Source organism: Hordeum vulgare, chromosome 3H (assembly GCF_904849725.1).
Source record: "Hordeum vulgare subsp. vulgare chromosome 3H, MorexV3_pseudomolecules_assembly, whole genome shotgun sequence".
NCBI classification, from domain to species: Eukaryota; Viridiplantae; Streptophyta; class Magnoliopsida; order Poales; family Poaceae; genus Hordeum; species Hordeum vulgare.
In genome coordinates this window covers 191,745,697-191,889,875 of record NC_058520.1, presented here as the reverse complement: position 1 = coordinate 191,889,875, position 144,179 = coordinate 191,745,697, and the positions used below count along the sequence as shown (strand labels likewise).

Below are 144,179 nucleotides of genomic sequence, written 5' to 3'. Positions count from 1 at the left end.
GTCTTCCTTTGGCGGTGATGGTGGTGGAGTTGTTGAAGTAGTCTTGAGCTTGTCTAATTTCCACTTGAGCAAAAAGTTTTGCTCCCTCAGATCGTCATTTTCCTCCTCAAGCTTCAACACTCTATGGCAAAGTTCCTGCTTACTCTCCTGCAAGAAACGAGAAGGGAAAAACAAGGTTTTAGGCTTCTTCCTTTGGTCAGGGAGGCTTGACTTCTTGAACTCCACATGAGTGCGTCCAGGTTGAGGTAGAGGAGCCTCCTCTTCATCGGAACTCGTTTGTTCCTTCCCCTTTGGCTCGTAGTCCTCTTCCTCGTCAGTGGTCCAGCCATATGGTTCCAAGTCCCCATTAATCCTGGAGTTAGCGCGATCATCGGCCGCATAGATCTCTTCTTCTGAATCTTGAGAAGACATCTTGACCTAAATCTGCGGCAGACAACAGACTCGAAACGAAATAAGAGGAAAACTGCGTGATACGGAGATCAAAACCCTCGGACGTATATATAATGATTTTTTTCTGGACCAGAAGGAGTGCTCCGCAAGAAAACGGAGTCCGGGAGGCACACGAGGTGCCCACAAGCCCTGTTGCCGCGGCCAGGGGGAGGCCACGACAACCAAGCTTGTGATCGCCTCGTGCGCTCCTCGGACTGCTTTTTATTTTTCTAATTTTCCAAAAATTCCAAAACAGAGAAAAATTCCTATTGGAAAATGTTTCGGAGTCCAATTACTTACCAAAACAGACACCTCTTCGTTTTCAGGGTCTTAAACAGGCTGATAAACATCCCTTATGTACTCCCGTGGAGTTATGATATTGATGATATTGGTCTCAACATTTATGGGAGTACCAGAGATGTAATGCTTGATTCTTTGCCCATTTACCACTCTAGGAAAATTACCTTCCGTGTTATTGATTTTGATGGCACCGGAACGATATACTTCCTCGACAACGTAGGGACCTTCCCATTTAGAGAGAAGCTTGCCTGCGAAGAATCTTAAACAAGAATTGTATAGCAGGACATAATCACCTACATTGAACTCTCATTTTTGTATTCTTTTATCGTGCCATCTCTTAACCTTTTCCTTGAACAACTTGGCATTCTCATATGCCTGGGCCCTCCATTCATCTAATGAGCTGATATCAAACAACCGCTTCTCATCGGCAAGTTTGAAATCGAAGTTGAGCTCTTTGATTGCCCAATAAGCTTTGTGTTCCAGCTCAAGAGGTAAATGACAGGCCTTACCGTAAACCATTTTATACGACGACATGCCAATGGGATTCTTATAAGCAGTCCTATAAGCCCATAGTGCATCGTGAAGTTTGATAGACCAATTCTTTCGAGATCTATTGACGGTCTTTTGTAAGATCAATTTGATATCCCTATTACTCAACTCCACTTGTCCACTAGACTAAGGATGATAAGGAGATGCAACTCTATGGTTGACATCATACTTAGCGAGCATCTTGCGGAAAACACCATGAATGAAGTGTGAACCGCCATCAGTCATCAGATATCTAGGGACTCCAAATCTTGGGGAAATGACTTCTTTAAGCATCTTAATAGAGGTGTGGTGATCAGCATTTTTAGTGGCGATAGCCTCTACCCACTTAGTGACATAATCCACAGCAACTAAGATGTGAGTATACCCATTGGAACTCGGGAAAGGTCCCATATAATCAAAGCCCCACACATCAAACGGTTCAATGACAAGTGAATAGTTCATAGGCATTTCCTGACGCTTACTGATACTCCCTATTCTTTGGCATTCTTCACAAGACAAGACAAACTTTCGGGCATCCTTGAAGAGAGTGGGCCAATAGAAACCTGATTGCAATACCATATGAGCAGTTCTGTCTCCACCATGGTGTCCTCCGTAGGCCTCGGAATGACACTTCTGCAGGATCTGTCCCTGTTCATGTTCAGGCACACAACGTCTAATAACACCATCTACTCCTTCCTTATAAAGGTGAGGATCATACCAAAAGTAGTGTCTCAAATCAAAGAAGAATTTCTTCTTTTGCTGGTAGGTGAAACTGGGTGGTATGTATTTGGCTACGATATAGTTTGCGTAATCAGCATACCACGGTGCACTATGTGAAGTGCGGATGACATTCAATTTCTCATCAGGAAAGCTGTCATCAATAGGTCGTGGGTCATCAAGGACATTCACTAGCCTAGACAAGTTATCTGCTACAGGGTTATCAGCACCCTTTCGGTCAACAACGTGCAAATCAAATTCCTGTAGCAGGAGAACCCATCTGATTAGCCTAGGCTTAGCGTCCTTCTTCTCCATAAGGTACTTAATAGCAGCATGATCAGAGTGAATAGTGACTTTGGAGTCAACTATATAAGATCTGAACTTTTCACATGCAAACCCGACTGCTAAAAACTCCTTCTCCGTAGTGGCATAATTTCTTTGGGCATTGTCTAGAGTTTTACTAGCGTAGTGAATGACATTCAACTTCTTGTCAACTCTTTGTCCTAGAAGAGCACCAACTGCATAATCACTAGCATCACACATGATTTCAAAGGGCAAGTTCCAATCAGATGGTTGAACAATAGGTGCGGTTATTAAGGCCTTCTTAAGTATTTCAAAAGCTTCCTCACAATCCTCATCAAAAACAAAAGGAACATCCTTCTGCAAGAGGTTGGTAAGAGGCCTAGAAATCTTAGAGAAGTATTTAATGAACCTTCTATAGAAACCAGCATGACCTAGGAAACTTCGTATACCTCTGATATCTGTGGGGCAAGGCATTTTCTCAATTGCATCTACCTTAGCCTTATCAACTTCAATTCCTTTCTCAGAGATTTTGTGTCCTAAGATGATGCCTTCATTAACCATGAAGTGGCACTTTTCCCAGTTCAAGACGAGGTTGGTATCTTTGCATCTCTATAAGACTCGATCAAGGTAGCTGAGGCAATCGTCAAAGGAAGAACCGTAGATGGAGAAATCATCCATGAAAACCTCAACAATCTTCTCACAAAAGTCGGAGAATATAGCCATCGTACATTTTTGAAAGGTGGCAGGTGCATTGCACAAGCCAAAAGGCATACGTCTATAAGCAAAGGTACCGAAGGGGCATGTGAAGGTGGTTTTCTCTTGATCAGATTGTGCAACAGGTATTTGCGAGAAACCTGAATAACCGTCTAGAAAGCAGAAGTGTGTGTGTTTAGATAGCCTTTCTAGCATCTGGTCGATAAACGGCAAAGGATAATGGTCTTTCCTAGTTGCCTTGTTCAGTTTCCGGAAGTCTATCACCATCCTATAGCCAGTAATAATCCTCTGTGGGATTAGTTCATTCTTATCATTAGGAACGACGGTGATACCTCCCTTCTTAGGTACGCAATGTACTGGACTTACCCAATCACTATGAGGAACAGGATAGATGATTCATGCTTCCAGAGGCTTTAATATTTCTTTTCTTACGACCTCTTTCATCCTCGGATTTAATCTCCGTTGATGATCAGCAACTGGCTTAGAATCAGGATCGGTTTTAATCTTGTGCTGACATAGAGTGGGACTAATACCTTTTTTATCATCAAGAGTATATCCAATAGAAGCACGGTACTTCCTCAAAGTTTTTAATAACTTCTTCTCTTCGTGATTCGAGAGATGAGCACTAATAATAATAGGATATATCTCCTTCTCATCAAGATAGGCATACTTAAGAATATCTGGTAACTATTTTAGCTCGAACACATGATCACCCTTTGGTGGGGGAGGATCCCCAAGCAGTTCAACAGGCAGATTATTCTTGAGAATAGGATATTGTTCTAAAACAATTTTATCTATCTCATATCTTTCATCCATATGCATATCATTTTCATGCTCAAGCAGATATTGCTCTAAAGGGTCCGTAGGAGGTACGGCAATGGAGGCAAGAGCAATGATTTCATCCCTACCAAAAGACTCTTTTTCATGGGGTTGTCTTCCAAACTTGGAGAAGTTAAATTCATGAGACACACCCTCGAAACTAACAGTGACAGTGTGTTCAATGCAATCAATGTGAGCATTGACAGTTGTTGGAGCATATATCTCCATATGTGGTTTTGGTACTTGATGACAATTCCTATGGACTAATGGTTGCCTTAAGTTACATTTATAGGATTTGTCCATAGGCACTTCTTGAAGTCCATCTGTTGGGTTCAAGGAGTTTATATGATGACCAAGATGGTATTCAAGGTATTATCCAAAGAATGGTCATAGAGACACATGGTTGATCAAGATCTCAAACAAAGAGTAAATCAAGATGATCAACACACAAAGCGTACAAGATGTACCGAGAGGGATCAAGTGATCCCATGGTATGGATTTGTCCATAGGCACTTCTTGAAGTCCATCAGTTGGGTTCAAGGAGTTTATATGATGACCAAGATGGTATTCAAGGTATTATCCAAAGAATGGTCATAGAGACACATGGTTGATCAAGATCTCAGACAAAGAGTAAATCAAGATGATCAACACACAAAGCGTACAAGATGTACCGAGAGGGATCAAGTGATCCCATGGTATGGTAAGCATTGTCCATTACGTGTTTGTGTACTAACCCATGGTCTTCGTGAGAGTTCTATGTGGGGGTTAGGTGTGTTTACATGGGCTTGCGTCAAAGGGAAGATCTCATACAACCCATGGAGTATGACGTCAAGTTGTGATCATCATCAATGGTTGATCAAGATCTCAGACAAAGAGTAAATCAAGATGATCAACACACAAAGCGTACAAGATGTATCGAGAGGGATCAAGTGATCCCATGGTATGGTAAGCATTGTCCATTACGTGTTTGTGTACTAACCCATGGTCTTCGTGAGAGTTCTATGTGGGGGTTAGGTGTGTTTCCATGGGCTTGCGTCAAAGGGAAGATCTCATACAACCCATGGAGTATGACGTCAAGTTGTGATCGTCATCAAGATTGCGATGTGCAAGTTCAAGTGGATCAGCACGAAGATAGCATGCTTGAAGCTTGCCGTCCATTGTGGTGGCAATGGACTTGTGAAGATATGCTGAAGAGTGGCTCACCCATAGTGAGTATGGGGGAGAAATCAACTAGTCCTCATCAAGCCAACACAATCAAGAAAGGTGGTCCATCTTGAGGAAGCCAAGATCATCATCATCTAGCTCAAGAGGACGAGGTGCAAGGTATAGGTTTGCCCTTGATAGGTTTTCTGGTTAGGATAGATTGTTGTTCTATCAAGGGGGGCTCTCAAGTGAGTAGCTTGATCGTATCGTTCGTTGAGAGCTCAAACCATTTGCATTCTTGCATCATACTTCTTGGTTCTTGTTTGGTGTTTCTCTTTGTGAGTTTTAGAGCTTATGGTCATCTTCGTGACAAGCTCGAGTTCATCGAAAACGGAGTCCATATGCATCTACTATGATGTTTTCGATGTTGGAGTTTTTGCCTATTCTTCATTCATAGAGATCTCACATCTCTAGATCTTTGGATAGCCCTTGTCGTCCTGAATCCAACAAGCTTGGGTTTGCTCGATTCGGAGCTCGTATGCGAAAGTTATGGCTGTTTCAGTGGCGAGCGGTAGTACCGCTGGACCTAGCGGTAGTACCGCTGGAGTTGGCGGTAGTACCGCTGGCCCTAGCGGTAGTACCGCTGACTGGCGGTAGTACCGCCCCTGGTCAGCGGTAGTACCGCTCCAGGAGCTTAGTACCGCCTGCCTAGCGGTTGTTCGTGGACGGACCTTTTTGCGAAGACTTTCTTGGCGGTGGTAGTGCTGTTGCACTACCATGGGCCCAGCGGTAGTACCACTGGAGTGCCAGCGGTAGTACCGCTGCAGCCAGCGGTAGTACCGCTGGAGCTCGGGCAGAAAGTGGGGGTAATGGTTTGATTCCTTCCCCCACTATATAAAGGGGGTCTTCTTCCCCCTTGGTCTTATCCATCCGTTGAGCTCTTGTTCTATCTCCATTGTTGACATTCTTAGAGCTTGTTTAATCTCTATCCCTCCAATGATTCTTGCTTGTTCTTGAGGGAAAAGAGAGAGGAGATCTAGATCCACATCTCCACCAATCACTTTCTCCTCTATGTGAGGGGAACCCCTTGGATCTTGATCTTGGAGTTCTTTGTGAGCTCCTTGTTCTTCCTCTCATATTTCTCCATAGCTTTTGTTGTTGTGGAGGGATTTGAGTGTGAGGGACTTGACCACTTCGTGTGTTCTTGCCATTGCATTAGTTGCATCGGTTTGAGTTCTCCACGGTGATACGTGGAAGTGAGAAGTTGAGAAGCTTACTACCTTTGGTACTTAGTACCCTTGATATTGTTCTTCGTGGATGCTTTGGCGTCCTAGAAACTTGGTGGTGTCTCGGAGCTCAATCAGTGTGGTGTGAAGCTCCGGGAAGCGTCGGGGTCTCCAATTAGGTTGTGGAGATTGCCCCGAGCAATTTGTACGGGTACCGGTAACCGCCCCCAAGGGTTTCCACGTGTACGGGTTCGGTGACCGCCCCCAAGGGTTGCCATTTGTACGGGTTCGGTGACCGCCCTCAAGGGTCCCTTAGTGGAATCACGGCATCTTGCATTGTGCGAGGGCGTGAGGAGATTACGGTGGCCTTAGTGGCATCTTGGGGAGCATTGTGCCTCCACACCGCTCTAACGGAGATTAGCATCCGCAAGGGTGTGAACTTCGGGATACATCATCATCTCCCCGTGCCTCGGTTATCTCTTACTCGAACCCTTTACTTATGCACTTTACTTTGTGATAGACATATTCTTTATTGTAATATATCTTGCTATCACTTAGTTGTTTATCTTTCTTAGCATAAGTTGTTGGTGCACATAGGTGAGCCTAGTTGTTTGTAGGTTTTGTGCTTGACGTATTAAACGATTAGTTTTATTCCGCATTTGTTCAAGCCTAAACCTTAACTATTTTAAAGCGCCTATTCACCCCCCCCCCTCTAGGCGACATCCACGTCCTTTTCAACAGTGTTGAGAAAGGGTCTACCAAATATGATGGGGCAGAAGCTACCTTGTGCAGTAGCAAGGACGAGGAAATCAGTAGGATACTTCGTCTTACCACACATGACTTCTACATCTCTCACAATTCCCAGGGGACAAATAGTGTCTCTATTAGCTAGCGTAATAGTGACATCAATGGGTTCTAACTCAGCAGGTGCAATCTCATCTTTGATTTCATCATATAGGGACCGGGGCATTGCACTAACACTAGCACCCATATCACATAAACCATGATAACAGTGATCTCCTATCTTGACAGAAACAACGGGCAGGCCAACTACAGGTCTGTATTTGTCTTTCGCGTGAGGTTTAGCTATTCTAGCGGAGTCCTCACAGAATTTGATAACATGCCCATCTATGTCTTCGGCTAAGAGATCTTTGATAATAGCAACACTAGGTTCAACTCTAATTTCTTCAGGGGGTGCAAGTGGTCTAATGTAACCCCTACGTATCACAGTTGGAGCTTTAGAATAATCCTTTTTCCTAGCAGGGTAAGGTGGTTTCTCAACGTAGGCACAAGGAACAATAGGATCACTAAAGGCAATTACTTTATCTTCAACTAGATTGGGTTTAATTATGTTGAATTCTACAGGTAGATGATACTTAAACCACTTCTCTTTGGGAAGATCAACATGAGCAGCAAAAGATTCACATAGAGAAGCTACTATCTCAGAGTCAAGTCCATACTTAGCTCTAAAATCTCTAGAAGTGTTTGTTTCAACAAAAGTTTTAACGCATTCAAACTGGAAATTCATACATGGCTCCTTACCTTCTTCAAGCTCCCAATCTTCAGAGTTACGTTTGATTCTTTCCAATAAGTTCCACTTGTGGTCAATATCCTTCTTCATAAAAGAACCGGTACAAGAAGTGTCAAGCATGGTACGATCTTCATGAGAAAGCCGAGCATAAAAGTTTTGAGTGATAATTTCTCTCGAGAGGTCGTGATTGGGGCATGAATATAGCATTGATTTAAGCCTCCCCCAAGCTTGAGCTTTGCTTTCCCTGTCATGAGGCCAAAAGTTATAAATATAATTCCGATCACGATGTACTAAATGCATAGGATAAAACTTTTGATGAAATTCCAATTTCAACCGATTGTAGTCCCATGATCCAGTATCATCACATAGCCTATACCATGTAAACTCCTTATCCTTCAAAGATAAAGGAAAGAATTTCTTCTTTACCTCATCCTCAGGCAAACCTGCAAGCTTAAATAAACCACAAACTTCATCTACATAGATTAGATGCAAGTCTGGATGTGAAGATCCATCTCCTGTAAAAGGATTAGCCAGCAGTTTCTCAAGCATACCCGAAGGAATTTCATAAAAGATATTTTCAGTGGGTACCTCAGGTTGAGAAACAACTCCTCGTGCTTCCGTTCATGGTGAAGATACCCTGAACAAACTCCTCAAAGGAACAGTTTCCATAGTGACAAGTGACAATAAATTTCAGCACAGTATATAAATGTTTCCTTAACAAATTCCACTTACCAAAGGCGCTTTCCTCCCCGGCAACGGCGCCAGAAAAGAGTCTTGATGACCCACAAGTATAGGGGATCAATCGTAGTCCTTTCAATAAGTAAGAGTGTCAAACCCAACGAGGAGGTGAAGGCTCTGATAAACGGTTTTCAGCAAGGTAATAACTGCAAGCACTGAAAGTAGCGGTAACAAGTGATGGTGTAGTGAGGTGAAACGTAGCAAGCGAAAAGTAACAAGTAACAAGTAGTAGCAACGGTGCAGCAAGTGGCCCAATCCCTTTTGTAGCAAGGGACAAGCCTGAACAAAGTCTTATAAGAGGAAAAACGCTCCTGAGGACACACGGGAATTTCTGTCATGCTAGTTTCATCATGTTCATATGATTCGCGTTCGTTACTTTGATAGTTTGATATGTGGGTGGGCCGGCGCTTGGGTACTGCCCTTACTTGGACAAGCATCCCACTTATGATTAACCCCTCTCGCAAGCATCCGCAACTACGAAAGAAGAATTAAGACAACGTCTAACCATAGCATTAAACTAGTGGATCCAAATCGGCCCCTTACGAAGCAACGCATAGGCTGGGGTTTAAGCTTCTGTCACTCTAGCAACCCATCATCTACTTACTACTCCCCAATGCCTTCCTCTAGGCCCAAATATGGTGAAGTTTTATGTAGTCGACGTTCACATAACACCACTAGAGCAAAAACAACATACAGCATATCAAAATACCGAATGAATACCAAATTCACATGACTATTATTAGCATGACTTATCCCATGTCCTCAGGAACAAAAGTAACTACTCACAAAGCATAATAATAATCATGATCAGAGGTGTAATGAATATCATCAAGGATCTGAACATAAACTCTTCCACCAAGTAATCCAACTAGCATCAACTACAAAGAGTAATCAACACTACTAGCAACCTTACAAGTACCAATCGGAGTCGCGAGATAGAGATTGGTTACAAGATATGAACTAGGGTTTGGAGAGGAGATGGTGTTGATGAAGATGTTGATGGAGATGCCTCCCCTCCGACGAGAGGAGTGATGCTGATGACGAAGGCAACGATTTCCCCCTCCAGGAGGGAAGTTTCCCCGGCAGGATCGTCCTGCCGGAGCTCTAGATTGGATATGCTCAAGTTCCGCCTCGTGGCGGCGGAGAATCCATGAAAAAGCTCCACCCTGATTTTTTTCCGGATGAAACCCTTCATATAGCAAAAGAGGGGGCCAGTGGGCCACCAGGGTGCCCACAAGCCCTGTTGCCGCGGCCAGGGGGGTTGGCCGTGGCAATCAGGCTTGTGGGCCCCTGGCTGCTCCCCTCTGACGCTTCTTTCGCCCAGTATTTTTTATATATTCCCAAAAAATCCATGTTGGTTTTCAGGGCATTTGGAGTTGCGCAGAATAGGGGACTCAGACTTGCTCCTTTTCCAGTCCAGAATTCCAGCTGCCGGTATTCTCCCTCTTCAAATAAACCTTGCAAAATAAGAGAGAAAGGCATAAGTAAGGTTCCACAAAGTATCATAACAGTCCATAAAGCGATAAATATCAACATGAAAGCATGATGCAAAATGGACGTATCACCGCCCATCTTGACAAAGACATCCGGAACCATGCAACGAGAACTCATATGCTTCCCACGGGAAACAACTGCCAACGGCTTAGGCAACTGCTCGTGATGCAAATTATGCTTGGATGCAAATGGATATGATATGAAACAATGCGAAGCACCAGTGTCAAATAAAACCTTTGCAGGAATATCATTAACCAAGAGATTACCCATTATCACATATGAGGAGTTCTCTGCTTTTGTTGCATTCACCATATGGACTCTCGCAGACTTGGGATTGAACTTCACCATTGCATTGCCTAGAGGCTTCACTTGAGGAGGGGGCGGGAGACGCTGCTGAGTGGTGCACTTGTTGGAGTAGTGACCCTTCTGCCCACACTTGTGACAAGTTGCCTCTGACAGCGGACGGAATTGCACTTGAAGATTCCCTTGCTTCTGCTGCTGAAACCTCTACTAGAAAGCTGGGTTGGGTGGGTGGGAAGAACCACGACCACCTCACTGCTAGAACTGTTGAATCTGCCGAGGAGGAGGAGACACCCAATATTTCTGCTACTTCTGGACCACCTGAGCTGAGGACGAGGAACTCAAATCTGTGAAACACTTTCTCAAATTCTCCACTTTGAGCAAAGCTGCTTCAGCCCTGAGAGCCAAGTTGTAGAACTTAACGAACTCATCGAGATCGTGCAAGGCGAGGGCCAACTGCAAGTCTTCCTTTAGACCTCCTCTGAACTGATAAATCTTGCTCTTTTGATTTGGGATGTCCTATTGTGCATACCGAGCCAGCTCCTGGAACTCGACATTGTACTTGTACATAGATGAGCTTCCTTGCTTCAAGCGTCTGAACTTCTCACACATCTCTTCCACGAAGCTGGACGGAATATAGCGAGCCCTGAAATCTCTGCAGAAATCATCACAGCTGATCATTTTGTCGCTCTTGGAGTCCCTCAACTATTGCCACCACTCTGCCACTTGACCGTTAAGCTGAAAAGTTACAAACTTGACGAAGTCCTCTGGTCGCACATTACTGCACTCGAAGTGCTTGTTCGTGTCACGAGTCCAGTCATCGGCATTGAATGGGTGGTCACAAGACGTGAAGGACTTCGGTTGGTTTGCCAGGAATTGATTCAGAGTTGCAAACTGATGACCACCATGGTTGAAATTGCCCTGCTGCTGATTGTTCCTCTCTTGCAACAACTAAAGTAACATCTGACTGTTAGCATTTGTTGCAGCCATCACCGCTTGCCATGCCTCTGGAGGAGGAGGCGGCGACGGAGGAGGTGGCGGAGGAGGAGGTGTAGGATCAACACCCTCACGACCCGGATTCTGGCGAGTTGGTGGAGCCATCCTGGAGACGAACAACACGTTAGACCAGAGATTAACATTCAAAGTTAAGCTGAATCAATAGATAGAAATATCTAAACTAGAATACTTAGCAATTGCATTCGAACAATAATTAGTAAGAATGCTTCCTCAAAGTAACTGCCGACATCATCTGATTAAAAGCCACTGGCAAACCAAGTATGAGCTAGGATTGCTTGGAACAAATGTATGACGGAGATTCCATCCGATATCTTCGTGGATATGATCGCTCGGGCTCGATCCTACAGTAGCCATCATGTACAAGGCAGTGCACACGACATACGAAGCGTCCCCGAGTCGTAGCAAGCTACAAGGACTCTTTAAGACACAGCAAGGACCACCGTAAGATGACCGTGAACAAACGAATCCACTGAATGTCGAATCCCATCCTCACATCATGCATGTGTTGGAAGATTGTCCTATAAGTAACTACCTGGTTTCCCACCTAAGAACTCCCGAAATTTCTGGTCATGCAATCTGGTCCACGGATACAAGGAGTAATATGTTGGAATTATGCCCTAGAGGCAATAATAAATGTATAGTTATTATTGTAATTCCTGTATCAAGATAATAGTTTATTATCCATGCTATAATTGTATTGAATGAAGACTCATTTACATGTGTGGATACATAGACAAAACACCGTCCCTAGCATGCCTCTAGTTGGCTAGCCAGTTGATCAATGATAGTCAGTGTCTTCAGATTATGAACAAGGTGTTGTTGCTTGATAACTGGATCACGTCATTGGGAGAATCACGTCATGGACTAGACCCAAACTAATAGACGTAGCATGTTGATCGTGTCATTTTGTTGCTACTGTTTTCTGCGTGTCAAGTATTTATTCCTATGACCATGAGATCATATAACTCACTGACACCGGAGGAATACTTTGTGTGTATCAAACGTCGCAACGTAACTGGGTGACTATAAAGATGCTCTACAGGTATCTCCGAAGGTGTTGGTTGAGTTAGTATGGATCAAGACTGGGATTTGTCACTCCGTGTGACGGAGAGGTATCTCGGGGCCCACTCGGTAATACAACATCACACACAAGCCTTGCAAGCAATGTAACTTAGTGTAAGTTGCGGGATCTTGTATTAAGGAACGAGTAAAGAGACTTGCCGGTAAACGAGATTGAAATAGGTATGCGGATACTGACGATCGAATCTCGGGCAAGTAACATACCGAAGGACAAAGGGAATGACATACGGGATTATACGAATCCTTGGCACTGAGGTTCAAACGATAAGATCTTCGTAGAATATGTAGGATCCAATATGGGCATCCAGGTCCCGCTATTGGATATTGACCGAGGAGTCTCTCGAGTCATGTCTACATAGTTCTCGAACCCGCAGGGTCTGCACACTTAAGGTTCGACGTTGTTTTATGTGTATTTGAGTTATATGGTTGGTTACCGAATGTTGTTCAGAGTCCCGGATGAGATCACGGACGTCACGAGGGTTTCCGGAATGGTCCGGAAACGAAGATTGATATATAGGATGACCTCATTTGATTACCGGAAGGTTTTCGGAGTTACCGGGAATGTACCGGGAATGACGAATGGGTTCCGGGAGTTCACCGGGGGGGCAACCCACCCCGGGGAGGCCCATAGGCCATAAGGGTGGCGCACCAGCCCTTAGTGGGCTGGTGGGACAGCCCAAAAGGGCCCTATGCGCCAAGGATAAGAAATCAAAGGAAAAAGGAAAAAAAAGGAGGAGGTGGGAAGGGAGGGGGACTCCCTCCCACCAAACCTAGTCCAACTCGGTTTGGGGGGGAGAGTCCTCCCCCTTGGCTCGGCCGACCCCTTGAGGGTCCTTGGACCCCAAGGCAAGGTCCCCCTCCCTCCCACCTATATATACGGAGGTTTTAGGGCTGATTTGAGACGACTTTTCCACGGCAGCCCGACCACATACCTCCACGGTTTTTCCTCTAGATCGCGTTTCTGCGGAGCTCGGGCGGAGCCCTGCTGAGACAAGGTCATCACCAACCTCCGGAGCGCCGTCACGCTGCCGGAGAACTCTTCTACCTCTCCGTCTCTCTTGCTGGATCAAGAAGGCCGAGATCATCGTCGAGCTGTACGTGTGCTGAACGCGGAGGTGTCGTCCGTTCGGTACTAGATCGTGGGACTGATCGCGGGATTGTTCGCGGGGCGGATCGAGGGACGTGAGGACGTTCCACTACATCAACCGCGTTCTCTAACGCTTCTGCTGTACGGTCTACAAGGGTACGTAGATCACTCATCCCCTCTTGTAGATGGACATCACCATGATAGGTCTTCGTGCGCGTAGGAAAATTTTTGTTTCCCATGCGAAGTTCCCCAACATAATATATCACTCAACTCCTATACTAACCCGTCCAGTGCATCACATCCGTCAACACATAACCAGAATCTCGAAACTTTATCTATCACAGACCCTTGTAATCACAATGATACTAGGTGTGGCGATACATCTGAAACTATCTGCATCAGTACTAGGGAAGCCAGACTCCTCTCGTCACTACTTGTATTGAAGCAATTTCGAACATCCTCCGTCCTGAGATACTAAAAAATATGAATGATAACAATGTGCTCAAGAATCCCATGGAGCTCAACTCCCCGGAAGAAATCAAGTCAGACAGGAGGCACCGAGATAGAACTCCGTCACATTAACATCATATAGATTCCAAAAATATGAGCGTGATCCTAATTTTTTTGAGCGAGAAGAGGAGTAGAATTAAAATTCCTAAGTCGTGAGCCTCACCAGAGCATAGAATAGGAGAAAAAAGAAACCTACTCTCCGATATAACTAAGACTCAAAATAGTTTTGCTAGACTCGACTCGGCCAAGTTCGATCACACAAAGGCTCCTATGGTCGTAAGGCTTTGATTACCAACTTGTAACGACTAAGATGTGGCCCTTTCCTTATTAGGGGGTGAGGCCTCAAAAGGGGAAAGAGACGCATCTACGCGTTTCGCAAGCGAGATAATCATAGCAATACAAATAACTGAAAGAGTGACAAGTAGGGCATACACTTGCCATCTGATAAAGAACATAGTCATACAGTCATACATTATTCAGAACATGGAATAGTCCGGCTACAGACAAGATAAACAGCAAAATCTATGATATCCTGCATGCTAGGCCCACGATCATGTTAAGAAAATATCCATGTTTGCCACATAACCGTGGGCACGGCTTTCCGAAAGATTAAACCCTCCAGGGGTGCTCCAACTAGTCTATCACAAATTACCACAGGTCGTATAGTAATCCTCTACCATGAAACTTGTGATCTCGTCGGATTCCTTAGAGGAAAACCTCAACTCTGAGAAGACCCAAAGTCTCACCAGAATCCCAATGCGCAAGATATATCGCTAAGGTAAGACAAGTCCAGCAAGACTGCCCGACGTGTCGACGACCCTGATAAGAGCCACGTATCTCAGTCTGAGGACACGACGGATGGGAAAGCCTAAAGGAAACTAGACCTCAAGTTTCCTCGTGGTGGCCCTGCAGTCTACCCATTTTGGACCAACACTCATGAGGAGCACTGGCGCGGGTTGTTGATTAATTCCTTGGGGTAGCTATTCCCTATGATTTTTATTAAGTTATTAGCTAATTAATACCAAAGTTGGGTCCTGCCATACAAGTCTTAACACTATACCATTTATCGATGGGGTCCCCATAACAACCCCGAACGTGTTAGGAGCGCTCAATATGGAATAAAACATCGGTAGCCGAAACTAAGGCGGCAACAACGGAACAAATCACCCGGCAATAGACTAGGACTTCCATTATTTACCAAGTATATAGGTGCATTAATTAAGAAACATTTATATAAGATAATATCAAGTTGCCCATGTTATCACATGGGCCAGCTGGCACCTGCAACTACCAACGCTAGCAATTAGTGGTTGAGCAAGCCTAACTTAGCCAAACAACATTTGCTAGGAGGGGAAGTGTTTGAGGTTTCATGGCAATGTTTGATGGCCTATATATCATGTGGTAGGCAGCGGATATGTAACAAAGGAAAACGTAATACTAAGAATAACAAAGCTAGAAATGATGTCAAGGTCATGATCATCTTGCTTGCGATTTCTTCAGACTGGAACTGCTCTTGTTCTTCCTGCACGAACTCTCCGGACTCCTCGAACTCGTTTCAGGCCCCGGTAACTACCAAAAAGAATCAAACAACTAATAAACACCAACAACAAATGATGCAACACACAATATGACGCATGTATGCACTCCTCCAAACAAACACATAAATGAACCCTACATCAATGAAACTATTGCCACCTCACCAGAAGGGGATTTTCCATAGAGATTCCCAAAATAAGAAACCATCCCAACCATTAGATTCATTGGGATTTTCTACCCAAAATCAATATATCATACTGCCGCCTTTGCATACAGAAAAACTCCACAAACAGTAAAAGAATAAAAGCACAGAATCAAACTACATCACTAATTCAAGAACATGGACTGTTCTTGAGCCAGCCCAAATTGGCAGGTCCAAATCTGGGCATTTCCCGAAATGGAAATATGCCAATTTAGCACAAGGACAAATCACAAACTAAAATAAAAATGTCAGGGAAAATATTAGGAGGGGGTCTGTTAGAGCATATTTCTCCATATGTGGTTTTGGTAATTGATGACAATTCTATGGACTAATGGTTGCCTTAAGTTATATTTATAGGATTTTTCCATATGCACTTCTTGAAGTCCATCTGTTGGGTTCAAGGAGTTTATATGATGACCAAGATGGTATTCAAGGTATTATCCAAAGAATGGTCATAGAAACACAAGGTTGATCAAGATCGTTAGACAAAGAGTAAATCAAGATGATCAACACACAAAACGTACAAGATGTACCGAGAGGGATCAAGTGATCCCATGGTATGGTAAGCATTGTTCATTACGTGTTTTGTGTACTAACCCATAGTCTTTGTGAGAGTTCTATGTGGGGGTTAGGTGTCTTTCCATGGGCTTGCGTCAAAAGGAAGATCTCATACAACCCATGAAGGATGACGTCAAGTGGTGATCGTCATCAAGGGCTTCCATGTTTTCGATGTTGGGAGTTTTTACCGGTCTTATTCAAAGAAGGGTTCTCACCATTTTCTTATGGGACTTTTATCACTTGCTTCTTATTGATATTTCTATCAATATTGCGTTAGCCCATGTCGTTAGCTTTCCAACAAACTTGGTTTCGTTGAAATCGGAGTCCGTATGCGAAAGTTGGAGCAGATTCAGTATCCAGCGGTAGTGCCGCTCCTCGTGCCAGCGGTAGTACCGCTGCAGTAGAGGTAGTACCGCCCCTGAAGCTGTAGTCATTTTCTACTACCACTCCCTAGCGGTAGTATCGCTCTAGGAGCGGTAGTACCGCTCCGGGTGGGCGGTAGTACTGCTTCGGGACGGTAGTACCTCTCTCTGAGCGGTTGTTCTTCGTCGGACTTTTTGCGAAGACTTTCTCTAGAGGTAGTACCGCCAGGGCTAGAGGTAGTACCGCCAGGGCTCGCGGTAGTACCGCCAGGGTTTAGCGGTAGTACCGCCAGGGCTAGCGGTAGTATCGCTGTGCTCGGGCTGTAAGTGGGGGTAACAGTCTGATTTCTTCCCCCACTATATAAAGGGGGTCTTCTTCCCCCTTGGACTAACTGATCCGTTGAGCTCATGTTCTACCTCCATTGTTGACCTTCTTAGAGCTTGCTTACTCTCAATCCCTCCAATTATTCTTGCTTGTTCTTGAGGGAAAGGAGAGAGGAGATCTAGATCCACATCTCCACCAATCACTTCCTCCTCTATGTGAGGGGAACCCCTTGGATCTAGATCTTGGAGTTCTTTGTGAGCTCCTTGTTCTTCCTCTTATATTTCTCCATATCTTTTGTTGTTGTGGAGGGATTTGAGTGTGAGGGACTTGTCCACTTCGTGTGTTCTTGCCATTGCATTAGTTGCATCGGTTTGAGTTCTCCACGGTGATACGTGTAAGTGAAGTTTGAGAAGCTTATTACCTTTGGTACTTAGTACCCTAGATATTGTTCTTCGTGGATGCTTTGGTATCCTAGAAGCTTGGTGGTGTCTCGGAGCTCAATCATTGTGGTGTAAAGCTCCGGGCAAGCGTTAGTGTCTCCAATTAGGTTGTGGAGATTTCCTCGAGCAATTTGTACAGGTACCAGTGACCGCCCCAAGGTTTGCCTTTTGTACGGGTTCGGTGACCGCCCTCAAGGGTCCCTTAGTGGAATCACGGCATCTTGCATTGTGCGAGGGCATGAGGAGATTACGGTGGCCTTAGTGGCATCTTGGGGAGCCTTGTGCCTCCACACCGCTCCAACGGAGATTAGCATCCGCAAGGGTGTGAACTTCGGGATACATCATCGTCTCCGCGTGCCTCGGTTATCTCTTATCCGAACCCTTTACTTATGCACTTTAGTTTGTGATATCCATATTGTTTCTTGTCATATATCTTGCTATCACTTAGTTGTTTATCTTGCTTAGCATAAGTTGTTGGTGCACATAGGCGAGCCTAGTTGTTTTAGGTTTTGTGCTTGACATATTAAACATTTGTTTTATTCCGCATTTGTTCAAGCCTAAACCGTAATTATTTTAAAGCGCCTATTCACCCCCACCCCCTCTAGGCTACATCCACGTCCTTTCAATTGGTATCAGAGCTAGGTCTCTCTTTATTAGGTTTAACCACCTAGAGAGTAAGGATGTCGACTAGGAGTTTAGGATTCTCTGACACTCTTAATTTCGATGGCACAAATTTTGATGTTTGGGTAATTCGCATGCTTAATCACTTTAGGGTCATGGACCCAAACTTGGAGCAAATTGTAGATATGGTATTTTCTCCTCCAAAGGATTCTCAAAATATATCTTTAGAGGATGAGAAAAACTCTTATCTCAATTCTCAAGCTTCTAATGTGCTTTTTGATGCTTTGAGCAATGTAGTTATATTTCAACTCATGCAATTCTGGGATGCTCATGAGTTGTGGACAAAGCTTCAAGATAAATATGGTATGTCCAAGATTTGTGGGAATGATTGTTCTCCCTCCACCTCCGGTTGTGTGGTCTTCTCAATGTCATCTACTTCACCTACACGTCGATTGCCATAAGGTAATGATATGGTGAGTAGTGGAGATCATTGCAATGATGATAGTGGGCTTATTGTTGATGATCCTTCATCACTATATTATTGCAATGCTTCATATTTGGGCATTAACACTTCGAGCACTCTAAATGTTTTACATGCTTGTGTTGATAGTCCTTGCATATCATGTAAAAACTGCTTGACTAAATCTCATGATGATATGCTTCCTATATCTTGTTGCCATGATAAAAATGTATATATTTCCTCGAGTTGTTGTGCTAACAATGTATAGGAAATTCATCACTCCATGGAACAAGATGTGGCCTTGAATGATGCTTCAAGGGATCCTACATCCTCATCAATTGTTACTCACTTTTGCCTTATGGCTAAGGCTTCAAAGGTATCTCCTACTTTGAATCCCAATGTATCTCATGATGATGATGTTGATGATAGTGAGGATGAGAATAATGATGAAGAGAGTGGCATTATTGCATCCATAAAAATTAAGGGTGAAATGATTTTTAAATCTCTTTATAAAAATAAACTTGCTTGTTCCAACTTCTTGGAAATCATGTCTATTGCCACTGAGGGCAAGAAATACATTGAGGAGTTGGAAGCTCATCTCGAGGAGCATGAGGCCACCATTGAGACAATGGAAGGTCATGAGCGTGATTATGCTAACGAGATCGCGGAGCTATCTCTAGCTCTTGAGAATGAACAGACCACCAAGGAATCTCTTGAGGAAACCTTTGCTATAGAATTATCTAGATTAAAGGAATCCCATGATAGAGATCTCGAGGTGGCTATTGATTTTAGAACTAAAAATGATAAGCTTGAAGTTGCACATGCTAAACTCGTTGAGGACTATGAGCACCTCGAAAATGGCTCAAGGGCTATTAAGAGTTCGCTCATCGAACTCACCATGTCTCATGCTCAACTTGAAGCTTCATATGCTAAAGAGCTTGCCAAGTTGCCTTCTCCTCTTATTTTTAATAATTATGCTTGTGCTACTAACTCTACTTCTTGCGAAGCATCCATTTTAAAGGAGAATGTTGAGCTAAGGGCTCAACTTGAGTTGCTATCTAGCAATTATGGGAAATTGGAAGAAAGTCATGTAATGCTAACAAGCTCTCATGATGATCTTCTAGTATCCCATAATATGCTAAAATTATCTCATGAGGCTATTACTACCAAGGTAACATCGAGGGAGCCTTATGTGGACACTAGCACTACTTCTAGTCAAAATTCTATATTGCCATGTGCTAGTCCTCGTAATTCATCTACTCATAATGTTGCTACATCTTGTGATGAATTATTTTCCATGCCTTGTTGCTCTAACAATGAAGCTTATACTTCCTCTAGTACTTGTGTTGATACTAACCATGTAGAGGAAATCAAAGAGCTCAAGGCCCAAGTCACTTCCTTGAAGAAAGACTTGGAAAAGAGTCATGAAGGAATGTCCACACTCAACAATGTCTTTTGTGGGCAAAAATCCCCAAATGACAAAGATGGACTTGGATTCAACTCCAACAAGAAGAATAAGTCCAAAAGCTTCAAGAAGAAGGGACAAGAACAAGTCAAGAATTCGGCCAAGATTATTTGCTTCAAGTGCAAAATTGAAGGGCACCATGTTAGATCTTGCCCACTAAAGAAGAAGCCCCAAAGTCGCAAGCAACAACGGAAGCGGCCACAAGCTCAATCACATACTCACCTACAAGTTGAAGAAAGGCCCCTTCCCAAGAAGACCCAAGCCAACACTCCTCATGTTGAGAAATCAATAGGGAAGAAATTAAAGGGTAGATGTTGCTACTTATGTCGTGAGAAGGGTCACTTCGCTTCTTCTTGCACGAGAGGTAATTTATCCAACTCAATCATTATTGATGATATCTATTCTCTTGGGAAGGATAAGGTTGGCAATGTGTTTGCCAAGTTTGTTGGTACTCAAAGTGGTGTCAAGTAAAGTACCATTTGGGTTGCCAAGCCTATTGTGACTAACCTCTTAGGACCCAACGTGGTTGGGGACCAACAAGCTCAAACTTGATCAATAGGTGAATGTGGAGGACATTGGAGACTTGGATACATAATGAAGAATTAAGGGGTCTTCATCATTCATATTATCTCAAGCCAAGTCATTTGGATTATCGAGTTTCTATCTCATATCCAATGTGCTTCCTTACGGTAACTTGTACTTAAGTTGTTTATATTGTTAGTTACTTGCCCCTTTGCATGTTGTGGTTTTGTACCTTGCATGTGTTTGTATATGTTGTGCTTCCAACTTGCTTATCTTGAGTAATCTAGTATGTGTATGTTGGTTTGCATACTATGTACATGTGAGTCTTGTTTTGAGCCTTTTTGCATCTTGTTTGTATCTTTGTTGGCTCTTGTGAGAGATTAATGGATTATCCCATTATGGGGGAGTGATGTGCTTTGCACACCTCACAATCCTATAAATGTGTATACATGGGGAATACCACTTAGTATTGATATTTCAAGATTATCTAGTTTCTATGTGGTATGTCTTACTAATGAGGAATTCAAATTCTATATGGTCTGTTAACTATCTCTTGTTTGTTTTAATTTGCCACTTGTTAATATTATTGGGTTATCACATTATGGGGGAGTAATGTGCTATGTGCATATTACAAGCCTAGAAAATGTGTACATTTGAGGTATTGCCACTTAGTGTTGATATTATAAATTATCTTGTTCCTAGGTGGCATGTTAGCTCTAGAAGTGTCATTTGCTTGCGTTTTAGGGGTAAAGATGATGTTGGATATATTTGCGATCTACCAATGAGTATTATTTCCAAAATACTTCTTGTCCTTGACAGTTGGTATTCCCATCATGTGGTATAAATTGCTAATCGTCTTTACATTGGATTTTGTGTTTCGTTTGTCTTCCTTGCCTCTTGTGGATCTATGTTAACATGTCTAGTGTTTTTATAGATATAGAGAAAGTGATGATCCCATCTTGTGCATTTTGTATTTAAATGCAAATTCTATATAATGCACATCTCTTGGGGGAGCTATCCTATTTTCTTTAGAACACTCTCTTTATTCGCACATCATAAAATCTTCTGATCCCCATCAAGTGCGTGTTGATGGGAGGCAAGTCTTGCTCTTTATGATGCTTTGTGCCATCATGAAAATTTGTCGAGGGTTTGGTCTGTTGGAACCTAGCTCTCTTTTGGAAGCTAGATACCTCGTGTTTGTTTTCCTTCAATTGGTATCTTGTTTCCTTTTATTTGGCACGTGTCAATGGATATCTCATTCCTTGAGGTATCTTTTAATTGATATCCTTCAAGTGATAGTTTTTCGTTTTGTATCTTATCATCACTTGATACCTTGTCTTTTGGTGTATTATCAACTTTGTGTTGGGTTGATTCTTGAAAGCCTTGAGCATGCATATTTACTATATATATCTTCTTTTGCTTGCTTTCTTTCTTTGACCCAATATATAGGGGAAACTCCACCTTGTCATAAATTGGCTAAAGTGTGCATGAAATTCAAATTCATATCTATGTGCACGTATGTATGTGGAGTTTGTCCTATGTATTGTTGGTTTTCTAACTCTTTGGTCCCAATGAGCTTGGGCACCATTTTGTTTGTTTTGTTGTTCTAGGAACAATTGGAGATGCGTTGGATGCTCGGCTCCGGGTGGGCGGTAGTACCGCTTCGAGACGGTAGTACCTCTCTTTGAGCGGTTGTTCTTCGTCGGACTTTTTGTGAAGACTTTCTCTAGAGGTAGTACCGCCAGGGCTAGCGGTAGTACCGTTGTGCTCGGGCTGTAAGTTGGGGTAACAGTCTGATTTCTTCCCCCACTATATAAAGGGGGTCTTCTTTCCCCTTGGACTAACTGGTCCGTTGAGCTCATGTTCTACCCCCATTGTTGACCTTCTTAGAGCTTGCTTACTCTCAATCCCTCTAATGATTCTTGCTTGTTCTTGAGGGAAAAGAGAGAGGAGATCTAGATCCACATCTCCACCAATCACTTTCTCCTCTATGTGAGGGGAACCCCTTAGATCTAGATCTTGGAGTTCTTTGTGAGCTCCTTGTTCTTCCTCTTATATTTCTCCATAGCTTTTGTTGTTGTGGAGGGATTTAAGTGTGAGGGACTTGTACACTTCATGTGTTCTTGCCATTGCATTAGTTGCATCGGTTTGAGTTCTCCACGGTGATACGTGGAAGTGAAGTTTGAGAAGCTTATTACCTTTGGTACTTAGTACCTGTTGGAAATATGCCCTAGAGGCAATAATAAAATGGTTATTATCATATTTCCTTGTTCATGATAATCGTCTATTGTTCATGCTATAATTGTATTAACAGGAAACAGTAATACGTGTGTGAATAAATAGATCACAATGTATCCCTAGCAAGCCTCTAGGTTGCTAGCTCGTTAGTCAATAGATGATCATAGTTTCCTGGTCATGGGCATTAGATGTCATTGATAACAGGATCACATCATTGGGAGAATGATGTGATGGACAATACCCAATCCTAAGCATAGCACTAGATCGTATTGTTCGTATGCTAAAACTTTTCTAAGGTCAAGTGTCTTTTCCTTCGACCGTGAGATTGTGCAACTCTCGTATACCGTAGGAGTGCTTTCGGTGTATCAAACGTCACAACGTAACTGGGTGACTATAAAGGTGCCCTACCGGTATCTCTGAAAGTGTCTGTTGGGTTGGTACGAATCGAGATCAGGATTTGTCACTCCGTGTGACGGAGAGGTATCTATGGGCCCACTCGGTAGAACATCATCATGAGCTCAATGTGACTAAGGAGTTAGTCACACGATGACGTACTACGGAACGAGTAAAGAGACTTACCGGTAACGAGATTGAACAAGGTATAGTTATACCGACGATCGAATCTCGGGCAAGTTCTATACCGACAGACAAAGGGAATTGTATACGGGATTGATTGAATCCTTGACATCGTGGTTCATTTGATGAGATCATCGTGGAGCAAGTGGGAGCCACCATGGGTATCCAGACCCCGCTGATGGTTATTGGCCGGAGAGGTGTCTCGGTCATGTCTGTCTGTCTCCCGAACCAGTAGGGTCTACACACTTAAGGTTCAATGGCGCTAGGGTTATAGGGAATTGTTATACGAGGTTATCGAAAGTTGTTCGGAGTCCCGGATGAGATCCCGGACGTCACGAGGAGCTCCGGAATGGTCCGGAGGTAAAGATTGATATATAGGATGGATGGTTTCGGACACCGGAAGTGTTTCGGGCGTCACCGGTAATGTACCGGGACCACCGGGACCACCGGAGGTGGCCCCGGGGGTCCACCGAAAGGGGGCAACGACCCCCGGAGGCTAGATGGGCCAAGTGGGGAAGGGAACCAGCCCCTAGGTGGGCTGGTGCGCCCCCCCCCCCACTCAGCCAATGGCGCAGGAAGAGGGGAGAGGGGGGAACCCTAGCGCAGGTGGGCCTAAGGCCCACCAGAGGGGTGCGCCACCCCTCCTCCCTGCCCTGGCCGCCGCCCCCTCTCCCATCTGGGGCTGCCGCACCACCTAGGGGGGAACCCTAGGGGTGGCGCACCCCCTCCCCTCCTCCTATAAATAGTGGGGGTTTTGGGGCTGTTGGAGACAGACTTTTCCCTCTCCCTCGGTGCAGCCCTGCCCTTCTTTCTCCTCCTCTCTGTCGGTGCTTGGTGAAGCCCTGCCGGGAGACCTCGTCTCTCCATCGACACCATGCCATCGTGCTGCTGGAGTTCTTCCCCAACCTCTCCCTCCTCCTTGCTGGATCAAGGTGCGGGAGACGTCACCGGGTTGCACGTGTGTTGAACGCGGAGGTGCCGTAGTTTGGCACTAGATCGGAATCACACCGCAATCTGAATCGCCGCGAGTACGACTCCATCAACCGCATTCTAGTAACGCTTCCGCTTATCAATCTTCAAAGGTATGAAGATGCACTCATGTCACGCCCAAGATGCGACCCTATCCTCAATTTGGCACGAAGGCCTCGTCAGGGATAGAAACGCATCTCGTCGTGTCGCAAGAATGGATACCATTACAAATACATGTACTGAAAAGAAGATATATATATTCAGAGTTGGCTTACACTCGCCACAAGCTACATCAGAGTTACATCAGTACATTACATAATCATCAAGAGTAAGAGCAGGGTCCGACTACGGACGAAAACAAACGACAAAAGAAGAACGACGTCCATCCTTGCTATCCCAGGCTGCCGGCCTGGAACCCATCCTAGATCGATGAAGAAGAAGAAGAAGAAGAAGAAGAAGAAGCAGCTCCAAATGAACAATCAACACGCTCGCGTCAAGTAACCTTTACCTGTACCTGCAACTGGTGTTGTAGTAATCTGTGAGCCACAGGGGACTCAGCAATCTCATTTCCAAAGGTATCAAGACTAGCAAAGCTTAATGGGTGAGGCATGGTTAAGTGGTGAGGTTGCAGCAGTGGCTAAGCATATGTTTATGGTGGCTAACTTACGAGTACAAGAAGAAAGAGAGGGAAGAGCTAGGCATAACGGACGTGAACTACTGTTGATCAAATAAATGATCCTGAACACCTACCTACGTCAGACATAACCCCACCGTGTCCTCGATCGGAGAAAGAACTCACGAAAGAGACAGTCACGGTTACGCAGATAGTTGGCATATTTTTAATTAAGTTAATTTCAAGTTATCTAGAACCAGTGTTAAACAAAGCTTCCACGTTGCCACATAACCACGGGTACGGCTTTCCGAAAGATTTAACCCTGCAGGGGTGCTCCAACTAGTCCATCACAAATTACCACAAGCCGCATAGAAATCCTCAATCACGAAGCTCGCGATCTCGTCGGATTCCCTAGTGGAAAACCTCAACTCTGAGATTACCCAAAGCATCACCGGAATCTCGATGCACAAGATATCTCGTCAAAGGTAAAACTAATCCAGCAAGGCCGCCCGGCGTGTCGACGATCCCGATAGGAGCCGCGTATCTCGTTCTCAGGACACGACGGATGGAACTAGCTACGGGTGCCAAACCTCGAGTTTCCCCGTGGTGGCCCCGCAGGCAGACCGTTTGGGACCAACACCATCAGCACTGGCCCCCCCTGTTTATGTAAAATTACTCCTCGGGTTCATGACGCCCTATGCATTTCACTGTTAACAGAATTATTATGTTGGGCAAATGTAGAACCAATGTTGGGCCTTGCCGGACCAGCTTTAATCTAAAACGAATTATCAAGGGGGTCCCCATAACAACCCCGATCGTGTTAGGAGCGCTCGATTATGGAACATAACACCGGTAGCCGAAACTAAGGGGGCAAAGGTGGAACAAAACACCAGGCTAGAAAGGCCGAGCCTTCCACCTTTTACCAAGTATATAGGTGCATTAAATTAAATAGCATTGAATATGGTGATATGGCAAGGAACCCATGTTATCACATGGAAGCAACTGCACCTGCAACTAGCAACGCTAACAACAGGGTTAAGCAAGCGGTAACATAGCCAATCAGTGGTTTGCTAGGTCGAACAGGTTGAAGTAATCATGGCATTGTTGAGAGGCTGATATTTAACAAGTGGTAGGCAACGAGACATAATCGATAGAAGCGGTAAACTAGCAAGGCTATGATAGTAATGGTATCTGGGGGAACTGATCATCTTGCCTGAGATCCCGCTTGGAAGAAGAACAACTCGGTGGAGTCGGCAAACCATCGTAGTCGAACGGGTCCTCACATTCCGGCACGCTTGCGGAACTCTATCGAGACGGGCAAACCGGAAACAAACATCAACACAAATATTCACCACGGCGAATGCACAACATGATGCACCACCTAATATGATGCATGATCAGTTCAATGATGCAAGGGATGGCATGGCAATTCACCTCACGCAAACTCTACACATTAAGTGAAGCTCGATATGCAACGGGTTGCATATCGACGAAACTCCACGATTAATTATTTAGTTCACTCCCGATTATTTACACCGCAATATTTAATTGTTGTTAACATGGCAAGGGTGTAGCGACGATCCTATGTGGCATCCTAGACGGTTACACGCGAAACAAAGATCGGAGCTACGGCACAAGAGACATGCAACACAAGAATATATGTGCCATGAATGCCTCATGCATGCAAGAACAACATCACGACAAGAAGGGAAAGAAGCATATGTCGCCATGGCGAGCGAGAGGGAACCATGGCAGCGAAACGGAAACGATGCCACGGCAACGTTCCTATCACGACAACTCGTCGAGATACAGTGCCAACGAATAGGGAGCGCGTGCGGGTACGGTAAATAAAGATGGGGTGATCCAGATTACCGGGTTCCCATGTGTCGAGGGCACGACGAAAAGGAAGACAACGTGCACGGGCAAACAAACGGTGCATACATACGGTGCATACATGCATTCAACTTGTACAACACATACATTCGTACATCACTAGCACACGGTACACGACATGACCCATCGGTATACCTTTGAAGCGTGCATAACGGAGCGGATCGGTTCGTAGCGGACGTCGTGGTCGTCGTGGAAGTAATCGTACATGCGCCGGTAGTTGAAGTAGTGGTACACGGTCTCGTCGAGGGTAGTCGTTCGCTCGGCGTCGTGGTTCTCAGGTCTTCGGCGTCGGTAGTCGATCACGGGTCTTCGGCGACGTCGAGGAAGTTGAACTCGTTTCCGGGGGTCGTCGAGGACGACGTGGTGCTCGACAAACTCGACGTCGACCCACGGCAGGCGAGGATGGTGCACGCGGCAACGACAAGCGGCAACACAGTCTAGCAACAACAATCTACAGCAGCAACAGCTAAGGCAACCTAGCAGCAGCTACAACAACTAGCCTAGCATGCAACCAACAGCAAGGCAAGCTAGCCACCACACCAGGCGTCTACTAGCAACACCAACAAGCATCAGCACACAGCAAACTAGCAACTAGCGGCACCAACTAGCTATAGAAGCTACCTAGCAACAGCACTAGGTACGGCCAGCAACAGCAAACGCAGCAGCGGCATGCAGGCAAACAGCAAGCATCCGGCCGCGGGAATGGCAACGGCAAGCGGCTCAGCTAGCAGCTAACAGCGACAGCAGCACAACGCAACACCATCGGCAACAGCCAGCGACGGGCAGGCAAGGCAAGCAAACGACAACAAGGACAGCGCGGCAGCAGCAATATGCACAACAACCTATAGCAAGAGCAACAGAACGGCAACAGCAACTACAGGCAACGCGAGCATCCTACAGCGACAGCAACAGCATGGCAGCTGCACAGCAACTCCAAGCAGCGGCAGAACGATCCTCAAGCAGCAAAACACCACAGCAACGGTAGGCGGCAGCAACAGCACAAGTAGCATCAGCAACGACGGTAGCAAGCGCAACGAGGAGGAGGCCGGGGTTCCTGGAGGCTCGGCAACAGGTTCGAGGCGAGCAACCGGCGAGGCGACACGGGAACAGCACGTAGCTCGGGCTGGAAGGCGACGCACCGGGACGAGGGCGAGGCCGAGGGGCTGCTCGGCGGCGGCGCAAGCCGACGGCGCGCGGGGAGAACTGCTGGGGCGAGCGAGGCACAGCGGCGGCGTGGCGCCGGCGAGGCCTCGGGCCGGTCGGGAGCTGGAGGCGGCGCCGACGCACGGGGAACGGCGGGCAAGGCCACGGCGCGGCGACCCGGGCGGCTCGGGCTGCAGCGAGAACGGCGAGGCAGAGGTGGTCGGGAGCGAGGGCGAAAGCACGGGCACAGCGGCAGGCGCAGCATGGGGTGAGGGCGGCGCGCGGCAGGACGGCGGTTGAGGCCGGCGAGCAGGGGGCTCGACGCTGGCAGGGAAGGAGCACGGCGAGCGGCGCATCGGGCTCCTGCGAGGGCGAGCAGCACGGGACGAGGGGTTGGGGAGAGAAGGGGATCGAGGGGTGACGGCGCAGGGGAACGAGGGAGGCTGCGCTACGACGCTAGGGCAGGGGTCCGGTTGGCCTTGGGTCGGCTCGGCCTGTGCCTCTTTGGGTTTTTTTACCTCTTTTTTTCTTAAAAAAATAGAAAGCTTACAAAAGAAATACGTTTAACAAAATAAATAAAGTGCTTTTGCTCCTTTGAAAATTAAACCCCAACCATAAAATAGATTGGCATTTTTTTTAAAAGAAATGAAATAAAACCTTTTGAAGAAATAAAATTAAAACCCGTTTACAAAAGAATAAAAATCGAACCCCTTTTAAGAATTAAATAAAACCTCTTTATTTAAAGAATAAATAAAAGCCTTTTAAAAGAGAAAATAAAATGGGAGGGTTTTAAAATAAAACAAACGGAGAAATAAAATAAAAACCTAAGGGTTGCCCCTACATTTAATAAAATGATTTTTTTTTCTTTGAAAGAAGACAAATCTTTATTATTTTTAAAATAGGGGTTAAAACTAAAGTCTTTAGCCAAACCACAAAAAGGAAATGAGAGGGGAGAGAAGGTTTTAGGTCCGCGGTGCAACAGGGCTTAGCGGTGGCTCTCACGCACCCTCTCTCATCACTCCAACAAAACAACGCCACTCCCGAAGCACTATCACCCAACACACGGAGCAGCAGGCAACACCGACAAAACACAGATGACATGATGCCATGCATGATGCGATGATGCAGACTAAATGACGATGCCACAAACGAAAAAAAAAATAACCACACGACAGAAACGGAAAGAAAGGGGGAATCTTCTGGAACGTCGGTCTCGGGCTGTCACAACTCACCCCTCTCTCGTTGCTGGTCTCTCCATAGGAAGATCTGAATATGCGTAGGAATTTTTTTGAATTTATGCTACGTTACCCAACAGTGGTATCAGAGCCAGGTTTTCTAAGCGTAGATTCTATCCACGAGTAGAACACAAAAGGTTGTGGGCGATGATTTGTCAATTGCCTGCCGCTACTAGTCTTATTCTTTTCCGGCGGTATTGTGGGATGAAGCGCCCGGACCGACATTACACGTACGCTTACGTGAGACTGGTTCCACCGACAGACATGCACACCGTGCATAAAGGTGGCTAGCGGGTGTCTGTCTCTCCTACTCTAGTCGGATTAGATTTGATGAAAAGGGTCCTTATGAAGGGTAAATAGATTTGGCATATCATCGTTGTGGCTGTCACGTAGGTGAGAAAGCGTTCTTGCTAGAAACCCAAATCAGCCACGTAAAACTTGCAGCAACAATTAGAGGACGTCTAACTTGTTTTTGCAGGGTTTGACAAGTGATGTGATATGGCCAAAGTTGTGATGTTGCATGTATGATGTATGAGATGATCATGTTATTGTAATAGGTTTCACGACTTGCATGTCGATGAGTATGACAACTGGCAGGAGCCATAGGACTTGTCTTAATTTATTGTATGAGATGCAACGCCATGTGCTTACTACTTTTACTTCGTTGCTAACGGTTAGCTATAGTAGTAGTGATAGTAGTAGTTGGCGTGACGACTTCACGGACACACGATGATGGAGATCATGGTGTCACGCCGGTGACGATGATGATCATGCGATGCCTGAAGATGGAGATCAAAAGAGCAAAGATGATAATGGCCATATCATGTCACTATATGATTGCATTGTGATGTTTATCATGTTTTCATCTTATTGCTTAGAACGACGGTAGCATAATAAGATGATCCCTCTTAAAATTTCGAGAACTATTCCCCTAAGTGTGCACCGTTGCGAAGGATCGTTGTCTCGAAGCACCACGTGATGATCGGGTGTGATAGATTCTAACGTTCGCATACAACGGGTGTAAGCCAGATTTACACACGCGAAACACCTAAGTTGACTCGACGAGCTTAGCATGTACAGACATGACCTCGAATACAAGACACCGAAAGGTCGAACATGAGTCGTATGGTTGAATACGATCAGCATGAAGTTGCTCACCATGGTGACTAGTCCGTCTCACGTGATGATCGTACACGGGTTAGTCAACATGGATCATGTATCACTTAGATGACTAGAGGGATGTCGATTTAAGTGGGAATTCATACTTAATTTGATTAAATGAACTTAATTGTCATGAACTTAGTCTAAAAGTTGTCTTTATAAATATTGTAGATAGGCAACGTCAACCTCAATTTCAACGCATTCCTAGAGAAAAACAAGCTCAAAGATGATGGTAGCAACTATGCGGACTGGGTTCGCAACTTGAAGCTCATCCTTGAAGCAGCTAAAAAGGCTTATGTCCTTGATGCGCCGCTAGGTGACCCTCCCGCTCCCGCAGCAGCCCGGGACATTCTGAACGTCTGGCAAACGCGGAGTGATGACTACTCTCTGGTTAGGTGTGGCATGTTATACAGTTTAGAAACGGGGCTCCAAAGGCGTTTGAGCAACACGGTGCATATGAGATGTTCCAAGAGCTGAAGCTAGTTTTTCAAGCTCATGCCTGTGTCGAGAGATATGAAGTCTCCGACAAGTTCTTTAGCTGTAAGATGGAGGAGAACAGTTCTGTCAGTGAGCACATACTCAAAATGTTTGGGTTACACGGTCGTCTGACTTCACTTGGAGTCGAACTTCTGGATGATGCTACAATTGACAGAATCCTCCAGTCTCTCCCACCAAGCTACAAAGGCTTTGTGCTTAACTACAACATGCAAGGGATGGAGAAGACCATTCCCGAGTTGTACTCGGTGCTCAAGTCTGCAGAAGTAGAAATCAAGAAAGAGCATCAAGTGTTGATGGTCAACAAGACCACTAGTTTCAAGAAGGGCAAGGGTAAGAAGAACTTCAAGAAATACGGCAAAGCCGTTGCCACGCCCGGTAAGCCAAATGTCGGGAAGAAGAAAAAGAATGGACCCAAGCCTGAGACTGAGTACTTCTATTGCAAGGGAAAGGGTCACTGGAAGCGGAACTGCCCCAAATACTTAGCGGACAAGAAGGCCGACAACGTTAAAGGTATATGTGATATACACGTTATTGATGTGTACCTTACCAGCGCTCGTAGTAGCTCCTGGGTATTTGATACCGGTGTTGTTGCTCACATTTGCAACTCAAAGCAGGAACTGCGGAATAAGCGGAGACTGGCAAAGGACGAGGTGACGATGCGCGTCGGGAATGGCTCCAAGGTCGATGTGATCGCCGTCGGCACGTTACCTCTACATCTACCGTCGGGATTAGTTTTAAACTTTAATAATTGTTATTTAGTACCAGCTTTAAGCACGAACATTGTATCAGGGTCTTGCTTAATGCGAGACGGCTACTCATTTAAGTCAGAGAATAATGGTTGTTCTATTTATATGAGTGATATGTTTTATGGTCATGCTCCGCTGGTGAATGGTTTATTCTTGATGAATCTCGATCGTGATGTTACGCATATTCATAGTGTGAGTAGCAAAAGATGTAAAGTTGATAATGATAGTCCCACATACTTGTGGCACTGCCGCCTTGGTCATATCGGCGTTAAGCGCATGAAGAAGCTCCATACTGATGGACTATTAGAGTCTCTTGACTTTGAATCATTTGACACATGCGATGCGTGCCTCATGGGCAAGATGACTAAGACTCCATTCTCAGGAATAATGGAGAGAGCAACCGACTTATTGGAAATAATACATACTGATGTGTGTGGTCCAATGAACGTTGAAGCTCACGGTGGATATCGTTATGTTCTCACTCTCACCAATGATTTGAGTAGGTATGGGTATATCTACTTGATGAAGCACAAATCTGAGACATTTGAAAAGTTCAAGGAATTTCAGAGTGAGGCCGAGAATCAACGTGACAGAAAAATTAAGTGTCTACGATCTGATCGTGGACGAGAATATTTGAGTCACGAGTTTGGCACACACCTAAGGAAGTGTGGAATCGTTTCACAACTAACGCCGCCTGGCACACCGCAACGCAACGGGGTGTCTGAACGTCGTAATCGCACTTTATTAGATATGGTACGATCTATGATGTCTCTTACCGACTTACCGCTATCATTTTGGGGATACACATTAGAAACTGCAGCATTCACTTTAAATAGGGCACTGTCTAAATCCGTTGAGACGACACCGTATGAACTATGGTTTGGCAAGAAACCTAAGTTGTCGTTTCTTAAAGTTTGGGGCTGCGATGCTTATGTGAAGAAATTTCAACCAGAAAAGCTCGAACCCAAAGCGGAGAAATGCGTATTCATAGGATACCCTAAGGAAACTATTGGGTATACCTTCTATGTTAGATCCGAAGGTAAAACCTTTGTTGCGAAGAACAGATCCTTTCTAGAGAAAGAGTTTCTCTCGAAAGAAGTAAGTGGGAGGAAGGTAGAACTTGATGAGGTAATTACACCCCCTCTCGAACAGGATAGTAGCGCAGCGCGGGAAGTTGTTCCTGTGGCACCTGCACCAACTGAAGAGGAAGTTAATGATAATGATCATGAAGCTTCGGATCAAGTTACTACTGAACCGCGAAGGTAGAGGGCACGCTCCGCACCAGAGTGGTACGGCAACCCTGTAATGGAAATCATGTTGTTAGACAATGGTGAAGCTTTCGAACTATGAAGAAGCGATGGCAGGCCCGGATTCCAACAAATGGCTTGAAGCTATGAAATCCGAGATAGGATCCATGTATGAGAACAAAGTATGGACTTTGGTGGACTTGCCCGATGACCGGCGAGCCATAGAAAATAAATGGATCTTCAAGAAGAAGACTGATGCAGACGGTAATGTAACCGTTTATAAAGCTCGACTTGTCGCAAAGGGTTTTCGACAAATTCAAGGAGTTGACTACGAAGAGACTTTCTCTCCCGTAGCGAAGCTGAAATCAGTCCGAATCATGTTAGCGATTGCCGCCTTTTATGATTATGAAATTTGGCAATGGACGTCAAAACAGCGTTCCTTAACGGGAACCTTAAGGAAGAGTTGTATATGATGCAACCAGAAGGTTTTGTCGACCCTAAGGGTGCTAACAAAGTGTGCAAGCTCTAGCGCTCGATCTATGGGCTGGTGCAAGCATCTCGGAGTTGGAACATTCGCTTTAATGAGGTGATTAAAGTGTTTGGGTTCATACAGGTTTACGGAGAAGCCTGGCTGTACAAGAAAGTGAGTGGGAGCTCTGTAGCTTTCCTCATACTGTATGTGGATGACATATTATTGATGGGGAACAATACAAAAATGTTGGAGAGCATAAAGGCCTATTTGAACAAGAGTTTTTCAATGAAGGACCTTGGAGAAGCTGCATACATATTAGGCATCAAGATCTATAGAGATAGATCGAGACGCCTCATAGGTCTTTCGCAAAGTACATGCCTTGACAAGATATTGAAGAAGTTCAATATGGAAAACTCAAAGAAAGGGTTCTTGCCAGTTTTGCAAGGTATGAGATTGAGTAAGACTGAGTCGCCGACCACGGTAGCAGATAGAGAGAAGATCAGTTTTGTCCCCTACGCTTCAGCCGTAGGCTCTCTAATGTATGTCATGCTGTGTACCAGACCTGATATAAACCTTGCCATAAGTTTGGTAGGGAGGTACCAAAGTGATCCCAGTATGGAACACTGGACATCGGTCAAGAATATCCTTAAGTACCTGAAAAGGACTAAGCAAATGTTTCTCGTTTATGGAGGTGACGAAGAGCTCGTCGTAAAGGGTTACGCCGACACCAGCTTCGACACAGATCCGAATGACTCTAAGTCACAGACTGGATACGTATATGTTTTGTATGGTGGGGCAGGGAGCTGGTGCAGCAGCAAGCAAGAAGTTGTGGCAGCATCTACATGTGAAGCGGAGTACATAGCTGCTTCAGAAGCGGCTCATGAAGGAATTTGGATGAAGGAGCTCATCACCGACCTTGGAGTGGTTCCAAGCGCGTCGGGTCCAATGACACTCTTCTGTGATAACACTCGGGCCATTGCCATAGCCAAGGAGCCCAGGTTTCACCAGAGGACGAAGCACATCAAACGCCGCTACAACTCCATCCAGGACCATGTCCAGAGTGGAGTAATAGATATTTTTAAAGTACACACGGATCTGAATATTGCAGACCTGTTGACTAAACCTCTTCCACGAGCAAAACATGATCAACACCATAATGTTATGGGTGTTCGATACATCACAATGTAACTAGATTATTGACTCTAGTGCAAGTGGGGGACTGTTGGAAATATGCCCTAGAGGCAATAATAAAATGGTTATTATCATATTTCCTTGTTCATGATAATCGTCTATTGTTCATGCTATAATTGTATTAACAGGAAACCGTAATACATGTGTGAATAAATAGATCACAATGTGTCCCTAGCAAGCCTCTAGTTGGCTAGCTCGTTAGTCAATAGATGATCATGGTTTCCTGGTCATGGGCATTAGATGTCATTGATAACGGGATCACATCATTGGGAGAATGATGTGATGGACAAGACCCAATCCTAAACATAGCACTAGATCGTATTGTTCGTATGCTAAAGCTTTTCTAATGTCAAGTGTCTTTTCCTTCGACCGTGAGATTGTGCAACTCCCGGATACCGTAGGAGTGCTTTGGGTGTATCAAACATCACAACGTAATTGGGTGACTATAAAGGTGCACTATGGGTATCTCTGAAAGTGTCTGTTGGGTTGGTACGAATCGAGATCAGGATTTGTCACTCCGTGTGACGGAGAGGTATCTCTGGGCCCACTCGGTAGAACATCATCATGAGCTCAATGTGACTAAGGAGTTAGTCACACGATGACGTACTACGGAACGAGTAAAGAGACTTATCGGTAACGAGATTGAACAAGGTATAGGTATACCGACGATCGAATCTCGGGCAAGTTCTATACCGACAGACAAAGGGAATTGTATACGGGATTGATTGAATCCTTGACATCGTGGTTCATCCGATGAGATCATCGTGGAGCAAGTGGGAGCCACCATGGGTATCCAGACCCCGCTGATGGTTATTGGCCGGAGAGGTGTCTCGGTCATGTCTGCCTGTCTCCCGAACCCGTAGGGTCTACACACTTAAGGTTCGATGACGCTAGGGTTATTGGGAATTGTTATACGAGGTTATCGAAAGTTGTTCGGAGTCCCGGATGAGATCCCGGACGTCACGAGGAGCTTCGGAAATGGTCCGGAGGTAAAGATTGATATATAGGACGGATGGTTTCGGACACCGGAAGTGTTTCGGGCGTCACCGGTAACGTACCGGGACCACCGGAGGTGGCCCCGGGGGTCCACCGAAAGGGGGAAACGACCCCGGGAGGCTAGATGGGCCAAGTGGGGAAGGGAACCAGCCCCTAGGTGGGCTGGTGCCCCCCCCCCACTCAGCCCATGGCGCAGGAAGAGGGGAGGGGGGGAACCGTAGCGCAGGTGGGCCTAAGGCCCACCAGAGGGGTGCGCCACCCCTCCTCCGTGCCCTGGCCGCCGCCCCCTCTCCCATCTGGGGTTGCCGCACCACCTAGGGGGGAACCCTAGGGGTGGCGCACGCCCCTCCCCTCCTCCTATAAATAGTGGGGGTTTTGGGGTTGTTGGAGACAGACTTTTCCCTCTCCCTCGGTGCAGCCCTGCCCTTCTTTCTCCTCCTCTCTGCCGGTGCTTGGCGAAGCCCTGCCGGGAGACCTCGTCTCTCCATTGACACCACACCGTCGTGCTACTGGAGTTCTTCCCCAACCTCTCCCTCCTCCTTGCTGGATCAAGGTGTGGGAGATGTCACCGGGTTGCACGTGTGTTGAACGCGGAGGTGTCGTAGTTCGGCACTAGATCGGAATCACAGCACGATCTGAATCGCCGCGATTACGACTCCATCAACCGCGTTCTAGTAACGCTTCCGCTTAGCGATCTTCAAAGGTATGAAGATGCACTCACCCCTCTCTCGTTGCTGGTCTCTCTATAGGAAGATCTGAATATGCGTAGGAATTTTTTTGAATTTATGCTACGTTACCCAACAATACCCTAGATATTGTTCTTCGTGGAAGCTTTGGCGTCCTAGAAGCTTGGTGGTGTCTTGGAGCTCAATAATTGTGGTGTAAAGCTCCGGGCAAGCTTCGGGGTCTCCAATTAGGTTGTGGATATTGCCCCAAGCAATTTGTACGGGTTCCGGTGACCGCCCCCAAGGTTTGCCATTTGTACGGGTTCGGTGACCGCCCTCAAGGGTTCCTTAGTGGAATCACGACATCTTGCATTGTGCGAGGGTGTGAGGAGATTACGGTGGCCTTAGTGGCATCTAGGGGAGCATTGTGCCTCCACACCGCTCCAACGGAGATTAGCATCCGCAAGGGTGTGAACTTCGGGATACATCATCGTCTCCGCGTGCCTCTGTTATCTCTTATCCAAACCCTTTACTTATGCACTTTACTTTTTGATAGCCATATTGTTTCTTGTCATATATCTTGCTATCGCTTAGTTCTTTATCTTGCTTAGCATAAGTTGTTGGTGCACATAGGTGAGCCTGGTTTTTTAGGTTTTGTGCTTGACATATTAAACATTAGTTTTATTCCGCATTTGTTCAAGCCTAAACCGTAATTATTTTAAAGCGCCTATTCACCCCCCCCCCCCTCTAGGCGACATCCATGCCCTTTCAGGGTCCCACCTGGCAGTGGCCCCTCACTGGTTTACATGTGGGTCCTGGGTTCCCACTGTCATACCCACACACCACACTACACACACAGCCACACACACACACAGATCCACACACGACACACCACAACCGCACTAAATCCATGCGCAACTACACGTTCAGAAAAAGAAAATAGGCAGAGGGGGGGTTCAAACTCTCAACCTCACCCACACATAGCCACACCTCTGCCACTACGCTAATACACCGCTACTGAAAAGAGAGGGGTTCTAATCTTCCTATACTAGCTACTGAAGCGCAACAGGAGCAGAAGAAGCAATAAAAAGGGGGGGTTGCGCTATGCAAGACTCGAACCCGAGTCGACACAGTTCAGAGACACATACATGCCACTGAGCTACCCTATCGGTACTGACAGAGAGGGGCTCTTGCTCCTTTTGAGCAGGCCCCTCGGCGCTGCACCCTGCTCTGGCGATCGAAGCGGAGGCGAATGACGGTGACGGCTCAGGTTACCAACGGCGGGGAAGAGCACCGACGAATGATGCGGAGCACCGAGGGGTTCCATTCCCGCCGCAAACACACCGAGAGGTGAACCACGACGGCGGCGCGACGGACTGCACCTTCTGAAGGTGCTCTGCTCGAAAATAGAGGAACGTCGGCGACTAAACAGGGGAGATCGGCGTCGATGCTTCAGCCACTCGTCTACGACGCTGGCTAGCTGCGTGCAAAGCGGGGAGGAAGGGGAACTCGTTCCCGTGGCTAGCCCACATGGAAGAACCCTCAGGATGCGGCGCGACGGAGCTGTTGCTCCGGGCCACTAGAGCTCGAGGACAACGAGGCTAAGCGCAGGGAGGAGGCTCTACGCGTGGGGAAGAAGAAGGAGGAGGATTTGGCACTCACCCTAGCACATGACGACGTCGACGATCGCTCATGGAAGAGGAAGAAGAAGGCGACGGGGGACGGAGACCCGCTGCTCCGCTTCGGCGACGACGACGCGGGGCCGACGCCAGGGAGGAGGATCCACCCTCCTAGCGACAAAAATGGAACGGGGATGCCTCCTGCATCCTCGTCCCCATCTTGGTCTGCACGGAGGGGCTCTCGTCGACGAGGGAGACGGCGACGATGACCATGACCTGTTTCTCTGAAACTTCTGAAACTACAGAGGCTTACCTGAAGAGGGGGGAGAATATGTAGAAGAAGGAGATGGCGGCGGGGAGAGGGAACCCTAGGAGAGGCGCGGGGCAGCTCTTATGGACATCGGAATGTGAGCCAGCCATTTGATCGAGGGGAAACTCGATCTGGTGGTGGCTATGGCGTCGTACTGCTGACGCATGCAAGGAAGAAGACGAGGGACGCGCCTACGGGCTGGCGAAGGGGTATGCTGGTCCGGCTGGGCCTCGAGGGGAAGAAGGCTAGGCCCAAGTCCCGTGTCTCTTGAAAAAACCCAGAAAAGGAACCCCTTTCCTATTAACTAAAACAACCCCGCTCAAATTAATCTCCACACCAATTAAAGAGGTTTTTACAACAAAATAGAAATACTTGCTAAGTATAGAAATACAACCTATTTATTAGAATAGGTTTATCTATTTTTAGACCAAGCAAAATAAATGCTTTTACAATAAAATCTAGGCTGTTTTTAAATAACAACAAAATGCCAAGGCTTGAAAAAAAAAGAAAAAAAGAACCACACTAAGCCACTCACAGAAATAGAGAGGAGAGGCGGGACATTTTTATTGGATTTTTAAAACAAGTTGAAAAACACAAGTAATCACCTATTTGAATAGAAAGGGTTTGAACCATGGTGCTTCAAAGGTTTTGAATGGCTTGCTGCACCCACTCACATGCACAAGATCATAACCACACATCACCACATGATCATCAAGGTGGCACAACACACAAGATCTCACAACCAAGGTAAAAGGAAAAAAGAAGCAAGATATGCATGATGCATGAGATGCACATGAAATGATAAAGCCACAACCTCAACTCCATAACATTGCCTCAACATAGTGCCAAACAAGGAAAGGATTACAAAAGGGGAAAGAAAAACACTTGGGCTATTACATTATCATTGACCCAAGTCCTCTATGTATCCTCTTGGTGTAAGAAGTTGTGCATGTCTTGTTGCTCCCGATCAATCCTTGTTTCTGTTAGTGGCTGACTCTCATCTCATTATTTTGAAATGGCTTCCATAAGCCCATAACAAGCTTGTTCTTTTCGTTGTTGTTTTTTCAACAACTCCGTTCAATTCTACTTGCAAGGATGATTGCCAAATTCAATTGTGATGGAAATTGTCATTTTCTTCTTCATTCTATTCTTCTCAAAGATCTAGTTTTGACTCTATTATTCCGGAGTTGTTGTGATGTTGCTCTCTTCAATCTATTATCTAGTTTTCTCAAGATCGTGTTCTTTCCTTTTTTTTATTCACTTAACCAGAGTGTTGTGTCTTCTTTCATGTTCTTTCCTTGCATTGCAAAAACACTAGGATTTTGAATATGGAGTCAGAGGCCTACCTTAAGAAGACCCTCTCAGTAACCATCTTGGTAGGTTTTGTCCACATGGTCCAAGCCATCTCCGAGAACACTAACCATAAGAGGTGTATCCTCCTATATGTTTGGTTGGCCCGGGTTTCCAGAAACCCAGTCATGTCTATGGCCTCCTATTCAGGACTAGAGTATGATGGACAAATTACCATATAAAATAGGTAGCAAGGCACATGAAGAAAATGTGAGACCCCATCTCTTGGGTGCCACATAGCATACAAAGTCCATCTCTAGGAGCCCATCTTCACATGTGACCACAACAACGCCACACACATAGTTGTGTCATCGGAACTCAGGAAGTCCAATGCCACCGAGTCTGTCGCATCCACGACCTCATCGTGCTCTCGCATGCTGGCGACTCGCGTCGAGCCCATAGGGTGCATCCCCACCGAGCTGACCCTGCACAACCTGGATGGCATCTGCGACCTGGAGTGTAGTGTGCCTCTCAAGCATACACCCCATAGCTGGTTGGTTCCAAGGTTTGATGAGGAAGAAAGAGGGCACCAATTCATCAGCCCCGTCCCTGCACTAGGCTTCGACGAGACCACTATGCTTTGGGTCACTCGCGAGGAGCATGTAAATGTCGCTCGCGGTGGTGGCCAATGGGTTGTAAGACTAGTCTCATGACGTCATCTATGACAATCTCGCGGCATTGTTTAATCGAGAAACCAACCATTGGGCATGAGATATGGGAATAGGCCATGGGATTACAAAAGAGTGCAAAAGAAAAGCAATATTATTTTTGTGAAAACCCCCTCGCTTTGTCATGTTGTCACTTAGGATGTGTCAACAAGTTAAAATGTATGTCACATAGAAGGAAAAGTGACCGAACATACGTCTGTGGTGACCGTAGCTCCACAAAAAAGTATTGTAATATCTACCTAATAATAAAGCACGGACTGTTTCTGGTCATCCGTCACACCATTATACAAATAAACCCCTCTGTTTTCTATAAATTAACCCGCGATGCACGTTTAAGTCTTACCCCAAGCTTTTGTTTTGCATTTTTTCAGAAAACCTTCTGATGTTTTAAGTAATCAACCCGCCAATCATATTTAAGTCAACCGAATCATTTTTTCGTTTTAACAGAAAACCCCGTGGCATTTCAGTTAATTAATCAGTAGTTTATGCAAAACAAAATTACTCATATCTTTTAAACTGTAACTCGGATTTTAACATGTTATATATGAAAGTTGATTAAAAAAATGTGTAGAATCTAAATATGATGTTATTTCTAGCTTTTGACGCAAATTTAATCTCTAGTGCATGACCCATTTTTCCCGTACCAGCGACGATCCGAGTTGTAGATAAACACCCATTAAAATTAGATTGAGAGGGAAATAAATCAATAACCATACATGCACACCTTTGAAAAACATCACAGAAAAACAACATATTTCTCATTTTATTCTGAGCGAGTGCGGAAGATAGACGTCTTAGGACTGACAACATTCAAACGTGTTTTTATTATGTGAGCATTGATGCCATTGTCGGCCACATAAATGTGATGTCATTTAAAAATAAAGGAGCGTGGATCTATTAAGAAGTCACGATTATTGAGTTATTTTCTCTTCCCTTGTAACACATGGACTCTTTTGCTAGTAACCAAAACAAATTTTCAGGACAAGTTGAGTGACTTGAATTTCACGCCTTTTCTTTTATGAGTTTACATAGGTTTCTCAGATTGAGTCTTTAGCGACACAATTCGTGTAATACAAAACTATATGCCAAGAATCGTTTGTCATTCTTTTTAATAAATTGTTTTAGAAGTTTTACGGAGTACTTCATCTTGACAAATATGTACTTTGCATCATATATTTTGTACATTTTTTTAAGAAAACACAAAAGCCTTGCATCTCGATCCATTGATAGAAGAAGAGTCAATACAAGCCCACAGCTAAGCACACCTGATGTTACAACACAATGCCACTAAACGCCAGCCGTATCAGCAACGGGTAGCAACACAACTGGGCTGCTCGCGCCTGTAGTCGGTCAATGCCTCATACTCCCTCCGTCCGAAAATACTTATCCTAAAAGTAGATGTATTTAGATTTATCTTAGTTATAGATACATTCATTTTGTACATTTCTAGGACAAGTATTTCCGGACGGAGGAAGTATATAATATAACTATATTACTCCCTCCGTTCTTAAATATAAGTTTTTTAGAGGTTTCATTAAAAGACTACATACGGATGTATATAGACATACTTTAAAATATACTAGCAAAAGGGTCCGTGCGTTGCAACGGGAGAAAAATAATTAAATCTCCAATGATGCTAATCATATTATGTCTTAAATTGTTTACGACATTTCTTAAAATGCATGAACATTTTTTGAATGAGCAAACATTTTTTTCAATTGCACACAAAAAATAATACACAATTTTTTTTTGAAAATCATGGACTTTTGTTGTTTTCACCAACATTTTTCTCAAAATTATGAACATTTTTCTGAATATGCGAATATTTTTACAAAAACCCAGAGCATTTTTTGAATTCACAAACATTTTATGTTTTCTTCAAAAAAAAAATCAAAATTCTCAGTTTTATAAATTGCAAAAAAAATTCAAAGTTCTAAATTATTTAAATTAAAAAATGGAACGGAAAAAATAAAATAAAAAACAGACTAAAAACAGAGGCACAAACTGTTTTTAAGATTTTTAAACGGACTTTTGTTTAAAATCATTGAATTTCTTATTTTATGGATATTTTGTCAAAATTTTAAAAAAAATCCTATATGCAAACATTTTTCAAAACTCCAGAGTAGTTTTTGAATTCTCAATTTTTTTATGTTTTTTTGAATATTTTATTTCGTAATTATCTGTTTCTTTAAATTTAGAAAATTTATTTGAAGTTCTAAATTATTTAAAGTACAAAAACAAAATGGAACTGAAAAGAAAAATAAAAAAACTAAACCAAAAAGAACATGCACCCACGCATGGGCCGGCCCAAACTGGTGTGCTGCATCTTCTTGCAATGCCCAAAGCGTAATATAGGAGGTGCCTACATGGGCCGGCCCAGTCCAGAGATTTTCCTGTTTGAAACGTTTTTTTGACTTATCGATGGCATTAGTGGGTAATTTTAGTGAACTTTAGGGGCAATTTGAATGACGTACGGCAGAAGCAATATTTGCTTTATTAGTAGGTAAGATATTCATTTATTTTGTTTCGTATGTGGTATTCTAGTAAAATCTCTTAAAAGACTTATATTTAGGAACGGAGGCATATATATTAAAGCCGCTAAGCAGGGGCTTCTTTCATGAGTTCGCAATTTAGTTAGCACACTCCCTCGTATGGACACGTTGCTTTTGCTTTTGCTATTATGTTTATGGGTTTACTACTATTTTTAATATAATATAAGCAGATACTCATATATACACATATACACTCACTTTACACGTATATCCTACACTTATGAAAATGTGAACACTAACGCCAATGTAGATGCTCACATTGATTTTTTTTCATTACTGAGTTTTTTCTATTTGTGTTAGCTACTTTTTCATACAATACGATGGGAATGTTCAAATATACTCGCACATACACTCATTCCTAAGAACACATGTACGCATATCCTGTAATTTACATAAACGTTCAATATACTCTCCTGATACAACATCTTGAGATTGGCGCTAATATCGTTAGCTAATAAGTTAGCGTTGATGCCATATGTTTGAGTAGTTTGGCGTGAGTGCATTTCGAGTTAACACATGGTGTTTTTTTGTTTGGTTACTGCTAGATTATTCTTTTGTGTCTGCTACTATTTTCAACACGGTACAACACAGATGATCGTGTATATTCATTTTTATGAACGCATGCACGCATACTGTACCTTTATAATGTTATAGAAAAGCCTGAAATAAATAAAAAAAATGTGAGCACCAGTTCCAAGACAATAAAACACAAATATTGATATACGCGCATCCTTATAAATGCACCCATATGTACATCCTACCCATATAACGTTGTGAGTAGTACAAGTTGTAGCATTCTTTATTCATTCTACCTTCTATATAAAGTTAGGTTAATTATGATGCAATACATAGTAACTTTTTCTGCAGGACAACATAGAATAAGCAAATCAAAAAGTATCTCTTTAGACGCTTAGAATTATGCTTGATTTGATTGATAATGCATCTTTAATTGTGTTGCTTATGCATGGTATTTATCACGACAAAGGTTTATGAGATGCAACAAATCTTACTCAAAATACCATGTATTAAAAAATCATCAATGCACTGTAATACCAGATTTCATTCATCTTTTACTATTTTGTGAAATAAAATTTGTATGCATTATAGGAAGGAATAACATTGTTGTTAATTCATTTTTCTTGTGTTTTCCTTTTTTTTATCTTGCTTCGATCATCAATACAAATTTCCATTTGTTGAAGTATGCGGTATTATCAATAAAATGAGATATTTAAAATATATACTAGAACAATTTTCCTTTGGTTCAGAACAAGCTTCGTTTCGTACAACTTTTGGTTGAACAAATTTTGACTATCATAGTAGTAACAACTTTGGCGGGAACATTTAAGATATATAGGTAAGTGACTATAATCATGAGTGAACTTTTTTTGGGTATTTTTTGATATTTATTTAAGTTAAATTGATTTTTATGTTACTAACTGTCAGTTTGCTTCTGCCTTCTTTTATTCTATAAGAAAAACAACACAACCATACACGCGCGCTTCACGACGGGCATCCTCCTGCTAGTTGGTCCTAATTGCATGAAGGAGAGTGGATAAACTGAGTTGTGCAGCGTGGAAGATTATCGCTTTGTGGTGCTTCTACATGGCAGAGGACGTGCCCTTTGTGGCTGAGGTCTGGACTCTGGAGTCAGAGGCAAGCAGCCTGTCACCAGGGGCGGGTCCAGGAATTGAGGACTGTGTATTTAAAATTTGAAAACTTATTTTGAAAACCTATAGCCTTCCTTTTAGCGCGTCAACCGATTATAGAAGAATATTGTAGTAGTTCTAAACTATATAGACGATATCACATAATATATTATATTGATAAAAATTGATCATAACTTGGTATTGCTCAACATATAGAGTTAAAAGTTTTTTAACTTATGGTGGACAATCTAAGATATATAGAGGATGGGAAATAGCAAATGATAAGAAACCATAAAAATTACAGGATAACTTTGTGATCGTTGATGCTTTGAAAATGAGTGATGATATCCTCATCATTAATTTGCAAGAAGAATTCCCTTTCAATGAATGTCAGCAAGTAATCGTTCAAGTATTTTTTTTCCTCATCTTGCTTCTTAGCTTGTTTTTTATATAGTTTATGTTTTACACCTGAAAAACATATTTGCTCAACTTTTAGAGTACTAACAATTATAGATAATGCTCAATGTAACAAATTAATAATAAACATTCGGACATTAAAAATTCAAATGGCAAATTGTATATTCTCATGTACATTCGGATATATATATATATATATACAAGATATTAAAGCGGCTAAGCAGGGCCTGCTCAGGTGCAATCCCAGTTCTGGACGAGGGGCTCTCACCGATCGCCACTTTTTATCTTCTTTGAGTGACACGTAACATGTGAATTCTTCTGCAAAGAAGAAGAGAAGAATACTTGTAATTGTAGAGCCTAATCCTAGAACCTGGTAGAATCCTTCTAGACTGCTTTTCATGGACCGTGAGCGGCGTTTTCCCTAACCGACGCGTATCATCAGCAACCAACGGCGGCCAGCGGCATTCCAAAGTCCAAACCACACGTCGTTTTCCCTTCGCTCACCTCCCTCGATTCTCGCTTCTCTCATCACCACAAGCAGCCGGCGGCCAGCCGCCGTACGCCACCCCCCCGAGGATATGCCCCGCCGCGCCATCCCACCCACTAATCACCTGTCAACTCTGGAGCTCACTGCTGCGTCGCGCGGGTGCATGCGCGACTTGCCCCTCACGGGAGGGAGCTCCGATGTTCTCTTCCCACCTATCGATCCTCTCTTCCTGATGCCATTTCCTAGCCGCCGCCCTCCAACGGTTCTCCTGCAACGGCCACCGCATGCAAGGTCTGGCCCTCCTGGCTGGCCTGCGCATCTTGCCTCTTTGGCTAGGGTTTGCCGCAGCTGGACGAGCTCCTCCATGTGTGCTCCTCTTCCTCAGGCCTGTCGTCCTCCCCGATTCTATCCACTGGTCGGCGGCGAAATCGTGCTTCCCAGTATCTGCTCCTCTGCCTTCCCCTTGGTCCTGGTCCTTCGAGCATGAGGTATGATGCCCGGTTCTCTCCATCCTCTTCTGTTCCAACCCATAGTAATCAGACAGAATATAACAAGTTCGGTTGAAATTCAGATGCTTGAGAGTGCAAATAGTATATATATATATATATATTTGTATGGGATTATGGTTCTGTTTAAATGTGATATTCCTTATGATGGCAAATTCGCAGAAACAGTTCAATTATTTTTTCTGATTATAATTCATAAATCCAATTGATTGTGATCAATTTTTTTTAGATTCCCCTCGTGCTTTGCTTCATGTCAACCAATGGGTTATTTTCACGAATCTATGTGTAGTCCTTCACGGTGGGTTGCTCTGCAAATTCTCCGGCCAGATGCATTTCAGCAGTGTAATGTCGGCCGCGAGGCCGGACGTGTTCGCCCTCGGCAGTGTCAGTTATTGCACAATGTCAGCGGCATGCCGCATAGGGGCCAGGGTTGTGGGCGTGCCAATCTGCACTAGGGAGGAGAGGTCAGAGAACGAGTTTAGAGAGCTGCCGTTTCCTGCTAAAACCAGTCATCGTTGATGACAATGTCAACCTTGCGGTCCAAGGAGGACCTTCAGGTCAAGGTGTGAGATGTGTGTGCGTTTTCTGGGAATTGACACTGTGGACAAGATCAGGTGGACTATAGCTCACATGTAACTACCCTTATCTTGGTTGATATTTTCCACCGCAAAATTAATGACAACAAGCAAGAAAGTGATTTTGATGTGAAAACAAATAGAAGGAAACATTTTATATATTAGAAGGACAAGATGCTATATGTAGCAACATATGTGTTTAGGAGTTTCCAAAAAATTAGAGTGGGATTTGCTTTCATAAAATTAGACTGAAAATATGTACTTATACATGTTTAGAGTTTGCACCACCATTCTTCCCCCAAGTGCCTTCACTTTGTAACCTGTGTGTATTGATTTACATATAACATGTTTTTTTATCTGATCAAACACATACCCTTTCTTTAATGAACTAATGATTATTATTCATGTGAAATAAAATCAAATTTAATTATAGCATTGACTTCATAAATTTTTTCTGTTGTTTCCTGAAGATGGACCTCATTTGCAGCTTACTGAATCCGATGAAAATGGAATTACTTCGGCAGAGCTACAATGTTGTGGCTGTTTGAGATTCATATGGTTTAAGGAGGACCAGTGAGGAGGAGAAGGATTCTGAGTTGTAAGTAGCAACACTCAATCGTGACCCCCTTCCCTCTCTTCTTGTGGATTTCAATGTATAATTATATTACCTTTTCAGAAATTAAAGAGTTCTTGACATTACCCTATGGGCTGGTGGCTTGGCGGCAAACAGGACAAGAAGATTGATCTGAAACAAGATAGCGCAGTTGAAGACTTACAAGGATGCATATATTGCTATCTGCCTTTACTGCTAGAAAAATTGTGCAAAACATGTAGTAGCAAGCGAGTAATAGAAGAACAGGTAGTAGCAATCTAAAAGTACTACTGAATAGGTAGTAGCAACCTAAGATAAAAACTGCAGAACAAGCCAAAGCAACCACTACAGTACATACCAAGCAGTAGCAAGCACTACAGTACAGACCATAGCAAGCGAAAAACTGTAGCAAATATATTACTGAACATGGCTTTCTCCCTAGGAAAGAAAAGTAAAAAAAAGAAATCATCTAAAAGATCAAGACACTTTGGTGAGGGTGTAGGATTGACTTCATTATAATTAGTTCAGCCACATGCGTAAGCACTCTAGCCTGGGTCTGTATGTGCCAATCCTGAGCAACCTGATATAGCCATAATTTTACTGTGTGGTTGGCAATTGCATCTTCAGTATCAATCGAGTATATTTAAGAACTTACAATAATGAAAGATTAGTTTCTGAATACTAGCATGCTAGGTTTATACTAGCAGGCCTGTAGCTTTGTTTGTTTTTTGGGTGAGACCCCTGATTTTGCTTATCGTTGTCAAGATATTTACCAAGTGAAGCGTCGTGTGCCTTGGCTTCCCAAGGTTTTCCTCACCTTTGTTTTTGCTAGAAAAATTGAGGTGAAACTAAAGTGGCTGTTCCTCTCCTTTCCATGCATTATCCGTTGGTCCTGTGGTCGCGTACATAGAAATAATACATGAATTCAACACAGTCAAGTGTAGTTCTCATTTTGGATAGAAAATTCAAGAATCCTCCATTTGCTTCCAATGATATTCTACATTAACTTATATAAAAATAATCCATTTGCTTCCAATGATACTCCACATTAACTTATATGCAGAGAGAGATAGAAAAAACGTGTAAGAAGTTGTTGTTAAATGACCAATCCCAAATACTGTATGCTTATTTTAGATAAAGAAAACAACAACGGTGATGGGTTTGAGTAGCTTTAGTTAATATTCTTAATTTTTGTTGAATGTACAAATTTTAAATTACTCTCCTTTTGAGTTGGATCTGCTTTTCCCCCTTGAATTAAGAAATTTGAATAGTGTCTTCCTCAATCTCTATATCACTACCACTCCTTCTCTTACTCTAAATAAAATACAGATGTATAACCACGGGCGCGGCGTGCCGCCGACTTCTGCCTACTAGTTACAAATTCAAATGGAAAATTGTATATTCTCATGTCTAAACAATTCACAATTAACTGCAAACAAGTCTCTAGTTTCACTATAATTGAATAGAAATAAATACAAGACTAAATTCAGAGCAAGTAGTACATGTCAATGGAAGCTGCACAAGTCAAGCAGTACATATTAATGGAGGATGCACAATTAGTATTATAGCCTGCTGAACAATATGAGAACAAAACCAAGCCCATGCATGCATGCCTGAATTCAGTTCGACAGTAGTAGATAAATTCAGTGAGAACACTTCGACTATGAATCGGCATGAGAGGAGAGAGCCCAATTTTTGGGGTCAAAAGGATTACTTGATTACTACATATAATAATTAGCAATTATACCTTCAATAATTTACGTCGGGTTGTGGCTTTGAAAGTGAATCGATTTATGCAATCCTTTTGCACGCCACCTACTGCAGAGATTAGAAAGTTCAGAACCAAAAAGGGGCCAAGGGCACGAATGGATTCGTTGCGCGCGCTTGCCCTATAGCCGCCACCACATGTACCTGCGATCGATTGCCTATCACGCGATGAAAGCTCTGGCCGTCGTGCGGTGTCGATCAGGCGGTTGGCAACTCGGGTCGCATGCGGTGAAGAGAGAACTCGAGAACAGGGGAACTGGGCGGCGCTGTCGGTTGTGTCTGATCGATGGAATTTTTTCTGGGCGAGATGGGTGGGTGCGTGCTGCTGCGAATTGGGCTAATGGGCCATGGTGGTGAGGGGCAATAGACGATGGGCTGCCGGCTGAATTGTTAACTACCACATTCTGAGATATCAGTATCGTTTTTGCTCATACAACCCATTATATATACTATATATATCTAGTTTTTTTTATAAAAATAATGGGTATTCAAATGAATACCCTTGAATTGAGGTGGGCCCGCCCCTGCCTGTCACCAGTCCACGAAGACACCCCGTGTCTCATGAGGTCGACCATAGAAGACGCGGCAGAGTGCGTGGTACAGACCTGTCACCAGTCCACGAAGAGATCTTGTGTCTCATGAGGTCGACCATAGAAGACGCGGCAGGGTGCGTGCTGCAGACCTCGGCGCATCAGGCGCTTGTAGGTCCAGCACCGATCTTGGCAAACCAGCCACATGAAGAACATGACCGTGGAGGCTCACGAACTCCAGTTCACTGTTTTGAACAATAATCGGGTACACGACGCCCATCAAATCAAATTAACAAATGTTAGTCCCACCTCAGATGGCCCAATCTTTCCCTAATAATAATAAAGCAATTAATGCTTCCTACGTCGCGGAATTTGCCCCTAAAGATTGCAGGAATTATGCCCCTATGTCACCGGTAAGTGAAAAAAATGAATTGTTTTCTTTTCTTTTCAGTTCAGGCGGTCATTTATGTTCAATAAAAAATAATCCCCAAGTACAACACAAACCCATGAGGGCCCGAATGGCTGGAGCCATTCTCTTCCACCTAGGAGACGCGAGTTCGATCCCTGCTCCTCTCTTTCAAAAGCCTTTTCTTCCTTATTATTTTGTTTTATACTTTCAGTATCTTTTTTTCTGGTTTATACTACTTTTCAGGTTTTCGTGTCTAAATCTTCAGTACAAAACAAAGTTTGACAGTACATGCCATTTAGAGGAGTATTGCCATCAACATAAACTTTTTGTTTTGTCCCTCAAATTTTTCAGTTTTCTTTTATATTTGAACATGTTGTTGGTAGTTTGCCTTCATAGATTATTCCTTATTATTTTGTTTTTCTTCCTTATTATTTTGTTTTATACTTTCAGTATCTTTTTTTCTGGTTTATACTACTTTTCAGGTTTTCGTGTCTAAATCTTCAGTACAAAACAAAGTTTGACAGTACATGCCATTTAGAGGAGTATTGCCATCAACATAAACTTTTTGTTTTGTCCCTCAAATTTTTCAGTTTTCTTTTATATTTGAACATGTTGTTGGTAGTTTGCCTTCATAGATTATTCCTTATTATTTTGTTTTATAGTTTTAGTATCTTTTTTTTTGGATTATACTACTTTTCAGGTTTTGGTGTCTAAATCTTCAGTGCAAAATAAAGTTTGACAGTACATGCCATTTAGAGGAGTATTGCCATCAACATAAATTTTTTGTTTTGTCCCTCAAATTTTTCAGTTTTCTTTTAGATTTGAACGTGTTGTTGGTAGTTTGCCTTCATAGATTTTTTGTAGCAACTGGTAGAATATATTGTTATCAAATCCATAACTATACCACGATAGTAAATTCCACCAAGAGCTCGGAGGAGCACACTGTCACTGGGTCACATATCCTCTTTTTTCTTCATCAAGTTTCATTAGATATTTCTTCCAATTTAACTGAGAAGAAAACAAAAATCTGCTGAGTATTTCAAATGTGTAAAAGTAATAAAATTAGTAGCAAGCTTAGAAAATTTGCTTCTGTTATGTTCTACATTCATGTCATAATGACACTTTCATCATGTATAATTGTCCATCTTTCCATTGAAATAATGTGTTTTGAAGTACAAGTGACAAACAATGGTGATTATTTTTTGCTTGAGCAATGAGAAGTCATTAAGATCCATATTAGATGTAAATAATGTGTTTTGAAATGCAAATGACTAAACAATGGTGATTGTTTTTTGCTTGAGCAATGAGAAGTCACTAAGATCCACATTAGAGGTAACTTATTATTTATATTATATGTAGCTTTCTTGCATATAAATTATATATGAAAATGTAGACGTTGCAATATTTAGACTTATTATGTGTGTCGACTCTAGATATGTTTGCCGATTCAAGAAAAATATTTAAAAAATGTTCACATTTTAAGAATATATATTTGCAAATAGTCTAAAATGTTCATGAATGCAAAAATATATTCCTGATTTTAGAAATTGTTTGCGAACTTGAATTTTTTTCATGATTTTAAATATTTCAATTTTTTTTCATGATTTCATGAAAATGAGAGTATGTGGTTATGATCATTGAAAATTATGATGCTTTTTCTTCCGTTGCAACGCACTGGCCGTTTTGCTAGTAGCTCCAAAGTCCAAACCATAACCACACCGATACAAATCTCGGGTCAAGCCTGAAAGGCCGACCAATTTACCATCACAAGATTCAGATCCTGGTGGTGGCTGCTCTTCCGTGCATAACACGTGACGTTCTTTTGTTCCATTTTTCTACGCTAATGATGCAGGGTGTCACTGTCGAACCAATTCAGAAGAAAACAGTCCGTCCTTCTCCTGCGTTGTATGCTTACGGGCGTGGAGCACGTTGTGGCGTGGCATCTCGTACCCGCCTCCAGTCGGAGAAGGCTGGCATGGGGTGGGCCCCGTGGGCTGGTGGCCCTGTTGACCCTACTACTCTAGTTTAACCCAGTGCTGCTGCTTCTGGTAGTAACTTGGTTTTGTTTAAAATATTTGGGTGTGCGATGCCGTTCGTGAAGAGAGCCGCCGCGTTTCCGTGGCAGCAACCAAGCGAGGAGGGCAGAGGCAAAAGCGTTTTCTTTTTCTAGCTTAGCTTGTGCGGGCATTGCACAGCCCCGGCCGCTTCATCGGTCGGGCGGGGCAGATGGGCAAAGATGGCGGCGACGGGCTGGAGGGGCCGCTGCTGAAGCGGACCTACTACCACGGCAACTGCCCCGGGTGCAGGCTGGACAAGAGCAACGAGGTGCGGAGGGGCGTGCCCTACACCGAGTTCGCCTGCATGTGGCTCGTCACCGTTTGCTCCAGTGCGTGCTCGCTCCTGCTCCCTTCTCTACTCGCTCTTTTTAAGGCTGTGTTCGGTAGACAGGGTTGTGAAGAGGTTTTGATAGGGATTGAAGTGGATTTAATCCCACACGAATCAAAATCCCTCCAAATCATCTTCAGGCCTTGTTCGGTTACACCCTTTGTCAAGAGGATTGAAGATGATTTGGAGGGATTTTAATTCGTGTGGGATTAAATCCACTTCAATCCCTATCAAAACCTATTCACAACCCTGTCTACCGAACACAGCCTCAATCCTCTTGACAAAGGGTGTAACCGAACAAGGCCTAATCATCTCTCCTCTCCACTGGAGTTACTGTTTACTAACTGCTGCTGTTGTTTCCTCTCATGGACACAAGGAAGCAACGGATCTTACTCTCCGTCAATTTCCTCCCTTGTAGACCCTTTTCTTTTCTACTCCTATTAGAGATAGATCGTCCTCCAGTTTTATCACCCCAGGATCGGCTAAGCCTAGGGTTGCACGACGGCCGACATCTGGTTTCCCACCGCTGGGGCCTGGTCGTGCTGTGCGAGTTCCTTCGCTGCGGCTATCGATGACGGGGCGTGGCGCCAAGCAGATGTCGGCGCTGCCTCCTTCACGTCCTCCTGCGGCCGCCCATGCTGCGGCTCGTCCTAAGCAGCAGCCGGCGATGCAGCCTGGGCGCCCGTCGGGCCAGGCTACGCCTTCAGCCGCCCCTGCTGCTGGTCATGCTTCGGCCAATGCTGCGCCCGCTGTGTCTGACGCCAACAGGTTGCAACCGAGAGGAAGGTGGGGTGATGATGGGGTCAATGTGTACGGGGATGGACAGCACCGTGGGTCCTCGTCGACTGGAGGAGGACGCGGATACGCCTGGCAGGGCAATGGTGGCTCTGTCAATGGGTTCGCTGCTCCTCCTGGTCAGTTTGTGCCGGGGGTTTCGGGTCCTCCGCATCCGAAGCGCGGCGGCTACAAGCAGCATTGGGGAGGGAGAGGAGGAGGTAGGAGACCGAAGCCGCCTCTACCGCCAGTGGAACTTGTTGCTGACATGTCTGCATCAGGGGTGGCATCTGAAACTCCCAAGGGTAATCATGTGCTGCCGCCTGCTAGTGAGGTGGATCCTTCCTTAGCTGACAAAGGAAGCTCGCATGGGAAACCTGAGGGGGGTGATAGGCCGTCCAAGTGGGCGCGCAAGAAGGAAAAGATGACCTGCTATCGTTGCAGTGAGACGGGTCATTTTGTTTCCGAATGCAAAGCGGATCTCTGTGAGTTTTGCTTGAAGCCTAAGCATGGCTCCGCTAAGTGCCCCCTTACGGTTGGTCCTATGCCTGTGGTGACTTTATACGGGGTTTGCTGCCATGAGCTGATGTTCTTTGAGTCTCCTTCTGCCTCAATGTCGGTTCATGTACCTGACGCGGCCTTTACGGGGACAGTTACGGTGGCTCGTGGGACTATGACTGTTGAGTAGGTGGTACAACAGCTGCGGGAGCTAGTTTCCTCGACGTACCGGTGGGAGCCAGTCCTGATTGCAGATAATGTGTTCAAGGTTGTGTTTCCTACCAAGGAGGACTTAGCTAGACTGCTCAAGTTCGGTATGTGTCGTGTTCCTAGCACGAGCTGTGTGTTAGAGTTTGATGCTTGGAAGAGTGAGGAGCCACAAGGAGTGCCTCTTCCTCAGATTTGGGTTCGTTTTTCGGGGGCTCCGTCAAAGGCTCTAAATGACTTTCTGGTCACTTGGAGTCTAGGATCTTTGATAGGAAAGACTGAGAAGGTGGATATGCAGTATACACGGGCTAAAGGTGTTGCGAGGATGAGGGTTAGTGTCATTGACATCGCGCTCGTTCCGGATGAAGTTATATGGACTTATGCCGGAATGCGTTACACCTTACAGCTTGAGATTGAGAGTCCTCATATGTTCGATGAGGAAGGGTCGGACAAGGATATTGATATGACTGACGGAGATGATGCTTCGGGTTCTAGGGAGTCCGAAAAGAAGGAACACCAGCCTGAGATGACAAAGAAATTTGATCAATTGGATTCTGTTTCTGATGGAGGGGCTGCTCAATCGGTTACTGCTCCTTCGGCACAGCTCAGGTTCGGTTCCTTTGAACCGGCCTCGGCGCCGGCGATTGTTGGAGGGGCGGCTAGGGGAGTGTATGAGGGGGTTTCGGTCTAGCATAAGATGCAGGGGAAGCAAACAAAGCCGGGTTCTATCAAATTTTATCAGCCTAGGGAAGATTTGACGACGGTTTCCCTTGGGGAATATCTTGCAGGTGCAAGGATTGCTGACCCAGTGCTGTCTCGGCAGTGTGCTGAAGTTGAGCATACCCCGGGTCCTCTCACACCGTCGCCCTGTTTGGATCAAGAGCCCAGGACTGCTACGTCTCCTATGGCGCCCAGGACGGCTTCGTCTCCTGTACAGCCGGTTCCGGCTCCAGGGGCTACTGCTCCTTTAGTGGCGCCGGCTACCAGGACTGCCGCGTCATCTCCTGACGCGGTCTCGGTTCCAAGGGATGCTGCATCTACCGAGCCGACACCTAATGGGCCGCCAGTTTTGGATTGTGCTGGTCAGGGGCACAGCGGTGAGGTGTTTGCACCGGCTTGTGTTGAGCAGGTCATAGCATACAGAGGTATTCAAAGTCCGCTGACAACGGATAGGAGATCCAGTCTGCGAATTCAGAATCAACCTGATGCGGATGACTTACAGATGGGCCGTGCTATGCGTGCTGCAAAATGAGAGATGTCGAATCTGCGACAGGTATGTCTTTTAGCATAAATGATTCTATTCTTCATTTTTCTCCGCATGATATTATAGATAAGGCAACTTCTATTAGGGTTACTTTGGGGAGCACTGGCCGAGAAATTTCTAAATCTATTAATGATCTGTTAGACTTAGAGGTTGATAGAGCGTTAGATTTAGTCAGAAATTTAGCGACAGTTAAACCAATGCAAGACTCTGAAGTTAATGATCTAGGGGGCCTGAACTCTCTTTGTGATAGTCTGGCCCCTACAGAGGATCTAGAGGATGGTGCGGACGAGGTCTTAGATGGCCAAGGAGTGGGTGACCAATCTCCTCAGGCATACCCTCAAATTTCTGGTTATATGGACTAGGATTTGCTAAAAAAGCCGAAACGACCATGGAGATGGAAAGTATATCCGGTCTCTGCGGTGCGTAGAAGTGCTAGATTTAAGATTGCCAATGTTTTTATGATGAATAATGAGAGGAATTTTTTGGAATAGCAGAGGTCTTAGAGACTTGGCTAAAAGAAGATTTCTAGCAGAGGCTACGTTAGAACATCACCTCGATTTTATCGCACTGATGGAGACAGGGCGGGATAACTTTACTTCACAATTTTTAAGTTCTTTATCAGCTGGGGTGGATTTTGACTTGCACTGTCTCCCTCCAAGAGGAAGGTGTGGTGGGATCTTACTTGGAGTCCGTTGTGACACTATTCAAGTGCGGGAGGTGGTGTTTGGGGAGTTTGCAGTCAAATTCAAGATTAGATCTAAGGGGGATGGATTTCAATGGGCTCTTGTAGCTGTCTATGGCGCAGCACAGCCAGAACTAAAGCCTGATTTCCTAGCGGATCTGGTTAGGATTTGTGATGAGAAACTACCACTTTTGGTAGGTGGTGATTTTAATATTATTAGGCGGGCTGATGAAAAAAGTAGTGTTAATTTTGATGGCAGATGGCCTTCCATGTTTAACACAATAATTGAGAGCTTAGATCTAAGGGAGATTGCTCTATCAGGTAGGAAATATACCTGGGCGAATGCTCTACAAAACCAGACATATGAAAAGTTGGATCGTGTCCTTACTAGTATTGAATGGGAACAAAAGTTCCCGCTAGTAACTGTTAGAGCACTTCAACGAGCAATCTCGGACCATACTCCTCTTTTGTTGGATTCCGGTGAGGCAATCCATATGGGAAACAAACATGGATTCTCTTTTGAATCAAGTTGGTTCACAAGGGAGGGATTCATGGATATGGTTGCGAGGGAATGGAATAGGGAGTTGAGGGGTGAAACCTCTGTAGAAAGATGGCAGAACAAGATTAGACATCTTAGACAGTACTTACGGGGTTGGTCTAAGAATGTATCTGGAATTTATAAGGATGAGCAAGATAACCTCCTCAAACTTATAGACAAGCTAGATTGGCAGGCTGAGATTTGTCTGTTGGATGCAAACGAAAGGTCTTTGAAGTTTGAGGCCGAACAGTGATTGCGTGTTCTCCTGAGAGAGGAGGAAATGAAATGGGCACTTAGAGCCAAAGTGAGGGCCATAGTACTTGGGGACAATAACACTAAGTTTTTCCACTTGATTGCAAATGGCAAACATAGGAAAAAGAGAATTGTGCAGCTTGAGCAAGATGAGGGTACAATAATAGGTCATGAGAATCTAAAATTGTACATCTCTAACTACTATAAACAATTATTTGGTGCTCGTGATCATAGTTGTGTGTCTATGGATGAGCACCAAGTTGCGGATATTCCTCAAGTTGGAGAGACTGACAACGAGATTTTATCCGCTCCTTTCTCCGAGAAAGAGGTGTTTGATGCGATTGGGCATATGAAGAATGGCAAAGCTCCCGGTCCAGATGGGTTCCTGGCAGAGTTTTATAAGAAGTGTTGGCATATTATTAAGACTGATCTTATGTCAATGTTTCATGATCTGTTTTGTGGTCACCTTCAACTTTTCCATTTGAATTTTGGTACTATAACGCTGTTACCAAAGAAGGAAGGGGCCACGCGGATTGAACAGTTCCGTCCGATCTGTTTGTTAAATGTTAGCTTCAAGATTTTCACAAAGGTGGGAACGGATAGGTTGACTAAGATGGCCCATTCGGTGGTGCAATCTACGCAAACAGCTTTTATGCCGGGACGTAATATCCTTGAAGGAGTCGTTGTCTTGCATGAAACTCTTCATGAAATTCACTCGAAGAAACTTGATGGGCTTATCTTCAAAGTGGATTTTGAAAAAGCTTACGATAAAGTCAAATGGTCGTTTCTCCAGCAAACCCTACGTATGAAGGGTTTCGATGAGATGTGGCGTAAGCACGTCGATTGTTTTATAAAAAAGGGAAGTGTTGGAGTTAAAGTGAATGATGATGTGGGTCATTTTTTCTAGACACTGAAGGGTCTCCGGCAAGGGGATCCAATGTCTCCCATTTTATTTGACATTGTCGCTGATATGTTGGCACTGCTGATTAAGCGGGCTAATGAGAAGGACCTTGTAGGGGGCTTAATCCCGCATCTTGTTGATGGGGGTGTCTCTATTTTACAATATGCGGACAACACGATTCTGTTTTTGGAGCATGATCTCAGTAAAGCGAGAAACCTCAAACTCAGCCTATGCTTATTTGAACATCTATCGGGGCTGAAGATCAATTTTCATAAAAGTGAATTGTTTTGCTTTGGAAAGGCCAAGGATGAACAACTCACTTATAATCAATTGTTTGGATGTGCTAGTGGGATTCTACCTTTTACGTATTTAGGTATCCCAATTCATCACCGAAAATTATCAAATAAGGATTGGAAATGCATCGAGGACCGGTTCGAAAAAAAGTTGAGCTGTTGGAAGGGCAAGCTCTTATCATATGGAGGAAGGTTGGTACTTGTTAATTCGGTATTAACAAGTATGCCTATGTTTCTACTATCCTTCTTTGAAGTACCTGTTGGGGTGCGGAAAAGGTTGGATTTCTATCGGTCACGGTTTTTCTGGTAGAGTGATGAGATCAAGACTAAGTACAGGCTCTCGAGATGGGACATCATTTGTAGACCTAAGGATCAAGGGGGTTTAGGGATTGAAAATTTAGAGATTAAAAATAAATGTCTACTCAGCAAATGGCTGTTTAGATTATCTATGGAGACAGAAGGTTTGTGGGTACAGATTCTGACGAATAAGTACTTACACAACAAGACTTTGGCGTAGGTTACAGCGAGACCGACTGACTCCCCTTTCTGGAAGGGGTTGATGCGGTCAAAAATGCATTTTTTAACAGGACTAGGTTTGCCATTGGCAATGGCCAATCTACGAGATTCTGGGAGGATACTTGGCTGGGGGAGACGCCTTTAGCCATTCAGTATCCGCAGCTGTACCATATTACACAACGGCGACAGGCGACCGTTGCGTCAATATTACGCGAGGTTCCTCTAAATATTCAGTTCCGAAGAGCCTTACTTGGTAACAGATGGTCTAGCTGGCTGCATCTAGTTAGAAGGTTGATCATTATTAACCTTACTGAGTACTCCGATAGTGTTCGTTGGAAGTTGACCACTAATGGAGTATTTTCAGTAAAATCTATGTATTTAGATCTCATAGATTCAGTACCTATTCCGAAGTCCGTACAGATTTGGAAGGTCAAAGTTCCACTTAGAATTAAGATCTTCATGTGGTTTGTTCACAAGGGGGTTATTCTAACAAAGGATAATTTGGCAAAACGTAACTGGAGAGGTAATACTAGATGCAGCTTCTGTCAGAACAATGAAACGATTAAGCACCTCTTTCTGGATTGTCCTTTGGCTAAACTTTTATGGCGATCGCCTCTTATTACTTTCAACATTAAGCCACCTAACAGTTTAAACACGTTATTTGGGACGTGGTTAAAGGAGGTTGATGTTAAAACTACTAGCCTTATCCGAGTAGGAACGTGTGCACTTTTGTGGGCTACATGGAACTGTAGAAATGACTTGGTATTTAACAAACATCAACATATTCACTTTTTGCAGGTCATTTTCAGGGCTACTGCCTTGATCCGCACATGGTCATCACTCACTCCTGTGGAAGCCAGGGAGCCTTTGGTTACTGGGTGTGTCCGATGGAGGATGGTAGCTCTGGCTATCTTCAATCGGTTTGGATGGCGTCATATTAATAGGATAGGTGGTTAGTCATCTAGGCTTATTTATGTGCATCCCCGGTTGTGCCGCGTTGGACGCCGTGTATCTTTTTCTCTCTTTCTTATTTTTCGTTGGAGACTTTTTGTACTGTTCGATGACTTGGGATCGTTAATAATATATCGCCGCATGCATCCCTCGATGCAGAGGCTGGGGCGTCGCCTCCTTTTCTAAAAAAAAAGTACCGCTGTATATGTCCTTTCCAGATGAAAAAGAACTAGGATCTGGTTCCGACGCCGCGGCCGGGCTAATCGTCTGGGCAAAGCAGGATATCCCTCCAGCAACAACACAAAGCAAAAGGACGAACAACAATAAAAAATCATACCGACAAAGAAGATGAAGAATCTTTGTCTCCACACAACTCCTTTCCATCCGAAGACCCAACCGTCCAGTGCCAATTGACATCCAGACACCATATCCCGCGACCTCCACTAGATCCGAGGATCCCCACCCCGCTAGCCCGTGGCCCGAGGAAACTTATTCAGGTGAGACGTCGCCGCAGCGGTCTTGACGGCGTCTTCCTCAACCCTATTGCGAACCCACCACAGATCTGAGGTTCCCCCTCCCTCCCGCCACCAGAGCGGCCGACGGAGGGAGTGGGAACCGTCTGCAGCGTCAGCGGCGCAAAGGGAAGTCCCGCCCCGCTTGTTCCCTTTCCGCTCGATCCGATTTTCCGGAAGAGCGGTTTTGCTGTGTTCAAGATAGTAGTGGGATTTGATGGAGTTTGAAGAAGGCGAACCCTCCCTGTGCAGTGAGTCGACCCTCTGATAAGTTTGCCTGCTTCTTGCAAAAATTTCTCAAAGCTCATCATGCTGTCAGCCTTCTTGAACAAGTCTGGGTACTGCATGCATCGTCATAATCTTGACCAAACTCCGCCCAAAACGGGTTCATGTGCAATTACCACTTACATTCACATGCCACTTGCTATTTTAATACTGTATTTTCCACATCTAAGCATCTTCCCTCATCATATTTTAATCCCCTTTCGGGTCTCCCTCCTGTCATCCCTACATCAACGCGGCCACGCGGGTCCTTGACCATCACTCGCACAGTACAAATATCTGCTCCGGAAACACAGCGGATGCCGGATGCAAATCAGAGAACATAAGGAAAATTGTGGATATTCTCAAGCCCTCAAGCCAAAAAAGAAAATCCACACGAAAGACTACACATGAGAATCTAGCAAGAATATCCCCCACGTCGCTCCGTCCCCAGGGGCGACACGGGAAGCAACCCCGACCAACAAGCCCCCGGCGCTCCCACCCTCCTCCTCCCCTCGCAGTCGCCGGTGCCTCCCGCGAGCTGCGGCGGCGGGGCCGGTTCTTTTCTCCCGCAGCAACGTCCTTTACGAGTTGGGGATCTCATGACGACGGGCGGTGAGCAGAGGGCGACGGTCGGCGCGTCGTCGCGGCTCTTGCGTCGGCGGTCAGGGTGAGGTGGGCGGCCTGGGAGGCGTGGGCTGCTCGGCTGTTGCGACGGCTGTCTAGGAGCGGTCTCGGAGGCTCAGATCGGGGCGGTCCCGATCTGTCCGCTCCGGCGACAGGGCTGGCCGTCGGGGTCTGCAACGGGGCGGACGGTGCGCCGGCTGGTTGTTCGGCGCAGAGGCGCAGTGGAGTTGGCATGTCCGATATGCGCTTCCTGCGAGAGCTTCGGCTTTCGAGGTGGATCTGAGGCTTGACTGTGGTTATGGCTCTTCTCTTGGCTCGACTGGGCTTTTGGGGCCATGGCTGTGGTGGTCAGCGTGGTTGTGGTGGAGGTGGCGGCTCTGGAGGTCGCCCCGGTGGTAATGGTGTGCTGCTGTACGTGGTGGTGTCGGTCTCAACACGAGCAATCCACCATGGTGATGCGTAGGCCGTGGAGCCCTTCCGATCTATTTGGCCTGGTCTCGTCATTGTTGAATACAAGCAGAGTCAAGGCTCGGTTTGCAGGTTCGCTTTGGCTTGGCTCCCTCCCCGGAGTCTGTAGAGGCGGTGAGTTTTTAGGCTTTGGGCGAAAGCTTGTTTTTTCGACGGGGGTCGATGCCGGCAATGTTGGCGCTTGCCGGCGTCCTTTTCCTCCTTGGAGGCATTGTCGAAGAGCTGCCTCTCACCACTGAGTCATGTCTGGTTGGGATTGGAAGCGGCGCTGGGGCTGTTGACTAGGCCGAACATTCTTAGGGTTCGGTGGAGTGGTCTTGTGTGGATCTGGGTGAAAGCTTTGTGATCGACGGAGGTCGATGCCGAAGACGACGACGGTGTGAGTTGATGTTGCTTTCCTTCTTGAAGGCGTCTTTGAAGACCTTGCTCACGATCATTTCGGACAGAGGTTGTGATACGTGGAGGTGGTTTGTTTGTATTGTAGTCGGTGGTTGTTTTTCTTTCTTTCTTTCTTTCTTTTTAGTTCTATGGTTTTCGGCCTGGTTTTCCTCATAAATCGGGCCACTCTGTATTTTCTTTTCCCTCTTAACGAAATCCGTAGAGCACCTGCCATGTAAGTCTAAAAAAAAAGAAAATCTCGTCCAGTTTGGTTGATAGTTTTACTGCACATCAACCAGTGGGAAAGTGGCCATCGCACCTAGAGATGTAGATTTTTAGATCAACCGTAAACATAGAGATCTATGATCAATTTTTTCGCCCAAAGATTGCACCCGCAATACATGCCGCACTAACAACGGCTGCCAACTACGTACTTGTCTATACGATGTACCTCACCAAAGATTCCTTCATGTCAAACTAAGTTGCTTCTTTTGCTTCATGGACAGATAGCACGCAGACAGGTTCTCTAGGACAGTACTAGCCTATGTTTTTTTACCCCGAAACCGTAGAACAATAGTTCTACATAGTTCTACAGTAGTTTTTTAATAAAAAAGAAGTGTAATTATGTACATGCAAAGAAAAGAAAAAGGAAGATACATGTCAACTACCCAACTCCTGTTTTTTCTAACATGATGAAATACTATCTATTGGAGTCTATGTGGGTAGGGAACTTATCCATTGTTCTAGGCAGGCAATGTTCTTCTCTTTAGTTGTGTGCTTGACTAGAGAGAGATCTTGGTATAGACCCTGCTTCGAGGCATCTAGGCTTGGGGGATATTGTTGAAGATTTTCCCATTTCTTTGCATCCATATGTTCTAGCATCCCATAATAACAATGTCCATGGCAATCTGGGGTGGGAAACATTGTTTGAGGAAGATGATATCGTCAAAAGCAGAGACACCTGTGTGTCTGTTTGGAGCAATAATATCCCAGCAAGAAAGAGCAAATTGACAGTCCCAGAGGAGATGTAGAGATGTTTCCTCAACCTGTTCTTGTCAGAGTGCACATTCATAGCTCTCAAGCAACAAGTTTTTCCTTTTAAGCAGGCTTCTGGAGCTAATTTTGTCATGAAGTAGCAACCAAAAGAAAATTTTGTGCCTTATTCTGCTGGCTGCTTTCCATAGGTCTCTGAACAAGTGATGTGCTACAGAAGGACCCCTCAGATGTTTGTACATCTTGCTGACAGAGAAAATACCAGATTTCCACTCATATGTCCAAGTATCATTATTGTTTCCAAGCTGCTGCAGAATGGGTGCAATATCATTCAGTTGCTGAAAGGCAATGGTAGAGAGTGGGATGTGGAATTGCTCCATGATATCCAACGATTGCTTCATGTGTGCTACTGAACATTGACATTGATTGCAAAAGACTGTAATTCAGGATATTATTGTGCCGGGGGTTGTGGTGCCAATTGTCAGTCCTGAACAGAGTGGTGTCTCCAGTACCCACTATAGAGTAGCCACTTCCTTGAAGAGAGGAATTAGTTTCAAATGTGCTTTCCACTAAAAAGAACCTTCGAGTTTGTCTTGTGGTGGGTTGGTGGTGTAATATGATTCCACAGCAAATTGACCCAAGGCAGATTTTGCTTGTTGAAGAATTTGTGTAGATTTTTGATAAGCAGGGCTTTATTATGTAGATGAATATCTACCACTCCTAATCCTCCATGGGATTTAAGTTTATAGACTCTCTCCCAGGAAATCATTGCTTTCCCAGCTTCTTCAGAACCATATTTTCTCCAAAAGCAGTGCCTAAGGTATTTATTTATCTGATCAATTTCTCCCACTGGCATGGCAAGGTAGCTCATGAAGAAAGTTGGATGGGAGGAGAATACTGATTTTATTAATTGTAGCCTTCCATCATAGGAGATTAAAGGTGAACAACCAACTATTCTTCTTTCAATTCTTTGCAACATAGGACATAAATCTTCAATCTTTAGTTTGTTGACACTAAGAGGCAATCCTAAGTAAGGAAAGGGGAAACTTCCTTCCTTGCACTAAAGAATGTTGAGGATATCACCCATTTTGTGAGGTGCCACATTGATTGGAATCACAATGGATTTGCTGTAGTTGACCTTGAGTCCAGTTTGGGCAGTAAAGTGTCACAACAAGTTTTTTATCTGCATTAGTTGCATATGCTTAGAAGGGAGGACAACAATGGTATCATCTGCATACTGGATTACAGGAAAATCAGGGCAACTGTTCACATGAAGAGGAGGGGAGATAATCTTGTTTCTCATGGCTTCATTAAGGATGGATTGAAGTAGATCAGCAGCCAACACAAAAAGTAATGGTGAGAGAGGGTCCCCCTGCCTTACTCCTCTCTTGAAGTGAAATACTTTACCAGGTATTCCATTTAACAACACAACAGAGGTACCAGATTTGAAAATCATATCAATCCAATTTATCCATCTACTCCCAAAACCTTTGGCCTTTCAAGATGTCCAGGATGGTTTGGTGCTCTATTAAATCAAAAGCCTTTTCAAAATCCAGTTTCAGAATGAGTATTTCTTCCTTGGATTGCTGGCATTGGTGAAGGTATTCAAAAGCCCAGGACAAGGAATCTTGGATTATTCTGGATTTTATGAAACCATATTGGTTTATATGCACCAGCTGAAGAATAACAGTCTGTAGTCTGTTGGCCAAAAGTTTAGTGATTATCTTGATAGAATAGTTGAGAAGTGAAATTGGTCTGTAGTCTCCTGGCAACACTGGGTTGTCCTTTTTAGGAATGAGGGTAATATGTGATGAGTTAATACTCTGAAGATTAACATTCCTATTATAAAAATCCTTGATCAGAATGTAAAAGTCTTCAACAATTATACTCCAGCAGCATTTAATGAAAGCACCATTAAAACCATCAGGGCCTGGAGCTTTGTCTAGTGGCAGTTGAGCTACCACAACATCTATTTCTTCCTTGGTAAAAGGTCTTTCAAGCTCCAACAAATTCCCATTCCTCTGAATTAAAGATTGCAAAGGGAAAGATTCAAGGGTGGAAGTGGTTGTGCTTAGTCTTTCCTTGAAAGCTCTCCATAGAACAACTGCTTTGGCTTGATGCTCACTTATCTCTTGACCAGTATCATCCTGGATAGTGCTGATGTGATTCTTTCTATACTTGATTGTGGCTTTTGCTTGGAAGAATTTGGTGTTTTCATCTCCTAATTTAACCCATCTTATGGTAGCTCTTTGCTTCCAATAAGTTCTCTGGTATGAGAGAAGTTTTAGATAGTTCTCACTTACATGCATCTGCCATTCCATTCCTCATTGGTTAGGGGCGTGAGTTCTTCCACTGTGTCCATCAGAAGGATAAAGTCATTGCATGCTCTAATAGTGGCTGCAAGGTTGGACAGATTTTTAGACCAAATTTTTAGTCCTTTTCTGAGCCTCTTGAATTTTGTTGTTATCCTTTTGGCACTATCTTGCTCCTGCACATCTTGTGACCATATATATTGAAAAACCTCTTTGAAATCACCATGCCCTAGCCAAAAGTTTTCAAATATGAATAAGTTTGATCTGGGAATGTTTGTGCCAACTTTTATTACACATGGACATGATGTGAGATAGGTTTTGAGAGGGCAGTTGTCTGGGTGTTAGGGTATGAAATTGTTCAGGATTCTCACGAAAATATCCAATCTATTTTTTCCAGCAAGGGGGCAGTTTGCATATTACTCCAGGTGTAGCTTCTTCCTTTAAGGGGAATTTCAACCAGCCCAAGATTGCTAGTAGCTTCATTGAATTGCAACATTTCTTGAAAGCTCCCTCCCTCTTTATTCCCGTTTTCAGGTTATCTGACATAATTGAAATCTCCCATTATTAACCAATTGACATCATCAGGTGTTTGGATGTTATTGAACCAGTCCAAAAATTCCACTTTTTCCTCTGGTAAACAAGGGCCATAAATATTTGTCAAAAACCAAATTTCCCCAGTGTGGACTGATGTGATCTGGATTGACAAGGAAAATTTATTTTCAAACACAGTCGGTCCCTGGAAGAAATTATCATTCCAAGCAACAAGTAGACCCCCAGATGCCCCCACAGATGGAGTGAATTCAAACTTGTTAATACTCTTAGGGCAGAAGTTTTTGATGTAAGAAGAATCAAAATTTTCTCTCTTTGTTTCTTGCTGGCAGAGGATAGCACATCCAGATTCCTCTATTTTATTAGAAATGGCAGACCACTTATCTTTAGAATTGATCCCTCTAATATTCCAATTTAAGATGTTCCAATTTGTATTCATTTAAGGGAGTAATTAATTCCTCAGAATCAGGAAATTCAAGAGCAAAGACATCGAGAAGCAGAATTACACTCATTTTACAGGGGCTGACACATATAAGCAGTAGCTGAGATAGGTTCGAGATAGATATCCATGGTGGCCAACCTAGTTCAAAGGTTCTAGGAGTACTTGAAGAGAGTATTACAGGCTTGAAACAGAACCAGCTAGCCATATTCCAAAATATTACAATCATTCCAGAAATCAAGCACTCTGAAGAAGTAACAGATTAATTAAATCAAGGCTTGAAGATGGCCTTGGCCTTGGGTGCCTCCGTTTGCCCATCCTTGCTGATCTCCACCTTGGTTCTTCACCTTTTCTTTTGTTTGCTGAGGATTTCCTGTGTCACTTCCTTAGCATCCACCTTGCAAAAGGAAGTGGACAAGTTTTAACAATTTTTGCAGCAATAGGTGGTGGATGTGAGTGGCATGCCATACAATTCTTATTGTCACATGTTTTTTTCTTGAATCCTTCGGATATTTCTTGCAGTTTAGTACTTCTCCTTACCTCAGTTTCCACCATAGGTGATTTCCCCTTTCTCTTATTCAAGTTGTACAGAGTACTAGTAGTGGAGGAATGCTCTTCCAAAGCAGGAGCATGGGAGGAAGAAGTCTTTGATTGAGGTGTGGAATAGGTAGGCTCCATACTATTTTCTCCCCCTAGAATGCCCTGCATGTCACAAGGAGGTACTGAAGCTGAGATACATTTTTCAGGGATGACAAAACTGTATAAATGGCTGCTTTCTGATCCTTGAAGAATAATATTCCACATATCAGAGGAGAGAAAGCCCTTGGCCCAATCAAATCTGTCTGGGGATATCAAAGCAGATATAATAAAATTTGTCCACTCAAGAGGTACCTGAATGACCTTTTATGTATCATTTTTAGGTGCAAAGTGTGCAACCTAGAGCTTGACACTCTCTCCTCCCAAGCAAAGGTGATCTTCCTGTGGAGACTTGACCACTTTGCTGTCCATGGATGCTCCATGAATCATAGTTTGCAAATAAGGATCAGAGATATCAGGAGCAAGACTAGAAGAAATGTCCTTAGTAGGAAGATATTTACCTTTTGTATCATATCCAGGGGGAGGGCCTAAGCTAGCACAGGCAGCAGATTCAGAAGGTACTGCTGTATGATCTGCCAGAAGTGTATCCAGAACCTCATTGTGAATGATCGGGTTTTCAACATATCCTGGTATAGGTTCCTTCTCAGTGTCAGCAGTCTCAACAACTTGGTTCTGTTTTGAAATATTTTCATCAGAGGTAGGTAAAGCATCCTATTTTTTCCCAGCTACCATCAAATTCTCTCTGAATTGCACCATGGGATTAAATGAGGGATTTGCAAATTCATCAAGCATTTCTTTTGCAAGGAGTTGCCTATCAATTTCCTGTTTTTGAAAAGAAAGATCCACTGCATCTAGAAAATCTGGCTCTGCTACAAAAGCATTGACCTGTTGCATAGGGGGTTCTGGTGCTACAATGTTCTGAACTGAAATAAAATGGTGAGCTTGCTGGGCCTCCATAAAATGCTCTGCATGTTGGTCAGCCACAACTTCTGCTGCGGGTGGTTGTAGTGGTTGTTGTAATGCAGGTGCATGTGCCTCTAGGGCAAGGATTGGGGCATTGAGATCAACCATTGGAAAGATTATTCCAAGTTGCTTCAGAATCATTAGATCCAACAGAGATGGTAATGTTGCTATTGTCATCCATGATGGGCAGCTCTGCTTGAAGCTGTTGCATATCAGCCAAAGGTTCCATGAGATCTTGCATCTCTAAAAATTCTCCCTGGTGCAGTTCAAGATCAACATTTAAATCAATGTTTCCTTGTGGGCCCCAGGGGTGAAAACCTTGTGCCAAATGAAGTGGGACATTGACAAGGTTCATGTCTAGGTTGACTTGATTGTGAATGTTTTGCTCTTCTGCCTGATGAACATGCTCATTGTTTTCTTCCTGTTGATGCTGGTTGATAGACCCAAAAAAGTGATGCTGGTTTGGATGAAAATGAGGCTGCTGTGGGACTGGGTGTGAATTTCCTTCTTGAGGATCAGGCTCTTCATCTGCTGGCCCTTCTTCAATTAGTCTTTGCTGCAGGATTGAAATTGGGCAAGACCAGGAATCTCCTCTGAATTCATTGGTGCCTCTTAGGAGAATGCTAGATGGAATGTGTCTGAGCTCCTCAACCCTTATCTTAACTAGAATACCTGCATCAGTACTAAGCTGGTGATCCCACTCCATGAAAGTACTGAAAGATTTGACTGCATTTCTTATATCAGCAAAATTCCTTAGGTCCGCATGAAAACCCACAATAAAGATCCAACACTCTCTGTTAAGCTGAAATCTTCTCAAATTCATACCCTCATCGTGCTTTTCAAAAATGATATGAACATCATCAAATGGATGTGGGATTTGCATTACTAACTTATCTCTGTCGAAAACACTGTGCAACTGAACAAAAGCCTGCCCCAGAGGACACTTGGAGATCTTCTGGAATCCTAGTCTATTGTGAGTAGTAAGAAATTCAGAGAGGATTTCTCTTACATTTGCGAAGTGGACCTCCCCAAGTGGCATAGGGATGATCATCACCATTGCTAGATTTTCATTCTTCCTGTGGATGTGTCCACAGACCACTCGCACACGCGCTTGTCTCCCTTCAACTTGGATAGGCTGATGGCCAGCAGGTATGAAGCGAAGTGGATCAAAGGGGAAGTTCGCCATTGCCGCGGTGTCAGTAGAGCGGATGGCAGCGAGGTCAGAAGTTTTGGGGCGAGGCGGAGGAGGTGGTGGAGGAGTGACCTGACTAGAGCGAGGGGCGGTGGTGTATGGAGTTTGAAGCGTCGCCGAGGGGTTGATAGGTAGACCCAACTCAAGGTTGGAAGGGCGAAATGGTGCCGAGATTGACTGCTGATTGACCATTTGCTTATTTTGTTGTCCAAAATTAACCCGAGGATTTGGCGCGGGGTATTTCTGGGCTATAACGGGGCATGAGGCCCCAATATGGCCCCATGCTTTGCAGGCCCAACAACGAATGCGGTTTGTGCAGGCCACTCTAACATGGCCTGTTAACAGGCATCTCAAGCATGTAGGTTGATTGCGGGCGTTGCTCGGCCTAGCACCAGGTATAGGCCCAAGAATTCCTTTAACAATCAAATCAAAACCCTGAACTCCCGCCCTAGATCCCACCGGGCCATTATTCTGAGTAACTGCCGTGTGAGCCGAAACTGCCGACGATCCATCAGCGGAGGTTTGCAGATGATTAAAGACTGAAATGTGTGTTTGAACTGGTTTGAAAATTCGAGGCATCTGGACTGCTTGAGCATAGGATTTTGATTTTCCTTTTCTAAAAACCTGAGTCCATTCATCATCTTTCTCACGACAAAAAAGTTCAAATTAGTCTGGGCCTCCTCCTCCCCAGAGCCAGAAAGAGAGATTGAAGTTCTGATTTGAGATATTACCTCCATGGAAGATGAATAAGCCAACATCTTTAGATGCAACAGAGAATTTGAAAGTCCAATTTTGACAGCATTGAACCTTGAAGCGTGAGGCATGACCTTCAAAGCACGATTGCAGAATGATCCCCACTGAATCCTCACTGAGCCTGATCTTTGATCTTGAAAATTCAGCAACCAAGAAGAATTCTTTGAGATTCCTACCTTCCAGGAAGTTGACTGGCAATCCAAACTTTTGCCAGACCTGCTCTTCAAACTTGAGTCCTGCCTCGAACTGGAGATCTGAGAGAGCCAACAAACGATGGATTTGGCCGCCGAAAGCGATGATGGGTCATGATGAACTGGAGATCCGAGGGATGGGAAGGGAGCGTGGCCACCGGTGTCGGAGTGGCACCCGGCAGGAGGCTGTGGACGACGCGGCCGGAGCGGCCGTCGGCGCTGGGATGGGCGGAGGCGCTCACGCTCTCAGAGAGGCCACCACTCACTTCTGTATGATAGCTTTTCCATTTGTACTAGCCTATGTCCATCAAAATGCAATATTCGTGCTAAATATGATAGCTTTTCCATCTGTTTAACTGAAAGAGTGCTCATATTGCTAACACTAACTGCATTTGAAACTTTATTACCATAGTTGCAGATAATTTTTGCATCTACCTTGTGAGTTGTATATTCATTACTTATGAAACTGATATTATTTTTTCCTTCTTGCTATTGCAGCCTTGCCGATACAGTCCTTGTTTCCCTTCTTGTATTTTATGGTGAGCAATGTTACTTCCTCTTCATTTTAAAGTGGTTTGTTTAAGGAAAGAAGAGAAAATATGAGTGGCACTTACGAGACTTTCAATTTAATACCATTAAACTGTATATTATTTGTTTGGAAAAAAACTAGGCTATTTTAATTTTTGAAACATGATTTTTAATTAAATATTGTTTGATAAGTAGTTTGTCATTGCTCACTCACAATTATTGCCCTAATTTTTGATAAATTATCTTCATTGGATGTTTGTTTGTAGATAAGGGACCTGCACATTGCTAAGCAAGTAGAAGATATTGGATTTTATGCTGGTTTTGTTGGTGAGTTTTCCTGAAGATATGGTTTTATGTCAAACTTTTGAAGCATTTAAGCATAGTTGTGCAAGGACATTTTGATGTGAGAGGATATACCTCAACTTTAAGTACCGTGATAACTTATGGTACCTTAATTTGCTATCAATGAAGGTGCTTCATATATGCTTGGTAGAGCACTCACCTCTACAGTATGGGGCATTGTGGCCGATAAGCATGGGAGGAAACCCGTTCTTGTAATTACCCTTATTGCAGTGTAAGATATTCTTTCGACTTTTTTACTCGCCAGTAGGAGCTTTTCTTGGCTATAATTTTGCACGGATGTTTTTGTTAGAGTATATTTAATATAGTCATGTACCCCTTTGTATTTATCCCATTATATAAGGGATTTCCTGCATATGTTCCACACCTGTATATGTATATATATCGGCATATGGCCTCATTGGAATACTAAGTTGCATATTCCTAACATGGTATTAGAGCTAGGTTAATTTTTTGCACGCTGCAACTCGTGCGATTGATCCGTCTCTCCCCGATCGAAGCCCGTCTCCGTTCCGCTCGAGCCTCTCCTCAAGTCTTCATCTCCGCCGGCCCGTCCCACTTCACCAGATCGAAGGCTCGATCTTCGCCAGCCCGTCCTGCTTCACCAGATCGAAGGCGCGATTTCCGCCGGCCCGTCACCGCTTCACCAGATCGAAGGCCACCCCGTCTCCCGCCGGATCCAGCCGCCGGCTGCACCGGATCGCCGCCCCATCTCCCGCCGGATCCAGTCAACGGCTGCATCGGCTCGCCGCCCCATCTCCCTGCTGGATCTCCTCTTGCGTGCTGCTGCTGGTTCTACTCCTGTTGCCGGATCTCGCCCGCCGCTGCTGGTGACGTGGTCGTCCGCCGCTGCTGGATCTTGCCTGCCGTTGCTGGATCACGTTGTTCCCGTGGTCTCCTGCTGTTTCGATCCCGTGGTCAACTGCTGCTGCTGAGGGCTGTTTCCTAAAAAAAATAATGTTTGCTGCATCGGGCTATGTTGTCGTTCCTCGTTGCCCGGTGATTTTTTATGGCTCTAACTACACTGAGTTCGTTGGCTTCATGCGCATTCATATGCGTGGCATCCGCCTATGGGGTGTTCTTTTTGGCGAGGTCTGTTGTCCGCCACGCCCGGTTCCTCCAGTCGCTCCTACTCCGCCGACTCCACCGGTTCTTCCTGCGGATGCTAATCAGGCCGCAAAGGATGCGGCTAAGCTTGCTGATGAGGCTGCTGATCGTGCTTATGATGAGAAGTTTTAGGCTTATGAGGAGGCTCTTCAGATGTATCATGGTGCTTTGTCTGTTTACACCCAGTGGCTTGATGATGATGCTCGTGCTGCAGCTGTTCTCACTGCTAGTGTTCTGCCTCAGTTTGCTTCTGAGTTTCTGGGCCTTCCTACTGTATTTGAGATGTGGACCCGTCTTTGTCAGCGCTATAAGCCCTCTCGTGATGCTTTATACCTCTCCGTGGTCCGTCAGGAGCATGCTCTTCAGCAGGGTGACTCTACTGTTGATGACTTCTATGTACAGAGTTCTGCTACTTGGGCCAGCTTGATTCTCTCCGCAGTGCTGGTTGTCGTACTTGCCCCTGTTGCTAGGCTGTCCAGGCCAATTTGGAGTTTCATCGCGTCTACGAGTTCCTGTCTCGGCTCTGTAAGGAGTTTGAGCCGCAACGTGCTCAGTTGTTTGCTCGTGGTCGTATTTCTCTCAAGGAGGCGCTTTCTGAGATTCATGCTGAGGAGACTCGCTTACGTGGTGCTGGTTTACTAGAGGTTCCCTCTGTGCTCGCTGCTCGGGCTCCTTCTACGCCACCTGCTGCACCGACCCCTTCTCGCTCGAGTGCTCCGCCGCTCTTGCCCACTCCTTCTGGAGGCTCAGGTCGCCCCTGTCCACATTGCGACTACTGCAACACTGATGGTCATATTGAGTCCTAGTGCTTCCAGAAGAGGAAACACATGCGCAAGGCGCGATCATCATCTTCAGGGACTTCGTCATCTACCTCGACAGCTTCAGCCATCGCTTTGACTGAGCAGGATATTCTGAGACTTAAGCGTCTGCTTGCTGCTTCAGGTTCTTCCTTGACGGGTACTGCTGGTTCTGTGACTGATGCTTCCGGCACTGAGCAACCACCTTCTACACAGTCAGGTACATCCCCATGGGTTATGGACTCTGGAGCTTCTTTTCATATGTCTTCTCATTCTTCCACTCTGCCCTCTCTTCGATCGCTTGATTCTCCTTTACATGTCCTCGCTGCTGATGGTACTCCTCTTTCTGCCGTTAGTAGAGGCAACCTTACCACTCCTTATTCTGTCCCTGATGTTGCTCATGTTCCTCAACTTACCATGAATCTGTTTTCTGTTGGTCAACTTACTGATTCTGGTTGTCGCGTCATCCTTGACGTTGACTCTTGTTCTGTCCAGGACCGTCGCACGCACATTCTGGTTGGGGCTGGTCCTCGCCGCCGTGATTCTCAAGGTCTTTGGGAGTTAGACTGGCTTCATGTTCCTTCCGCTGCCACCATTATCGCCAGTTCCTCCGCTTCGGTCGCCTCCGCTACATGTTCCTTCCAGCAGTGGCATCATCGACTTGGTCATCTGTGTGGTTCTTGTTTGTCGTCTTTAGTTCGTCGAGGTCTTCTGGGGTCAGTCTCAGGAGATGTCTCTTTAGAATGTCAGGGTTGTCGTCTTGGCAAGCAGATTCAGTTACCATATTCACATAGTGAGTCAGTGTCTAAGCGTCCTTTTGATTTAGTCCATTCTGATGTATGGGGTCCGGCTCCCTCGCTTCGAAAGGGGGTCATACATACTATATTATTTTCATAGATGATTTCTCTCGTTACACATGGCTTTATTGCATGACTTCTCGTAGTGAGGTGTTGTCTATTTATAAGCGTTTTGCTGCCATGGTTCACACACAGTTCTCTTTGCCCATTCGTGTGTTTCGTGCTGACTCCGCTGGCGAGTATATTTCTAAGATGTTGCGTGGTGTTCTTGCTGAGCAAGGGACTCTCTCTCAATTCTCTTGTCCCGGTGCTCACGCTCAGAATGGCGTGGCTGAGCGAAAGCATCGCCATCTTCTTGAGACGGCTCGTGCATTGATGATTGCTGCCTCTCTCCCGCCTCATTTTTGGGCTGAGGCCGTCTCCACCTCCACGTATCTCATCAATCTACAACCTTCCGCTGCTCTACAGGGTGGTGTTCCTTTCGAGCGTCTTTTTGATCGTTCTCCTGATTATTCGATGCTTCGCTTGTTTGGTTGTGTTTGTTATGCCCCTCGCGAACGCACCAAACTGACCGCTCAGTCTGTTGAGTATGTCTTCTTAGGCTATAGTGATGAGCATAAGGGCTATCGTTGTTGGGATCCTCTCGGTCGTCGGATGCGTATCTCTCGGGATGTGACTTTTGATGAGTCTCGTCCCTTCTACCCACGCCCATCTTCCTCGACCTTTTCAGTGGAGGGTATCCCCTTTCCTCAGTTTTCCTGACACACCTATCACCCCCATCAAGCCTTTGCTTATTCGTTCCGCTCCCTCTGCTTCTCCACCTCTTGTCGATTTGCCGCCACCATCTTCCACGGTCTCCTCGCCTAGCATGTCACCAGATTCTGCACCTTCATCTCCGGTGACTTCTTCATCGCCACTCCCCGGATTCTACCTTGGCGATTCCTTCTTGCATTGTTCCATCTTTTCCTCAGTGTTACACTCGTCGTTCACATCCTGTGGATGCCTCTGCGGAGTCGTCATCCTCGTCTCAACCTACCTATGGCTTGCGTTCTCGTCCTCGTCCGCCTGTTGATCGCCTTGGATTTCCCACCGCTGGTGCTGCTGTTCTTGAGCCGACTTCTTATCGTCAGGCTGTTGTTCATCCTGAATGGCAGTTTGCGATGGCAGAGGAGATTGCTGCTCTTGAACGCACTGGTACATGGGATCTTGTTTCCCTTCCTCCCGGTGTCCGTCCCATCACTTGTAAGTGAGTCTACAAGGTTAAGACTCGCTCCGATGGTTCTCTTGAGCGTTACAAAGCTCGTCTTGTGGCTCGTGGTTTTCAGCAGGAGCATGGTCGTGATTACGACGAGACTTTTGCTCTTGTGGCCCATATGACCACTGTTCGTACACTTCTTGCCGTGGCCTCTACACGCCACTGGTCTATATCTCAGCTTGATGTTAAGAATGCCTTTCTTAATGGTGAGCTACGTGAGGAGGTGTACATGCAGCCTCCACCTGGGTATTTTGTTCCTGATGGCATGGTATGTCATCTTCGTCGCTCTCTCTATGGCCATAAGCAAGCCCCCCGCGCCTGGTTTGAGCGTTTTGCCTCTGTGGTGACTACCGCTGTTTTTTCAGCAAGTGCTCATGATCCAGCATTGTTTGTTCACCTTTCTCCTCGTGGTCGAACTCTTCTTCTTCTCTATGTTGATGACATGATCATCACTGGGGATGACCCCGAGTATATTGCCTTTGTAAAGGCCCGTCTTAGTGAGCAGTTTCTTATGTCTGATTTTGGACCTCTTCGCTACTTTCTTGGGATTGAAGTCTCTTCTACCTCTGATGGCTTTTTTATATCCCAGGAAAAGTATATCCAGGATCTTCTTGCTCGTGCTGTTCTTACTGACGAGCGCACTGTTGAGACTCCCATGAAGCTCAATGTTCACCTCCGTGATACTGATGGTGATCCCCTGCCTAACCCGACGCGTTATCATCATCTTGTTGGCAGTCTTGTCTATCTAGCTGTCACTTGCCGGGATATCTCTTATCCGGTTCATATTCTGAGTCAGTTCGTCTCCGCTCCCACCTCGGTTCACTATAGTCACCTCCTTCGTGTTCTCCGATATCTTCGGGGCACAATCTCTCACCGTCTATTCTTTCCTCGCTCCAGTTCTTTACAGCTTCAGGCCTATTCGGATGTTACGTGGACTAGTGATCCTCCTGATCGCCGTTCACTTTCTGCTTACTGTGTTTTTCTTGGTGGTTCTCTCATTGCCTGGAAGACGAAGAAACAGACCCCGGTTTCCTGTTCGAGTGCAGAGGCTGAGTTGCGAGCGATGGCTCTTTTGACGGCAGAGGTGACTTGGTTACGGTGGTTACTTCAGGATTTTGGTGTTTCTGTCACTACACCGACCCTGCTCTTATTTGACAGTATATGTGCTATTAGCATTGCGCGCGATCCTGTGAAGCATGAGCTCACCAAGCATATTGGTGTTGATGCTTTTTATGTGCGCGCTGGTGTGCAGGCAGGATCAGGTTATTGTTCTTCAGTATGTGTCTTCCGAGTTACACTTGGCGGATTTCCTGACGAAGGCCCAGACTAGAGCGCAACATGGCTTCTAGCTCTCCAAACTCAGTGTTGTTCATCCACCATGAGTTTGAGGGGGGGGGGGGGGGGGTGTTAGAGTATATTTAATATAGTCATGTACCCCTTTGTATTTATCCCATTATATAAGGGGTTTCCTGCATATGTTCCACACCTGTATATGTATATATATCGGCCTATGGCTTCATTGGAATACTAAGTTGCATATTCCTAACAGTTTTCTCATATGTTTCAGAATTACCTTGAATACACTATTTGGACTCAGCTCCAGTTATTGGATGGCATTAACCACAAGAGGTTTGCTTGGGTTGTTGTCTGGTATGCTTGGGCCAATTAAGGTACCAAAACATTCATGAGTATACTCATGTTTTGGCACTACAATCTTCCATCATATTCTTGTAGCTTTTTTATTAACTAATCATGTACTACAATAATATTCTTAAGTTTTTTCAACAACAACTCTTATGTTATACACTGGGCTTAATTTATATCATTCTTTTGTGAGAGGATGACGTTTCACAAATATGGCTGATGTGTAATGCACATAACTCTTTAGATGGTTAGCCTATTTTGGATGAATATTGTTACGTTTTAATGAGCGTGGTCTTTGTTACTTCCCAAGTTGCAGTAGATAAATTCCAGTCAGCCATCATGTATTCACATAGTTAACCCATACATTGTCCTTTTTAAAAATAGCATACATATTTCCCTAGTGTGACTGTGGTATTAAATACAACATTAATATAAATGTTTCACTACATTAACACTTGATCGACTTAATTTTGTGCTTGTTTAGGCTTATGCTACAGAAGTATGCCGGAAAGAATACAGTCACCTCGCATTATCACTTGTAAGATTCTCAAGTTATTACAATAGTTTTATGTTACTATCACCTAAAACCCAACTTTATTGGTCTAGAAATAATGATCACCTATTTCTATTGATGGGTAATCCTTCAGATTTCTTCCTCACGTGCCATAGGCCTTATTGTTGGTCCAGCCATTGGTGGTTATCTTGCACAGGTAATAGTTTGTTTAATCTTCACACAAAAAGTGAATCTCAAAAACTACTTCTTATTGTTTTCATATTTTGTACTCTAGTTGCCAATTTCTCAAAATATACATTTTTTTTTTCGAGAAAACGCAGAGAGTGCGTTTCTTTGTATTGAAAAGGTAGAAAGTCAGTCTCAGAGGAGACGGTTACAACAGATTACACGCAAATCAGTGGACATCCCAGGATGGGGGCAAAACTACCCTAAGCCCCTTGTCCCCAGCTCTAGCCCAACATCTCATCTCATCTTTGATCCCCTCCGCGAGCTCGGGAAGCGACGGAGTGGCATGATCAAATACACACGCATTCCTATGTTTCCAGATCATCCATGGGACTAGCAGTGTGGTGGACCTCAGCGCCTTGCGGAGTGATGGTGGTGTTGCATCTCTCGCCCTGATCCACCAGTCCTGAATGGAGATATCCTGCTCCGGTGCGGGGGCTGGTAGGCGCAGCCAGGAAAGAGCCTCATGCCAGGTTTGCCGCGAGAAGGGGCATGCCAGTAGCAGGTGGTGAATGGTCTCTGGCTCCTGATCGCAAAGCAGGCATCGCGTGTGGTGAGGTAGGCCGCGGCGGGCGAGTCTGTCCGCGGTCCAGCATCGGTCTAGGCTCACCAGCCAATGGAAAAACTTGACCTTCGGCGGAGCCCATCCCTTCCAGATTAGCTTCCAGGAGTGGCAAGCGAGGGATCCATGGAAGGTGGCCTGATAGCATGATCGCGCCGAGTAGTCTCCATTAGCAGTCCATTTCCAGACGAGCCTGTCTGGCTCGGCGGACAGGGCGGTGTGCGTGACGCGTTGCCATGTCGTCAAGTATTGGCCAATCTCTTGCAGTCCCACTACACCGCGGATGTCTCGAGCCCACGCGTTGCCGGCGAGTCCATCCGCCACCGTCCGCACCCTCCTCCTGTTCTTGGGAATGCATCGGTACAGCATGGGAGCTAGCTCGCTGATCGACTGCCCATGCAGCCATCTGTCTTCCCAGAACAGCGCCTTGCGGCCATCGCCGAGCACCATGAAGGTGGAGGCATGGAAGAGGCCGAGCTCCTCACTGGAGAACTGCAGGTCCATACCTTTCCAGGCCCTGTCGGCGTCCGTCTTAGATAGCCAGAGCCACCGCAGCCTAAGTGCTAGCCCGGTCCGCTCCAAATCTCGGATGCCCAGCCCTCCCAGAGCGAGGGGCCGGCTGACCGTGCGCCAGTTAACATGACAGTGCCCTCCCTGAGCAGCCGCACGGCCAGCCCAGAGGAAGCCGCGCTGTATCTTCTCTAGTTGTTTCAGGGTCTTCTTCGGAGATGTCAGGGTGAGCATCTGGTGGATTGGGATTGCGCTGAGGACCGATCTGACCAATGCCAACCTCCCGGCTTTGTTCATGAGCCATGCTTTCCATGTCGGGAGGCGGCCAGCCACCGCATCGACTAGCGGCTGCATCTGAGCTGGCGTGGGTCGTCGGGTGGTGAGCGGAATGCCCAGGTAGGTGATGGGCAGGGTCGCCGCCTGGCAGCCCAATGCCTCGATCAGGGCATCGCTCTCCTCGTCGCCGTGTAGGGTCGTGGCCGAGCTCTTGCCATAGTTTACCCGCAAGCCCGACGCGGCCTCGAAGATGCCTAGGATGCCCTTCACCGCGAGCACCTCCTCCATCTCAGCATGGCAAAACAGCATCACGTCGTCGGCGTAGAGCGAAACGGCCGGAACAGTACGTCGGGGGTGCAGCCGCCGGAGTATGCCGGCCTGGAGAGCCCGATGCATGAGGCGGCCCAGCGCGTCGACAGCGAGGACGAATAGCTGCGGTGATGTGGAGTCCCCTTGACGCAGCCCGCGACGGTGCCAAATCGGGGGGCCAGGCACGCCATTGAGCATGACCCGCGTGCTGGCCGAGGAGAGTAGTATGGCTATCCACTCCCTGAACCTGTCCCCAAACCCATATTGGCGCAACATCTCGAAGAGGAACGGCCAAGATATGGAGTCGAAAGCCCGAGTGAGATCGAGCTTGAGCATGATGCACGGGGCGCCCAAGTGGTGAAGCATCCGGAGAGACTGCCGGACTAGCATGAAGTTGTCGTGGAGGGAGCGGCCGGCAATGAATGCGTTCTGGTTGCGGCTGACTAGGCTGTCCAGCTTGGGGGCGATGCGCAATGATAGAACTTTGGCGAATAGCTTGGCCATGATGTGGATCAGGCAAATAGGCCGGTAGTCGCCCAGCTTTTGTGCATCCGCGCGCTTAGGCAGCAGGGTCAGGAGGGCTTGGTTGAGCTTAGCAAACCCTCTTCGACGCAGCAGGAATAGCTGGTCAAAGACATCCAGGATATCCTGCCTAATAATGCCCCAACAGGCCCGTAGGAACTCCGCGGAGAACCCGTCTGGCCCTGGTGCCTTATGCGCCGGCATGTGCTGCACCGCAGCCCAGATCTCCTCCGGGGTGAAGGGCGCATCCAGGCTGCCAAGGTCATCAGCCGTGACGAGCTGCTCGAGGTCCAGAGTGTGCTCACGGTCCACAGCAGTGCCCAGCAGCCCGTCAAAGTGCGTGAATGCCGCGTGGGCCATCTCGTCATGCTCACATAGCACATGTCCGTCAACTAGGAGGCTGTGCACGCGGTTCTTCTGACGCCTGAACGTGCACTGCTTGTGGAAGAAGCTCGTGTTGGCGTCGCCCTCGGCCAGGAAGGAAATGCGGGCACGTTGCCGCGCGATGGTGCGCTCCAGAGATGCCAACCCAAGGTACGCCACCTTGAGCTGCTTGCGCAGCCAGTCCTCTGCCGGGGCGAGCAGGCGACTCTCCATCGCATGGTCGAAGCGGGCGATCAGCTCTCGGCATATGGCCAGTTTGTCCCGGACATTGCCCGTGGACCTAGCACTCCAACTCGTCAGGGCGCGGGCGGTGGCCTGCAGTCGCCGGACCAGCCGCTGGAAGGGGTCGGGGTCATCCACCGAACTCCAGGCTGTGGTGACCGTGTCCTGAAATCCATCGCGGCTGGGCCAGAAGGCCTCGAAACGGAAGCGTCTGCGGGCCGTGGGCATGGGTGAGCAGTCCAACAGCAGTGGGCAATGATCCGACACGACAGATGCAAGGCATGTGAGGTGGCACTCTCCGTGGTAATCCTCCCAGTCCGAGGTGCAGAGAATTCGATCGAGGTGCACAAGCGTCGGCGGGGTCTGCTCATTAGACCAAGTGAAGCGGCGCCCATTCAGGTATACCTCCTTCAGGGCAAGATCGTTAATGGCGCGACGGAACCTTCCCATCATGCGGCGGTTCAGGGTACCGGCGCTCTTGTCGGCGTCCCGGTAGATGAGGTTGAAATCGCCGCATAACATCCAAGGGCCCGGGCAAGCAGCCCGGATGTCCCGCAGCTCTTGTAGGAATAGTATTTTGTCTGGGTCGCTTTGAGGGCCATACACTGTGGTAAGCCACCACGGAGCACCGCTAGGTGCGCACACTTTAACCGTGATCGCGTTTTGGGTGAATAGGGAATCGGAGATGGTGACAGCCCTACTCTTCCAAGCGATGAGAATGCCGCCTTGGGTGCCGTCGGCCGGGAGATAAGTGGAGCCATCGAACTCGGACCCGAGGGTGTCTAGCACGATCGACGAGCAGACCAACGTCATTTTAGTTTCCTGGAGGCATACAATGGACGCACTGGTGGTACATATCAGAGAGCGTATGGCGCAGCGCCTAGCGCGCGAGTTCAAGCCCCTGACATTCCAAACCACTATCTGGGGTCCTGGATACATGAGCACGAGGTCGACAAGAGGCACCGCCAGCCTAGCGCGCGCAAGCCATGGCATCACCAGCCGGCATAGACAGGCCTGCAGGGATCGCACGGTCTACGAGGGCGGCTATGGCATGCAGCGCTGGAAGCTTGATCGGCGCGGCGAACATGTCGTCGTATGCTTTCATCTCAACGGGGGTGATCTGCTGATGCGCGCTGACGATCCCTAGAGTGCGAAGAATCTGCACCACCGCCCTCCTGTCCGTGGTGCAGGCCGCGGGTGCCGGAGCAGTGACGGCGGCGGAACGCCCCCTCCTGGGGCTGAAGTTGAGGGGGGGCCGCTGGCGTTTCCCGGGAGATGGCAGCATCGCATCCAGCTGCTTAGTGGCTGCGGACAGGAATGCCCCCAGCGTCCAAGTCTGTCCGGTGGCTGCACGGGGACGGCGTCTCTGCAGAGTAAGCGGCGGCGACGCAAAGCGCCCTGGTCGCGATAACTGCACCCGGTTGCTGATAGGGGTCGCCCCAGGGTCCGGCTGGCCGGCAGGCCTCGGCAGGATAGAGATGTGGCCGCGACCGCGGGGTGACTCCTCTCCTGGTCTCTGCTCTTGTTGCGCGTCCAGGGGTTCAACAGATCGAAGAGCAGGCGGGTCCTCGGGCGAAGGCGTTTCTTCTACTGTGTACGCCTCTTCTGCCGCGCGCGTCTCTGCAAGGGCAGGTGTGGCCTTAGTGGGCAGGAGATCGTTGGCCAGCGCCCCAGAAGCAGCGGCGTCAGCCACCAGCCCATAGGCCTCGGTCCCAGCGGCGCCTAAGGGCGCTGGCACGGCGATGGCAGTCACGCTGGCCGCGGGCCCCGCCTCCAGGGAGCAGGCTGGCAGGGACGGGGCGGCGTCAGCAGGGCTGGTGGGGGGGGGGGGGCGCGATGCGCGTCCCGCCCGCTCCTCAGAGGCGCGGGAAAGGAGCCGGGGGGGTTGGTCAAAGGTGGGCATCGTTGGTGCGGCAGCGGCGAGGGGTGGGATCTGCTCTATTTGCCCCGGCTGCTCTTATGCCCTGGCCGAAGCACCGCGAGGGGGCCTGGGCTGCTGTTCCCCGCTGGCGCGCAGGGAGCGCTGGGGCGCGGCCGCGGCCGCGGGGCGCCGTCCATCGCAGTCGCGGGAGGCGTGGCCAGAGGCGAGACAGCGGCGGCAGCGGATGTCGTTGGGGCAGTCCCTGACGCAGTGGCGGTGATCAAGGCACCGAAAGCAGAGGCCCGCGAGCTCCTCCGGGGAGGGACTGCGGCGGCGCGCAGGTGAGGTCGCGGCCGGCGCCACGCGACGCGGGCGTCGAGGCCGTTCTCTGCGATGAGCCTGCTGGAAGCCGTCGGCGTCGAGCACTGGGCCACCCGAGACGCGATGCACCTCCGAGCGGGGTCCCAGGCGCTCCTTGGCGGGGGGGGGGGGGGGGGGGCGGACTGCAGGCGCGAGGCGACCAGGGGCGAGGGCGGCCGGCGGCGTAGCAGCGGCCGGCGGAGTGCGGGCGACGTCTCTGTACGAGCGCGCCGAGGACTCGCTCTCCGAGCTCGACCAGCGGTCCCCGTATGAGACGCGCTCGCCGGAGAGGATCTCTCGGCGGCCGACAGGGTCAGCCCCCACTGGAGCCATGTCGCGGGAGGAAAGGGCCGCGGGAGCCATGACGCGGGAGGAGAGGGCCGCGGGGGAGGTCCGGCCGGCGGGGACGGGGACGATGGTGGGAGCGCGGAGCAGCAGTCAAGCTAGCGGGGCGCGGGGGCGGAGCGGGGAGCGGGGTGGAGCGGAGCGGGGAGCCATCTCAAAATATACATAGTACCAATAAAAATTTGTTGGTTGTCCTTGTTCTCCTGGTCCTTCTATATATAACCCATTTACTTGCTTCGTAGTCATTTAGGTTCTACATCCAATTTGATAGAAGTCAATGCTTACTCCTCATGACAAAAATATGCCATGTTCCCCATCCATACATTTTTTCCATGAACATGAATGAATACTAGTTAACTTTATTCCCATTGTATTTGATATGCTAAATGTAAGCACACACCATCATAGTTACCTCAAGTCCCATATGGATTGTGGTTTGGGCCAAGTGAATATCTGTCATTTAATTGCGCTATGAAAGTGGATTTCTAACCCAATTCCAAGAAAACTAGTGCACGTATAACAATAGTGGCCAAGGCTGGGGGTGCATGACCCCTGTTGGCCTCAATGTGTCTCCTCCACTATATAACATATTGTAGGATTGAAATATTACAATACCTAACACATTATGTGAATAACATAATTAATGTAACATAATATCATGACAACATTAGTGTACCATAGTATTAATGCTCACCTATAACATATTGTGTGTTATATTGTATATGTACTACTGACATTAAATTAGTAATGTATCATAGTTCATTGTCTACGTATGTTGTACGTACGTAACACTTCAATGCGTTGAACCAAATGGCTTTTGGAATGACTTTTACATACAAAACTTTGTTCAGAAATTCATGGTATTCCAGCATATGAATTGAAGTGATCTCATGTCGTACTTCTCATTCTCATGAAATTAGAATTACTAGTCCAATTTCATCTGCCAAATACAAGTGTGCAATCCAACCGAGCCCATATTCGTTTTCTAAAAATAATCCAATGTTATCATAAAGTTATTGTAAAATTAATTGTAGGAGCCTCCCAAGCTAATTTTATTTGAATGTTGTTGTCATATCAGCCAGCAGATAAATATCCAGGCATGTTCTCTCAGGAATCTATATTCGGGAGGTAAGAATTTACTGTGTTTATCCTTTTCATATTGGTTTATTATGTGATGCTAATTCTTCTTAAACACACATTGATATAGGTTTCCATATTTTCTCCCGTGCTTGTGTGTATCAATCCTCGCCGTTGCTGCTTTAATATCTTGCATCTGGCTTCCGGTGAGTTTTTCTTGTCCTTCTATTTTTAATAGGCACTTAACTATTGTCATGAGTGGCCTTAAGGGAACCAACCAAGGATATGAGTAACATAGTTGCTTAAGGCACTTAATATAGTTTGTACGCAACCTGTAGTATTTTCAACCAATACCTTACTGTCGTTGTACATGTAACATCATCTTTACATTTCTTTGTAGATCTCGTCATTAATTAACATGTATATAATGCAATAGGAAACTTTACATAAACACAATGAAGCTACAGATTCAAATAATTCAACTGAAGCCATGGAAGAATCTCTTTCTGACACTAATGCTGAAGAAAGTGGTGGTGGATATTGGAGTTTGTTCACAAACTGGCCATTGATGTCCACTATCACTGTATATTGCCTTTTCTCTCTTCAGGATGTGGCTTATGCAGAGGTAACATGAGTCATTTGATTGCTGATATATCCTCCAATGATGTTTAGCATACCATTTCTTTCCTTGAGAAACAATATCATGTTTTCACTTATTTTTTTCAGTATCCTTGTTGCATTACCATTGCCATTGTCATTACGGATTTGATTTGATCAAACATAAAATTGCAGGTATTCTCTCTTTGGGCTGTTAGTGACAGGAAATATGGTGGATTAAGCTTTACTTCTACAGATGTAGGCCGTATCCTTGCACTCTCAGGTATTTAACTACAAGAACAATATGGAAGTTCTCTCCATATTAGGAGTTTTGAATCTATAAGTCATGACTAATAGATATTTTGATTGAGATTAAAAGTTTTGAACATCATGGAAAATTTTGGAGATACAAACCTAGAGAGGATCTAGCACTCCAGCCCCATGTATATATGACTATTTATATCATTGATGTGTACTCATAGGCATATCTAGAAGTTTCCTTATAAAAATCTATAAGATTAAATCGAAAGATAAATATATTTTACTTGTTGATGGAACTAATATAATACTATTAAGGAAACTTTATTTAATTTGATTTGACTCATTCCCATGATAGATGCTTATTTTCAAGAGTTAAGCCATCCTAGAACCATATTTCAATATGAAGCATGTGTTCATGATAACTCTGTTATGACCGGTACTACGTACCAAAGGAGGAGGCCCAATGGGCAGGATTAGTTACGGGCTTAGCCCAAGTTATCTTAGTTATCTTAGTGTCCAAGTTATCTTAGTTATCTTAGAGTCCAAGTTATCTTAGCCAGTCGTGAGATTATATAAACCGATGTAAACAACTTTTTTGGAATTAAGCAATATAGTCGGAACTCTATTGCTCGGCTCCCAGAGGAGCCGGTACCCTAGCTGCGCCGCCGCCTTCCACCGCCGCCGCCTCTCTCTCGCGCGCGACGGCGCCCCGCGCGCCAGCCCTCGCCAACTCCGCTTCATCCCCTACAACCTCCGCCCTAGACCCGGTAGAACCCTAGCGGTTCCTACCAATTTGGTATCTAGAGACTCCAGGCCGATCATGTCATCCTCGCCGGCCGCCACCACCACCCCCCCCCCCGATCGTCACCAGCACCCCGCTGCAGGCCATCTCCACCAAGCCGCTGGGTACGGCGGCCGCCATCGCCGCCCCGGCCCCTGTCATCTACACCCCGGAGGAGGTCATGGGGGCCCTGCGCGACCTCACCACCACGGTCTAGGGGATACGCCTTTATCTGGCCGGCCCCTACGGTCCGCCACCGGCGGCGCTGTCGGCCCCTGCCACCGGGCTGCAGCTGCTTCCATGGCAGCAGCCACAACCGCCGGGCCCCGTGATCGCAGGGCCACTTCAGCTGCCCCCCACCAGCCACCACTCCGCCTTGGTTGTCCTGGCCGACTCAGGTGCTTATGGCGTCGGCCGCGCCGGCCGCCCCCTTCCAGCAGCCGCTGCAGCTGCCGGGGCCGCCGCAGTTCAGCTTCGGGCAGCCTTCCACAACACCAGCAGGCGTCCCGATCCAGCAGTTCCGGTTCCCGCCCTCACCGTCCCCACTTCCGGCCTGGTTGGCCGGGACCGTTCCGCCGCAGGTCTACACGATGGCGTCGGAGCAGCCGGCGTCCGCTGTGAAGTACGGGGGGCCCTCAAGCTCCGCGGGCCCCTACACCAGCCGCGATGGGCCGTATTTCCACGGGGGACCCCCGGTGGCCACCAACCCGGCACCGCCACCCTTGCTCCGCATCGCCGAGCCATACGGACACGACTGTCTTACTCAGACACCGCCGCTCTTCGCCAAGATTGACTTCGCCACCTATGACGGTACGAAGGACCCTCCTCAACTGGCTCAATCGGTGTGAGCAGTTCTTCCGGGGGCAATGCACACTCGCGTCGGACCGCACTTGGCTCGCCTCATATCACCTCCGAGGCGCCGCACAGACGTGGTATTACGCCCTCGAGCAGGACGAGGGTGGCATGCCCTCATGGGAACGCTTCCGCGAGCTCTGCCTCCTTCGCTTCGGACCTCCGATACAAGGGAGCCAGCTGGCGGAGCTTGGCCGACTGCCCTTCACCTCCACGGTACAGGACTTCGCCGACCGGTTCCAGGCCCTGACATGCCACGCACCAGGCGTGACGGCTCAGCAGCGGGCCGAGCTCTTCGTCGGTGGTCTGCCGGATCACATCCGCGTGGACGTGGAGCTTCGGGGGGCCCAGGACCTCCAGACGGCCATGTACTACGCCCGCGCCATCGAGCGTCGCGCGCAGGCCTTGCAGCAGGCGGAGTCGGCGTGCAGTGGCCGACAGCCGACCCGGCTTCCCCAGACTACGGCTCTGCCGGGCCGTCCGCCCCCGGTCCCTCCCGCAACTACCACTTCGGCCTCGACGCGCCCCTTCCGTCGGCTCACCCCGGCCGAGCAGCTCGAGCGCTGTCGCCAGAGACTGTGCTTTAACTGCGACGAGCCCTACGTGTCGGGCCACGTCTGCCCGTGCTTCTTCTACTTGGAGGTGGCCGACTACGTCGAGGAGGACACTCCCGTCGACGAGCTCGGCGACTTGGCCGCACCAGCTGCTGCGGAGGTCGCACCGGCACCGGCGACAGCTCTCGTGGTCTCCCTCCATGCCCTCGCGGGTATACGAGCGGAGCAGACTATGCTCCCACCGGTGATGATCCATGGTGAGCGCCTCCTGGCCCTTCTGGATACGGGCTCCACACATAACTTCCTGCCCGAGTCGACCATGCGCCGCTTGGCACTTCAGCCGACGGGCGGGGAGCAGCTGCGGGTCATCGTGGTTAACGGCGACCGTCTCTGATGTCATGGGCTCGCACGGGACGTTCCCATCACCATCGGCGACGAACACTTCACCATCACATGCGCTGGCATCAACTTGGGCTGCTTCGACTTCATCCTCGGCGTCGACTTCTTGCGGACCCTGGGTCCATTCTCTGGGACTTCGACGCCATGACGATGACCTTCTGGCGCCTGGGTCGCCGCGTCCGGTGGGAGGGCGTGGGTGGCGCCCCACCAGCGACGCCACAGCCGCAGCTGGCCGCGACTGCTGCCGAGTCCGCGCACCCTCTGTTGGACCATCTCCTGCAGCAACACAGCGACCTTTTCGACGAGCCTCAGGGTCTGCCACTGGCCCGGGTGTATGACCACCGCATCCATCTCCTGCCAGGCACGGCGCCGGTGGCGGTGCGTCCCTACCGCTACCCCCAGCTGCAGAAGGACGAGCTGGAGCGGCAGTGCGCGCTCATGCTAGCCGTAGGCATCATCCGGATCTCCACATCACCGTTTTCGGCGCCGGTCCTCCTCGTCCGCAAGTCAGACGGCTCGTGGCACTTCTGCATCGACTACCGCGCCCTTAACGCCCAGACGCTCAAAGACAAATTTCCCATTCCGGTGATTGACGAGCTCCTGGACGAACTACATGGGGCGTGCTTCTTCACCAAGCTCGACCTCCGTTCGGGCTACCACCAGGTGCGGATGCACCCAGACGATGTCGCGAAGACGGCATTTCGGACTCATCACGGCCACTTCGAGTTCTTGGTGATGCCTTTTGGCCTCTCCAACGCTCTGACGACTTTTCAGGCCTTGATGAACGACGTCCTCCGGCCCTAGTTGCGTCGGTTTGTGCACGTTTTCTTTGACGACATTCTTATCTACAACACGACATGGGCGGAACATCTTCAACACGTCGCCATCGTCTTCAACGAGCTTCGAGCGCACCATCTTCATCTTAAGCGCTCGAAGTGCTCGTTCGGGACGCCTTCAGTCACCTACCTCGGCCACGTCATCTCGGCCGAGGGTGTTGCTATGGACGCCGACAAGGTGGCGGCCGTTGCACTCCCCGCGGGCTTTCCGCGGCTTCCTGGGCCTCGCAGGCTACTACCGGAAATTTATCCAGGAATTCGGCCTCATCGCGTCCCCGCTCATGCGCCTGCTCCGACGCGACGCCTTCGCCTGGGATGCGGAGGCCACGGAGGCGTTCGAGGCCCTCAAACGGGCCCTCGCGACGGGTCCCGTCCTTCAGATGCCCAACTTTGACCGACCATTCATGGTCGACTACGACGCCTCCGGCGTGGGGTTCGGCGCCGTCCTTCATCAGGGCGACGGGCCCCTCGCATTCTTCAGCAGGCCTTTCGCCGCGCGCCATCACAAGCTCGCAACCTATGAGAGGGAGCTTATTGGTTTGGTGCAGGCCGTACGCCACTGGCGGCCATATCTTCGGGGACGGTCGTTCCGGATTCGCACGGATCACTACAGCCTCAAGTTCCTATTGGACCAGAGGTTGTCTACCGTGTCGCAGCACCAGTGGATTAGCAAGCTCTTTGGCTTCGATTTCACTGTCGAGTATCGTCCGGGCCGCCTTAACACCGTGGCCGACGCCCTGTCCCGCCGCGACGACCACGACGCTGACGCGGGCGACTCCGACGGGGTGGCCCTCTGCATCTGCTCAGGGCCCTCGTTCGCCCTCTTCGACGACATCCGCCGGGTCACCACAGACGCGCCCGACGCGCAGTCCCTTCGGCAGCGCCTTGCTGCCGGTGACCTGGAGGAGCCGTGGCGTTTGGCGGAGGGCCTGCTCCTGCATGGGCGACGCCTCTTCGTGCGACCTCCGTCATCAGGTGTTGCTGCTGGCCCACTCGGCGGGCCACGAGGGTGTGCAGAAGACCCTCCACCGTCTCCGCGCCGACTTCTACATCCCCGGCAATCGGGCCCTGGTTCGAGACTGGGTGCGGTCTTGTACGACGTGCCAACGTAACAAGACGGAGACACGGCAACCGGCAGGGCTGCTACAGCCCTTGGAGGTGCCTTCTCAAGTCTGGGCCGATATCTTCATGGACTTCATTGAGGGCCTTCCCAAGGTGGGCGGCAAGTCCGTCATCCTCACAGTGGTCGATCGCTTCTGCAAGTACGCCCACTTCATCGCGCTTGGCCATCCTTACACCGCCACCTCCGTGGCCCGAGCCTTGTTCGACGGCATCGTTCGCCTACACGGGTTTCCCTCTTCGATCGTCAGCGACCGGGACCCGGTGTTCACGGGGCATGTCTGGCGCGATCTCTTCAGGATGGCGGGCGTGAAGCTCCGCTTGAGCACGGCGTTCCATCCTCAGATGGACGGTCAATCCGAGGTGGTCAACAAGGTGATTGCCATGTATTTGCGTTGTGTTACAGGTGATCGTCCTCGTGCTTGGGTGGACTGGCTTGCGTGTGCGAAGTACTGCTACAACACCTTTTATCACTCCGCCCTGCGCGCCACGCCGTTCGAGGTGGTCTATGGCCGACCGCCCCCGCCCATCCTACCGGTTGACCCGGAGACGGCTAGGACGGAAGCGGCGGGTGATCTTCGTAGTCGCGACGAGATGCTTGCCGAAGTGCGCCAATGCCTCGTTCAGGCCTAGCAGTTGGCCAAACACTACTATGACTGCCACCACCACGAGGCGGAGTTCGCGGTGGGCGACTGGGTGTGGCTGCGTCTCCTTCACCGTTCTACCCAGTCCCTTGACCGCGTGCGAAGCGCAAGCTAGGCCTGCGCTACGCCGGACCATTTTCCGTGTTGGAGCACATCGAAAAGGTGGCCTACCGTCTTCAGCTTCCGACCGGTGCTCGCATCTATGACGTCTTCCATGTGGGGCTCCTGAAGCCTTTCCGTGGGGAGCCACCGGCGGACATGCCGGCGCTACCCCCGACCTCCGACGGGCGCCTCCTTCCCGGGCCAGCAAAGGTGTTGCGGGCCCAACTACGCCGCGGGGTGTGGTACCTGTTGATCCAGTGGGACGGCTTTCCAGAGGAGGACGCGACTTGGGAGCTGCGTAACGAATTCAGTCAACACTATCCAAACTTCCAGCTCGAGGACGAGTTGTTCGCGTAGGCGGGGAGAGATGTTATGACCGGTACTACGTACCAAAGGAGGAGGCCCAATGGGCAGGATTAGTTACGGGCTTAGCCCAAGTTATCTTAGTTATCTTAGTGTCCAAGTTATCTTAGTTATCTTAGAGTCCAAGTTATCTTAGTCAGTACTCTTTTGGAATTAAGCAATATAGTCATAACTCTATTGCCCGGCTCCCAGAGGAGCCGGAACCCTAGTTGCGCTGCCGCCTCTCTCTCGCGCGCAACGGCGCCCCGTCGCCGGCAGCCGCGCGCCAGCCCTCGCCAACTCCGCTTCATCCCCTACAACCTCCGCCCTAGACCCGGTAGAACCCTAGCGGTTCCTACCAAACTCAATAGGAACTCGACAAATCGTGTTTTAGGGATCGCGATATATTTTGTTCAATGAAGTGTTTGTTGTTCTAACTGTCATTTTTATCAGGTCTCTTCCTCCTAATATACCAGATTCTGATTTATCCATCGGTAGCAAAAGCTATAGAACCTATTACATTAGTCCGTGCAACCGCGGTAAGAATATCTATTACATGACCAACATAGTTATATGTAAGGGTTGAACTCATCACAAATTCTCATGTGCAGATCTTGACACTACCACTTCTTGCCAGCTATCCATTCATGACTACATTATATGGGTTCAATCTTCAGTTGGTAGTAAATTGTGCATCTTCTCTTAAGAATTCCTTCCAAGTGAGTGCAAAGATCTTACTTTTGTTGTGTAGAACAAATATTCAATCTTGAACATTCTACTAGTTCATATTCTGAAAAATATTCCAATACTGGTCTATTTATCACATTGATGGCTACGAAATACACGTAAACAATGTTCTCAGAAACCAACTGGCCCAAAATAACAACAAAAATCAGAGCTAGTAATTACCCATAAGTTGACATATATTCCGATTGTTTATATGTTTATCTACCCATGACTACTATCATACTTATATGTCATATATTAGAACTCAAGGTAGCTATTATTAATTAGTGTTACTCATGCTCCTCTGAAAATTTTCAGGTAACTACCATCACGGTGTGTAATATTTTAATGAATGATGCTGTGGTAAGTTTGCATGGTTTCTAATAATTTATAATCATATCAAAAGTTGTATTCCATATGTGTCATGAAAATTGGTAATATTTGGTTTTATATTTCTGACCTTTTGTTATACATGAAAAAACAGAGTCAGGACCTAAGAGCATCAGCCAATGGCCTTTCTGTAACGCTAATGTCCATCTTCAAAGCTATCGCTCCGGCTGTTGCAGGTGTTATGTAAGTAGTCATTGTCCATCACTTTACGCATTATATTTTGCAACAAAAAGGGAACATATAACACTTATGATAAAAAATATTAGTAGGTCAAACAGACACAACTTCATTTTCTGAAATTGATTTTTAGTCAGTTCTCTAACGATGAAAAGTTAAATATATGTGAGTTATTTCTTTGATTTTAAACAACATAAATTCGTATACACCATGGAACAACACCCTATTGTTAACCTTTTTTTCATGTCAATTTCTTGGGGGGAAACAGCTACTTTATAATGTTTATTACAATTTTCCTTGTAGATTTTCATGGGCTCAAAGGCGCCAAAGTGCTTCATTTCTTCCAGGTATTACATTGTTTAATATATTTTTCAATTAAATTTGCACGAATTTACTAGACACGGAATTTATCTACCATTGCCTTAGAATTATGTTTTGAATCTATCTCATGACATGAAACAATTTAATTGAAGTTTTGAGGTTTAAGGACGGCTTATGGCTCTTGCCGTGCGGTAGAAAACCTAGAAATTCATCCTTTATGGATACTTTGCATATATATGTGAATAAAGAATAGCTAAAAATCGGTTGAGTTGAATGTGTGATACAAAGCGAGACATGTAGTGGTGCTTGTGGATATCATCTCTTAGATTTTCTATCACACGATTACATACATGATTGATTTTTCTCTCCAAACTAGCTTAGTTTTTGGTGCAAGAGGACTTGACGTCATAGTTCTCACGGAAACACATATGCAAAGCAATATCACGCAACATAGTAAACAAGAAGATCCTATTCATTGGTTTAGTATCACACCTTAACTTTTAAGCCATATCCTACCTAAGTAGATTGCCTTGAATATGCATGGATTAAACTGTTGTTTCAGCATCACCTAAAATTCCTATTCCCCTTGATTTGATTCACTCTAAATTTTTTTGATGGTATCTGTTGTGAATCCTGCAGGCGACCACCTTGTATTTTTCATGCTTAATGCGGCCACCGTCGTTGGTCTTATGTGCACCTTCGGACCACACTTTGCTAGGGGCAACATGAAGCATTGATGTAGTAATAATGTTGCGACCCGGGCAAGAACAAGGAACTATCGTTCTATCTTGTGATCTTATTCCACTTAAGCATAGTATTTTGCTCCACACCACATGTTATTATTATTATTATGTGTAGTAGGGAGGCATATAGTGTTGATAGAAACATATATATGACCTAGAGGCAATCATAGATGTAAACAATATTCATTTGTATTTACGGTTTATTAGGTCATGTCCATTAAATAAAATCATGTCTATTGATGAGCATGTGTGAGAGTTGTTTGTGGGACTATGTGTTGCTAGCATATTTGTTGGTTGATAGCCAGATGTCAAACCAATTATATGAGTGCATGTTACATGTTAGGTACACTATTGGGACAAAAGGACTTTCTCCTGTGGGTCTCAAATATTGGTTTAGAAGAATTTCCTAACCCATTAGCGTGAATCTAATTGTAACCATGTAGTGTGTTTGATGTAAAGAGGAGGTTTGCCCTCTCCCCCCACTGTATGCCAACATGAATTGTTGTGATTGTCGCCTTGTGACACGCAATAGACGGAAAAGCTCATTTGATAGAACTAATGTGGAAGTGTCGAGGCGGAAATGATGGTTCCAGAAATCTCTCTTCTTCAGCCTCCTAAAAATTCTGCATTCAGTCAACCCCTAAATTTATTTTTCTTTTATTTGTTATTTATGGGTTTGTTTTTTATTTATTCTCCAGCTTCCTCAGCTCTCCTGTCCCGTCCTCGATGCTCCCTTTGATTCATTGGAAGATAAAGATCAAAGTGGAGGAGAAGACTGATGATGGAAAGGGCTAGGATACGTATATACACAACATTCAAGAGGGGGCAAAATCCTAGAGGGGGAAATCACAACCACAACCTTTCCATGTATCTAGATGGAGGCCACTCCTTTCAGGGCGAACAAAGACTCAACTTCAACACCTCAACCACAAGATCGAGACAAAATGGATACGAAAACGGTGCCACACTGTCTCCGTGTGCCAACCCTAGGTCATGTTTGGTTGGCTCCATAGATTATTCCATACAATATGATGGTGATATTAGCGAAGCATTCATCTATGATTCATTATGTTAGTTCATCTATGTTTGAATAACTCAGTTGAATTTAAAACTTTAGATTAAGGTATGATATAGCAAAAAAGTTACATGAGTGCATTAGCTTATTCCGTAGTTCCAGGGCCATCCCTAGGAATTCGGGACCTGAGAGCGAAATACAAAATGCGGCTCTAAATTTAAGAAGAAGAAAAATTATATAACTAAAAAAGTATTTCCTCCGTTTCAAAATAAGTGTTGCTGCTTTAGTACAAAATTTGTATTAACTTAGTATAAGATTTGCGTCACTTATTTTGAAACAGAGTGAGTAATATATAACTTCAAAAATATGTTATTCGGTACAATATTAAAATTATATCGAATATTAATGCGAAAAGTTGAAAGTGCTCAAATGCAATATTATTAGTTTTAAATAGTAACCATCACTAGATCATTAAATACAATATTATCAGTTGAGAAAGAACATATTAACCATAATCGTGGCTTCTTTGTAATCAAGGTTAAAGCGGACGTGGTCCATGTTGTTGAAGTGTATATGTGGATTGCACTAGCCCTTTTCATTAGTTCGGACTTTTTGTTGCGTTGACTAGTGCATGAAACTTAACATGGTATCAGAGCCTAAGGTCTTGAGTTCAAATCCTGGCTTTCGCAACTTATGCAAAAAAAATTGCTGCTGCCCCCCTTTGTCCATGTATAGGCCTCTTTGAGCCATACCTCTGAGTCTTAACACATGTCACTGTATGGTACTTCCTCCGTTTCTAAATATAAGTTTTTTTAAAGGTTTCATTAAGTCTTTTTAAAAAAACTTATATTTAGAAACGAAGGGAGTATAAGGCATGGGCATGCCGCTGATGCGCCTCTACAGACAAGCACGATAAATCAACTCATACGGCGACCTGATCAGGGAGGTGATATGCAACACTGTTGGACATGTCGATCTAGGAAGGAGCAGAGCTGCAAAGCGATCAACAATCAACAATACATAAGCTTTCTTTTAAAACAATATATGTGTTGGCTGCTACTCTCCAGGGCTTTGCCTGCATGTTCACAAATCGCGAGGCTACTATAACTGATTGAAGCAAAAATCATTTTTTTTCTTCCCCTATTCTTTTTATTCAAATTTGTGAACCTTTTCAAATTTGATAAAAAATCAAATTCACTTTTTTTTCAAATTCGCAAACATTTTCAAAAATTCAAGAATTGATTTAAATCCATGATCATTTCGTCCAAATTCCTGAACTTCTCCAAAATTTATGGACTTTTTTTTATTTAACACAAAAGACGGAGCCGGTCTTTTGTCTTAGACATTAGAGCAGCAGTAACAGTAAAAGCAACCCGCAAAAAAAAATGGACAAAAAAAATGAAGGCGAGAGAGCGAGCAAATGGGTTGTGGCTCACCTACGTGGCAAGCGAGCACCGATGAGCTTTGAGGCGCCTTATGTGATGGGGATGTGTTTTCCTAATTGTTCGCCACTCCTTAGTTTTGATTTTAATGGAATTGATCCACTTATATCGCTCTGGCACACTAGTTGCTTGTTTTCATGTTTTGAATTGGGTTCCCCCGCTAGTTTTTCATGGGTTACCTCGGTTTTTTAGCTTTTGCTCCCACACAACTACATATAGATTTGATGTATTTGAGTTGGGTTCTTCAGTTTTCTTTTGGTTTTTTGTGGTTTTTTCTTTTTTGTTAAAAAATGGTGGAAAGAAAGAGAAAGTAATAACAAAACCAGTAAAATCCGACTGAGTCGGTACGGGCGTAATTTCTTCCTCACCAAATGATGCCGCTTCAAACGAAAGATTGAGTTCTTGTTATGATGCTTTTAAGGCTGAAGCAATAGCCGTTAGTTTTAGACAGAGTATGTCACGTATGGTGGGTTGCAACAAGATTGAGGTGGCCTCAAATAATGAAGGGGTTGTTGAGACCTTATTGAATGTGTCTCAAATTCAGTAGCAAGTACCATTATCAATTATTGTTCTTCATGAAGTTAGATTTTTAACCATGTCTTGTTTGAGCATTATAACAAATCAGGTTGTTCATAAACTAGCTAAAATAGCTAAGTACTCTAAGGAATTGAGGATCTTGCTCTCATGAATTTCATAATCCAGGGGGCATATGGTTTCAATTAAAATGGTGATAAGGAGATTTTGGCCAAAGTCCTCATGAAGAATTTGTGAAGGTTTATGGGAATCTCATGAATGATATTGAATAGCAGATTCTTCATGATACCTACCACGTCCTCTTCTTCAGAATTGTGACCCTTAATTGGACTATGGGTTTTAGTCAATCTGCGATACACCGTCCTTGGCACATAGAGCAAATCCTTCACTAAGAAGGTGGTTCTTGGAGCTTGGCTTGGTGCCAAAGGTTTCATCGGGACTTGCACCAGATGATTTGGATGTTTAGGTTCTTCATAAATGCATCTTGCACCCTTTGAGGGAATAGCAACTCGGACAACACGAAGCAATTCTGTTTTGAATTTTTCCTCACTGATGATTTTCTCTCAAAGTCCTCAGAGGATGGGTTGCTCTCAAATGACAAGTGTCGAGTTCTCTCTTGGAGCAGCCAACCAACTAGTGGTTATGGAGTGTGCTATCTATAGCCAGGGTCCAACCCAACATGATAAGACATAAATGCCCCCAATGATATGACCATTATGTGGATAAGATTTTGGGGATTATATGACCATTATAAGGTTGCTAGTAGTGTTAATTACTCTTTGTAGTTGACGCTAGTTGGATTACTTGGTGGAAGAGTTTATGTTCAGATCTTTGATGCTACTCATTACCCCTCTGGTCATGAATATGATTATGCTTTGTGAGTAGTTACTTTTGTTCCTGAGGACATGGGATAAGTCATGCTATAAATAGTCATGTCAATTTGGTATTCGTTCGATAATTTGATGTGTTGTATGTTGTTTTTCCTCTAGTGGTGTTATGTGAACGTCGACTACATAACACTTCACCATCATTTGGGCCTAGAGGAAGGCATTGGGAAGTAGTAAGTAGATGATGGGTTGTTAGAGTGACAGAAGCTTAAACCCTAGTTTATGCGTTGCTTCATAAGGGGCTGATTTGGATCCACTAGTTTAATGCTATGGTTAGACTTTGTCTTAATTCTTCTTTCGTAGTTGCGGATGCTTGCGAGAGGGGTTAATCATAAGTGGGATGCTTGTCCAAGTAAGGGCAGTACCCAAGCTCCGGTCCACCCACATATCAAACTATCAAAGTAACGAACGCGAATAATATGAACATGATGAAAACTAACTTCATAGAAATTCCCATGTGTCCTCGGGAGCGTTTTTCCTCCTATAAGACTTTGTCCAGTCTTGTCCCTTGCTACAAAAGGGATTGGGCCACTTTGTTGCACCGTTGCTACTTTTGTTACTTGTTGCTTGCTACGAATCATCTCACCACACAACTACTTGTTACCGATAATTTCAGTGCTTGCAGATATTACCTTGCTGAAAACCACTTGTGAGATCCTTCTACTCCTCGTTGGGTTCGACACTCTTACTTATCGAAAGGACTATATAGATCCCCTATACTTGTGGGTCATCAAGACTCTTTTCTGACACCGTTGCCGGGGAGTGAAGCGCCTTTGGTAAGTGGAACTTGGTAAGGAAACATTCATATAGTGTGCTGAAATTTATTGTCACTTGTCACTATGGAAACTAATCCTTTGAGGGGCTTGTTCGGGGTATCTTCACCTCGAACGGAAGCACAAAGAGTTGCCCCTCAACCTGCTGCACCTACTGAAAATATTTGCTTTGAATTTCCTTCGGGTTTGCTTGAAAAACTGTTGGCTAATCCTTTTACACGAGATGGAACATCACATCCAGACTTGCATCCAATCTATGTAGATGAAGTTTGTGGTTTATTTAAGCTTGCAGGTTTGACTGAGGATGAGGTCAAGAAGAAGGTCTTTCCCTTATCTTTGAGGGATAAGGAGTTGACATGGTATAGGCTATGTGATGATACTGGATCATGGAACTACAATCGGTTGAAATTAGAATTTCATCAAAAGTTTTATCCTATGCATTTAGTACATCGTGATCGGAATTATATTTATAATTTTTGGCCTCGTGACAGAGAAAGCATCGCTCAAGGGGAGGCTTAAATCAATGTTATATTCATGCCCCAACTATGAGCTCTCGAGAGAAATTATCATTCAGAACTTCTATGCTCGGCTTTCTCATGATGATCGCACCATGCTTGACACTTCTTGTACCGGTTCTTTTATGAAGAGAGATATTGACTTCAAATGGAATTTATTGGAGAGAATTAAACGTAACTCTGAAGATTGGGAGCTTGATGAAGGTAAGGAGTCAGGTATGAATTTCAAGTTTGATTGCGTTAAATCCTTTGTTGAAACAAATACCTTTAGTGATTTTAGCGCTAAGTATGGACTTGACTCTGAGATAGTAGCTTCATTGTGTGAATCATTTGCTTCTCATATTGATATCCCCAAAGAGAAGTGGTTTAAATATCATCCTCCCTTAGAAGTCAATGTAGTTAAACCCAATCGAGTTGAAGAGAAATTCATTGCCTATAATGATCCTATTGTTCCCATTGCTTACATTGAGAAACTACCTTTGCCTGTTAGGATAAGGGATCATTCTAAAGCTTCAACTGTGATACGTAGAGGCTACATTAGAACACCTACACCCCTGAGCAAATTAGAGTTGAACCTAGCATTGCTATTATCAAAGATCTCCTGTCCGACAATGTTGATGGCCATGATATTCACTTCTATGAAGATGTTGCTAGAATTGCTAAACCACACGCTAGAGACAAACATAGGCCTGTTGTTGGCACGCCTGTTGTTTCTGTTAAGATAGGAGATCATTGTTATCATGGTTTATGTGATGTGGGTGCTAGTTTTAGTGCAATACCTCAATCCTTATATGATGAAATCAAAGATGAGATTGCACCTGTTGAGATAGAACCCATTGATGTCACTATTCAGCTTGCCAATAGAGATACTATCTGCCCTGTGGGAATTGTTAGGGATGTTGAAGTCTTGTGTGGTAAAACGAAGTATCCTTCTGATTTCCTCGTTCTTGCTACCACACAAGATAGCTTTTATCCCATCATATTCGGTAGACCTTTTCTCAATACTGTCAATGCTCATATTGACTGTGAGAAGCAAACTGTCACTGTTGGCTTTGAAGGCGTGTCACACGAGTTCAATTTCTCCAAGTTTGGTAGACAACCTCATGAAAAAGAGTTGCCTAGTAAGGATGAAACTATTGCCTTAGCTTTTATTGCCGTGCCTCCTACTGATCCCTTAGAGCAATATTTGCTTGAGCATGAAAATGATATGCATATGGATGAAAGGGGTGAGATAGATAGAGTTGTCTTAGAACAATATCCTATTCTTAAGAATAACTTGCTTGTTGAACTGCTTGGGGATCCACCCCCACCAAAGGGTGATCCTGTGTTCGAGCTTAAACATTTGCCTGATACTCTTAAGTATGCTTATCTTGATGAAAAAGAGATATATCCTGTTATTATTAGTGCTAGCCTCTTAGAGCATGAAGAAAATAAGTTACTAAAAACTGTGAGGAAGCACCGTGTTGCTATTGGATATACTCTTGATGATCTTAAGGGCATTAGTCCCACTCTATGCCAGCACAAGATTAAAACTGATCTTGATTCCAAACCAGTTGCTGATCATCAACGGATATTAAATCCTAAAATGAAAGAGGTAGTAAGAAAAGAAATACTAAAGCTCCTGGAAACAGGTATTATCTATCCTGTCGCTCATAGTGATTGGGTGAGTCCGGTGCATTGCGTCCTTAAGAAGGGAGGTATTACCGTTGTCCCTAATGATAAGGATGAATTGATCCCACAGAGGATTATTACTGGCTATAGGATGGTGATCGATTTTAGGAAATTGAATAAATCCACTAGGAGAGATCATTACCCTTTGCCTTTTATTGACCAAATGCTAGAAAGGCTGTCTAAACACACACAATTCTGTTTTCTAGACGGTTATTCTGGTTTCTCCCAAATACCAGTTGCACAAGCTGATCAGGAGAAAACCACTTTCATCTCCCCTTTCGGTACCTTTGCTTATAGACGTATGCCTTTTGGCTTATGTAATGCACCCGCCACCTTTCAAATATGTATGATGGCTATATTCTCTGACTTTTGTGAAAAGATTGTTGAGGTTTTCATAGATGACTTCTCCGTTTACGAGTCTTCTTTTGACGATTGCCTCAGCAACCTTGATCGAGTCTTGCAGAGATGTAAAGACACCAATCTTGTGTTGAATTGGGAGAAGTGTCACTTTATGGTTAATGAAGGCATCGTCTTAGGACATAAAATTTCTGAAAGAGGTATTGAAGTCGATAAGGCTAAGGTTGATGCGATCAAGAAAATGCCATACCCCACAGATATCAAAGGTATAAGAAGTTTCCTCGGTCATGCTGGTTTCTATAGAAGGTTCATTAAAGACTTCTCTAAGATTTCTAGGCCTATTACCAATCTCTTGCAAAAGGATATTCTTTTTGTTTTTGACGATGATTGTGAGGAAGCCTTCAAAATACTTAAGAAGGCTTTGATAACTGCACCTATTGTTCAACCACCTGATTGGAACTTACCTTTTGATATCATGTGTGATGCCAGTGATTATGCTGTTGGTGCTGTCCTAAGGCAAAGAGTTGATAAGAAGTTGAATGTTATTCACTATGCTAGTAAAACTCTAGACAGTGCCCAAAGAAACTATGCTACTACGGAGAAGGAATTTTTGGCAGTCGTGTTTGCATGTGAAAAGTTCAGGTCTTACATAGTTGATTCCAAAGTCACTACTCACACTGATCACGCTGCTATTAAGTACCTCATGGAGAAGAAAGACGCTAAACCTAGACTTATCAGATGGGTTCTCTTGCTACAAGAGTTTGATTTGCATGTTGTCGACAGGAAGGGTGCTGATAACCCCGTAGTAGATAACTTGTCTAGGTTGGAGAACGTTCTTGATGACCCACAACCTATTGATGATAGCTTTCCTGATGAGCAATTGAATGTCATCAATGCTTCACGTAGTGCATCGTGGTATGCTGATTATGCAAACTATATCGTTGCTAAATATATACCACCTAGTTTCACATACTAGCAAAAGAAGAAATTCTTCTTTGACTTGAGACATTACTTTGGGATGATCCTCACCTTTATAAGGAAGGGTAGATGGTGTTATTAGACGTTGTGTACCTGAACATGAATAGGGACAAATCCTACAGAAGTGTCACTCCGAGGCCTACGGAGGACACCATGCGGGAGATAGAACTGCACACAAGGTATTGCAATCAGGTTTCTATTGGCCCACTCTCTTCAAGGATGCCCGTAAGTTTGTCTTGTCTTGTGACGAATGTCAAAGAATAGGTAATATCGGTAAACGTGAGGAAATGCCTATGAATTATTCACTTGTCATTGAACCATTTGATGTTTGGGGCTTTGATTATATGGGACCTTTTCCAAAATCCAACGGGTATACTCATATCCTAGTTGCTGTTGATTATGTCACTAAGTGGGTAGAAGCTATCCCCACTAGTAGTGCTGATCACAACACTTCTATCAGGATACTTAAAGAAGTTATTTTCCCTAGATTTGGAGTCCCTGGATATCTAATGACCGACGGTGGTTCACATTTCATTCATGTTGCTTTCCGTAAAACGCTTGCCAAGTACGATCTCAACCATAGAATTGCGTCCCCCTATCACCCTCAGTCCAGTGGTCAAGTAGAGCTAAGCAATAGAGAGATTAAATTAATTCTACAAAAGACTGTCAATAGGTCTAGAAAGAATTGGTCTAAGAAGCTCGATGATGCACTGTGGGCTTATAGAACTGCCTATAAGAATCCCATGGGCATCTCTCCGTACAAAATGGTGTATGGTAAAGCATGTCATTTACCTCTTGAGCTAGAGCATAAAGCTTATTGGGCAATCAAAGAGCTCAACTTTGATTTCAAACTTGCTGGTGAGAAGAGGTTATTTGATATTTGCTCGCTTGATGAATGGAGAACTCAGGCATATGAAAATGCCAAGTTGTTCAAAGAAAAGGTTAAGAGGTGGCACGATAAAAGGATACAAAAGCGTGAGTTCAATGTAGGTGATTATGTCTTGCTATATAATTCTCGTTTAAGATTTTTTGCAGGCAAGCTTCTCTCTAAATGGGAAGGTCCCTATATTGTTGAGGAAGTATATCGTTCCGGTGCTATCAAGATCAACAACACGGAAGGTAATTGTCCGAGAGTGGTAAATGGGCAGAGAATCAAGCACTATATCTCAAGTACTCCCATAAATGTTGAAAGCAATATTATCAATACCATAACTCCGGAGGAATATCTAAGGGATATTTATCAGCCTGTTTCAGACTCCGAAAATGAAGAGGTATGTGTTTCGGTAAGTAAACATACTCCATAACTTTTCCAGTAGGATTTTTTCTCTGTTTTGGAATATTTAGAAAACTAGAAAAATTGGAAGTAGTCCGGAAAGCGCACGAGGAGGCGACAAGCCTGCCAGGCGCGGGCCCACCCCCTGGCCGCGCCTGGGGGGCTTGTGGCCACCTCATGTGCCTCCCGGACTCCGTTTTCTTGCAGAGTACTCCTTATGGTCGGAAAAAATAATTATATATTCTCCCGAAAGGTCTGACCCTCGTATCACGTAGATTTCCTCTGTTTTTGTTTTGAGCCTATTTCTCTTGCAGATCTAGATTGCTATGACGTCCCCAAAATCTCTCAAGGACAAGATCTTCGAGAAGGTCATCAATCCCTACCTCATGGGAGTGCTGCAACACCCTCAATCTATCGAGATGCGTGAGGGGATGTTGCACATCCGTGATGTTGAGGGGCCTAAGAAGACTGGAAGCATGGAGGCGAGGCTCGAAGCAATGGAGCAACATGTCTTCAAGTACCAAGGGATGGTGGAGCGTCGACTCAATGCCAACCACATGATGATCACAGAGTTCACCAACAAGCACAAGATCGATGCCAATGACATCGGGAAGCACCTCTCGAGGCTCTATGACAGAATTGATCACCTCCAAGCCCAGATCTATGACCTGCGGAACCAAAACTGTGAGTATGAGTATAGATTTAAATCAATACGATTGGTTGCAGATTTGAGGATTCCGGAGACTCGGTCATCTTTCCATGATGGAGCACCTATGCCTCGGAAGATGGAGGATCAAACCTATGTTGCAACAACTTTACCACCATCACCTCCAAAGGAAGACAACTAAGCACGGGTATGGGCAATCCCCTTGGCTTGTGCCAAGCTTGGGGGAGTTGCCCCGGTATCGTATCACCATCACATCTTTTGCCTTTACCTTTGTTTTAGTTTGTTCCTTTTCAGTTTTCTTTTTCTCTAGTAGAATAAAAGTCTTAGTGTTTTAGTCTTGAGTTTTGCTTTGTGTAACCCCCGATGTATTCGAGCTCGTGAGCCATATAATAAACAGTGTCTTAGTTGAGGGATTTGCCTCTTTCCATGATCAAAAGAGTGAGGGAAGAACAAAAGCATGAAAGATCATGTAATGATCTTATGGAAAGTGATGGCTTCACATATAAAAAGGATGATGATTGAAACTTGTTGAGGGTAGACAAACGTAGACCTTGGTCATTGTTGCAATTAATAGGAAGTGATAAAGAAGGAGGGGTTCACATATAAATACATCATCTTTGACACCATCTATGATTGTGAACACTCACTAAACTATTGCATGCTTAGAAGTAGATGTTGGACAACGAAGACAACATAATAAATTGTGTTTGCTTGGTTCCGAACAATGTTATATGACTAGAGATCCCTTAGCATGTGACGATTGCTTCCACCTCACATTAGCCAAAACTCCCGCACCAAGTAGAGATACTACTTGTGCATCCACAAACCTTCAACCCAGTTTTGCCATGAGAGTCCACCATACCTACCTATGGATTGAATAAGATCCCTCAAGTAAGTTGTCATCGGTGCAAGCAATAAAAATTGCTCCCTAATATGTATGATCTATTAGTGTGTGGAAAATAAGCTTTGTACAAACCTGTGATGAGGAAGACATAAAAGCGACAGACTGCATAATAAAGTTCTTTATCACAGGAGGCAATATAAAGTGACGTTCCTTCACACTAAGAGGACACACATTCAAACAAAAAAGCGCATGACAACCTCTGCTTCCCTCCGCGAAGGGCCTATCTTGTATCTTTACCTTTTGCCCCTGAAAGAGTCATGGTGATCTTCACCAATTCCTTATTTCGCCTTTATCTTGGCTAACGTCATATGCTAGGGAAAGATCCATATTCATATGTCAACTTGGAAGTAAGTATTCATGAACTATTATTGTTGACATTACCCTTGAGGTAAATAGTTGGGAGGCAAAACTATAAGCCCCTATCTTTCTCTGTGTCCAGCTGAAACTTTGATCTCATGAGTACCACGTGAGTTGTAGCAATTGTAGAGAACGAAAAGATGATTGAGTATGTGGATTTGCTTTACAAGCTCTTATTTGACTCTTTCTGATGTTGTGATAAATTGCACTTGCTTCAATGACTAAAGGCTACCGGTTGTTAATTCTCGGTAAGGTTCTTGATCCATGCTTTACTTTGTGAAGGAATTGTCACTTTAGCATAAGAGTTCATATGATGGTATTGCTCTTCTGGTCATTGATATGTCTCAAACGTATCTATAATTTTTGATGGTTTCATGTTGTTATCTTGTCAACTTTGGATGTTTTATATACCTTTTATATCTTTTTTGGGACTAACTTATTAATTCAGTGCCAAGTGTCAGTTCCTGTTTTTTCTGTGTTTTTGACTCTTTCCAGATCTGATTTTGGAACGGAGTCCAAACGGAATAAAATCCCCGAAATGAATTTTTCCAGAACAGAAGAAGGTCGGGGACTTGAGGGCCAAGGCAGGAGGCCCACAGGGAGCCCACAAGCCCTGTAGCCGCGGCCACGGGGGGGGGGGGGCTACGAGGCTTGTTGCCTCCCTGGAGCTCCCCTGCCCTAGCTCTTTGGCCTATATATTCCCTAAAATCCCAGAAAAAATCAGGGCGTCCACGAAACCACTTTTCCGCCGCCTCAAGCTTCCGTTTCCGCGAGATCTCATCTGGAGACCCTTCCCGGTGCCCTGCCGGAGGGGACTTTGGAGCTGAAGGGCTTCTACATCAACATCATTGCCTCTCCAATGACTCGTGAGTAGTCCACTTCAGACCTGCGGGTCCGTAGTTAGTAGCTAGATGGCTTCTTCTCTCTCTTGGATCTTCAATACAAAGTTATCCATGATCTTCATGGAGATCTATCCGATGTAATCCTCTTTGGCGGTGTGTTTGTCGAGATCCGATGAATTGTGGATTTGTGAATAGATTATCTATGAATTATATTTGAGTCTTTGCTGATTTCTTATATGGATGATTTGATATCCTTGTAAGTCTCTCCGAGTCTTGGGTTTTGTTTGGCCAACTAGATCTATGATTCTTGCAATGGGAGAAGTGCTTGGTTTTGGGTTCATACCGTGCGGTGACCTTTCCCAGTGACAGAAGGGGCAGCAAGGCACGCATCGTGTTGTTGCCATCAAGGGTAACAAGATGGGCTTTCATCATAGATTTGAGATTGTCCATCTACATCATGTCATCTTGCTTAAGGCGTTACTCTGTTCTTATGAACTCAATACACTAGATGCATGCTGGATAGCGGTTGACGTGTGGAGTAATAGTAGTAGATGCAGAAAGTATCGGTCTACTTGTTTTGGACGTGATGCCTATATGTATGATCATTGTCATAGATAATGTCATGACTTTGCACGGTTTTATCAATTGCTCGACAGTAATTCGTTCACCCACCGTCTACTTGCTTTCATGAGAGAAGCCACTAGTGAACACTACGGCCCCCGGGTCTACTCACAGTTATCATCTCAACTTTTACTTTTACTTTGCTTTGTTTACTTTTTGCTTTCAGTTCTCACTTTGCAAACAATCTATAAGGGATTGACAACCCCTTCATAGCGTTGGGTGCAAGCTCTTTGTGTTTGTGCAGGTACTTGTGACTTGACGCGATCCTCCTACTGGATTGATACCTTGGTTCTCAAACTGAGCGAAATACTTACCGCCGCTGTGCTACATCACCCTTTCCTCTTCAAGGGAACACCAACGCAAGGCTCCAAGGCCGCGGGGGAATCCTTTGCATATTTGCCAAGGAAATCCCTATAGGCGTAGCCAGCAGCAAAAGGATTTCTGGCGCTGTTGCCGGGGAGAGATCAAGTCAAGATCTATCCAAGTAAGTGTCACAAACTCATCTCTTGCATTTACCTTTTTTTGCCAGTTGCCTCTCGTTTTCCTCTCCCCCACTTCACATTTGCCGTTTTCATTTGCCTTTCTCCTTTGCCGTTTTCATTTGCCTTTTGCCGTTTTCCTTTGCCAAGTTTTCTTGCTTGCTTGTGTTCTTGTTTTTTTGTTGAAGTCATCATGGCTGAAAACACCAAACTTTGCGACTTCTCGAATACTAATAATAATGATTTTATTAGTACTTTGATTGCTCCTGCCAGTGGTGCGGAATCTTATGAAATCAACGCTGCCTTGCTGAATCTTGTTATGAAAGAGCAATTTTCTGGCCTTCCTAGTGAAGATGCCGCATCCCATCTTAACACTTTCATTGAACTTTGCGCTATGCAAAAGAAGAAAGATGTGGATAATGATGTTGTTTGAAGCTTTTTCCGTTCTCTTTGCGAGATCGTGCAAAAACTTGGTTTTCTTCATTGCCTAAAAATAGTATCGATTCTTGGAATAAGTGCAAAGATACTTACATATCCAAGTATTTTCCGCCGGCTAAGATTATCTCTCTCCGTAACGATATCATGAATTTCAAGCAACTTGATCATGAACACTTTGCACTATCTTGGGAGAGGATGAAATTAATGATTAGAAATTGTCCCGCTCATGGCTTGAGTTTGTGGATGATTATACAAATCTTTTACACTGGTTTAAATTTTGCTTCTAGAAATATCTTGGACTCCGCCTCAGGTGGAACATTCATGGAAATCACGTTAGGAGAAGCTACAAAACTCCTAGACAATATCATGACCAACTACTCTCAGTGGCACACTGAAAGGTCACCTGCTAGCAAAAAGGTACACGCTATAGAAGAAATTAACTTGCTTAGTGCTAAGATGGACGAGTTGATGAATTTGGTTGCTAGTAGAAATGCTCCTTTAGATCCTAATGACATGCCACTATCTTCCTTGATTGAGAGTAGCAACGCTAGTTTGGACGTTAATTTTGTTGGCAGGAACAATTTTGGAAACAACAATGCTTTTAGAGGAAACTATGTTCCTAGGCCTTTTCCTAGTAACTCCTCTAACAACTATGGCAATTCCTACAACAACACTTATGGAAATCATAACAAATTACCCTCTGATTTAGAGAGTAATATCAAAGAGTTCATCAACTCTCAAAATATTTTCAATGCGTCCATAGAGGAAAAACTACTAAAAATAGACAATTTGGCTAAGAGCGTTGATAGGATGTCTTGTGATATTGATGCTTTGAAAAGTTAGATGTGCTCCTCCCAAGGTCAACTTGGATGAAACTTTAAAAGCTATGCGTGTCTCCATGAATGAGAGCAAAGAAAGAACCGCCCAAATCCGCGCTAGGCATGAATGGTTTAAAAGGGTGCGTTCTAGTGATGCAAATCACGAAGATCTTAAAGTGCTTGGTGTGACTCCTCTTGAATCTTTGTTTTCGCGTGTCAAACCTATTGATTAAGGGGCTGGATATGAATCCACTTTGGTTGAAAAACGCCCCAATGATTCGGAGTCCACCTATCTTGATGATAAATGTGTGGACAGTGGAGTAGAAGAAATCAAAATATTGGGTAGTAACGAAACTCCCACTTTGGATTTCAAGAGATTCAATTATGATAGTTAATCCTTGTTTGAATGCATTTCCTTGATGCAATCCATTGCAAACTCTCCACATGCTTATAGCCAAAGGAAAGCCTTTACCACACATATCGTAGATGCTATGATGAAATCTCTTGAAGAGAAACTCGAATTAGAAGTCTCTATACCTAGAAAACTTCATGATGAGTGGTAACCTACTATCAAAATCAAAATCAAAAACTATGAATGCAATGCTTTGTGTGATTTGGGTGCTAGTGTTTTCGCGATTCCAAAGTCTTTATGTGATATTCTTGGTTTTCATGAGATTGAAGGGTGTTCTCTTAATTTGCATCTTGCGGATTCTACTGTCAAGAAACCCATGGGAAGGATCAATGATGTTCTTATTGTTGCAAATAAGAACTATGTACCCGTGGATTTCATTATACTTGACATAGATTGCAATCCTTCATGTCCCATTATTCTTGGTAGACCTTTCCTAAGGACTATTGGTGCTATCATCGATATGAAGGAATGGAATATTAGATTTCAATTTCCTCTAAAGAAGGGCATGGAGCACTTTCCTAGAAAGAAAATAAGATTGCCTTATGAATCTATGATGAGGGCTACTTATGGTTTGAACACCAAAGATGACTATACGTGATTCGATCACCTTATGCCTAGCTAAAGGTGTTAAAAATAGCGCTTGTTGGGAGGCAACCCAACGAATCTATCCTTTTTCTTTCTGTTTTGTGTTTTCCACACTTTCATAATTCTGTTATGATTGTGTTTTTTGTGTTTCTTTTGCGTTTGTGCCAAGTAAAACCGTTATGATTAGTGTTGGGGATGATCGTTTGATCATGCTGGAAAAGACAGAAACTTTCTGCTCACGAAACGAATTTTCATTTTTTTTATGTGATAGCTTTTGAGTTGATTCTTTTTGCTGCTGATTGCTACGCACATTCTTCAGACTGTCGTAATTTTTTAAAATTTGTGAAGTACCAGAAGTATACGAAGTATACACATAGATATAGACTGGTCTGCTGTTAACAGATTCTGTTTTTGTTGAGTTGGTTGCTTATTTTGATGAAACTATGGATAGTATCGGGGGGTATTAGCCATGGAAGATTTAAAAAACAGTAACCCAACATCAACATAAGTAGAATTTAAGTTTGCTACAGTACCTAAGGAAGTGGTGATTTGCTTTCTTATACTAATGATATCACGAGTTTCTGTTTAAGTTTCGTGTTGTGAAGTTTTCAAGTTTTGGGTGAAGTTCTTATGAACAAATAGATAAAGAGTGGCAAGAGCTCAAGCTTGGGGATGCCCAAGGCACCCCAAGTTGATTCAAGGATGCCGAAAAAGCCTAAGCTTGGGGATGCCCCGGGAAGGCACCCCCTCTTTCGTCTTCAATCCATCGGTAACGTTACTTGGGGCTATATTTTTATTCACCACATGTTATGTGTTTTGCTTGGAGCGTCTTGTATTGTAGGAGTCTTTTATTTTTGTTGTGCCGCAATCTTCCTTGCTGCACACTTAGAGAGAGAGACATGCACTCATCGTGATTTTGTCGAGCTTCACTTATATCCTTTGGTTAGGCATTTCAGCTCACATGTGTTTCACTTATATCTTTTGAGCTAGTTAATTTTGCTCCATGTGCTTCACTTCTATCTTTTGGAGCACGACATTGCGTGGCGTGGTAGTTGATCTATGCTATGAAAGTAGTCTCAAAAAGGGTAGTTATCCAAAGGGATATGAAAACTTCCACCTTCATGTGCATTGAGTAGTTAGAGAAGTTTGATTCATCTCAATTAGTTTTGAGTTGTGGTTGTGGTAATATTGAAGTTCTACTAGTAAGGTGTTGTGGATCTAGAAATACTTGTGTTGAAGTTAGTGATTCCCGTAGCATGCACGTATGGTGAACCGCTATGTGATGAAGTCTGACCATGATTAGTTTATTGGTTGTCATCCTTTGTGTAGCGGTCGGGATCGCGCGATGGTTTATACCTACCAACCCTTCCCCTAGGAGTATGCATTGAATGCTTTGTTTCGATTACTACTAAATTTTTTGCAACAAGTATATGAGTTCTTCAGGACTAATGTTGAGTCCATGGTTTAGATGTACTTTCACCTTCCACCATCACTATCTTCTTTAGTACCGTGCAACTTTCGCCGGTGCATAAAACCCACCATTAGCCTCCCTCAAAACAGCCACCATACCTACCTACCATGGCTTTTTCAAAGCCACTCCGAGATATATTGCCATGCAACTACCACCATGATATGTGCCACAGCTTCTACATTGCCATTGCATGATCATAAGATAGCTAGCATGATGTTTCCATTGATGTCTATGCCATGCTAGATCATTGTCACGGTACACTACCGAAGGCATTCCATATAGAGTCATCATTGCTCTAAGTTTTGAGTTGTAAGTGTGATGATCATCATTGATGGAGCATTGTCCCATGTGAGGAAATAAAAGAGGCCAACGAAGCCCATTTACAAAAAGAGGCCAAAGGTGCCCACAAAAATAAAAAATAAAATAAAAAAATAGAGGCCAAAGAGCCCACAAAAAAATGACAGAAAAAGAGAGAAGGGACAATGCTACTATCTTTCCACACTTGTGCTTATTAAGCACCATGATCTTCATGATTGAGAGTCTCTCGTTTTGTGACCACCATATAGCTAGTGGGAAATTTTCATTATATAACTTGGCTTGTATATTCCAATGATGGGCTTCCTCAAAATTGCCTTAGGTCTTCGTGAGCAAGCAAGTTGGATGCACACCCACCAGTTTTCTTTAAGAGCTTTCACATACTCTTAGCTCTAGTGCATCATTTGTATGTCAATCCCTACTCATTCACATTGATATCTATTGATGAGCATCTCCATAGCTCATTGATATGACTAGTTGATGTGACCATCTTCTCCTTGTTTGCCTTGCAACCTCCACCACACTCCATTCCACTTATAGTGCTAAAACAATGGCTCACGCTCATGTATTGTGTGAGAGTTGAAAAAGTTTGAGAAAGTAAAGGTGTGAAAACAATTACTTGGCCAATACCGAGGTTGTGCATGATTTAAATTCGTTGTGCAAGGATGATAGAGCATAGCCAGACTATATGATTTTGTAGGGATAAATTTCTTTTGGCCTTGTTATTTTCAAAGTTCATGATTACCTTGCTAGTTTGCTTGAAATATTATTGTCTCCACGTCAATAGCAAACTATTGTTTTGAATCTAACGGATCTGAACATTCATGTCACATAAGAGGAGTTACAAAGGACATCTATGCTAGGTAGCATGAAAGCATCAAAAATTCATTCTTTATCACTTCCTTACTCGAGGACGAGCAGGAGTTAAGCTTGGGGATGCTTGATACGTCTCAAACGTATCTATAATTTTTGATGGTTTCATGTTGTTATCTTGTCAACTTTGGATGTTTTATATACCTTTTATATCTTTTTTGGGACTAACTTATTAATTCAGTGCCAAGTGCCAGTTCCTGTTTTTTGTGTGTTTTTGACTCTTTTCAGATTTGATTTTGGAACGGAGTCCAAACGGAATAAAATCCCCAAAATGATTTTTTCCAGAACAAAAGAAGATCGGGGGACTTGAGGGCCAAGGCAGGAGGCCCACAGGGAGCCCACAAGCCCTGTAGCCGCGGCCAGGGGGGCCCGCGGCTACCAGGCTTGTGGCCTCCCTAGAGCTCCCCTGCCCTAGCTCTTTGGCCTATATATTCCCTAAAATCCCAGAAAAAATCAGGGTGTCCACGAAACCACTTTTCCGCCGCCACAAGCTTCCGTTTCCGTGAGATCTCATCTGAAGACCCTTCCTGGTTCCCTGCCGGAGGGGACTTTGGAGCTGGAGGGCTTCTACATCAACATCATTGCCTCTCCATTGACTCGTGAGTAGTCCACTTCAGACCTACGGGTCCATAGTTAGTAGCTAGATGGCTCCTTCTCTCTCTTGGATCTTCAATACAAAGTTATCCATGATCTTCATGGAGATCTATCCGATGTAATCCTCTTTGGCGGTTTGTTTTTTGAGATCCGATGAATTGTGAATTTGTGATCAGATTATCTATGAATTATATTTGAGTCTTTGCTGATTTCTTATATGCATGATCTGATATCGTTGTAAGTCTCTTCGAGTCTTGGGTTTTGTTTGGCCAACTAGATCTATGATTCTTGCAATGGGATAAGTGTTTGGTTTTGGGTTCATACCGTGCGTGACCTTTCCCAGTGACAGAAGGGGCAGCAAGGCACACATCGTGTTGTTGCCATCAAGGGTAACAAGATGGCTTTCATCATAGATTTGAGATTGTCCATCTACATCATGTCATCTTGCTTAAGGCGTTACTCTGTTCTTATGAACTCAATACACTAGATGCATGCTGGATAGCGGTCGACGTGTGGAGTAATAGTAGTAGATGCAGAAAGTATCGTCTACTTGTTTTGGACGTGATGCCTATATGTATGATCATTGCCATAGATAACGTCATGACTTTGCGCGGTTCTATCAATTGCTCGACAGTAATTCGTTCACCCACCGTCTACTTGCTTTCATGAGAGAAGCCACTAGTGAACACTACGGCCCTCGGGTCTACTCACAATTATCATCTCAGCTTTTACTTTTACTTTGCTTTGTTTACTTTTTGCTTTCAGTTCTCACTTTGCAAACAATATATAAGGGATTGACAACCCCTTCATAGCGTTGGGTGCAAGCTCTTTGTGTTTGTGCAGGTACTTGTGACCTGACGCGATCCTCCTACTGGATTGATACCTTGGTTCTCAAACTGAGCGAAATACTTACCACCGCTGTGCTACATCACCCTTTCCTCTTCAAGGGAACACCAACGCAAGGCTCCAAGGCCGCGGGGGAATCCTTTGCATATTTGCCAAGGAAATCCCTATAGGTGTAGCCAGCAGCAGTCATGATCATGATGTCTGCATGTTCGTATCTTATTTTGTCGACAACTCTCTCCCTAAACATGTGGGCATGTTTATTGATCTAGGCTTTTGCTTGAGGACAAACGAGGTCTAAGCTTGGGGGAGTTGATACGTCCATTTTGCATCATGCTTTCATGTTGATATTTATCACTTCTTGGGCTCTTATTTCACTTCACGGTACATTACTTATGCCTTTTCTCTCTTATTTCGCCAGGTTTACATGAAGAGGGAGAATGCCGACAGCAGGAATTCTGGCCTGAAAAAGGAGCAAGTTTGAGCTGCCTATTCTGCGCAACTCCAAAAGCCGTGAAAATCAACGTGGATTTTTTGGGATTTATAAAAAATACTGGGCCGAAGAAGTGCCGGAGGGGCGCCAGAAGGGGGCCACAAGCCTTCTAGCCGCGGCCACCCCCGTGGCCGCGCCTAGGGGGCTTGTGGGCTCCTAGCTGGCCCTCTGGCTTCCCCCTTTTGCTACAAGAAGGGTTTCGGTCTGGAAAAAATAAATCAACATGAGGCTTTTCAAAGGATTCGCCGCCGCCACGAGGCGGAACTTGAGCAGAACCAATCTAGAGCTCCGGCAGGACGATCCCATCGGAGGGGGAAATCATCGCCATCGTCATCGCCAACACTCCTCTCATCGGAGGGGACTCGTCACCATCAACATCTTCATCAGCACCATCTCATCTCCAAACCCTAGTTCATCTCTTGTAACCAATCTCCATCTCGTGACTCCGATTGGTACTTGTAAGGTTGCTAGTAGTGTTAATTACTCTTTGTAGTTGATGCTAGTTGGATTACTTGGTGGAAGAGTTTATGTTCAGATCTTTGATGCTACTCATTACCCCTCTAGTCATGAATATGATTATGCTTTGTGAGTAGTTACTTTTGTTCCTGAGGACATGGGATAAGTCATGCTATAAGTAGTCATGTGAATTTGGTATTCCTTTGATAATTTGATGTGTTGTATGTTATTTTTCCTCTAGTGGTGTTATGTGAACGTCGACTACATAACAGTTCACCATTATTTGGGCCTAGAGGAAGGCATTGGGAAGTAGTAAGTAAAATGGGTTGCTAGAGTGACAGAAGCTTAAACCCTAGTTTATGCGTTGCTTCGTAAGGGGCTGATTTGGATCCACTAGTTTAATGCTATGGTTAGACTTTGTCTTAATTCTTCTTTCATAGTTGCGGATGCTTGCGAGAGGGATTAATCATAAGTGGGATGCTTGTCCAAGTAAGGGCAGTACCCAAGCGTCGGTCCACCCACATATCAAACTATCAAAGTAACGAACGCGAACCATATGAACATTATGAAAACTAGCTTGACAGAAATTCCCATGTGTCCTCGGGAGCATTTTTCCTCCTATAAGACTTTGTCCAGGCTTGTCCCTTGCTACAAAAGGGATTGGGCCACTTTGCTGCACCGTTGCTACTTTTGTTACTTGTTGCTTGCTACGAATCATCTCACCACACAACTACTTGTTACCGATAATTTCAGTGCTTGCAGATATTACCTTGCTGAAAACCACTTGTCAGATCTTTCTGCTCCTCGTTGGGTTCGACACTCTTACTTATCGAAAGGACTAAGATAGATCCCCTATACTTGTGGGTCATCACTCCTCGATGACACATAGCAGACGCTCGTGGCATCCTCCCCTGGCCTCAGATGGCATGCTACCGCATCGGCCTTTTGATGCGCTCTGTGATGGTGGTGGTGGCTTCACCTCTTCATTGTGTAGGTGGCAAGGGGTCTAGCGGCGGGTCCTGGTCATTCTCTTCTGGAGGAAGTGGCAGCACCCTGCTATTTCAAAAAGATCCCCGGCAACAGTGCCGGAAATACTTTTGATTGTTCTGCTGTGTATCCCTTGCAACGGCGCCATGAAGTAGTTGTGTCGACGGCACCAGGAATCCTTCAGCTACGGCTACGCCTTAAGGGACTTCCTAGGCAAGTATGCAAATGATTTCCCCCGTGGCCTTGGAGCCTTGTGTTGGTGTTCCCTCGAAGCGGAAAGGGTGATGTAGCACAACGACGGTAAGTATTTCCCTCAGTTTGAGAACCAAGGTATCAATCCGGCGGAAGAATATCTCAAGATCCTGCACAAACACAAAAGCTTGCACCCAACTCTATGAAGGGGTTGTCAATCCCTTATAGATTGTTTGCCAAGTGAGAACCGAAAGCAACAAAGTAACAAAGCAAAGTAAAAGCGGAGATGTAAACGATGGATGTGAATAGACCCGGGGGGCATAGTGTTTACTAGTGGCTTCTCTCATGAAAGCAAGTAGACGGTGGGTGAACAAATTACTGTCGAGCAATTGATAGAACTGTGCAGAGTCATGACGATATCTATGCAATGATTATTTCTATAGGCATCACGTCCGAAACAAGTAGACCGATACTTTCTGCATCTACTACTATTACTCCACACGTCGACCGCTATCCAGCATGCATCTAGTGTATTAAGTCCATAAGAACAGCATAACGCCTTAAGCAAGATGACATGATGTAGAGGGATACTCTCAAACCAATGATAAAAACCCCATCTTTTTACCCTTGATGACAACTGCTTGATGTGTGCCTTGTTGCCCCTACTGTCACTCAGAAAGGTCACCACATGGCAGAACCCAAAACCAAGCACTTCTCCCATTGAAAGAATCATAGATCTAGTTGGCCAAACAAAACCCAAGACTCGGAGAGACTTACAAGGATATCAAATCATGCATATAAGAAATCAGCAAAGACTCAAATATATATCATAGATAATCTGATCACAAGTCCACAATTAATCGGATCTCGACAAACACACCGCCAAAGAAGATTACATCGGATAGATCTCCATGAAGATCATGGAGAATTTTGTATTCAAGATCCAAGAGAGAGAAGAAGCCATCTAGCTACTAACTACGGACCCGTAGGTCTGAAGTGAACTACTCACGAGTCATTGGAGGGGCGATGATGATGGTGAAGAATCCCTCCACCTCCAAAATCCCCTCCGGCAGCGTGCTGGGAAGGGTCTCCAGATGAGATCCCGCGGAAACGGAAGCTTGCGGCGGTGGAAAAGTATTTTCGAGGCTCCCCTGATTTTTTGCGGAATATTTGGGAATATATAGGCGCAAGACCTAGGTGAGGGGGCGGCCAGGGAGGCCACAAGCCTGCCCACCGCCGCCTCCCCCTGGTGGCGGAGTGGGGGCTTGTGGGCTCCCTGGAGCCCACCTGGCTTGGCCCAAAAGCCCCTTGGACTTCTTCCTTTCGGGAAAAAATCATTTCGGGGTTTTTCTTCCGTTTGGACTCCGTTCCAAAATCAGATCTGAAAAGAGTCAAAAACACGGAAAAACAGGAACTGGCACTTGGCACTGAATCAATAAGTTAGTCCCAAAAAAGATATAAAAAGATACATAAAACATACAAAGAAGGCAAGATAACAGCGTGAAACCATAAAAAATTATAGATACTTTTGAGACGTATCAAGCATCCCCAAGCTTAACTCCTGCTCGTCCTCGAGTAGGGAAGTGATAAGAATGAATTTTTGATGCTTTCATGCTACCTAGCATAGGTGTCCTTTGTAATTCCTCTTATGTGACGTGAATGTTCAGATCCATTAGATTCAAAACAATAGTTTGCTATTGACGTGGAGACAATAACAATTCAAGCAAACTAGCAAAGTAATCATGAACTTTCAAAATAACAAGGCCAAAAGAAAGTTATCCCTACAAAAGCATATAGTCTGGCTATGCTCTATCATCATTGCACAACGAATTTAAATCATACACAACCCCGGTATTGGCCAAGTAATTGTTTCACACCTTTACTTTCTCAAACATTTTCAACTCTCACGCAATACATGAGCGTGAGCCATGGTTATAGCACTATAGATGGTGTGGAATATGGTGGAGGTTGCAAGACAAAAAGGAGAAGATAGTCACATTAACTAGGCATATCAATGAGCTGTGGATGTGCTCATCAATAGATATCAATGTGAATGAGTAGGGATTGCCATACAAATGATGCACTAGAGCTACAAGTAAGTGAAAGCTCTTAAAGAAAACTAGTGGGTGTGCATCCAACTTGCTTGCTCACGAAGACCTAAGGCAATTTTGAGGAAGCCTATCATTGGAATATACAAGCCAAGTTATATAATGATAATTTCCCACTAGCTATATGGTGGTGACAAAACGAGAGACTCTTAATCATGAAGATCATGGTGCTCAAAATGCACAAGTGTGGAAAAAGTGGTAGCATTGTCCCTTCTCTCTTTTTCTCTTATTTTTTTATTTTTATTTTGGTGGGCTCTTTGGCCTCTTTTTTTATGGGCTTCTTTGGCCTCTTTTATTTCTGATCATCACACTTTCAACTCAAAACTTAGAGCAATTATGACTCTATATGGAATGCCTTCGGTAGTGTACCGTGGCAATGATCTAGCATGGCATAGACATCAATGGAAACATCATGCTAGCTATCTTACGATCGTGCAAAGGCAATGTAGACGTGGTGGCACATATCATGGTGGTAGTTGCATGGCAATATATCTTGGAATGACTTTGAAAAAGCCATAGTAGGTAGGTATGGTGGCTGTTTTGAGGGTGGCTAATAGTGGGTTTTGTGCACCGACGAAAGTTGCGCGGCACTAAGAAGATAGTGATGGTGGAAGGTGAAAGTGCATCTAAACCATGGACTCAACATTAGTCATGAAGAACTCATATACTTGTTGCAAAAGTTTTATTAGTAATCGAAACAAAGCATTCAACGCATACTCCTAGGGGAAGGGTTGGTAGGTATAAACCATCGCGCGATCCCGACCGCCACGCAAAGGATGACAATCAATATACTAATCATGCTCAGATTTCATCACATAGCGGTTCACCATACGTGCATGCTACGGGAATCACTAACTTCAACACAAGTATTTCTAGATCCACAACACCTTACTAGCATGAATTCAATATTACCATAACCACAACTCAAAACTTATTGAGATGAATCGAACTTCTCTAACTATTCAATGCACATGAAGGTGGAAGTTTTCGTATCCCTTTGGATAAATACCCCTTTCGAGACTACTTTCAAAGCATAGATCAACTACCAAGCCACGCACCGCTGCGCTCTAAAAGATATAAGTGAAGCACATAGAGCAAAAGTATCTAGCTCAAAAGATATAAGTGAAGCACATATGAGCTGAATTGTCTACCAAAAGATATAAGTGAAGCTCGACAAAATCACGGTGTGTGCATGTCTCTCTCTCTAGGTGTGCAGCAAGGATGATTTTGACACAACAAAAATAAAAGACTCCTATGACACAAGACGCTCCAAGCAAAAACACATAACATGTGGTGAACAAAAATATAGCCCCAAGTAACGGTACCGATGGATTGAAGACGAGAGAGGGGATGCCTTCCCGGGGCATCCCCAAGCTTAGGCTTTTACGCCATCCTTGAATCTCTTGGGGTGCCTTGGGCATCCCCAAGCATGATCTCTTGCCACTCTTTATCTTTTTATCCATAAGAACTTCACCCAAAACTTGAAAACTTCACAACACGAAACTTAAACAGAAACTCATGACAACATTAGTACAAGAAAGCAAACCACCACTTCCTTAGGTACTGTAGCGAACTCAAATTCTACTTGTGCTGATGTTGGGTTACTGTACTTTCAGTCTTCCATGGCTAATACCCCCCGATACTATCCATAGTTTCATCAAAATAAGCAACCAACACAACAAAAACAGAATCTGTCAATAGCAGACCAGTCTGTAGCAATCTGTATGTTTCGTATACCTCTGGTACTTCAAAACTTCTGAAAAATCACGACAGTATGAAGAATTTGCGTAGAAATAAGCAGCTAAAAGAATCAACTCAAAATCTCTTACAGAAAAAAATGAAAATTCTTTTCGTGAGCAGAAAGTTTCTGTCTTTTCCAGCATGACCAAACGATCATCCCCAAGACTAATCATAACGGTTTTGCTTGGCACAAACGCAAAAAGAAACACAAAAAACACAATCATAATAGAATTATGAAAGTGTGGAAAACACAAAACAGAAAGAAAAAGGATAGATTCGTTGGGTTGCCTCCCAACAAGCACTTTTGTTTAACGCCCTTAGCTAGGCGAAAGTGATGGAATCACGTATAGTCATCTTTGGTGCTCAAACCATAGTAGCCCTCATCATAGATTCATAAGGCAATCTTATTTTCTTTCTAGGAAAGTGCTCCATGCCCTTCTTTAAGGGAAATTGAAATCTAATATTCCCTTCCTTCATATCGATGATAGCACCAATAGTCCTTAGGAAAGGTCTACCAAGAATAATGGGACATGAAGGATTGCAATCTATGTCAAGTACAATGATATCCACGGGTACATAGTTCTTATTTGCAACAATAAGAACATCATCGATCCTCCCCATGGGCTTCTTGATGGTAGAATCCGCAATATGCAAATTAAGAGAACACTATTCAATCTCATGAAAACCAAGAATATCACATAAAGACTTTGGAATCGCGGAAACACTAGCACCCAAATCACACAAAGCATTGCACTCATAGTTTTTGATCTTGATTTTGATAGTAGGTTCCCACTCATCATGAAGTTTTCTAGGTATCGAGACTTCTAGTTCGAGCTTCTCTTCAACAGTTTCATCATAGCATCTACGATATGCGCGGTAAAGGCTTTGCTTTGACTATAAGCATGTGGAGAGTTTGCAATGGATTGCATAAAAGAAATGAATTCAAACAAGGAGCAATTATGATAATTGAATTCCTTGAAATCCAAAGTGGGAGTTTCATTACTACCCAAAATTTTGACTTCTTCTACTCCACTCTCCACACCTTTATCATCAAGATAGGTGGACTCCGAATCATTGGGGCATTTTTCAACCAAAGTGGATTCATATCCAGCCCCTCCATAAGTAGGTTTGACACGCGAAAACAAAGATTCAAGAGGAGTCACACCAAGCACTTTAAGATCTTCGTGATTTGGGAGGAGCGCATCTAACTTTCAAAGCATCAATATCACAAGACATCCTATCAACGTCTATTTTGAGTAGTTTTTCCTCTATGGACGCATTGAAAATCTTTTGAGAGTTGATGAACTCTTTGATATTACTCTCTAGATCAGAGGGTAATTTGTTGTGATTTCCATAAGTGTTGCCGTAGGAATTGCCATAATTGTTAGAGGAGTTACTAGGAAAAGGCCTAGGAACATAGTTTCCTGTAAAAGCATTGTTGTTGCCAAAATTGTTCCTACCAACAAAATTCACGTCCAAACTAGCGTTGCTACTCTCAATCAAAGAAGATAGTGGCATGTCATTAGGAACTACGGTAGTGTTTCTACTAGCAACCAAATTCATCAACTCGTCCATCTTCGCACTAAGCGAGTTAATCTCTTCTATAGCGTGCACCTTTTTGCTAGCAGGCGACCGTTCATTGTGCCACTGAGAGTAGTTGGTCATGATATTGTCTAGGAGTTTTGTAGCGTCTCCTAACGTGATTTCCATGAACGTTCCACCTGAGGCGGAGTCCAAGATATTGCGAGAAGCGAAATTCAAGCCATCGTAAAAGATTAGTATAATCATCCACAAACTCAAGCCATGAGCGGGACAATTTCTAATCATAAGCTTCATCCTCTCCCAAGATTGTGCAACGTGTTCATGATCAAGTTGCTTGAAATTCATGATATCGTTACGTAAGGAGATGATCTTAGCCGACAGAAAATACTTGGATATGTAAGCATCTTTGCATCTATCCCAATAATTGACACTATTTTTAGGCAAAGAAGAAAACCAAGTTTTTGCACGATCTCGAACGAGAAAGGAAAAAGTTTCAACTTAAACACGTCATTATCCACATCTCTTTTCTTTTGCATATCACAAAGCTCAATGAAGGTATTGAGATGGGATGCGACATCTTCACTAGGAAGGCCAGAGAATTGCTCTTTCATAACAAGATTCAACAAAGCTGCGTTGATTTCATACGATTCCGCACTAGTGGCGGGAGCAATCGGAGTACTAATAAAATCATTATTATTAGTGCTCGAGAAGTCGCAAAGTTTGGTGTTTTCAGACATGATGTCTTCAACAAACAAACAAGCACACAAGAAAGCAAGAAACCGGCAAAGGAAAACGGCAAGGGCAAGAGAAAATGGCGAAGGAGAAAGGAGAATGAAAACGGCAAATGTGAAGTGGGGGAGAGGAAAACGATAGGCAACTGGCAACAAAAGTAAATGCAAGAGAAGAGTTTGTGAGACCTACTTGGATAGATCTTGATTTCTCCTCCCCGGCAACGGCGCCAGAAATACTTCTGCTACTTCAAAAAGATCCCCGGCAACAGTGCTGGAAATACTTCTGATTGTTCTGTTGTGTATCCCTTGCAACGGCGCCAGGAAGTAGTTGTGTCGACGGCACCAGGAATCCTTCAGCTACGGCTACGCCTCAAGGGACTTCTTAGGCAAGTATGCAAAGGATTTCCCCCGTGGCCTTGGAGCCTTGCGTTGGTGTTCCCTCGAAGCGGAAAGTGTGATGTAGCACAGCGACGGTAAGTATTTCCCTCAGCTTGAGAACCAAGGTATCAATCAGGCGGAAGAGTATCTCAAGATCCGGCACAAACACAAAAGATTGCACCCAACACTATGAAGGGGTTGTCAATCCCTTATAGATTGTTTGTCAAGTGAGAACTGAAAGCAACAAAGTAACAAAGAAAAGTAAAAACGGAGATGTAAATGATGGATGTGAATAGACCCGGGGGCCGCAGTGTTTACTAGTGGCTTCTCTCATGAAAGCAAGTAGACGGTGGGTGAACAAATTACTGTCGAGCAATTGATAGAACTGTGCAGAGTCGTGACGATATCTATGCAATGATTATTTCTATAGGCATCACGTCCGAAACAAGTAGACCGATACTTTCTGCATCTACTACTATTACTCCACACGTCGACCGCTATCCAGCATGCATCTAGTGTATTAAGTCCATAAGAACAGAGTAACGTTTAAGCAAGATGACATGATGTAGAGGGATACTCTCAAACCAATTATAAAAACCCCATCTTTTTACCCTTGATGGCAACTGCTTGATGTGTGCCTTGCTGCCCCTACTGTCACTGGGAAAGGTCACCACATGGCAGAACCCAAAACCAAGCACTTCTTCCATTGCAAGAATCATAGATCTAGTTGGCCAAACAAAACCCAAGACTCGGAGAGACTTACAAGGATATCAAATCATGCATATAAGAAATCAGCAAAGACTCAAATATATATCATAGATAATCTAATCACAAGTCCACAATTAATCGGATCTCGACAAACACACCGCCAAAGAAGATTACATCGGATAGATCTCCATGAAGATCATGGAGAACTTTGTATTCAAGATCCAAGAGAGAGAAGAAGCCATCTAGCTACTAACTACGGACCCGTAGGTCCGAAGTGAACTACTCACGAGTCATTGGAGGGGCGATGATGATGGTGAAGAATCCCTCCACCTCCAAAATCCCCTCCGGCAGGGTGCCGGGAAGGGTCTCCAGATGAGATCTCGCGGAAACGGAAGCTTGCGGCGGTGGAAAATTATTTTCGAGGCTCCCTGATTTTTTACGGAATATTTGGGAATATATAGGCGCAAGACCTAGGTGAGGGGGCGGCCAGGGAGGCCCCAAGCCTGCCCACCGCTGCCTCCCCCCTGGTGGAGGAGTGGGGGCTTGTGGGCTCCCTGGAGCCCACCTGGCTTGGCCCAAAAGCCCCCTGGACTTCTTCCGTTCGGGAAAAAAATCATTTCGGGGTTTTTCTTCCGTTTGGACTCCGTTCCAAAATCAGATCTGAAAAGAGTCAAAAACACAGAAAAACAGGAACTGGCACTTGGCACTGAATCAATAAGTTAGTCCCAAAAAAGATATAAAAAGATACATAAAACATACAAAGAAGGCAAGATAACAACGTGAAACCATCAAAAATTATAGATACGTTTGAGACGTATCACACCCATATCTGATTCGGATGGGCTAGAATTCATCATGGTGGTGATCTTGGTACTTCGCGAGATTAGGGAGGATTCTGTGCGAAAGATCCGTTCTTTGGCATAAGCGAAGGCAATGCCCGCCAGTTCGTCGTTATTCTTAAGGATATCGCCACAGATGTCCTCGTATTGCCTAGGTTCCGCGTGAAAACCCTTGTTTGTCTATCAGACTCAACATCAGCGACGCTTTTTGTTACCCTCTTGGGAGTGTTCTTGTGGAGGAGCTCAAGCGCGGCCAGTTGGGCTGTGGTTGCGCGTTCAGGCAATCCTATGCTCTTGTTCGGCACCATCTTCGTGTCATTTTTGTGCCTTTGTGCATCTTTTTGCGGTGCGGCTTCTATTGTTTGGTTTTCTTTGATCTGCTTTGTTTTAGGATTTCTCACTACTTTGTACCGTTTGGCTATAAACTGTGGTTGTTGCTCTTTGCTCGGAAAGCGTGTAGAAGCCTAGTTTGAGAGAAACATCCAACACATTTTTAGTTTCTAGTGGTTATTTAGTTTTAATACTCTATTCTTAAATAGCTACAACCCACTAGCTAATTTTTCTCTACATGCAACAATGCCACATCATCAAGTCATGCATGAAGTTATAAGTTACTTTTTCCATTAATCTCTTCATGCAAAAACACCACCTCATGCATATTTTTTTCTAGGGAATTAAGTGATGTAAGAAAGTTTAATATTTGTTTTTGCATTAATTTTAGTCTTCTACCACTTATCCATACATTTTTAACAAGATTCCCGCCGCAACGCGCGTGGCATCATCTAGTTAGCTAAATATGTGTGTACTGGTATAGAAGTTCAATGCTCATGCATTGCTAGAGATGTTTAGTGACATGAGTTGTTTAAATGCTTTTGCCATTATAGTCACTACTATTATGTAAATAAGTTTTTCTGAAAATAAGGATCGATTCACTGGTCTCCTGGTCTAAGCACAATTTTTTGATGCATCTCACTAGCTACTGCATATAATGATTTTTTTTCCTGTGGTGAAAATGATAGTTGTGTAAATTATTTTTTTGGCAACTTAAGAGGTAACCTCTGAGTCACGAAGGGGGATTCACCAAATGAGATGGATATATTTTGTTGTAATTTAGTGTATATTAAGTTTTGATAATTTATTGACATCACTCTTTAAGTCTGTATAGCATAGGTAAGACCTCAGAGGTGGCAGTTGGCTGGTTGGTATTGAGCTCGCCGGCCACATCATCTTTTTCCTTCTCCTCATTCGTTTGCCCTCCTGCTCCCCTTGTTTCTCCTCCTCCGCAATTCCTCCTTCAGGATTGGATAGGGTGGTGCATCGATTGGATCCAATGGTAGCATCGTCTGTTTCGAGTCATCGAAAGTCACATCTCTAACTGCTAGATGTAGAGAAACAATGCATTGCCCCTGCTTTGTAAAGAGAAATAAAACCATGGGTGCTAGTGCCCATGGAGTTTCATTTTTTTTTTTAAGTTTAACAATTGGCAAAGCAGGTGGTCAGGCACGCCACAATGGTGTGCTTCCTGATGCTTGCTTAAAATACATGAACATGGCGGAATCATGTCTGGTGAATGTATGGAGACGAGGATGCAGTTTTTCTTTTTAACCAAACTCCAAATGCAGAGTCCTCCAAGTTTACCAGTATCGATGCAAATGCATGTGGAACTAGCAACTTGGGAGGGGCAACCACTATATATCTTGTGCACTCTTCTAGCTGAATCGATGCATGCATGCTAGAACTAGCCAGTACGAACTGGTGAAGCCAAAATTAGGCTTACGAGGGAGCCACTTTGACTGTTTGCTGGCTAATAAAGTGGAACACATTTTAGTTATACATCTGTGTTCGAAACTGCCCCGGTAGTAACCCTTAGATACGAGCACGGAAAGCCTCTCGTCAAACCTGAGCAGTTGATGAAACTAATAAAGATGATGCGATGACTACATGACTGATACTTGCAAACCTGCAAGGATGGGACCACCAATATCTACACGGAAATTAGATATGAGCACTACTTTAATGGAGATGAGTCGTTGTACATTGAGTTTGAAGAATTTTTTCAGTTATGAAAACAAGACGCCCTCGACATAACGCTCGTCAGTTCTTATTGTGTGTAAGTATTATTTCGTTAATTAAGTCTATAGATCATCTCATTCATTGCATGTATAATAATCCTCACTATATTATGCAGATTGAAGGTCCTCGAATGCAAAAGAAGATATGACATTGGGTTCATTAATCCAAATACCATAAATGAACATACGGTACTGAAGATCCCCGTGGATAGAGAAAGTGTTGCTAAATTCGATACTTCGACAACACCACAAAAAGGAAATACTATTTCCGTACAACTTCAGGTGAGTGTTACTAGCTAGTTGTCTTCTGCACATTCTGTTTTGCTTACTCGAGGTTAAGTGTAATTGATGAGTTCGTGTGCAGGTTTCACTTTGTTCTGCTAATCATTAGGCTTGAGGAGGGACTACTAATTATCTTGGACTCATTACGTAAAGACCCGAGTTGGAGCCGATTATGGAAATGCTTCAGAAGTAAGTTCAATTATTATCGCACCATATCGGTAACTTTTTTTCATTTCCTGATATGAAGTAATCATTTTCTTTGTTGTGCAGAGTTTGGAAAAAGTTCATCCGCGCCACTAGGGGTGAATGGAATAAGGAGCTGCGATTTTCCTTCGCCAGAGTAAGTAGTACTAGATAGTTCCGTGCATCTCTCATTCACCCGCAAAGAGAAATACCATTATGATGCTTGATTATTATTTTGATTGAACTCTATTCTCGTAAAGTACTGTTCGAGGCAGGGATCCGAAAATAATTTATGTGCATACTACGTTTGCGAGTGGATTCACCAGACGACCTCTGAGAAAGGCAGATATTCAAAAGAACTTGAAGTGCGTAAACAATATTCACATTTTTTATTTTGTTATCATCAATTGTGTTGAGTTTCATTCATATATACATATTAATCCCTTCTTTAAATTAGATCATGTGGATGCGATAAGACCTTGTACCAACTGATCTCCTACAAGCAATTCAAGAGGAATTGACAGGATTCTTTGTTGAGTATGTCATACCCACAAAAGGGGAATATCATCAGGATTTTCTTATCGATTTTCATAGATATATATTAGCTAGTTAGGGATCGCAAGAGATGTTATATAGTGTATATATGCATGATCGTGTATTATATGTACTAGCGTCGAGTTGTTCGACCAAGCACGGAGAAAGAGAGATCACTTCTCTCTATATATGTTCATGATGATGTTGTGTAATTAATGATCCCTTCATTGCTATATGTAGTACCTAGCGTGAAGTTGAATGAACAATATAAAATAAAATGAAATCGTAAATGTAAAAGAATTGAAGGGTAAACAAAAAAAGAAGGGTAAACACAATATGAAACCCTAAACCTCTTCTTTAAAAAACAACAACGTCAAGGAGCTGCTGACGCGTGGCTGCCTTTTAGTTCCGGTTTTTGTTATCAACTGGGACTAAATGACCTTCTGTCCTCGTGCCCCACAGTGACCACGTGGAGCACTGTTAATTCCGGTTTGTAACACAACCGGGGGACTAAAAGTTTCGACCATTTGTTCCGATTGTTTATTCTCGGAGATCCTTTGTAACCGGGACTGAAGTCTACTAGTGATGCAATGTGCTTACTATCAATGCTTTCAAGCATATGTTCCAGTATTTCTTTTTTTTGAATATTGTTCAAATTATAAGAGCACGCGGAGTATAACATATATGCGCACACCACTTTTCACACAGTTTACTCCTCCTGCTTGTCCGCATATCAGCCACTGCCGCAAATTGTGGTGCCTGCATTCCGACGAGGCACCACTCTAAATCCGCATCGGTATAGTACAGGTAAGGGCTACAGGGTGGCCAGTTGCCATTGTGCTTGCATGCCATCAACTCATTTCCGTTGCCCCACTGCTCCCATTGTTGCTCATCCTCCACCGCTCCACTTGATTGGGAAATTTGTGAAAATATAAATACTTCGATAGATGTGGTGTGAAAGGTTGATGAGTTCATTAGTCTATTGAACGACATCATTGTCTGTTTCAATTAAATGCAAATGCAAAGTTCATCCTCACTGCGTCCCAAACAACCAAGTTGAAGTAAAGTACGAACGCATTGCCGGCTGTTTGGATTGATGAGACAGATAACACTAGTAGAAAACAGGGCTTTAGTCCCGGTTGTTAAGGGTCTTAGTCCCGGTTTATCAACCGGGGCTAATAACTTGGGACTAAAGGCACACCCCTTTACTCCCGGTTAGCAACGACCCGGGACTAAAAGACAGTCACGCGTCAGCAAGTGCCTTATGCTGGATTTTTTTTTCTGAAAGGAGAGGTTTAGGAGTTTCATATATCGATCATGGGCACTGCCACCTGCTTGGATCGATGAGACAGATAACCCCGAGACAAGGCGTCAAAGGTCTAGAGTTGATTAGTTCATCTAGTGTAACATTTTTCGTTTCACATTCGTAGGCACACATGGTAGATCGATGGCGTGACACACTGCCAAACTAAACTAATACACAGCTTGGATCAATGGGGTGGAAACATGGGAGATGAGTTAGAAAACCTATGAAAACGCGCTGCAGCAGTCCACAAGAAATATCTTTTGTTGGTAACTGTGAACTACATAGAAGTAACTGTGATGCTTGTAGTGCTTCAGTAACAGGTTCGTGAACTCTAAGCTGCATCTGATCCTTTTTATTTTTCTGCCCTTTCCAAGGTTGCAACTGAGCTGTGGCCAATAGGAAGGATCTGGCAATGGTGAAAAAATGGCGTGAGTCTAAGACGGATCCCCGTCGTGTAACACGGAGCCTCAAGTTGAGCCGACTGCTATGTAAAAATCTAAATGGCTTTTTTGGCACATCGGCGATCAAGTACTTTAGACATATCGAGGAGATAGCTCTTGATCGTGAAGTGGGTGGTGACACAAAGAATACGTGGAAAGAAGAATCAACTTCCTGCTGTAGCAAATACTTTTACTTTGTTGTTGGATATGTATTTGTTCCCAATCAACTTAATTGGAATACTATTTGTCACGAATTTAGCACCTCAATGTAAGAAATATAAGAGCGTTTAGATCTCTAAAATAGTGATCTAAACACTCTTATATTTCTTTACGAAGGGAGTACTAATTGTTTGCGAAGAAGTCAAGAATCTTGATTTCATTGATCTGAGTATCATTATATACTACCAAGCAAGTCAGCAGGTGAGCCTCAAACATGACTTCCCATGAAAATTCACTTGATATAATTTAGTGTGCTTTATCGGAAAAGGCTTTCGCCCCGTTTTATATATAAAGCAACCACCAAACCACGAGTACAAGCATAGGTTCAAATTCGAGCACACACACCAGGGTATCACGACACCAAGTGCTAGGGTTCTGCTAATGGCAGAGCTCAACAAGCCCTAAAAAACAAAACAACACACATGTGGAAAAGACCGCGAATGCAAAAGCCAATCCGTCTCGGGGGGTGGTGGGCTAGTGGCGGCGTCAAGCGGATGGCGATAGTCCGGATGTCTGTGATGATGGACTTGATGTTGTCCTGGTCCCGTTGACGGCCAAGCGTCCGCTAGAGCTGCATAAAGCCACACATTTTGAACACCGCGTCAGTTGCCCATCGAAGAGGCACACGTTCAATAACAAGCTTATTTTGGACAGTCCGAAGCGTCCACATGAGGACACCAATAACCAGCAATCTAATGTGCCCTCCCGAAGAAGGGGAGGCCTGGATCTCGGTACATAGGTCGGGGAAGTTGGTGTTATACCAAAGGCCCCCCAATGGTCTCACGGACACCGGACTAGAGGAATTGCACGGAAATGTGTGAGAAGATGATGTGGCTGGAGTCCTCTACACTCCCACAAAGGGGACATTGTCCGTCTACCGGGCCGTGTCGCTTGAGCAACTCCACTCCGTATGGGACCTGTTCGCGGATCCATTGCCACATGAAGATTCTAATCTTCATGCGGAGCCTGATCTTCCAAATCAGCTCAAAGGGATCCGGAGCGGGATTGGCAGCGATGGCCTGGTATAAAGATTTCGCGGAGAAATTGCTCGAAGGCTCTAGGTGCCACAAAGTGCGATCGGTAGACTGGTCGACGTCCGATTCGTGCAGCGCGACAGTCGTAAGGAGTTCGTGACATGCGATGGTGTCCGGGGGGCCAAATGGCCTACGGGAAGCCAGTCGCCCTAAGTCAATAAGGGCCGCCTTGACGGAAATTCGTGGGTCTACTGCGATAGAAAACATGTCGGGGAAGCGGGCAACAAAGGGGGTCTTGCCTACCCATCGGTCCAACCAGAACATACTGGAGGTCCAATAGCCCACCTCAATGGTGGTCCTGATGCGGAGAACCGGGAGTAGGTGGATGACTGACTACGAGGACTGTGAGCCGCCCGATCTCTGACAGAATGCGAGCGACCGACCGCATAGGTATTTATCTCGAATGAGCTGGAGCCAGAGGCCTCCTCAAACTCAAGTGCAACATATTAATATCAAGCTGATACACATTGCCTTGGGTGGATCGGCCTCCTCTCTGCCCTGGAAGTTGCTTGAATGGTCTGCGGCGTGACTCCTTCGGGCATCTCCAATGGCAACCCGCATTTTTTTCGCATCGGTCCGCAAACAGGGGTACTAGTCCATGGAAACGGATGCGGGAGACAACCATCCAACCGTAGCCGCATACATCCGGCCTTTCTTGTTTTCTTTTAGTTTTGTGCGATTAAATAGCCGCATAAAAACTGTACAGAATGTTCAAATAGCTGCATGCAACACTAATTCAAATTAAAAAAAATCAAATATTACATCCCAACATTGTTTTCACCGGCCACTGATGGTCAATTAGATCTTACTTCACCTTCTCGTGAGTTGGTCGCTGCTTAATTTGTTGATGCATTTCAATAAACCCTTCAAATATTCAAATATGGCCGAAATTCTGGTCCGGAGATTGGATATGATCACCCATTTTCTTAAATTCCAGGGTTGCGGTAGAATTGTCACCCTCATGCTCGACGATCATGTTGTGCATGATCACACAACATGTCATCACCTCCCACAAGCTTTCTGGATCCTATTGTTTAGAAAATCCACAAACAACGACAAAGCGGGCCCACATAACTCCAAATACCATCTCGACATCTTTTGTAGTTGCTTCTTGTCTTTGGACAACATGAGCCATTTATTGGCCAATTGGGTTTTAGATGGTGCTGATAAAGGTAGCCTATGGAGGATAGATACTCATAACTAGATAGTAACCATTGTTGTACTCATGTCCATTGACAGTATAGTGGCAAGGAGGAGCTTTTCCTTCAGTCAGCCTCACAAACAACGGTGATTGTTGCAGCACAATGGTGTCATTGTGAAACCTGGGCATGCCAAAGAAAGTGTGTCAAATCCAAAGATCTTGTAATGCAATTGCTTCAAGAACGATGGTGGCATTCTTAATATGGCCCCAGATTGCCCTTCTAAAGTGTTCGAACAGTTCTTCCATTTCCAATGCATGCAGTCAAGAGATCCAAGCAAACCTAGCCACCCTCTTGCTTCTGAGACTGCCAAGAGCCTCTCGAGGTCTCCCATAGTTGGTTCTCTCAGGTACTGAGGTCCCAACACCTCGACCATGGCAGTAGAAAACCTGAACATGGCATCATGGCGTGTGCTCTCAGACATCCATAGGTACTCCGTACTCGTCTCACGAATCAGCGCCCGTGCACTTCTGGTAACCAGAGAAGCCAATCGTTCCCACATCGCCCTTCTTTGGGATGAAGTAGCCATTGGAGGACATGACGTCATGGTACAAATGATCGTAGACACTCTTGCTCATCTGAAAACGCCGACAATAATGGCCGTGCATTGCGGGTAGAGTAGTCGGCCATCAGTGTCAAATGGTCGCGCGCATTGTTGCAGTTGAGTACTCAGTGACCCTTGATCGAGCCATTGAAATTGAGAACATCCTCCTCCGCACACTCCACTTCCTCAAGGAGCGCCTACATCATCACCATCTTATCCGAGTACTCCTCGTCCGACGAGCCATCGGACGACTCAACATATTGCTCGTTTATGTACTCCAAAACGGAATTAATTGCTAAAAATAAGAAGGGACAAGTGTTTTTAGCTCCGGCGATTTATCGATTAGTGGTCGAACATGGCGGGAATAGCAGTAGCGGATGGTACCTGACGGGGCGACTGGAGGACAAGGGTGGAACAGAGACGGAGCAGAAGAGGGGATGGAGCCTTGCTGGAGCGCTGGAGGTGACGGAGACATAGAGTTCGGGCGGGGGTGTCGCATGATTGGGGGGGGGTGGGGCAGTGTAATGCCCCAAGTGTAACATTGCCTTATTTGGAAACCTTCATGTGTGGGTCCATGATGTCATGGTTATGGAAGTTATCATTTTATGTGTTATTTCATGTGGTCATGCCTTGTCTTCCCCTTTGCATTCATGCATCCATATCATTCATGTCTTCCCTTGTGTGGTTGTTGTTGGTGTTGGTGTGATGAGTGCATGTGTATTGTGATGATGATGTGGTGTTTGCAAGCTTGCGTTTGAAACTATGTTAGTTTCAAACTAGATTTAGAAGGCCTTCCTCTCTATTCTTTTGAGCTCAGACTTACTTGCTTTGAATCTATTTTAAAAATGTAGATCTTTTAGAGTATTTTGCTGTGGATGTGGTGCTATGACTAGGGTGTTTTAAAACTTTACTTAAGTGGGGTTTTTATTCACAAAACAGATTACAATAATTCTGTTTTGTAAATATTTCTTTGCTCCAAAAATCATCTTGCTATTTTATTTATTTGGGCCATAATTCCCTTATGACCAGGGTCATTTTTATTTTATTTTTGGAGACATAGTTTTCCCTAGGAGTTTTATTATGTTGTGGCCGTGTTTTAATTGGAAGAACCCAAAGGGTTTTTTCCTTCCTATTATCTGGCGCCAAGGATGGGCTCCCTTCCTCCTCGCATGCCCAGTACTTCTTTTCCCTCACGCGGTAGCCCGCTTACCCCGTCCCTCTCCTGTCTGACGCCGTCCCCTTCCTCCCTCTGCTTTCCGTCAGAGTAACAGAGAGAGAGCGAGAGAGAGGGCAATGCCGTGGCTTCACAAACGTCGAGGCGACCCCCCTCGGCCCCTATTTATTCCCTCGGCGTGCGTGCCTTGACCTAGGTTTCCTCCTCGCTGCCGCCACCTCTTCTTCTTCCCCTGTGAGCAGATCTGAGAGAGAGAGAGAGAGCAGGTAAGTCAGGTTCAGTTCGTCAGAGAGATCGTCGCCGGCCTCCCTCCTCGTCGCCGACAACGTCTCCATGGCGACCAAGGTGCTATCGGGCATGGAGCTCCTTCCTCCTCCCCGTTCCCGGTGTTAGCAGAGAGGATCCTCCTCTCTGGCGCACCCTCCGCGGCGGCTCCGTCAAGCCGGAGCAGGTCGTCGCGCAACCCCGCCTCTTCTTCCTGCTTCTTCGTCAACGAGCACTTCCTCGACGTCCCTAGGTGAGCTTGCCCCGATCTCCTTCCCAATTCCTGCGCGTAGGGCCCCTCCTGGAGCCGTAGCTTCGTCATCGTCGCTTACTGGGTTGTCGTCGCCGTAGTGTCGTCGAGGTGCTAGTGTGGTGATCGTCCCGGTGAGCTTGGGCCAGGAATGGGACCCTGGTGATCCCCTCTTCCTCCCAGCAAGAGCCCCTTCATCAGTTCGAGCCGTAGCATCGTCGACAATCTTCCCCTGTTCCGACCGCTGTGTTTTGTAGAAGTAGAAGAGGGGGTTACCTAAGAGGGTTACCTCCCCCTCTCTAGTAAGCTTCGATCGAGTAGCAGAGTGGTAGTAGGTGTTTTGGCGCAGTAGTTGGTCGTGGGTTCGAGTCCCAGAGCGCCCCCCTTTTTATTTGTTTTGTGATTGTGGCAGTAGCTCGACAGGAGCAGTTTAGCTTGTTGTGTTCCCTTCTTTGTCGAAGAAGGTGTGATAGCCCAGTGGTAGTGCAGAGTGGATGCATACCAGGAGGTCTTGGGTTTGATCCCAAGCCCCCTCCCTTTTTATTTTGTTTTTCCTTTTGATGTTTTAAAGTTTGGTTGCTTTGTGCATTGCTTGGGCAACAAGCTAGTGCCCCTTTTAACTAGCTAGTGTGTGTGTATGTGAGTATAACCTTGTGCAAGTGTGCACCAATATATGTGTGTGTATGAGTTTGTGTGAGTGCTCTTGTAGGTGTGTGTGTGAGGGAACATGCACTAGTTTGTGCTTGTGTGTATGTGTGTGTGGGTTACCTCCCCCCACATACTTGTGCAAGTTGCACAACCTCATGGGCCTTGTGAGCATGTGCTTGTGTGTGTGCGCGCACTAGTATAAGTGTGTGTATCTGTAGTAATGGTTGTGTGTGTATAGGGATGTATATGTGCACTTTTGTGAGTGCAAGTGCTTGTCATGGTGTGTCTGCATGTGGATGCACTTGTGCAAGAGGGCTAGCCCTCATTTGCACCAAGTCATGTATGCGTGTGTGAATATATGTGCTTATGAGTGTGAGAGCACATATAGTTAGCAGTAGGTGCTCATGTGTGTGTGTGTGTGGTGGTGTGCTTAGGCACAAGAGCATGAGGGCTACCCCTCATGTTCACCATTGGTGTTGTGAGTGTGAGCATGTGCAAGTGTAGGTGATGAGATAGTGTATATCACATGTGATGATGCACTATTTGGCCTTATGGGTTTTCATGTAGTTTTTCGATTTAACTTTGTGCCTATTTTTTCCATGCAAGTACCTATGTATTATATATGGATTTGGGGTAGAATCATCCCAGGAATCCACTGGTGGAATCAGACTCCACTTTGGAGCAACTTCATAAACTATCATTTTTCTGTCTTGATGCTATGTTTAGAGCTTGGTGCCATGTGGTGTGTTGAGTCTATGAGGATGATTCCTTGATGTGGAAATAGTGGGTGAACCCCTCTACAACATGGTAGTTTTGTTTTGCTCATAGGATTTTGTATGTGCTAGTTGTGCCTTGTCAAAGTTGACATGTGGCTGAAATTGTCAGCTTTGTGAAAATCTGTGATTTTCACTAAGTCTGAGAAACTGCTGTTATTTTCTTCCCTTGTTGTTGTGGTTGCAAAAGCTCATGTGTTGGGAATCACCCCAGGCAATCAACTAGAGAGTTGGAGCTTTTGGGTTTGTCTAGCTCTCTGTTAAATGTCATGCACTTTCACTTCCTGTAGATATTATTTTGGAGGCTGCCAAAATCCTTCAGAGCATAAGCAGGTGGTGAAAATCTGAGATTTTCACTAAGTCCCTGAAATCTCTTATTTTTGTCCAAGATAGTGCGTGTAGATCTTTTTGTGTGTGATCCCTTTGTATTATCTTCTTGCTCAGGCTTGTAGAGCTTTTGAATGGCTTTTGCTACATATCTTGTTAGGCACATTTGGGTGGTTGTAGGTACTTTGGATGTTGTTTACAAGTGCTATGATGCTGTTTAGGACAGATTGCATGTTTTAGTTGTTTTGAAGCTTGTGTGAGTATTGTTGGTGGTGTAGTGAGTTTCCTTGCACCACCCCACCTATATATTTTTTGTTTGATCATGTGGCAACTTGGGAATACCAGAAGAGTGCCATTGGAGTGTGCTTGTGGATGATTTGAACCGTAGGACTCCATATCTTGTTTCGTAGTTTCCAGTTGATCCGTAGCTCCGTTCGCTACATTCTTTATATGCTTTTGCATCGTTTTCTCGTGATGCACCTGTTCATGTCATCCTCATGCATGTCAAGATAGCTTAGGGTGAAGTTCTGTCCAGAAGTTTATCTTCTCTTCTCATGCATATGCAAGTGACTGGAATAGTGATGCATGCTTCATTCTCATCTCATGCATCATGTTGTTTGTTGCATCATGTTGTGTTGGTGTTCATTGGCTGTTATTTTTGTCTTGGGTAGCACCGGGATAGGAGAGCGAGTACGTGGATTCTGGAGAGTACGTGCAGGACGAACAAGAGCAGTTCCAAGCTGAAGACATCACATGCAAGATGACCGTGACCTTGATACCGTATCTAGCTTTGTTGCTTAGAATCACGTTTCCTTCGATATATGCTCGCTGCCTACCACTTGATAAAATGCCTCCTGTTAATGCCATGAAACCCAAACACCTTCCCCTCCTAGCTAATGTTGTTTGGCTAAGTAGGCTTGCTCAGCTTCCAATGATAGCTTTGCTAGTTGCAGGTGCCAGCTGTCTCATGTGATAACATGAGTATATTTGATATCATTATGTTTAACTTCTATTTAATTAATGCACCTATATAATTGGTAAATGACGGAAGGCCTAGCCTTTTGCCGGGTGTTTGCTGTGGCAACAAAAGTCCTTCCCTGGCGCGTAGGAATTCTTCTTGTTACTTCTCTGGTTTGCGTCGGTTTTTCCCTTGAAGAGGAAAGGGTGATGCAGCACAGGAGCAGTAAGTATTTCCCTCAGTTTCAGAACCGAGGTATCGATCCAGAAGGAGGGCCTCGTCAAGTCCAAAGTACCTGCGCAAACACAAACAAGCTTGCACCCAATGCTTCAAAGGGGTTGTCAATCCCTTCAAGATTGTTTGCAAAGTGAGATCTCGAGGCGGAAAGTGAAACGAAGTAAAAAGTGTGAGGCTAAAAATATGGTGTGGAGTAGACCCTAGGGGCCATAGTGTTCACTAGAGACTTCTTTCATAATAGCAAATATCATGGTGGGTGAACAAATTACTGTCGAGCAATTGATAGAACCGCGCAAAGTCATGACGATATCTAAGGCAATGATCTAGCATATAGGCATCACGTCCGAGACAAGTAGACCGATACTGTCTGGATCCTCTACTATTACTCCACACATCGACCGCTATCCAGCATGCATCTAGTGTATTGAGTTCACGACGAACAGAGTAACGCCTTAAGCAAGATGACATGATGTAGAGGGATAAACTCAAACCAATGATGTAAAGCCCATCTTTTTACCCTTGATGGAAACAACATGATGCGTGCCTCGCTACCCCTTCTATCAGTGGGTGAGGTCACCGCACGGTATGAACCCAAAACCAAGCACTTCTCCTATTGCAAGAATCATAGATCAAGTTGGCCAAACAAAACCCATAACTCGAAGAGAATTACAAGGATATGAAATAATGCATATAAGAGATCAGAAGAAACTCAAATAAGATTCATAGATAACCTGATCATAAATCCACAATTCACCGGATCACGACAAACACACCATAAAAGAAGACTACATCAGATAGATCTCCATGAAGATCATGGAGAACTTTGTATTGAAGATCCAAGAGAGAGAAGAAGCCATCTAGCTACTAGCTATGGACCCGAAGGTCTATGGTGAACTACTCACGCATCATCGGAGAGGCCATGGTGTTGATGAAGAAGCCCTCCATATCCGAATCCCCACTCCGAAAGGGAACCAGAACGTGCCCCAGATGGGATCTTGCGGATACAAAAGCTTGAGGTGGCGGAAAAGTATTTTCGTGGATCTCTCCCGTAGTTTTGGATTTTTCGGGAATTTATAGGCGGAAGAGGTAGGGCAGACGAGCCACAGGGGGCGCACAAGCTTGCTAGGCGTGGGCCCCGTGGCTGCGCCTAGGGGCTTGTGGCCTCCCCTCATGGCCTTTGCCTTGGTTCTCACGCCCCCTGCGTATCTTCTATTCCAAAAAAAATCTTTTCGGAAGTTTTATTCCGTTTGGATTCCGCTTAATATTCTCCTATGAAAAGGGTCAAAAACACGGAAAAACAGGAACTGGCACTTGGCACTGAGTTAATAAGTTAGTCCCAAAAATATATAAAAGGCATACAAAACATCCAAAGTTTGACAAGATAATAGCATGGAAGCATAAAAAATTATAGATACGTTGGAGACGTATCAAGCATCCCCAAGCTTAACTCCTGCTCGTCCTCGAGTAGGGAAGTGATAAAGACTGAATTTTTGATGTGGAATGCTACCTAGCATAGTTGTCCTTTGTAACTTCTTTCATGTGACATGAATGTTCTGATCCGTAAGATTCAAAACAATAGTTTGCTATTGACATGAGAACAATAATACTTCAAGCAAACTAGCAAGGTAATCATGAACTTTCGAAATAACAAGGCCAAAGAAAGTTATCCCTACAAAATCATATAGTCTGGCTATGCTCCATCATCCCCACACAACGAATTTAAATCATGCATAACCCCCTTATTGGCCAAGTAATTGTTTTCGCACTCTTACTTTCTCAAACCTTTTTCAACTCTCACATAATACATGAGCGTGAGCCATGGATATAGCACTATAGGTGGAATAGAGTGTGGTGGAGGTTGTGAGGCAAAAAGGAGGAGATGGTCACATCGACTCGGCATATCAAAGGGCTATGAAGACGCCCATTAATAAATATCAATGTGAATGAGTAGGGATTGACATACAACGAATGCACTAGAGCTATAAGTATGTGAAAGCTCAAAAGGAGAACTAGTGGGTGTGCATCCAACTTGCTTGCTCACGAAGACCTAGGGCAATTTTGAGGAAGCCCATCATTGGAATATACAAGACAAGTTATATAATAAAGATTCCCACTAGCATATGGTGGTGACAAAACGAGAGGCTCTCAATCACGAAGAACATGGTGCTATTATGAAGCACAAGTGTGGAAAGGGATAGTAGCATTGTCCCTTCTCTCTTTTTTTTTGTTTGGGCTCTTTGGCCTCTTTCCATATCTCTATTTTTTTGTGGGCAACTTTGGCCTCTTTTTTTATTTCCTCACATGGGACAATGCTCTAATAATGATGATCATCACAGTTTTATTTACTCACAACTCAAAGCTTAGAACGATGAAGACTCTATAGGGAATGACTCCGGCACTGTACCGAGATGTGCAACGATCTAGCTTGGCGTATGATGTGCAACTCGCTAGCTATCTTACGATCATGCAATGGTGTTAGAGCATATATCTCCATATGTGGTTTTGGTAATTGATGACAATTCCTATGGACTAATGGTTGCCTTAAGTTATATTTATAGGATTTGTCCATAGGCACTTCTTGAAGTCCATCTGTTGGGTTCAAGGAGTTTATATGATGGCCAAGGTGGTATTCAAGGTATTATCCAAAGAATGGTCATAGAGACACAAGGTTGATCAAGATATCATGCTTGAAGCTTGCTGTCCATTGACAAAGAGTAAATCAAGATGATCGACACACAAAGCGTACAAGATGTACCGAGAGGGATCAAGTGATCCCATGGTATGGTAAGCATTGTCCATTACGTGCTTGTGTACTAACCCATGGTCTCCGTGAGAGTTCTATGTGGGGGTTAGGTGTGTTTCCATGGGCTTGCGTCAAAGAGAAGATCTCATACAACCCATGAAGTATGACATCAAATTGTGATCGTCATCAAGATTGCGATGTGCAAGTTCAAGTGGATCAACACGAAGATATCATACTTGAAGCTTGTTGTCCATTGTGGTGACAATGGACTTGTGAAGATATGCTGAAGAGTGGCTCACCCATAGTGAGTATGGGGGAGCAATCAACTAGTCTTCATCAAGCCAACGCAATCAACAAAGGTGGTCCATCTTGACGAAGCCAAGATCATCATCATCTAGCTCAAGAGGACGAGGTGCAAGGTATAGGTTTGCCCTTGATAGGTTTTCTGGTTAGGGGGGCTCTCAAGTGAGTAGCTTGATCGTATCGTTCATTGAGAGCTCAAACCATTTGCATCCTTGCATCATACTTCTTGGTTGTTGTTTGGTGTTTCTCTTTGTGAGTTTTAGAGCTTATGGTCATCTTCGTGACAAGCTCGAGTTCATCGAAAACGGAGTCCATATGCATCTACTATGATGTTTTTGATGTTGGAGTTTTTGCCGGTTCTTCATTCATAGAGATCTCACATCTCTATATCATTGGCATTTTCATCTATGCATGGTATTAAGATTTCCTGTCGCTGTTTGGATAGCTCTTGTCGTCCTGAATCCAACAAGCTTGGGTTTGCTCGATTCGGAGCTCGTATGCGAAAGTTATGGCTGTTTCAGTGGTGAGCGGTAGTACCGCTGGACCTAGCGGTAGTACCGCCCCTGGTCAGCGGTAGTACCGCTCCAGGAGCTTAGTACCGCCTGCCTAGCGGTTGTTCGTGGAGGGACCTTTTTGCGAAGACTTTCTTGGCGGTGGTAGTGCCTTTGCACTACCAGGGGCCCAGCGGTAGTACCGCTAGGGCTAGCGGTAGTACCGCTGGAGTGCCAGCGGTGGTACCGCTACAGCCAGCGGTAGTACCGCTGCTGTCAGTGGTAGTACCGCTGCAGCCAGCGGTAGTACCGCTGGAGCTCGGGCAGAGAGTGGGGGTAACGGTCTGATTCCTTCCCCCACTATATAAAGGGGGTCTTCTTCCCCCTTGGCCTTATCCATTCGTTGAGCTCTTGTTCTACCTCCATTGTTGACATTCTTAGAGCTTGCTTACTCTCAATCCCTCCAATGATTCTTGCTTGTTCTTGAGGGAAAAGAGAGAGGAGATCTAGATCCACATATCCACCAATCACTTTCTCCTCTATGTGAGGGGAACCCCTTGGATCTTGATCTTGGAGTTCTTTGTGAGCTCCTTGTTCTTCCTCTCATATTTCTCCATAGCTTTCATTGTTGTGGAGGGATTTGAGTGTGAGGGACTCGACCACTTCGTGTGTTCTTGCCATTGCATTAGTTGCATCGGTTTGAGTTCTCCACGGTGATACGTGGAAGTGAAGTTTGAGAAGCTTATTACCTTTGGTACTTAGTACCCTAGATATTGTTCTTCGTGGATGCTTTGACGTCCTAGAAGCTTGGTGGTGTCTCGGAGCTCAAACATTGTGGTGTGAAGCTCCGGGCAAGCGTCGGGGTCTCCAATTAGGTTGTGGAGATTGCCCCAAGCAATTTGTACGGGTACCGGTAACCGCCCCCAAGGGTTGCCACGTGTACGGGTTCGGTAACCGCCCCCAAGGTTTGCCATTTGTACGGGTTCGGTGACCGCCCTCAAGGGTCCCTTAGTGGAATCACGACATCTTCCATTGTGCGAGGGCGTGAGGAGATTACGGTGGCCTTAGTGGCATCTTGGGGAGCATTGTGCCTCCACACCGCTCCAACGGAGATTAGCATCCGCAAGGGTGTGAACTTCGGGATACATCATCGTCTCCGCGTACCTCGGTTATCTCTTACCCGAACCCTTTACTTATGCACTTTACTTTGTGATAGCCATATTGTCTCTTGTCATATATCTTGCTATGACTTAGTTGTTTATCTTGCTTAGCATAAGTTGTTGGTGCACATAGGTGAGCCTAGTTGTTTGAGGTTTTGTGCTTGATATATTAAACGTTAGTTTTATTCCGCATTTGTTCAAGCCTAAACCTTAATTATTTTAAAGCACCTATTCACCCCCCCTCTAGGCGACATCCACGTCCTTTCAAATGGCAATATGAGAGTGACGGCACAAGTCATGAGACAGAACGGTGGGAGTTGCATGGCAATATATATCGGAATGGCTATGAAAATGCCATAGTAGGTAGGTATGGTGGCTGTTTTGAGGAAGGCATATGGTGAGTTTGTGCACCAACGAAAATTGCGCGGTACTAGAGAGGCTAGCAATGGTGGAAGGTGAAAGTGCATCTATACCATGGACTCACATTAGTCATGAAGAACTCACATACTTGTTGCGAAAGCTTTTATTAGTAATCGAAACAAAGTGCTAAACGCATACTCCTAGGGGAAGGGTTGATAGGTGTTAACCATCGCGCGATCCCCACCGCAACACAAAGGATGACAATCAATAGATCAATTATGCTCCGACTTCCTAACATAGCGGTTCACCATACGTGCATGTTACGTGAATCACTAACTTAAACACAAGTATTTCTAGATTCACAACACCCTACTAACATAACTCTTAATATTACCGAATCCACATCTCAAAACTAATTGAGAGGAATCAAACTTCTCTTTGTACTCAATGCACATGAAGACGAAGGTTTTATAGTATCCTCATTGGGTGCCTATAACCTTTGGGACTACTTTCATAGCACAAGTCAACTACCAAGTTACGCACCGCCGTGCTCTAAAACATCTAAGTGAAGCACATAGAGCAAAATTGTCTAGCTCAAAAGATATAAGTGAAGCACAAAGAGTATTCTAGAAAATTCACAATGAGTGCATGTCTCTCTCAAAAGGTGTGCAACAAGGATGATTGTGACACAACAAAAAGAAAAGACTCCTACGATACAAGACGCTCCAAGCAAAACACATATCATGTGGTGAATAAAAATATAGCTCCAAGTAATGTTACCGATGGATTGAAGACGAAAGAGGGGATGCCTTCCTGGGGCATCCCCAAGCTTAGGCTTTTTGGTGTCCTTGAATTTGGCTTGGGATGCCTTGGGCATCCCCAAGCTTGAGCTCTTTCCACTCTTTATCCCTTTGTCCATGAGAACATCACCCAAAACTTGAAAACTTCACAACACAAAACTTAAACAGAAACTCGTGATATCATTAGCACAAGAAAACAAACTACCACCTCTTGAGGTACTGTAGCAATATTGATTTCTATTTATATTGGTGTTAGATTACTGTATTCTCACTTTCCCATGGCTAGTACCCCCCGATACTATCCATAGTTTCATCAAAACAAGCAACCAACACAACAAAAACAGAATCTGTCAAAACAGACCAGTCTGTAGCAATCTGTATACTCCGTATACTTCTGGTACCTCAAAAATTCTGAAACATTACGACAGCCTGGACAAAAGGTATATCGACCAGCAGCAAAGAGAATCAACTCAAAATCTCTTTCTTGGATAGAAATTAAAAATAATTTCGTGAGCGAAAAATTTCTGTCTTTTTCCAGCAGGATCAAACAACCATCACCAAACTAGTCATAAAGGTTTTACTTGGCTCAAACACAAAAAGAAACACAAAATACACAATCATAACAGAATTATGATGGTGTTGACGCAACAAAATAGAAAGCAAAAAAGAAAAGATAAATTCATTGGGTTGCCTCCCAACAAGCGCTATTGTTGAACGCCCTTAGCTAGGCATTGATAATTCAATGATGGTAACACAAAAGACAAGAATTGAAGCACAAAGAGAGCACCATAGAGCATGTGAAAATCACATCTAAGTCTAACATACTTCCTATGCATAGGCATTTTATAGGAAAACAAATTGTCAAGACAACCAATAGTTACCATATGCAAGGAAGAAGAAAGAGACAATATCAATCTCAACAAAACGAGAGGTAAATTGGTAACATGAAAGTTTCTACCACAATATTTTCCTCTCTCATAACAATTACATGTGGGATCATATTAAAATTCAACAATATAGCTATCACATAGGATATTCTTTTCATGATCCACATGCAGGCAAAGTTGACGCTGTTCAAAAATAGTGGGATTATCATCAACTGAAATCATGACTTCTCCAAACCCACTTTCAATATTATTGCAAATATCATATTCATCACGAGGCTTAAACAAATTTTCAAGATCATAAGAAAAATCGTTACCCCAATCATGATCACTGCAACAAGTAGTGGACAAAGCAAAACTAGCATCCCCAAACTTAGGGTTTTGCATATTTTTAGCATGATTGTCACTAATAGGATTTATAGTGAAACCATTGCAATCATGCTTTTCATTCAAGGAGAGCCCTCGTGAATCACTTCATAAATTTCTTCATCATGATTTTCAGATTCACGCGTGCTACTTCTCAAACAACAACGCCAGAAATTGACACGTTGACGGAGACTGGGCTTGCGTTGGTTTTTCCCTTGAAGAGGAAAGGGTGACGCAGCACAGGAGCAGAAAGTATTTCCCTCAGTTTGAGAACCAAGGTATCGATCCAGAAGGAGGGTCTCGTCAAGTCTAGAGTACCTGCGCAAACACAAACAAGCTTGCACCCGACGCTTCAAAGGGGTTGTCAACCCCTTCAAGATTGTTTGCAAAGTGAGATCTGAAGGCGGAAAGTGCAACGAAGTAAAACGTGTAAGGCTGAAAATATGGTGTGAAGTAGACCCGGGGGCCATAGTGTTCACTAGAGGCTTCTCTCAAAATAGCAAATATCATGGTGGGTGAACAAATTACTGTCGAGCAATTGATAGAACCGCGCAAAGTCATGACGATATCTAAGGCAATGATCATACATATAGGCATCACGTCCGAGACAAGTAGACCGATACTTTCTACATCTACTACTATTACTCCACACATCGACCGCTATCCAGCATGCATCTAGTGTATTGAGTTCATGATGGACAGAGTAACGCCTCAAGCAAGATGACATGATGTAGAGGGATAATCTCAAATCAATGATGAAAACCCCATCTTTTTACCCTTGATGGTAACAACACGATGCGTGCCTCGCTACCCTTTCTGTCACTGGGTGAGGTCACCGCACGGTATGAACCCAAAACCAAGCACTTCTCCCATTGGAAGAATCATAGATCTAGTTGGCCAGACAAAACCCACAACTCGAAGAGAATTACAAGGATATGAAATCATGCATAAGAGAGATCAGAAGAAACTCAAATAAGATTCATAGATAATCTGATCATAAATAGACAATTCATCATATCTCGAAAAACACACCGCAAAAGAAGATTACATCAGATAGATCTGTATGAAGATCATGGAGAACTTTGTATTGAAGATCCAAGAGAGAGAAGAAGCCATCTAGTTACTAGCTATGGACCCGTAGGTCTATGGTGAACTACTCACGCATCATTGGAGAGGTCATGGTGTTGATGAAGAAGCCCTCCGTATCCGAATCTCCCCTCCCGCAGGGCACCAGAACGTGCCCCAGATGGGATCTTGTGGAGACAGAACCTTGCGGCGGCGGAAAAGTAATTTCTATGATCTCCTGATTTTTTTGGGATTTTAGAGAATTTATAGGCGCAACCCGTAGGGCAGAGGGCGCCCAGGGGGGCCACAAGCCTGTGGGTCACGGTCTCCCCCTGGCCGCGGGGTGGGGGCTTGTGGGGCCCCTGATGCTCCCCTGCCTTGGCTCTCAAGTTTCCCGATCTTCTTCCGTTACGATTTTTTTTCGGGGATTTTCTTCCGTTTGGACTCTGTTTCAAAATCTCCTTTGAAAGGGGTCAAAAACATGGAAAAAACAGGAACTGGCACTTGGCACTGAGTTAATAAGTTAGTCCCAAAAAATATATAAAAGGCATGCATAACATCCAAAGTTTGACAAGATAATAGCATGTAACCATCAAAAATTATAGATACGTTGGAGACGTATCAAGCATCCCCAAGCTTAACTCCTGCTCGTCCTTGAGTAGGGGAGTGATAAAGAATGAATTTTTGATGTGGAATGCTACCTAGCATAGTTATCCTTTGCAACTTCTTTCACGTGACATGAATGTTCAGATCCGTAAGATTCGAAACAATAGTTTGCTATTGACATGAAAAAAATAATACTTCAAGCAAACTAGCAAGGTAATCATGAACTCTCAAAATAACAAGGCCAATGAAAGTTATCCCTACAAAATCATATAGTCTGGCTGTGCTCCATCATCCTCACAGAACTAATGTAAATCATGCACAACCCCGGTATTGGCCAAGTAATTGTTTTCGCACTCTTACTTTCTCAAACTTTTTATAAGTATCACGCAATACATGAGCACGAGCCATGGATATAGAACTATAGGTGGAATAGAGTGTGGTGGTGGTTGTGAGACAAAAAAGGAGGAGATGCTCACATTGACTCGGCATATCAAAGGGTTATGGAGATGCCCATTAATAGATATCAATGTGAATGAGTAGGGATTGCCCTACAAGAGATGCACTAGAGCTATAAGTATGTGAAAGCTCAAAGGAGAACTAGTGAGTGTGCATCCAACTTGCTTGCTCACGAAGACCTAGGGAAATTTTGAGGAAGCCCTACATTGGAATATACAAGCCAGGTTATATAATGAAGATTCCCACTAGCATATGGTAGAGACAAAGCAAGAAGCTCTCAATCATGAAGAATATGATGCTATCATGAAGCACAAGTGTGGAAAAAGATAGTAGCATTGTCCCTTCTCTCTTTTTCTCTTTTTTCATTTGGGCTTTTAGACCTCTTTTTTTCTATTTTTTTAGCCTCTTTGGCATTTTTTTTATTTCCTCACATGGGAAAATGCTTTAATAATGATAATCATCACACTTTTATTTACTCACAGCTCAAAAATCACAATGATGACTCCATAGGAAATGCCTCCGGCAGTGTACCGGGATGTGCAACGATCTAGCATGGCGTATGACGTTGAAACATCTCGCTAGCTATCTTACGATCATGCAATGGAAATATGAGAGTGACGACACAAGTCATGAGACGGAACGGTGGGAGTTGCATGGCAATATATCTCGGAATGGCTATGAAAATGCCATAGTAGGTAGGTATGATGGCTGTTCTGAGGAAGGAATTTGGTGGGTTTGTGCACCGGCGAGAATTGCGCGGCACTAGAGAGGCTAGAAATGGTGGAAGGTGAAAGTGCATCTATAACACGGACTCACATTAGTCATGAAGAACTCACATACTTGTCGCGAAAGTTTTTATTAGTAATTGAAACAAAGTGCTAAACGCATACTCCGAGGGGAAGGATTGGTAGGTGTAAACCATTGCGCGATCCCGACCTCAACATAAAGGATGACAATCAATAGATCAATTATGCCCCGACTTCCTAACATAGAGGTTCACCATACATGCATGCTACGGGAATCACTAACTTCAACACAAGCATTTCTAGATTCACAACACCCTACTAACATAGTTCTTAATATTACCGAATCCACGTCTCAAAACTAATTGAGAGGAATCAGAAGTTCTCTTTCTATTCAATGCACATGAAGATGGAGGTTTTTTGCATC

General features: G+C 44.8%; 1 protein-coding gene across 3 annotated transcripts; it reads left to right on the top strand.

The window, feature by feature from the left end:
- The first annotated feature begins 51,551 nt into the window (after nucleotides 1–51,551).
- LOC123443480 (probable peptide/nitrate transporter At3g43790) lies at nucleotides 51,552–91,739 on the top strand. 3 transcript variants are annotated; one of them, XM_045119860.1, is made up of 17 exons: nucleotides 51,552–51,884; nucleotides 69,493–69,533; nucleotides 69,789–69,849; nucleotides 69,994–70,096; nucleotides 75,406–75,508; nucleotides 75,967–76,020; nucleotides 76,130–76,192; nucleotides 82,651–82,700; nucleotides 82,780–82,855; nucleotides 83,086–83,274; nucleotides 83,442–83,529; nucleotides 89,590–89,675; nucleotides 89,748–89,855; nucleotides 90,181–90,225; nucleotides 90,347–90,435; nucleotides 90,733–90,776; nucleotides 91,390–91,739. In XM_045119860.1, the coding sequence occupies exons 1-17, from the start codon at nucleotides 51,725–51,727 to the stop codon at nucleotides 91,485–91,487; spliced, it is 1,458 nt and encodes a 485-aa protein (XP_044975795.1). In that variant the 5' UTR covers nucleotides 51,552–51,724; the 3' UTR covers nucleotides 91,488–91,739. The 3 variants fall into 3 exon arrangements, 2 of the variants coding, with proteins under 2 accessions (XP_044975795.1, XP_044975794.1); XM_045119859.1 differs by lacking the exon at nucleotides 51,552–51,884 and adding an exon at nucleotides 68,898–69,264; XR_006630678.1 differs by lacking the exons at nucleotides 51,552–51,884; nucleotides 89,590–89,675; nucleotides 90,733–90,776; nucleotides 91,390–91,739 and adding an exon at nucleotides 68,898–69,264 and having other exon boundaries at nucleotides 90,347–90,394.
- Nucleotides 91,740–144,179: the final 52,440 nt, after the last annotated feature.

Excerpts from the sequence above, each read along its gene's own strand:
- LOC123443480 (XM_045119859.1), top strand. The coding sequence starts at position 68,898 with ATGATCCCCACTGAATCCTCACTGAGCCTGATCTTTGATCTTGAAAAT. Across the intron at positions 70,097-75,405 it reads GTAATTACCCTTATTGCAGT|AATTACCTTGAATACACTAT; the intron begins GTAAGATATTCT and ends CATATGTTTCAG. Across the intron at positions 82,701-82,779 it reads CAGGAATCTATATTCGGGAG|GTTTCCATATTTTCTCCCGT; the intron begins GTAAGAATTTAC and ends ACATTGATATAG.